The sequence below is a fragment of the Equus przewalskii genome, chromosome 29 (genome assembly GCF_037783145.1).
Source record: "Equus przewalskii isolate Varuska chromosome 29, EquPr2, whole genome shotgun sequence".
NCBI classification, from domain to species: Eukaryota; Metazoa; Chordata; class Mammalia; order Perissodactyla; family Equidae; genus Equus; species Equus przewalskii.
The window spans coordinates 15,796,073-15,940,251 of record NC_091859.1 but is presented as its reverse complement, the minus strand read 5'-3'; the positions used below and the strand labels follow the sequence as shown (position 1 = coordinate 15,940,251).

The 144,179-nt window shown below is 38.9% G+C and overlaps 2 long non-coding RNA genes across 2 annotated transcripts; both read left to right on the top strand.

The window, feature by feature from the left end:
* Positions 1–22,342: 22,342 nt before the first annotated feature.
* Positions 22,343–41,391, top strand: LOC139080261 (uncharacterized). The gene is made up of 4 exons (XR_011534603.1): positions 22,343–22,629; positions 23,610–23,725; positions 28,414–28,500; positions 40,961–41,391. It is a non-coding gene; the product is annotated as an uncharacterized lncRNA (long non-coding RNA).
* A 3,862-nt stretch (positions 41,392–45,253) lies between these two features.
* Positions 45,254–109,089, top strand: LOC139080287 (uncharacterized). Its single transcript, XR_011534672.1, has 3 exons — positions 45,254–45,402; positions 71,300–71,371; positions 106,584–109,089. It is a non-coding gene; the product is annotated as an uncharacterized lncRNA (long non-coding RNA).
* The last annotated feature ends 35,090 nt before the right edge of the window (positions 109,090–144,179 follow it).

Here is a 144,179-nt window from a genome sequence, read left to right as displayed (position 1 = left end):
CAAAACAAAACAAAATAAAACACCATTATCCTAAGGGAAAATTAGTTTAAAAATCATTTAAACTCTGAAAGATATTAGTATAATTTAATAATAAAACCAATCTTGCCACAAAAACAGAGACACTGTGACTGAAACCAACACTTATGGGGGGAGGGCAATTCTGTTTTAGCCTTGCTGAAAACTGTAAGAAAAATGGCACTGGTGAATAATAAGTCACTTTTCATCCCGTAACAAAGACAGGAACACAATCCTCGAGCATTTTCCCGGGTCAATTAACAGTTAATATGTTATCTGCTCAGTGACATTAAGATGTGGTTCCCAAAGCCCTTTATAAAAACGTGGGCTTTGATGAGTGACAGACAACAAGCCCAGGCAGGCTGGTGAAAGGAAATTCAATTATATTCCTTCTAAACTGTGCATCCTCTGGGTTGAACTCAGAGATTCAAATACCAAAGAATAACACTGTACCCTAGATTTCCTTCAGGGAACGCTGAGTGACTTCACAATTTTGTTTCTGCTAGAGAGGGACACACTTCAGGGTAATTAGGTAGCAGACCCCACAGGAGAGTGAATGCCCCGGAATAAGGGGCGTGAGGGCTGGCATTTGTTGGTTGAGAGGCATTTCCGGGGGTGTCAGGTCCCTCCAGGCCTCGATAATTCGACACATAATAGAACAAGGGCAGAGATGGCTTTTGTCTAAGAAATGATTCAAGAAACAGCTGTTCTCTTTGTTTACTCAGCAGACTGAGATCTCCAAGGTGGGAGTTCATGCATCTCAGAGGTTGGCTAAAGACATCATCTGGGGTCTGGGAAGAAAAAAGTAGAACTATTATTTATGTTGTCTAAAAATGAAAGGGATCCAGCTTATTAGTACGCATGGAATGGTTGGTGCTGGCGCTCCTGGCACCATTCATTGGTCTATACGGATAGCCGTGTACCCTGAGTGGTGTGGAAGTTTTGCTGAGTGGAGAATGGAGTTCTATATGGTAGAGATGGTAATGGGCTGTCGGTCTCACTCTTTTGTTTGCTTTCAAAATATTTCAAAGTAGGGTCTACTAAGTGGCTTTTCAGATACTATCTTGTTTTAACTGAATGAATGCTCACTAAATAGACAAGTAACTTGAAAATGCCCCTTGTAGAGAAATGCAGATTAAGAAACACTAACAATGTAAGCATAAATGAACAACAATAAAATTGTAGAGATGGTTCTTTGCCTACTCCTAATATAAGCTACATGGCAAAGCAAAAGCAATGATCAAATCAGATCTATTAAGAATTAAGGTAACTTTTTTTCATTTATCAAGAATATTATTTAAAACGTGGATTCAAATCCACTATTTTTTCAGCTTTCTTAAGGTATAATTGACAAATAAAACTGTAAGATATTTAAAGTATACAACGTGATGATTTGATATATGTATACCTTGTGAAAAGATTACCCCCACTGAGTTAATTCACACATGTCCATCACTTCACATATTTACATTGTTTTTCTTGGTGAGAACATTTAAGTTTCACTGTCTCAGCAAATTTCAGTTATACAATACAGTGTTATCAACTATAGTCACCATGTTATACGTAAGATCCTCAGACCTTATTTATCTCATAACTGAACATTTGTCCCCTTTTACCAACCTCTCTCTGCTTCTCCCACCCCCTAGCCCCTGGCAACCACTTTTCTACTCTCTGTTTCTATGAGTTCAACCTTTTTCTTTTTCCCTCCAGATTCCACATACATATGATGCCATATAGTATTTGTCTTTCTCTCGTTGGCTTATTTCACTTAGCATAATGCACTCCTGGTCTGTCCATGTTGTCACAAATGGCAAGATTTCCTTCTTTTTCATGGCTGAATGATACTCTATTGTGTGTGTGTATATATATATTTTTTCTTTATCCATTCATCCATTGATGGACACTTACATTGTTTCCATGCCTTTGGTATTGTGAATAATGCTACAATGAACATGGGAATACAGATATCTCTTCAAAATAATGATTTTGTTTCCTTTGGATATACATCCAGAAGTGGAATAGCTGGATCATATGGTAGTTCTATTTTTAATTTCTTGAGGAACCTCCCTACTGTTTTCCATAGAGATTGTACCAATTTACATTCCCACCAACAGTGTGCAAAGGCTCCCTTTTCTCCACATCCTTGCCAGCATTTGTTATCTCTCGTCTTTTGTTAATGATGGTCCTCACCCCAAGTTTATATTGTATACTGCATGTGTGGTGCCTTTGAAAGGCACCTTTCTCAGCTATCGTGAAGTATCACAGACTGGGTGGCTTAGATCACAGATATTTATTTCCTCACGGTTCTGGAGGCTAGAAGTTCAAGATCAAGGTGTCTGTTGGGTTGGTTTCTTCTGCGGCCTCTCTCTTTGGATTGTAGATGGTCGTCTTCTCTCTCTGTCCTCATGTGGTCTTTTCCTGTGTGCGTGCATATCTTCCTCTTCTTATGAGAACACCAGTCATGTTAGATTAGGGCCCAACCTAGAAGATCTCCTTTTAATTTAATCACATCTTTAAAGATCTTATCTCCAAATACGCTTACGTGCTGAGTTAGAATGTTAGGGGGTTAGAACTTTAACACGTGAATTTTGGGAGGACACAATACAGCGTGCTTTTTAGTGGCTTCAACAATAGCCATTAAAATGGAGTATTAAAATAAACTAAACTTATAAACAGACTTCCAAATCACTGATCACAGCTTTAAAGCAAGATTTTGAAAAGAAGCATACTTTTCAAAGTTTTGTACTACTAATAAATACAAATTATTTAAAAATATCCTGTATTCCAACTTGAGCTTATCCTGTAGAAACTTTTGGTTTGGGTTTGTGTTCTATGATATAATAATTTAATGCCATTAATTCATTAACGTAACAAATACTATGAAGCTCCTGTCATGTGCGGGTACTCTGTTCTAGGCACCTGAGACACACCACAGAGAAAACCAGATCCTTACCTTGTGGAGTTTACATTCTAGCGGGCGAGAGGCTGACACTAAGAGCATCGGAATTAAGACTGAGAGACGTAGCCCCAGCTACTGGGAGTGTTGCCAGCTGTCAGCCAGCTTTGGGAATTGCCCTTGGCTGAAGGGACCTACTTTGCCCAAGGTTGTGGACTCTTCTCAGTGCAGCCTGTATCCGAAGATTGGTCTCTACGAACTGAAAAGACCTAGAAGCCTAGACCCAAGGCCACCCCAGCTGGAGAGCTCCCTGCAGAGTTGTCTGAGGACTTTATTCAGCCTGAATCACAGCCCCACTTCTCCCTCTACCCAGGCCTGCTTCTTTCGCTTCCTGCACAGTCTCAGCGTCTGTTTCCTGAGGAATCTAACATGAAACAAATGTCATATTATGATGTTACATTACATTATATTATATTATATTTGTATTGTTATATTGTATTATATAGTGTTTGTCTGCCTCATTGAAATGCAGCCTCTATGAGAGCAAGTCCTTTGTCTCTTTCATTCACTGCTCTATCCTCACCTCCCAGAACAGAAGCTGGAAAATTAGTGTGCCAATAAATATTTGTTCAATTAGTGGATAAATTTGTAAAGTGGGAATAAAAATAGGACTGATTTCAAAAGATCAAATTGTGACAACCCATGTGCAGTCTTAACATAGAGCCTGGCATATAATAAATGCTCAATAAAAGTTGGTAATTATTATGATATTCATTTCAAAGGTGATTTATCACTCTCTCTCTCTTTTTTTTTTGGTGAGGAAGATTGGCCCTGAGCTAAGATTGTCCATGGGCTAACATCTGTGCCTATCTTCCTCTATTTTATACGTGGGACACTGCCACAACATGGCTTGATGAGTGGCGTGTGGGTCTGTGCTGGGGATCTGAACCCATGAACCCCAGGCTGCTGAAGTGGAGCATGTGAACTTAACCACTACACCACAGGGCTGGCCCCATCTCTCAATTTTTTTTAAGGCCAGTAATTCACCTGTATTTGCTCATGTGTTAACTAATAGAACATTTGTTGCCAAGTATTGCATTAGGAAGTGTGACTACAAAAAGGGTGAGAAACATCCTCTGTCCTTTATGAAGGTCCAGTTCCCAGACTCGGTCCCAGGTTGCATTTGATTAGTTATGTCTCATTTACCCATGTATCACCTAGCTGCTTTTGTATATTCTTTCCTTTCTCAAATACTCCAAAATGTGAGCTTCAGTACCTGTTTTCCAAGTGACTTTTTTCTTTTTAAAATATTTGGACAATAACTCTTAATTAAAATCCATTCATGTAAGTCATCGGGCAACACTTATCTAGAAATTACACAAAAAGACGACCATGTTTCCATTGATATGATTAGATTCTCTTCATCTTCTGGCTTATTATTATTATTATTTATAAATCGGGACATTTGGAAAGGATTTTATTTGCTAACATTTTGGGTGAAATGTTTTTTGGCTAAAAGATTCCAAAGCTTCCACCAGAACTTAGCCATCTACTCATCCTGAAGACTTAGTTTAGGTATTCCCTCCTCCAGGAAGCCTTCCCAGTTTAAATTAGCTACCTCTCCTCTCTGACCCCAAATACACAGTGGTAGGTTAAGACATTGTTGTACGTGGCACATTTTATTGGAATTCTGCTTTCAATCTGTCTTTTTCACTAGCTCAGAAACTCCTTTAGAATCAGAAACCTTGCTTTATTTATTGTAGTGTCTCTTATGCATGATGCCTGGCAATTAACCAGAATTGTAATAATAGGCAACCCTCACTTGCTATGTAGACAGGCACTGTTGTTAAGTGCTTTGCAAATCCTTGTACGGATCCTCTGAAGTAGGTACTGTGATCATCTCCATTTTACAGATGAGGGAACTGAGCCCCAGAGATCTTAAATAACTTGGCAAGATCATCCAGGTAGTAATGACCCAGATGTAATTTGAACACAGAAAACGTGGTTGTGGAGTGTGCACGTTTAACCACTGTGCCCTCCTGGCTTTTGCATTTTGAATTGAACTATGCATATAAACTATCTTACATAAGGGAAGAACCATGACGGGAAACTTCAACCACAATTTAAACTTAGTCCTTTCTTAAGTTCAGAAACTTCCATAAGTAGGTATCAATTCTCAGAAGTAGAGCTTTTTCATATTTTCTAGTTTAAAAGTAGAAGGTTCCATGGTTTACTGAAGTCTTACTTCTGTCTTGCTGTAGTCTTCTGAGAATGGGTAACTTATAATCCGCTTTGGATCTGCTCCGTATCCTGGAACAAATCTGTACTTAGGAATAATAATAACGTGGAGCAACATTTAGTGAGCATTCACTATGTAACTTGGCCAAAGGCCCACAGCGTGTCAGTGGTGAGACAGGAATTTGAATCTATACCCCTCACTACCCTGAGCCACTACTTCAGACAGGAGCTTGCTTTGTTTCCTCTGCCCGTGATTTGTAGCTCAGTAGCCAGAGCATTGGACCATGCTCCTTCATGTTGTGGCCATACTTCTTTCTCTGTCTGGCCTCCAATTCTTCTGAGCCAGAGGTCCCATGTCTGAGTCCCTGTGGTTGAGTGTCTAGTACATTTTCCTACTGCTCACTGTTTTCTAGGACTCTCAGTAATTGCAAGTTGTTAGGTCTCTGCCTTTCTTGGTCTTCCTATTTCTTATGCATCCCTGATGTGTGGTGATACATTCAAAGATTGTTTTAGGTCTGGGAGGGACCCCAAAAGTCACCTATTACAACTACTTGGTTGATACTTAAATACAACTTTTGCAAAATTCCTTCCCAGTGGTTATGTGGATATTCTTGAAGAAATCTATTTCATCTTTCAATTATTCTGCTAGTAAATTCTATGTTGAGATGTACTCTTGCCCCCATGACTTCCACCCCTCTTTTTGGTTCTACTGATTTCTCAAAACCTAATCCATCTTCTCTCTAACAGACTTTACAATATTTAAAAACAATACTATGTTCTCATAAGTGTTCTTAATATCCATTCCATGTCGTTTTTCTTATTAGATATTGTTTCAAGTCCCCTTGCTCTGAGCGTACAGGAAGGGGAGGAGAAAATCATTCGGAGTCAGACACACCCAGCTTTTAATCCTGCCTCCACCACTTACTGGCTTTATGTGTTGCAGTTTCTTCATTTGTAAAATGTTGACAATGACACGTAGTTTAAAGGGGAGTTGTGAAGATTAAATTAAAGAGGTGAAATACAACACTTGACACAAAGTAGACACTCCAATAAATGGTACTTGCTGTTATTTTCATTATCATCATGTTTTTGTAAGTGGGGTTTGAAGAACCAAAACTGATACTCAGATGTGATCTGATTGTCCCCAAACAGAGTGAGACTCTCATCCTCCGACGATGATGGTGAGGATGATACGAATACAAAAAACAGTGGCTTTCATTTATTGTTTTCTCCATGCCAGGCTTTGTGCTAAACACTTGATATTCATTATCTCTTGAGGTCTTCTCAACCATCCTGTGAGGTAGGTATTATTCCCATTTTACAGACAAGGACACAAGCACAGAGAGAGGTGACCTGCCCAAGGTCACACAAGTAGGACATGATAGGATTGGCAAAAACCCTTGTGTCTGACACCAGAGATCTTGCTGCTTCAAATTTTAGACCTTTGCTAATCCTTTCTTTGTGGCACATTTTTCTTTTTGGCAGTAACCTACACCATGGACTAACAAAGTGCTTACCGTTACTGGAAGCCTCTTCACCGTGGAATGTGCGACCCGTTGCATGACTGTACTATGGGCTGGGTGGCTTCAACAACAGAAATTTATTTTCTCACAGTTCTGGAGGCTGGAAGATCAAGGTGTCCGAGATCAAGGTGTCCGAGATCAAGGTGTCGGCACGTTTGGTTTCTTCTCAAAGCTCTCTCCTTGACTCACAGATGCCCTGGTCACCTTCTCGCTGTGTCCTCACACAGTCACCCCTCAGTCTGTGGGCTGTCTGTGTCCTAATCTCCTCTTCTTATAAGGACACCAATCAATTGGATTAGGGTCCATCCTAATGGCCTCATTTTAACTTAATCACCCCTTTAAAAGTCCTTTCTCCAAATACTGTCACATTCTGAGGAACTTGGGTTTAGGGCTTCAACATATGATTTTTTGGGGGGGACACAACTCTGTTCATAACAACAGGGTCTCATAGTCTCCTTCTGTTAGATTTGACTTATTGTTCATTGAGAATTTTTTGAATCCTGATTTTGTCCTCCAGCATTTGCACATTTCTAAATTTGTGCCATCTGTGAACTCAATATGCGTTCTGCCTATATATCTTCCCATTAATAAAAATGTTGAAGAAAACAGAAGTGATCACAGAGCTGAGGGATGGAGCTAGATGATTTCATCCAATTTGATGCCCTCTTGCTGCCTGACTGGGCCCTGTGGATTTCTCTGGTCTCCATTTACTGACTGTCTATGGTTTGGTCCATGTGGCCATTCTCTGCACACTGGTTTTGATTTAATAGATGAAATACAGGTACCGTGTTCAGGCCTATTCTAATGACAGCTTCACTTAATTTGGTGGTTGTGATAATAGAAAAAAACATCAGACAAAGAGTCAAAAGACTTGAATTCTAGTCCTGGTTTTATATAATTACCTATGTCATGTAATCTCTTGGATTCTCAAGTTTCTCACCTGGAAAAATGGGATAATACCTGCCCTACTTCAGATTTTACAGAGCTGGCATCAGATTCCAGTAAAATGTCTATGTGGAGCCCCTATAGAGGCAAAATGTTAGCTATCCACGGCAGATTGTTGGCAGGCATTTTGAGATTCACATCTGTTAGCCTATTCTCAGGCCAACTGGTCCCAGTACCAGCCAGATGATGCTTAAAGCATCCACCTCCTTAAAGTTGATTACTCTCATCATTTGTTTGTTTCAGACTCTTTGGAGGAGCAATATAATACACATATACTTTTGAAAAATTAAAGTGAATTGAAATAGAGTTGCCCAAAAAATTCAGAGCTGACCTAGAATTGTAAATCGTTGACCTAGGGCATGTAGATTAAGTTTAATATCTTGAACTCAACATAATTAGGAAGGTAAACCTGCTTTAGGGTCACGCTGTAGTGCTTTTCTAAGCCAAATAGAAGAAGTATTTTAGAATATACCTCTCCATTAGCTGGATAAGCAATATATGGAATGGATGCCTTCCTAAAGCTTCCTGTAAAACAAATTTCTGAGTGTTTAACTTTATTTTACTACTGATTTCTACTGTAATATGTAATATATATTCTATGGAAACTATGCTACACTATCAGATTGTAAATTAGCTGAGTCATTTATCCCTTCAGGATCGAATCTAGGCTTCCTAAATTGTGTGGTGTCACAGGTGCACTCCAGGAAGCCTTAAAGGGAGTTAGGATAGAGAAAGGAGATAAGGCAACTTGCATTTACTGAACATCTACACGTCAGATTTATGTGCTATTTAAACTCTCATTTAATCTTGACAACAATTCTGAGGTAACACAAATATAGCAGCCGGGAGGAAAGTATATATAACAGTTGGAAATGTCAATGTACTCAAAACCAGCTTCCTAAATTGTGAACCACTTCTGTTGATTCTATTTGCAGAATATAACATTGAAAAATTGTTTTAAATTAAGATTAAAGAGAAAAATAAAAATCTTGCTCAGTGTTCAGGAAGAAGATCGCTGACACACCGGGTGACATACCAAGTCACCATCTGGTGATTGATGCTACTTTCTGTAAGGTTGTTGTTATCACTCCAGTTTTTCAAGTGAGGAAACTACAGCCTAGAATAGTGAAGTGCTTGTTCCATGTCACAGAACTGGTATGTATTGGAGCTGGGATCAAAGCTTCTTTTGCCTTCTGACTGTGTGCTTTTGTGCCACGCCCTGAAAATGCTGGACTAGCAGACCGAGGTTCTTCTCTCTGCGCTCAGGGACTAATATATGATGTTGTCAGCCACTTAACTTCCCTACATTTCCTGTTTCTTCGCCACAGTATGGGAGTAATTTTATCATGTATCAGATAAATAATCTTTTCCAGTGTTTGGAAAATCATGAAGTGCTATGCAAACATAAAATAGTGTTATTCAAAAAACTCTGTGACAAGATTATATATTAAATTCCTTTCCTAATTTAGAGTGTTTAGAATCCAACAGTTCTATCCACTAGAACGTTCTGTGATGATGAAGTGTTCTACACCTATGCTGTCTGATACAGGAGTCACTTGTCCCATGTGACTATTGAGCACTTGATATGTAGCTACTGATTGAAGAACTGAATTTTAAATTTTATTGACTTTTAACTAATCTAGGTTTAAATTAAATTATGACCTATGGCTAGTGGTTGCTGTAATGCGCAGTGCATAATGTCGGATGATTTCACACACGAATACGGATTCTGAACAGCCAGTTCATTTTTACATATTCTATGCGTGATCAATACTCCTTGATGTATAGCTGGTAAACTGAAATGGGTGTTTTACCCTTCTCTTCATCCTCTATCTCCATGTCATCTGTATTAGGTTTGTCATTTTAGTTTTAATCAAACTCAGGATATTTTTAATTCTCCTGACTCCAGGTGGACTTAATCAATCAATCAATTAATATTTGTTGAATGAATGGACATGGTATATTTAGTGTATGTAAGCTCCCTTTCCCCGTTGGGCCTTTCTTATCTGTATACAGTGGAGGGAATCATACACCACGGGCTTCCACTGAGGTTTAAAGGCATCTAGTATGTGAGAGCCTCTGCCCCAGCAATGTTCATGCCCTTCTCTTACCCTTGAGAGAACCTGTTGCTTGTAAAGGACGGAGCATAGTATTCACAGAACCAGCCCATGTGTCTAAATGTTCATCACAGCTGGGTCATCTTGCCAGTGCCATTCATTTCTTTGTTTCACAATTTGTAAGTTTAGCTCATTCATTGGAATAATCTTTAATTATGCAACTTCATTTGCATTTGTTACTGTGATTTTTAAAAATGTAAAACCAGAGGAAGTATTCTCTTCTTTCCACATGCTATCTTCTCCTACCCAAAAATGACTCATTGTAAAATATATTGAATTGGGAGAATCTCAATTTCTGTGAATATAAAGAGTCCAACTGCTCTGAAGTGACCGTGTGATTTTTTTTTTTTTTTTGGTTTCATGCATTTTATAGTTAACTGGAAGCAGAGGCCACTCTTTTCTCCTCATCCCCTCAGTGTGTGTGGGAAGTTGTGAATCAGCACAAGTAGAAATCTCCAGAAAAAAACGCATATTAGGACAGTGACTACAGATGTCCTTAGCTTTGTGACTCAGTAGGACATTTTTATTCAGCACTATAGTCGTAATCACCTACTCTCTGGAAATAAAAAGAGAAAAGCAGACTAAAAGAGGCTCTAACAAACTTGAAAAAGGACTCCTTTGATCTTCTCTCCAAACAGGCTGTCCTCATCAATTTGTGGAAATTCCTGTTCCATTGACATAGAATGTAATGCTTTGATTGTATCGGCTAAGTAAAGAGCTGTACATTTGCTTTATTCTAACTGATGAGATTTTTGGGAAGAGAACAATTTTTTTTCAGAGATCCTGAAGCCCTTAGGGGCAATCTTGCCTTTGATCTTATCTCTCTGTTTTTCCTTTTTAACTCAAGTGTAATCTTAAATTCAGGTCCTCATTTTTCCTTAGAGAGACCCCATAATAATTTTCAAAGTGAGAGCATAAGCAATATTTCAAAAGGTAATCATTATGAGATCAACTTTAAAACATTTTAAAAGGAAATTAAAATATTTCTCTCATGTTCCTTTCACCGACAAAACAATTTTTATTTTAGTTCAGGCATTATTAACACAATAGGGCATAGCAATAAATTTGTTACTCTGTTTTTAACTAGTTTTTTAATGAAGAGAAAAAGAGAAGTTATAGCAATAAGCCACAATGGTACTTTTCAATCAGAAAAGAATCTTCAGGAATAGATTAGAATTAGACTAGAATATAATTAGGAATCTAAATGTTGCCATCATGCAAGATCATTTTAACACACAAACCTGTTAGAAGTATTAAAGAATTATTGTGAACCGTAGATGTAATGAAAAAAAACCACTAGAATAAGTATCAGGAGAAGTGGGTTCTTGTCTGAGTTCTGCTGGTAAATAGTTGTGTGATCTTGAGTAAATATTTTAGACTTTCTGGACCTCCTTCCTGACCTGTGAAATAATACATTAGATCTCCAAAATCTTATTACTCAAAGGATTCTATCTTGGATAGTAGTGTACAGATATATATGAGGGCTTTTGTATATAGAAATAAATGGGCCAGCCCCATGGCCGAGTGGTTAAGTTCGCGTGCTTGGATTCAGCAGCCCAGGGATTTGCTGGTTCGGATCCTGGGTGTGGACATGGCACCACTCATCAGGCCATGATGAGGTGTGTCCCACATAGCACAGCTAGAAGGACCTACAATTAGAATATACAACTATGTACTGGGGAGCTTTGGGGAGAAGAAGAAGGAAAAAAAAAAAAAGATTGGCAACAGATGTTAGCTCAGGTGCCAATCTAAAAAGAAAGAAATAAAAATGCGAGGGACCCTTTGTCAGTAGATCATGCTCTTGAGATAGAGTATCAGTAATGGGTTTGTTCCCATCCATCTACACATCCTCTTACAAGGTCCTCCTTGGAGCCAAGGGCAGATATTTCTCTTTCCTGCTTGTGTTGAGGCATCCTGTCTGTGAGCATATTAGCTTTGGTCTTCCTGGCATTAGTCTTGAACCAATTAAATGACTGATGTAGCAAGTGCAGTTGCCACAGAGTTTATACCCAATAATGGCCCCAAAGAGTTACATATGGCTGCTCCTTGACCCAGTAAAAGGCAGTTATAAAAATCCACCAAGCAACTGGAAGCCATCAAAAGTCATTTCTCAATGACTCATTTGTCACTGTTAACAAGAATGAGTTAGGGACTAGTGGAGAATGTTTGTTATTTTTAAGGCAACTAAATTTCAACAGATGAGCAAAAAGTTGTCCTTCAGCACTTGCAAATAGCAGTTGGGTTGTTTCGAAGCCAATAATCCTTGTTTCCTTTAGGAGTGCCTCTGAATGCCTGTCACTCAAACATCTTTCTAGTTGCCAGTTTCCCAAAGCATCAGTGAAACCCACCCTCTGCTATTGATGTTCAGCTGGAAACGGGGGTGTAGGAATAGAGTCAGGTAGAATCAAGCTGGGGAAGTTTGGCCTGGATTTAATTCTTCTCATAAGTCCTTTTCTTCATCTGTTAAGTGAAGCCGTTTTTAGATAACCACTCAAGATCACGTCTGCTCTAAATGTCTGTGACTTATGAGCCCAGTGACCTTAAATAAGTGGTAAAATCTCAGAATCTTTCTGTTGATCTTGAAATCAGGGGAAAAGGCATTTGTTTGCAATACACTTTAATCAACAAATTAACTCTCTCAACTATATAATTACGATATACTTGTTCTAGGCTTTGTGATGTATAAATGATAAACTCCTGATTTCTACATATTAAATTATTTTAATTAGCAATTTGAGTGCTTCCACTAGATAATTGCTCACAGTTTCACATCCTTATGTATGGAAGGGTTATTAACCTGTTTTCTGTTGGAAATGAACCTTATATGTAAGCTTTCTGTAATTGTAAGATACAGAGTCTACGGACATGTAAATATTCTAAAGAAGATACAGAAAAAAACACAAAAAAACTGCTCTTCCCGTATGAATAAGGGTATCCTTTCAAGCATGATAGTCTAGAAATCTTGTTTATTTTTCTTTAAAAGATGTTGGTTTGAAGATCCTGAGGAAGCCACCGGCTATGACAGTTATTTGTAACATAATTTCCTGGTGAATGGATCAGAGATAACTTCATTATATTTAAAAGGCAGTTTATTTGCCAGGTTTTATGTGTATGTACAATTATGAAGGGGTTTTCAGCATTTAGACAATGAGTCTGGCAGTTGAAAGGATTACAGACAGCCTTGTCATAGCTATAGTTGTACATAAGCCGAGATCGCTTGGGGTTGGTGAAACAGCCAAATGCTACCACATTGGCCGAGCAAATGCTTTGTGCTTTCTCCAAGGTGACTGGTTATTTGGGAAGACTGAGATTGCTGTATCAAATGAAAGATAAGCTGTGGAGAGGGAGTTATCAGGTTAGTAAACAAGGGATTTGGATACAGGCTCTGAGATGAAAGGTTAAGAGGCAGGGCTTAAATAGCAACTTTAGTTATCGCTTCCAGGTCTGTTAAAGAAAACCAGTCTTGAGCAATGCTTAAGATCACAGTTTATACTGAGTAAGGGCTGTGCACTGAAGGACGATACCTTTTATTGCTTAGCATTCTTTTTCCTTTGAATAAGCAGAGCATGTGTGTGGACAACTATCAACCGTAAGTCATCATTGGTAAATGAAGTTGTGATTTTCATAAGTACTCCACTAGCTCTTCCTCTCAGAACCCTAAACTCCCCTCAGTCAGTGGTTTCTTATGCTTCTCAGTTTCTATGTGGGGAAGGCTGCAAGCCTTCCTAAATATTTAGGGACTTTTTCAAACGTCTAGCTGAAATCTATATTACTTTAGCAGAAATCCCTATTTTCTCTCTTAAGAGCTTAAAGATCTCTAACATTTCTTTTTGGTGGGGGATGCCTCTTTTTTTTCTAAAGAGGGCTATAACTTTTGAAATATCTATGTCTCTCAATATTCAAGCAGATGCTTCCCATTTAGATATTTTCCTCCACCTTTAAAAACTGGGAATCAGCTGCTCTGGCTGCTGGACTGGCTGGTGATCTCTACATTCTCATCTTCATCTTCTAATAGGGAGTATCATGGAGACAACAGGTGTTACTTAAACAAAACAACATCCAACCTTTGTAATTGCAAACATGAGGACAATTCACGAATCTACTAACTGCTGTTTTCTTTTGTCATGGCACCTATCTGTGTGCATCCAGTTCAGAAGCCAGAGACCACAAGAGCCCTAGTTTCACACAATGAATTTCTAGCTAATAAAAAAACCCCTCCAAAAACCAATTTGATTTCTAAAAATCAGCTTCACTTCAGAATTTCAAGAATCTAACCTTTGCAAAAAGCTAGGTGTAATAGTTTTGGATGTTAAGCTGTCTATTCCAGAGTTGCTCAGAGTTTACTTGGCAGACAAGCATTTTTTGAGCATCTTCCTGTGTGGTCTAGAGAAGGCAGGTGGTATCCCAGAATTACAGATGACGAGTCAGATAAAAATATGGCAGGTGTGTCCAAGGCTGTTAGAGCTTACCAAATATTAATGTACTCCTTTCCTTTCCCAGCCTCCCTTGCAGTTAGCTTGGAGCCACAGGAATAGTTTTGGCCAGTGAAATGTGAGCAGAACTACCATGTGCGTCACATTTGCGCTGAGACGTCTAAGAACTGGTTTGCCTCTTCTGTTTCTTTTTTCCAGGAGGTCTATACTGCATAGCTATAAGATAGAGGGGGGTGATATGAGACAGAAATACTTTACCGAGTTGAGCCACTGAGACTTGGGGTTTGCTGTTGTACCAGCTAGTATTAATTACCCTGACTAGTAATAGGAGGTGATACTCCTAATGTTAGAAAGTTATTGGAAATGCTGGGGCCATTATGTAGATTAAAAAAATCACAAATCTGACTTTGAATCAGAATCAACTGGGAGAGCTTTAAAAATATTCACGTTTCTTGGACCCATATAAGATTTACTAAATAAAAATTAGGGGTAGGACATGTAAATCAATATTTTTTTTCAAGCTCCCCAAATGATTCTAGATCATTCCCTTTAAGTCTGAACTTTTTTTTTTTAAACTGAGATGGGTTTTTCTTTTTTTTTAAGATTTTATTTTTTTTCCCCTTTTCTCCCCAAAGCCCCCCGGTACATAGTTGCATATTCTTCGTTGTGGGTCCTTCTAGTTGTGGCATGTGGGACGCTGCCTCAGTGTGGTTTGATGAGCAGTGCCATGTCCGCGCCCAGGATTCGAACCAACGAAACACCGGGCCGCCTGCAGTGGAGCGTGCGAACTTAACCACTCGACCACACAGGCAGCCCCTAAGTCTGAACTTTTGTTCCTCAACATCAAAGTCTCTGATTATTTTCTGGGGTGGTGAGATGGAAGGTTAAAAACGATTGGAGAGAATTAGAGCTTTTAGAGTTAAAACAGGGACTGACAAACTATAGACCCCAAGGGCCAAATCTGGCCTGCAGTCTGTTTTGTAAATAAAGTTTTATTGGGCTATAGTCACACTCTATAGTTTATATATTGTCTGTGGTTGCTTTCACTACAAAGGCAGAGTTGAGTAGTTGCAACAGTGACCTCATGGTCTGCAAAGCCTAAAATATTTACTATCTGGCCCTTACAGAAAAAATTTGGGGACAATCTACATGATTCTCTCTGTACTTGAAAAAAACATGAGTTCTTGATTTGGCCCTTCCCATAATCAGAAGGCTCAAATTCTCAGCACTCTCGGTATGTATAAAGGCCAGTCATGGAAAGTTGTTTAACTTTGGATTAGCTACACATTATGGTATCTCCATGCTCCATGAAAGAGTTTAAAGTCATAAAAATTCCCTTAGTGTCTTATAATCTGTCAAATCACCAGAGAAACACAACCACAGGAAGAGAACTGTTTCAATAGAATCTAGAAAGAGCTGGCTGATATTTATAGAGAAAAAAAATGACAGTTCAAAATATATCTGGATTCTGGTAGTTCTTTTTTACCGCAAATGAAAATATGAAACAGGTTAATACTTAACGGTAATTGAGTCACACTCTGGTACATATTTTCTTTAAAGTTTATCTTTCATTCATGCTCAATTTATATCCAATGCTTGGTACAACCCCTCAATTTAAAATATGTATGTATATTTAAAAATGTGTGTTCAAATACACACATTAAATACAAATTTTAAAGTTGTCCCATCCAGGAAACTCAAATTCAAAGTGAAATTCTAGGGTGGCTATTTGAACCAGCTCCAAATGCATCATCATTGCAGCTTCTCTTTCTTTCCTCTTGCTTCTCCCCAACAAAACATTACCCATCAGATACCTAGTGAATCACAACAGAGAAATTGAATATTCTCGCTTTTCAGTGAACAGGAGGGGAATTTTGTATCTTGGCTAAATGATCTCTGTTATTACTTAGTGAAGAAAAGAGGAATAAGCCTTATGTTAAAATCACAAAGAGCCTCCCCTGGTCGTTTTTGGGGACCTCAGCTGGTATTCTGATTGGTTCCACTGTATAGTAAGTGCTGAGGTCAGATTGGCATACAGCTGAAGAACTGGAGGAGTTTCAATGCACATGGTTCTTTTACACTTAGAGGGAAAAAGTAATGTTTAAGCTCTGTTCCCTCGCTACTTTAATTTATATAACTTCTTGGAGCTAGAGAAGAAAGAAAAATCAAAGCAAAACATCCAATTTCATTATGATCCCTAATAGAAATAATTGGTAACATGTGTACCTAATTTTGGTTACTCACTCTTCTAGTCACTTGTCGCTGGTTAATTGAGAGTGGCAGTCCCAATTAAACAGCCCCTAGTAGCATGTAATGGCTAATTGTGAACAGGTTAGAAGCCTTCTTTGTCTTTGAAAAGGTCTCAGTTCTCCAGGGCATGTCTGTTTTGGATTGAAGTCATAACTTGGTATCGGGTGGTTTAAATTCAAGAAAGTCCTTTAATATTAAAGTTCAAATAAATGAATTTACACCGCATGTCATATGTTTAGCAGGTGACTGAGACCATGTGCTCTTTACCCCATTTAGAAGAGAATTATAATGTGTGAGGGATTTAAATTAGGCTGTAACCAGCCTTGCTGCTAGGGGCAAAAAGTAATGTGGTTAATGTAGTGAGCTAGAATAAGAGGTATGGTCATTTGGGTTGTTGCAATGACTTCTGATTGAATTTAGGTAATTTCTTCTAACAAGAATTTATGCTTCTCTTCCTTCTACCTATAACTCCAAAACTTCACACACAAACACTCACTGATTTATGCAGTTACTATTACTAAATTTCTGGGCTAAACTATATTTGTCTCAAAATGCTTTGGCCAATAGGATCTATGAAAATGATTATGGAAGTTTATTATGGGTGAGGGCACATGTTATTTGCTGTATAATTGTTGCGGTATCCCCAGGATGGTTTCTAAGCATTGTTCAGGCCTACAGGCTCATGAAAGGATGGAATATGGTGGCCGGGGTTTCATCAATACAACTTTCGTTAATAGAGATGGTAATTGCATGGGTGAGAACCATAGCCCTCTTGGGCCAGCATGTGTGCACTGAGGAGCACTTTTCAAGCAAGATGCCATTTCCCTTTCCTTTATCTCAGAACCGAATTAAAAATTTATGAAGGTCATCATTTCACTTTGAAATCATTTATGGATAAAGATGGATAGGATAATTGGGAAAATTAGCATAGCCCCTTTCAGGATGCATATCTGAATTTCTTTTCCATCTTTCTCCACATCTTTCCTTTTGACTCACTATGAGGACAGCATTCAGGGAGGTGAGTCATGTTGGTCTGCTTCTAAACCATTCATCCAGCCTCTGTACATAGCTTACATTTCTGATTCAACTTCCTACCCTGTCTTCTTAGCTTTTCTCAGACTCATTTGCTATACACATAGGGCGGAATATGACACATTTCCTCAAAGGGTCGGGGGAATTAGAATTAAGAATCACATGATGGTTTTCTGCCTTTATTCTTATTCCTTTATTATTTTTTTCAGGTCTTCAGATAAAAGAAAGCACATAAGATTGGTTTATTAGTTGGACTAAATATTCTGTTGTGAGCAATAGGGACTCAAAAATATCACTGGCTTAAACAAGATGTATATTTGTTTTTCTGTATAAAAGTTGAGCTATAGAGGCTGAAATGATGGCTTCTCAGTCATCTGGGACACAGATGGCTTCCAACTTTCTATCTCAGTTGATGAACTGGGTACATGACCCTCAGCCTCATGGATGGAGCTCTAGACCTTACATTCATGTTCTGTGCAATAAGATAGAGAAATAAGGAAGGACATGTTCCCTACCTTTAAGGACACATCTCAGAAGTAACACACATCGTGTCTGCTTACATCTCATTGGTCAGAACTTAATTACATAACCATACCTCTTTGTAGGAGAAGCTGAGAAATGTCTTTAGTTTGGGCAGCCGTGTACCCAGCTGAAATTTTGGACTTCTAATAATGAGGAAGTCAAGTGGTTAAGATTCGGTACTCTCTCTGCTGCAGCCTGGGTTGGTTTCTGCAAGGAACCATACCACCACTCTCTCAGTTGTCATACTGTGGCAGCTACATGTTGCTGTGATGCTGGAAGCTATGCCACTGGTATTTCAAATACCAGTAGGGTCACCCAGGTTTCAAAGGAGCTTCCAGACTAAGACAACCTAGGAAGAAGAACCTGGCCACCCACTTCTGAAAATATTGGCCATGAAAACCTTATGAACAGCAGCAGAACACTGTCTGATTAACACCGGAAGGTAAGAGGATGGCACACAAAGACCAGGCAGGGTTCCTCCCTACTGTACACAGTTTGCTAGGAGTTGGAATGCACTAAATGGTGATAACAACAAAAATAATGAGGAAGAAGTGGAGAACAAACTTAGGGACATCCAACAATCTACACTATGGTCCATCCAGGTGGGAACTTAAATAGTTATGTGGATCTTCTCATACACTCAGCCCCTCCCCCAAGGGATTTAATTGAGTCCCATCCAGTTATTGCAATTAACTCAAAGCTCAGGATCTCTGGATGATACTTGGTCCCTTCTATGCGGTCAGAATAGAGTTCCTTTTCGGTCCATAATTTTCTGGCCCCATCTTACCCAATATGCTTCAGTGGAGTAGTAACATAACTATAGCAAAAATTCCTATTTGGAAAAGGAGGGAATGCACATACTTTCCAGTCATTAGACTGTAGTGGTTGTCAAATCCTCTTGGACCAGAATGGGGAAGGAGTAAAGAGGAATAAATCTCATGCTTAGTGTATCTGGTAGCTCTTGGTTCTGACTCCTCGGAGGAGCTCTTATCTTCCATTATCCTCCCCCACCACCTCTGAAGCCAACCTTTGACAGTTTGCCCTCTTTCTCAGCCCCCTTTCTGCTGGTGGAGGATTCAGGTTCCCGGGGTTTCTTTAGGGCCTGAATGATCAGAAGTTTTGTCAGGATGGGCTTATGGTTTCTTTGGCAATATAATTCCCTCTCAAATTTAGTAAATGTCTGACCTGTTTGTTTCTGGTTAGTACTCCTTTGAGGAAGCAAAGCTGAAGGACTCATTTACACATGATTTTTAAAACTAAAGACTCTGTCTTTTACATATTGTCTGCTGTGTTCTGCTTACTACTGTCTACCTGTATTAGTTTGCTAGGGCTGCCATAACAAAATACCATAGATGGGGTAACTTAAACAATAGAAATTTATTTCCTCACAATTCTGGAAGCTGGAAGTTCAAGATCAAGGTATCTGCAGGGTTGATTTCTTCTGAGGCCTCCCTTCTTGGATTGTAGATGGCCATCTGCTCCCTGGGTCCTCACATGGTCTTCCCTCTGTGTGTGCCTGTATTCTAATCTCCTCTTCTATAAGGACAACAGTCATATTGGATTAGGGCCCACCCTACTGACTTTATTTTAACTTAATTACCTCTTTAAATACCCTGTCTCCAAACTCAGACACATTCTGAAGTCCTGGGCATTAGGGCTTCAATATACTAACTTTGGGGAACACAATTCAGCCTATAACACTACTTCTCCTGGTTTTCTAGAAAATGGGCTTGGATGGGAAGGCAACACCTTGAATATGATCTTTGCTTCTAGACTGGCTCCCACTGTCTGGCAGAAACTGTTACATAATGGAGGCTGAAAATAAGATTTATCTCCTGCTAAGTCTACAATTCAGCTTGAAAAGGGTTCAGTTTGAGACATAAGCAGTCAGCTTTTTCATTCTTAAAAGACTCCAAATTTGATAGGCTTTTCCAATAACTTAGATTGCAAACCATAGGCAGAACTGTATTCGCTGCCATTTCTGCAACTGGCTCTCTCTAATTCTTTACTAAAGGATTGAATTTTCAACCATGTGGCCTAGGGCTACAGGTTAGTTTGGCTGGGTATTATAAAAGACAGTTTTATCAAATGTTGAGCCATAACATAACATGGGACCCCAGCATGCTGGCCTCCACTGTCTATATGCTCGCTGTCTACTTGGTATCATACTTTTAAGCCAGTGCCAAACATTAAATCTATTTGGCTATGACTAACAGAAATTCAAAATAATAGTGGTTTAAATAAGATAGAAACATTCTTTCTCTCTCACTTTAAAGTCAAGATGTAGACAGTTCAGACTTGATATAGCAGGGCCATACTACAGATATCTGCAACCTAGGCTGCTTCCAACTTTTCACTTCACGTCCTAACTGGTGCTCCAGCCATTGCATCCATATTCCAAGCAGAAAGAGGGGTAAAGGGGAAGAAAGAGCAGATCTTCTTCCTTTAAAGACACATCTCAGAAGTTGTACCCACAAGCTCGGCTTATATTCCATTGACCAGAACATTGTCACACGGCCCCTTCTACCTGGGAAGGAATCTGGGGAATATGACTATATTTGGGGTTGCTAAAGTTTTGGAATTCTTATCACCGGGGAAGAAGGGAGAATAGATATTGGAGGACAACTAGAAAACTTGACTTCCTCTTTAATTCTCCTGCCTGCAACTTTTGCCTGCTTTCCTCAACTATACAGCAGTAGCTATTGATGTTCACCAGGAAGCCACTGAGGAGCAGTAAAAGCCTGAATTAGTTCTGAATTCTTTAAAAATCAGTTGTATTCAGGGCTATATTAGGGTATATTTTTTGGTATTTTAATTAGAGCAAAATGGATGCTTAACATGTAGTAATAGCTAATGTTAATAAATGTAAGCTATTAAGAGCTTGCAACATACCAGGTATTCTGTTAAGCATTTCACGTACATTTTCCCATTTAGTCTTTACAGGGACTGTGAAAATGGGTCTTACTGGCACCATTTTACACAGGAAGAAACTAAAGCTTGGAGGGATTAGGTAACTTGCTCAAGGATACCTGGCTCCTAAGTGACAGAGCTGGTATTTACTGCTTGCATGACTGTCTCTAAAACCTGATCTGTCTACCATTTGAGTATATTAAGAACAATGGTTCTCAACGAGGCAATTTTGCCCCCAAGGGGCATCTGGCAACATCTAAAGACATTTTTGGTTACAAATGAGAGGCTGCCACTGACATCAAGCAGGCAGAGGCCAGGGATGCTGCTAAACAGCCCACAAAGCACAGCATAACTCCTCCAAATAAAGAATTATCCAGCCCAAAGTATCACTGGTGTCATGATTGAGAAACCCTGAATTAAGCCTCACTACCTGCCTGACACATTTGATGGACTCCTTGGTTCTCACTAAATGATAGCAGATGATTTGTGTCCATTTAGGTTGCTGACCTCTGGAGATAGGGAACTTCCATTTCTGTGTAAAGGACTAAACTTTTCTTAGTCAATAGGATCAGTTCTTCATTTTAAAATTTAGCTAATTTATTTACATTTTTGGGGAAAAGATTGAGTTTTTTGAAGGTGTTGGAACAGGGAAATTTACAGAGAGAATACAAAACAACACTTGAAAGTTAATTATTTTATCCATTGTACTTCTGAAATTTTTAAAATAAAATGAAGCTTTCATCCAAATTCAGGAAGAAATGACATAAATTATTAATTCGTTATCTTTCTTTGAGAAAGAAAATGGCTGTGTATAATAGATACGTTTGGGACATGAGCCAACATTTGATATTACTCTTAGGATGCTTGGTTGCGTGGGTTTTAATTGCTGTAACTGCTTTACCACCAACAGGATAAACTTTACTTTAAACAAGCATTTACTAAGTAGTTAAAGTGGACAGACCTTGTCCTAGGCAATCCAGGTAGAGATGGCTGTGACCTTTTTAACCACAAGGAGATATATGGTTTATTGGGGAGAAACAGCAAGCAAACCAAAAGTTCTCCTAGGAGGGGATTAAGGATACCATGGGGAATGGGGACTCAGTGACAACAAAATGGAACATAATAGAGAGAGGCATGGGGTACTGTGGGCTCACAGAGGAGAAAACTTCTGTCACTGTGTCGGAGGTGGAGAATACAGTGAGAACCTCCCAGAAAAGGTAAGATTTTAATCAATTCGTAAAGATGATCAGGATTTGCAAGGCAAGCAATAAGGGGCTGGGGAGGGTGGAAGGAAAGGGAAAAGTCCTGGCCACCTGATACAACTGTGTAGTTCTTGCCCTGAAATCCAGCACATACTCTGAGGCACGTTTGCTTCCCTGCAGAGAACTTAGCATCTGCTTTTTGCACAAAATTTCCTTCCACTTTCTGAATCTTGCCTCTGGGACTGCCTCTTCCTGGAGGGGAGGTCTATTAAGAATTAACACTAATGTTTCCTTATAGCCACGAAGAGGTCCTGGGATTGACATTCTAAGTATTGGATGCAGTACTTGCAAAGCCATGGAAGAGTGGAATATCATGACATAGCTTGTATAGCATGCAGTGGAGCTCGTGGAGTTGCCAAAATGCCATCACCTGTGCTTTAGGAAGAGCCCTGGTGGCTACATGAAAGATGGATGGATTGATGCCGGAGGAGATGAGACTGGAGTCGAATTCACTCTAATGTCATTCTGGGGCAAATTTAAGTTACTGTAAGTATAATCAAGACCAATGCCATAGTTAGCTTTAATCCTTTGAAACTAACATTAACGGGGAGATCACCTGCTATAAACATTTTACTGGCAGCAGAATATGAATCATAAATACTCTGAGGAAACAGCTACCTTATTCAAATACCCTTTTGGCACAAAGAATTAATAAAGTGATACATGCCTCTCTAAAGACTAGAGGGCTTTTTAGAAGACAGCTTAGTTCTTCCTTTACAAATTTTAACTTTGCAAGATGTCTTCAGAATCTGGATTTCCCCCTAATTGTTGGGGGGAATTTATCATTCAGTAAATTTGTGTGTGAAGTAGAGAAAAATAATACGATTCTGTGACATTTGTGATGTTGGAATTTTTAGAAAATTCAGTGACTAGGAGTTTCATAAACTCATAGACTATTAAAATTAGGAAAGACCTTAGAAATATCTTTCAACTTCCTGCTTTTACAAATGAGAATTTGAAGTCCCAAAACATTATGGGATTTGCCCAAGTCCATAGTTAGCTACTGGTTGATCTGAGACCCAAATTGAATTTTCTGGCTTCTTAGTCCAGGATTTTCTCCCTTAGAAAATTAAAATTTTTTTTTACCTAAGAATTTTCAAAACTGGTAGTGATTGTTTATTTTAATTTCATAGAAAATTTCCCCAGTTCCTTTGTCAAGCAGTTCCGGGGCTACACTTCCTCTTAGTTGTATGGATTTTAAGCAAGTGATTGGGACTGATCTTTGGTTTGCTTATGTTTTGGTGGTTTTCTTTTTATTCTTGAAAGATCTAAAAATTCCTCTGAATTCTCTTCTTGTTGGAAAAAATGGGGAAAACTCTCTTTACTTTGCAAAGTGTGGATGTTCTTCCCAAATAAATAGTCAGAGAAAAGAACAATTGTTAATGGAAACATTCATGAGATTAGGACAAACTCTTTTAAGGTAATGAACAAGCACTTAATGATAAAATATTCTGGATTTCCTGCAGAACTGAAATAAACGGGAAGATCAGACAATGAAGTAAAGCAGCATATTAAGTAGGTTGGAAAAGATTTCCATAAGACTTCGCAAAACGGCATCTGGTAAATCCATTCTTGAATACAAGTAAGAATTACTATTCTTTGGCCTAAGAGGTATTTTATCACAGTCAAATGGGGAATGTTGTCACTTCACCTAACCTGGGGTTTCATAAACCATAAACTCTGCGTCAGAGTGGGGCTTTATCTTCTTTTGGAGTTCTCCAGCCTAGCCCAGGCTTGTTCAGGGGGCCCTCCGCATAACTTTCAAATTTTTAAAAGATTGAGGCTAAGAGCTGTCCTTGTTCCAACACAGCTCTTTTCTCCAACTTTTTTCTGGGTCAGCATATTCACATTTTCCCAGATGTAGCTTGGCCTCAGTAAGACTTGATGAGTCAAGTTTCTATTATATAAACAAGAAAGTTTATACTTATTGCCTCAATTTATGTTGCTAAGGTCTTTATTCATTGCATTTTATACATAACTACCATGTCAAGTTTCAGGTTAAAAGATACATTGTCTATATTTTCCAAGATTTAGATGGTCTTTTAATAAAGAGTTAAACCGTCCAGACAACTTTCCCTCCTTAACTTTGTGAAGCACATACTGCTTGGGGTCCTGCCCCCATATTCATTATCCCTTTCTTCCTGAGCTTTTCCTGGGCACATGGCTTCCCAGCATGAAACCACACCTCCCAGTCTCCCTTGTAGCTGGTTTGGCCATGTGAATAAATTTTGGCCAATGGGTTGTGATCTGAGATATGTGTGACTTACTGGTTGTGCACATAGAAAGGTATGTGGTGTCTGCCTGATCTGCCCTTCTCATTGCGTGGGAGTTGCCTAGAACCCAGCAATGAAAGCCTTGTCTTAAGGATGGCAAAGCTGGACTATCAGCCCTGTACATTTTCCTTTGAACCATTATGTGAGAAAGAAATAATTTCTGTCTTCTTTTGTTACTTCAGCTAAACCTTCTCCTAATTAATTAATATACCTTGCTAGGGTGTTTAAAACCATTTCAGCCCATTCATACCTGGATGAAGAGGAGGCAGTGGCCACATTGGTAGCAACTATAAAGAAGTCCTGTGAGCAAGAATGAGGTTCCCTTCAAGAGTCTGTCTAGACAGCAGAATCCTTCTCAGCACAACTGCTGAATGGGAAACATTATAACAACCCCACACATTGCAGAAGTTTGTTCACCTCTGTCCAGTTCTGTCTTTGAGGAATTTATTACCTAAAAGTAAACCAGGAGATGATGTGGCTTTATTATGTATTGAGGGGTGAGTCTCCTCCAGTTGTAAGGGTCTCAGCTGACAATGCTGAGATGACTTCAGCTTCTGAAAACTGGAGTATGTTCAGAAGCACAATTTGGGGGAGGAGAAAATCAACATCTAAAGTCTCCACAATGTGCTGGATACTGAGCTTAGACATCTCACAAACATCTCATCAAATCCCCACTAAAGTTGATGTTTTTATGCACTGTTTGCGGATGACGAATTGTACTATCAGAGAGTTTAAGAATCTTGTTCAAAATTATATAGTAAAAAGGAAGGCTGAGACTTGAACTCAGGTCTTTGGAGTTCCAAGGTTGATGCTTTTTTTAGCTGTAGTGGCAGTCTATGGAAGGAAAGAAATCTCCTGATGCGAGACACTAAAAAATAAATTGCTTGATACCCAAGGTACTCAGCAAAAACGCTATCTGTTTGGTCTCCAACCCTTCCCTGGCTTATATGCTCTACCACTGGTGTTACATTCTTAAGCCTTATTTTCATAGGGTAGCTCATCTGCATGTGCAGAAACATAAGGCTAAGTGGGACCTTGAAATACCGATCCTTCAGTAACAGTGCTTTTAGATAGAACTATACCAAAACTATCCTTGGTTTTTAAAGTCCTTCACAGCCTCTAGCAGAAGGTGATTCAAATTTTTCACAACCTTCACTGAATAGAAATTCTTCCTTCTACATGACATAAGTCTTTTATGCTGTAATTTGGATGCATACTATCACCATCTTACTGAGCAAGGTAGAAGAGCAGGAAACAAAAGCTTATGATTCTTTATTTAAGAGTCCTTTCTGTTTTAGAAACTAATTTGTCACATGACTCATTTTCCCCACCTTTGGAATAATAATCCAAGTTCCTTTAACCTGTCTTCATCTTAGATTTTTGTGGGTTTTTTCAGGCATAACTCTTCAAGTTAGCATTTTTTATTTGTGGAACTCCAGACTGAGGCAGTACCAATTGATAATGCCCTTACTTTCGAGGTGCACAGCCATGTGCTAAGTGTCACTGGAGTGCGTCATCTTATTTAATCCTCATCACCATTCTGTGAGCGAAGTACTATTATTAGCTCTGTTCTACAATGGAGGAAACAGATGCTCAGAGAGATTAAGTACTGTATGTGCTAAAATATGAGAAGAGATAGTACCCCTCAGAAAGGAGGGGATCACTTTTAGTTCAATCTTTATAAAGTCTCTCCAATTATATGGCACTTCTTCAACTTCTAAAGCCATGTAAGACTGAGATGACCTCAGAAAATTCTGGTCTCAAAAGCTTATAGAAGTCACCTGCAGAATCCCTAAAAAATCAGGCAAAGAAATTGGACAGAGATTTATTCATTATCCTTGTGAAAGGTGAGGGTGGAGTGGTGACTTCACAATGACAAGGGTTGGATGTCATCATCAACCTTTAGAAAGACGCTTTTCAAAAGCAAGATATCAATTATTATATTACATTGAGTGAACACAACAGCACAAATATCCACCTACAGGATGAATGAACAAAGCAATTGTCTTAATGTTATGTGAATGGGTAATTATGGTTTGGAACCAAATTTCTGGTGACAACATCAAACAACCCATCCAGAAATGATGTTGTACTGTGAAGATGATGTCAGGTGACATGGATGCCAATGCTACAAATTAAGAATCTGAAGAAAACTGTTGGGTGAAATGTGAGAGTGAAAAAAATATTTCCAAACTGATGTTTACATGATTGTAAGTATTTATATGACTAAATAAGTGAAATAATATAAGTAGACATTTGGTTATTTCATCTATATTCCTAAAAGTTTATATAATTCCAGTAGGTGGGAAAAGTTTTCAACCTTCTCCTTGGGAAAATGAAGGAATTCCTCATATTCAGGACCATACAGTAATTTATCCAAGTTCATATAACTAAAAGTGGGATATCTGGGATTTGTGCCTAGATTTGTCTGATTCATGGGCTCATAGTGATTACATGGTATCATGGATCTTTAGAATCCTGGTTCTGAGGACTATTGTCTGTATTTGTGCTGTTGTATTCTCTTTTTAAGTGTATTTTAGTAAAGTTGGTAGACTAAATGTATGCAAGGCTCCAAAAAATTAAATACTCCATAAGTATATCAGTATTTATTGGGTACAGTAGAATGAGTGTTCCAGCGTGCACTCGATAATGAATATTAAGATTATTATTCTCTCTTTTGTCCTTACGTTCAATTGCTCATTTTTATGTTTAAAGGGGAAATATGTTTTCCAGAATAATTTTTTTTCGTAGCCTCAATCTACGGAGGGGATAATGGATTTGCACCAGAGAATTCCACTTCCAGGAATATATCTGACCTATCTATTATGTAGGCATTACATAAAGAGTCTTAGATAGGTCATATAACCTCTCTTCCCTGTCTCTTCATTTGGAAAACAGGGACCTTGATGCTCACTTTTCTTCCTCTCTGCCCCACACCCTCCAAAAAAACAAACTGGGAAGATATTTGGAATGATGCTTATGCAATATCCCTCTTGCCTTAGGATGAATAATTATACATGATGGAAAACACATGAAAATATCTTGTAAGGCTATTAGCTTCCTCTGCTGCTATCCACATACCCCTCCTATCCCCTCTCACATCTTTTGTTAAAACCTAAAAGCAACTTATATAAATTACATGATGCAACTTCTTGGTCCAATTCTCCAAATATTTTATTCCATTTATTGCCACAGGCTGAGGCTGCCTTTATCTCTTTCTATAGACAACTTTTTCTCTCCCCGCTAGTTGAACTCTACATGAAGGAAGTGAATTTATTAGGCCAGTGGCAGTTACTTGGATGTTCAGACATATGGTCCACACACTGCTTCATTCTGTTTTAAATCAGTTCCTCCTGATGGTCTCCATTCTCTCTGCCATTTATGCCACAGGTGAAGTAATGAAGATGCTTATTGTGGCTTCCTGTTAATATTCCAAGGCCTGAGGGTCTGAACAGCAGGATGTCTGTTCTCCAGCTCTTTTTCCAACAGGAAGAAGGGATAAAATAAACAAAGCATACACAGTAGTCCATTGAAACCACAGGTAATCCACAGCTGCAGTAAAAACAATTCAGGGTTGCCAAACTGGTGCACCATCACAGATTCCCATCAGCAAAAGCAGCTTTAAATACTTTCAGGGTAGTTGATATTTTCTTTCAAGTCCTTCATGTCCAGAGGGCAGCTAACCTGTAAATCCAGATTTGGACCAATGAGTCCTAACTCTCTTGCCTTCTTAATGGTTTTTGAGTGGAATTCTATGGGATGGAAAGGGGGTAGTCATGGTATAAACATGCACAAATTACTACCATATACCAACTTGATTTTAAGTCTGAATTTAAAATCTATCCAAATTGACAAGCCCTTCAAAATAGGAATCTATGTAGCACTCTTTCTAATAGCTTACTGCTCAGTATTAGCAAACATTATTACCCCAAGCACCTAAATGTAATCCAGCCAACTGAATATGCAGAATTCTTATTATATGACTTGCCTTCTTTAGTGATATGCAAAATATGGAAGCTTCATGTGAAATGTCTATTGAAGAAGGACCCAGAGACTGATTCCTGAGCCAATTCTCTACAAATATGTAAGTTTGGAGTCCAAAGCTAATTTCTTTCTTTGATATAATATTGATGACTTAAAACCTAAGGCAGTAGATGCCACATAAGTCCAAAATGCATTGTTAATTCATGGCCAATCACCTGGCTATTATTCTCCAAATCCATGACAATGTGTCTCCAAGGGAAAATCAACTTACCTCTTAGTCATCAATAAGATCTAAATCCTGAACTTTTGAAATCCTGCCAATGAATTCCCAAAGACTCTTTTTTCTTTTGAACAAGGTGTGCATTTATTCATCTCAATGAAAGCAATACTCAGTACAGGGCCAAGTATGATTCAGAATGAAATTGAAATTGGATTAAACAAACCATGCAAAGTCACAGGCTTGAATGGCCATTGATGCCATCAGTGAACACTAGTGGTATTGAAATGGATTTACCAAGCCAGTCATGCTTACCTGCCTAATGGTGACCATGGAAACACTCATGCTCTATTTTATCACAATTATTTATTATGTTTAGAACTTATTTCCAACCTTATGGTATTATTTTTCTTATTTTATTTTCTACAGTCATGATTAACTAGGAAAAAATCAAAGTCTGTAAGAAGCATGGTCTGAGAAGTTTTTTTTTAAAGTTTGGCACCTGAGCCAACAACTGCTGCCAATCTTCTTTCTTTCTTTTTAAATTCTTCTCCCCAAAGTCCCCCAGTACATAGTTGTATATTCTAGTTGTGGGTGCCTCTGGTTTGTGCCATGCTGTGTGGGATGCCCCCTCAGCATGGCCTAATGAGCAGTGCCATGTCCACACCCAGGATCCGAACCAGTGAAACACTGGGCCTCCGAAGCATAGTGCATGAACTTAACCACTTGGCCATGGGAGCCGGCACTGGTCTGAGAAGTTTGATGAATGCCATAGTTTGACTCAAAGACAAATGGATGCTTAGAAACTGCATTTGCGTATTGTAGGCTTCAATTCTGTCACTATTTTGAGACTCTTTTTTTCTAGCCAATACCAAGAGTTACTAGAGTCATCTCAATTTATTAAGAAAACCAACAACATGCTCCTTAGGTTAAGAAACTGATGAGTGAGTAAGGATGAAAGATACGATTCCTGCCCTCAGAGAGCATAAAGACTTGGTTAAGAACACTGGTAGGAAAATTAAGGATTGCACCACAACAGGATGTGAGTGACAGAGCTGTCTAGCATGCATTTCCTCTTCTATTGTATTCTAATTTCTTTTTGGGGGAATTACCTTCTCTCCATTGTGTGAGTGTTAGTGCGAGGATAATTTCTCATGACCAATTCCCACTACAGAAGCTGGAAGGGAATGATTCTCTCTCTCATACCCTAGTGCAGCCACAGGCTGGTCAGGCTGGTCATGGGACCTAGAATTGGCCAATCAGACACTCTTATAGGACTTTGATGCTAGGATGGAGGGAATATTTCTCTAATTCCTTTTGATATGAGGCAATTGTGCCCTCTGCTTCTTGCCTTTAATGTTGGCTCTTGGGCATTTCCCAGTCTTTCCCTCCAGCTACTGTTGAGCCCAGTCCCCAATATACTTCCCATAAGTTCTCTTTTGTTAGAGTTACTTTGAATCAGTTTCTATTGCTTGCAGTCAGGAATCATAAACAATGTCATATCCTGGAGTCGAGGTGAAAGGAAGTAGCTGTGACAAGACGGCAGCTTGAAGAGGTAACTCCTGAGCTGTGTCCTTAAGGACAAGAAGAGGTTCCCTAAGTAAGGAAGTGGGAAAGGTATTACAGGTAGGGGAAATGGTATATGCAAAGGCTTGGAGGTCAGAGTAACTGGGGCGTGCCACTTAGAGGAAATGCAAGTTGCTTTGGTGGCTTCTGTGTTGTGTGGATGTGTGCATATGTGGGTATGAGACAGCCTGAATGCTGAGAGTTGAGGTCTGACGGTCCTGGAAGGGATATATGAAAATCAGCTCTTTCCTCTGTTAGAATAAACTATGCCTTAGCTATTGTGGTGGTATCTAACAGAGGTTGGCCTAGAGAAGGGGCTTAGTGACTGTTTTGTGAAAAATGTGACAGTTGAGTTTAGTTTCTCTGAGATACTTTCTCCAAAATTTAAAAGCATCTGTCAGGCCATGTGAGCCCTGGGTGCCAAAAATCTATGTGCTGTCTGGTACTTATATAATTCCATTTCTGCATTTAGGTAATATTGTCTGTAGAACATTCCAGACAGTTGGGAACTTTCCTATGTTTCTATACCTCTGGAGAAGGAAAGACTAAGATGTCATTTCTGTTGGCTCCTTCAATGTTTAGCAATGTTTTCTGCCAGGAACGTTCCTCTCTACCTAACCTAAGTTGTTTATGCTGCAGCTCACTTCATTTCCTGTTTCTCTCTCCTCAGAGGATACAGACATCATGGGCTCATAACCCTCCTTGGTAATGACAGCTTTTCACATGCTTGACGTCGATTACTAAATTGCCTTTAGCTTTCCCTTCCAGTTCTCGGAGTCTGTCCTCCAGCCTTTAATCATCTCTGTGGGTCTCTTCTCAACCCTGTCCAAGAGCACAAAGTGACTCTTAAGGCACTTTTCAGTTTCAAAACAAATACCAAAGTTTCCAGGCTTGTTCAAACTGGCAAAATGAGGTGACTTTCTAAGAAAAAATATTTCAGGGGTTCCTGGAATATGAAATGATACTCCAACCAATTAATGTAGGAAGAAATCTTTCAATATTGGTCTTTTTAAGCTGATGCTGTTGTAGGACAGATTCAAGTCAAAAGATTCCCTACACTGACCTTGCGAAAGGTCAATGTGACAAACGGTTATAGGGCACTTACTATATGCCCAGCATTTTGCATGGCACTAGGGAGCCAAAGTTAAATGAAATGTGGTTCCTACTAGCAGAGAGCTCATAGGCTAGTGGTTGAGGCAGATACAAGTAAAAACCCTTTCACTGTGATCGATAGCGCAAATAAGAGAACAAGGGCACAGAAAAGGAGGAAAGTGGCATCTCTAGCTGGTGAGATCAAGCTTGAGCAGATTCTTGAAAGAGAGTTCAGAGACCTAGGTTTGGAAAGTAGGTGAGGAAGGATGTTCTTTTTTCCAGGCAGGGAGAACTACCTGGTAAGAGGTACGAAGACATGAAACAGCATGGTGTGTTCAATAGTTAGCATAGGACACAGTGGGCTTGTGGCAAGAGGTGAGGATGGTGAGGACGAGATCACAGAGAGCTTCATGCACTGCTCAAGGGAGTTTGGATTGTGTGTGGCAATGGGAGCCATTAAGCGCTTGTGAGTAACGTAGCAATTTAGGAAGAGCTGCTGTCCAGAATAATCACTCTGTTAAAAAGGGCATATTGGAGGAGAATGACATTGAAGTGGGACTGGCCTGGAGGCAGATAGAAGAGTTAAGAGGGTTGCAATAGATAGATGAGAAATGATGGGAGCCTTGGTGGGTTGTGGCTAGGAGAAAAGACAGCTGAATGACACTAAGCAATTTTGAGGAATTTTCATGAAAGTTGAGAATGAGTAAATGAGGTGGTTGTTATAGAACATGGTAGATAAGATAATTCTCAAAGAACTTCTCCATTTCAGTTTTAGACTCTAGAGGCCAGCTCTACCAGACTTCAGGTCATCGAGTTGAAAAGCGAAGATGTTGCCTTCCAGAGCCAATGGGGAGAATGTTCCAGAATTAGTATCAGTGTTGGTATCGTAGAATCAGATAAGAAGCTTGGAAGAAAATAAGACAATTCAGCAAATGACTACATGTTCTAGGATGGCCCACAAGGACAGAAATATAACATTTAGCAACCTGTGTGATGTATATACTTAGGATCTGTATAAGATATAGGATACAAGATAAACTTTAGAAAGAATGTATTTCAGATGCAATCAGACCAGGGACTTTACTTATCTAATGAGTGAGAACAATGGGTGATAGTTGAGTAAGTGTGTAGTTGCTGTGACTGCCAAGTTTGTTGGCATTTTGTCAGATTGTGGCTGCTGTGAACAAAAAAAGTCCCTTCTTCTGCCCTTCCTGTCTCCGGGGCTGCTGGTCATGGGAATGAAGGTAAGAGTGGGTCTGGGTAAGTGCTGAGGATGGGTCAGAATGACTGAGGCAATCTTGACTGTGTGTGTGTTTGTGCAGAAGGGTGATGAATGGATGTGGAGGAGAGGAGGCAAACTGCTGAGAAAAGGAGGAATCCATGGAGGCAACAGTGACTTAGAGGCGAAAGCACCTCCAGGACACTGTTAAGAGTCTTGAGGTTCAGGGGATGAGGGAAAATGAGGGCAAACCTGTAAACGTTCTGCTTAGGGTACATTCCAAAAATTCATTTGAAAGTTTTTATTGTCGGTTGGGTTTTAGAATGCTTAGTATTGATACTTGATTATTTTTCTTAGAAATCTGTCATTATTTTTGAAAGGGATAAAATGAGCCATATTCTAGAGAATTCATAAAGATGAATTCTTAGGATTCTGTTAGGGATGCTGGCTTAATCTCTGGTTAATTTTTCTTTGATTTTCTAATCTGACAATAGTAATGACACCAACAGCAATAGCTAGGAGTCTGATGCTTTACATACACTACCATTCGTTCTTATAACAATGCTGTAAGGGTGGTATTATTTTAGCAATAAGGCATCTGAAGCTCAGGAGGCTGATAATATGCCCACAGCTGCGCTGCTCGTCAGTGGTGGAGCCAGCACTCAGAACCGAGTCTGTCTCCCTCGAGAAGTTTTGCTCTCCCCTCTCTCTCTTTCCCACTGGCCTACTACAGCAGAGAGTGAAGGGGCCTTGTCAGAGTTAGCAAAATGGTGTCTGTGGCCTGCCTGGGGATGCTGGCCAGGAACTCAGCAGTGTTTTTCTGACTGTGGTTGGCCTGACAAGTGATTCCTCACAGGATTCTGTCTGAAGCAGAGGGAGGCGACACTCAGTGCCTGAATCATACTGCTGGCTGGCCTTGACTTCAGAGGCCAGCGTTCCTGTGATTGTTCTCTCAGGTTTTAATTTATGCCCCTGCCAAACGGCAGGCCCGATGTCTAAGTCAGATAGAAAGGCACAGATGGGGCAGTTGGAGTATATCACGCAAAACGTGAGAAGACAGTTTGGTCAAGGGCACTGAGGGCATGTGGGCTGGCCTCTCTTTCACTGTGGGCTCTCCCTAGGTTGCCACCTGGTTCTCACTTCCTGTCATCATACACGATATGATGTCCCTGATAGGAGGTGATGACACGATGCAGAGGTTAAGTGTGACTAATTGGCATAACTTTTAAAAATTGGATTATATGGGATTTTTTTCTTCAAAGGATAATCTTGGATTACAAAGACATTCAATAGATAGTTTTTGGGCGTTCATAGCACTGTTCTAGGTACTGAGGATATATCATTGATTAAAATAGACAAAAGTGATTGCCCTCAGTAAATTTGTATTCTAACAGATAAATGCTACTCTTCTAGTGACATGTCCTTGAAATCAATTTGGCTTATTTCCTGAGTATCGAATAAGTGAGAAGCCCCAAAGCTTTAGAGATAAACAAGAAGTTAGACAGTTTGCAGTCCTATCCTTAGAATAAGACAAGGATGCTTATGAGCGTAGTATGAAGCAGAATATGATAAATTCCATAGTATACATATTAAGAAAGTGAAGTGGGGGTTCAAAAGCAGAACATATATTTGGATATCAGAATTAGACCTCACGGAGGAGGTGGCATTTGCCTTGTTTTTTAAAGGATAGGTAGAATTTTGACTGGTGGAGATTAGTGGGAAAGTCATACCAGGTGGAAAGATAAGCGTGGTAAAAACGTGGGTGTGTCTGAAGAAGATTGAGTGGGCCAGTTTGGGAGACAAAAGCTAGGAAAGTAGCTTGGGCGATACTCTGGAGGGCAAATAAGTAGCTGGGTCTTTTTTTTGTAGAAAAAGAGAAGTCATTCGAGGTTTATGAGTATGGAAAAGACATGATCAGAACGCTTTTCTAGGAGGAAGAGTAGTTGATGCTTTGAGCAATTATATGCTAGGCACTTTAATTTACATTATTTCATATACTCCTGAAATGAACTATCATTTTATGGAGCAAATTGAGGATTAGAGGGTTTAGGAAAATTGCCCAAGATCACACCACTAGAAAGAGGTGAAACCAGGATTTGTATACAAAACTATCCGATTGTGAATTTTTTTTCCCCATTAATAGTGTTTGCAGTAGTCCAGGTGAGAAGAAACAAGAGCTTGAACCAGGGTGGAGGCTGTTAGAATAAAAGAAGGAGTTGAATGCTAAGGAGGATGGATGGGAATGATATGTTGGAAATGGGTCTTAGAGAACCTCTCAATGGAATTTGAGTGGATGGGAGGGAAAAACAAAAGAGAGGAAAGAGTTGGTGATGATTGAGGTTTCTACCTGGGAGAACAGTGGCACCATTAATAGAACCTGGGAAGTTGGGTAGAAGAACTGGTTTTGCAGAGGCAGAGGATGAGTTTGGTTTTGAACATGTTTGCTTTGTGATATTGGAAGAACATCCAGATATCTGGCTGGAAGATTACAATGCAGGTCTGAGCTCTTGACCAAAGATTTGGGCGCAATCCATGTAGAAGCGATTGTTCAATTGAATAATATCAATGGAGGAAGGGACGACTGGACAAAAGTCAAGGGCCTAACCAAGATTAGAAACCGTGTTTCAGAGCAAAAAGAGCCAATAAAGGATTCAATTCTTGTTTTTGAAAATGCGATCACAGTAATGGAAATAAGGAAAAAGAAAACAAGTGTTTGTTTAACACCTGACATCCAAGAGCCTTTAGAATGTGGATTCTTAAATGCTCCAGTGATTGCCATGTTCCCTGACATGTTTGTTTGGATAACTTTTGTGTCTCTTGCATAAGTGACCTAGAATGGCTTTCTGGCATCACAGAAGCGTTGTTGTGTGTTGATGCCTCCATTCCTCGTATCTATGAGGCTCACAGTGTTCCTGGATGTGCACTAGTGACTCAAACATAGACATTCCTGTTTGGGAAAGTTTGAGCAACAGCTCTTAAAGTTCTGCTTTTAGTGGTTGTTGGCCTGCAAGGGAATGTCCATATGGGTGTTTCCCCGTCTCTGTTCTCGTCTTTTCTATTTAATCCCTGTAGGATAACATAAAGATGACCAGGGGTCCTGAGTGGAAAGGTACTTTGGAATAAGCCACTGCCAAGGCTTTAACCTCACTGTACCCTGGGAGGTTGGATATATGTCTTTTTTTTTTTTTTTGTGAAGAGCTGGAAAACCAGTGCAATCTACATTTGAGAGCTTATGGAGAGAGGCACATTCTAGCAAGCAATCACAGATTACAAATATCATGAAAAACAGGAAGCAAGACTATAATCAATCCTTATAAATGGCAAGTAAAAAATTGTGTGAAAAAAATTGGCCTCTCACGTGAAAAACATTGGCATGAAGAGGCTTGGGGTCCCACCTAAAGCATCAACACTCTTGAGTTTATGAAGTGTTGGTTCACGACCCTTCATTTGCCTGAAGTCTGCTTTTATTTTTTCCTCCACATTTTCATGTCCTTTTCTCAATTCACTTGTTCATGGGCTTTGTTTTATTCACTGCTCAATTACCAGAGCCCAGAGCGGAGCCTGGCACACGGTAGGCATTCGATATCTTTGTTGAGTTCATCAGTCCATAAGTCTACTTCTCCATCAATTCATTCATTCATTCTCTCATCAGATATCTGTTGGGTATTCGTTATGTACCACGTTCTGTGCTAGTTCCTGGGGATAAAAAGATGAATCAGAAGTTGTTCCCTCCCTAATGAAGCTCATAACCTCGTGGAATAACAGTGACAGAAACAGAGTTACAATCCCACTGGATAAGCTCAATAATAGACTATGAACTCTTGACAGGCAGTAATGGGGAGGATGGAGAGGAGGAGGGGCGGGGAGAGGTCAGAGGAGGCTTCCGGAAGAAGGAAACCTCCCTTCCTGTACTTCAGAGATCTCCAGGCATTGATTATTTTTTTGCTCTCTTATCTTAAACCTCTTCCTCTCTACTGTGTCTTTCCCACCAACCTTTAAATTTGTTCAAGCCTCCACCATTTAAAAAAAAACACTTTTCTTGGCCCAGCATCCCTCTACTTACTTCCCTTGACCACTATTTTCTTATCCCTTCTCTTGTGCCTTTCACTTCCAAGTCTACTGAAATCTGGCCCTCATCCTCACCTGTCTCCCAGATTGCTCTCAGTAAGGGCCAAAAATGGCATCTGGGTTGCTGAATCGAATGGAGACTTTCTATAACTTTTCTTATCTGTCTTCTTGGTTGCATTTGTCACTGCTGACACCTCTTTTAGGGTTCCCCTCCTCCCTTGGTTTCTCTTACCCCTCCACACCCCTGGTTTTCCTTCTGCTTCCCTGACTGCCCCTTCTCACTCTGTTCTAGCGTCTTCTCCTACAGATCATCACTTAAAGACTGGTAAATGTTGGAATTCCTCAGGAACCCTTTTTGAACTTTGTATTCTCTTCCTGAGTAAATGTATCTAATCTTATGATTCTAATACTGTTTTCATCCTGATGATTCCCACGTAATTTTCTCCAACCAAAATCAATCTTCTGAGCAACAGACCTTCATTCCTGCATTCATTCATCTACTCCACAAATATTTACTAGTGCCTACTATAGGCCAAACACTGTTTTAGGGAGAAAGAAATTAAGCAGCGAACAGACAGACAAAGTCCTTGCCTTTGTGGTACTTATATTCTACTAGAAAGGACAATCTCTCTCTCTCACTCACACACACACACACACATACTCTGTCAAAAAGTGCCAAGGAGAAAAATAAAGTAGACTAGGGAGTGCTGGAACATGGGTGGAAGATTTTACTCTTTATTGAGGATGGTCAAGAAGTTTCATTCAATCAAATGATATTTAAATAGAGACCTGAATGAAGAGAGGGCAGGAATGAGCCATGCAGATATCCGGGGAAGAGCTCAATTGTCAGAGGAAAGAGCTAAATCCATCATTCTCCGTCATCCTTGCCTAGGTTGAGTAAGAAATCTGGATGATGAGAATCTTCTACCCTGGGACCATAGGTGGATAATAGGGGGAACAAATGACTGGTGCCATTTTTATATTTTCTCTTCTCACTCTTATACACACCAAATGGGTTTCTTTTCTTGCTTAATGTAGCTGAATCATACAGGTGGGCTAGGAAGCATTGAAATAGTCTCGGTAAATTACTGGCTATCCCAGAAGCCATTTGGCAACAATTATCTTCCCCCACAAAATGTCTCCTCCGCCCATGTTCTCACTGACAGTGACAGGCACTGGCATCCACCCTGATGCCCAAGCCAGAAACATGGACATCACCCTCCCTCATCTCCAATAGCTGATTCATCATCACCAAGTTCCTGTGGGTGGCATCTTCTTTGAAATCTGTCCGTCTCCTTCAATCTCTGTTGCCTCAACATAAAGCCAGTCACTGTCTTCTCTGATCTGGATTACTGCCTTGGACTCCCTGCTGGTTTCCTCTCCTCTTCTTAGTCCCTCCTCCAATCTATTATCTGCAGGCCAGCTGGGGTGATGTCTCTAAATAGATGTCTAATCTTAAACTCCAATGGCTCCTCATTACCCCAGGGAAAGATCCTATACTGCCCCCCAGGACTCCATACTCCAGCCAGAGTGAACTATTTTCAGTCCCTCAAAGGAACCATGTTCTTTCTAACACATGTGTGTTTGTATGTTATCATGCTACTCCTTTTGTCTGGAACCTCCTCCCCTCTCATATTCCCATTTGCCTGGCTAACTTCTACTTATGAGTCTTGACTTGGATGTCACTTTCTCCAGAAGACTTCCAACTTTGGTTAAGTGCCTCTTGTAGGTGCATCAGCCCTCCTCTGGTCAGTGTACTTATCACTGGGTAATCATTTGTTGATTTGTCCATTCCCCACCAACAGTCTACACTCTATGGAAGCAGGGATTGTGTGAGTCTATTTTATCACTATAGCCTAGTCTCTGTCATAGAGTGGATGTTCTATAGTTATTTATTGGATGAATGAATGAGTAAGTGAAGTGACATGAGCAAAATTAAAAAAAGGATAGGAGCTACCTAGACAAAAGGCTGGTGAAATTTTAGAGGGTGTTTCAGGCTGAAAGCAAAGCTTGAATAAAGACACAGAGGTGAAAAACATCACAGTGAATGAAGGAAACTATAAGCAGTTTGGTGTTTCTGGGTCATAAAGCACGAATATGGAATTAGCAAGAGGCTTGAGACGTAGTTTTGAGAGACCAGCCTAATCATGGAGAGTTTGTGGGTCAGGTTAAGAGGTTTAAACTAGATCTTATAGGCAATGGGAAGCTTACTGGGTTTGCTTTTAGGTGTTTAATGCAGGCAGCTCTATGAAGATTGAATCTCAGGGCAGCAAGAATGGAGACCAGAAAGGGTGGTTAGGAGGCTGCTACATTCCTTCCTGGCTCTGCTTTAAAATATGATATACGAGTTTTCATCCCAACTCCTAACATCAAAATTTTATGGTAGTCAGAATTCTAAAATGGCGTCCGTGATCTCTGCTCCCTGGTGTTACTTTGTGAGTATGTTATGTTACATGGCAAACGGGATTTTTGCAGATGCAATAAAGATTATTTATCAGTTTACCTTAAAAGTAGGGAGATTATCTGGGTTGGACTAACCTGATCACATACCTCTGTAAAAGCAGAGTTTTTTCTGGCTGGTTGCGGAAATCAGAGAGAATCGAATCATTAGAGGGGTTCAATGTGAAGGACATTCTCTGTTGTTGACTTTGAAGAGGGTGAGATGTTCAAGGGAACTGAGAGAGATCTCTAAGACCAAAGAGAGGCCGCTTGCTGAGAGTCAGCAGAGCAGTGGGGTCTCTGGGCTACAACCACATGGAAATGAATTCAGCCAACGACCGTGTGAGCACAGAAGTGGATTATTCCCCAGAGTCTTTAGACAAGAATTCAACCCGGCCCACACCTTCATTTCAGACTTGTGATATCTGAAGAGCAGAACCCAATCAAGCCTTGCTGGACTTCTGACTGCACAACTGTGAGCTAATAAACGGGTGTCATTTTAAGCAGTTAAGTTTGTGGCAATTTGTTGCATAGCAATAGAAAACTAAAAAAAATTTCATCAAGGTACTCTCGGACTATCCATTGTTCACGGAAGAGTATTAACCATATCTTCTTTTGCTTTAGGAACAATTCTTTTTAGACTGAATTGTAATTAAAGGATAACTAACATTAGGGCCTCACAGAGTGCCAAACCCCATACTGAACAACTGATAATTGACATCTCATTTAATGCCCACAACCACCTCATGTGAGAGGCGCTATTGAGGATCTCCATCTACAGATGAGGGAACTGGAGCTCAGAGAAGCTAAGTAACCTGTCCAAAGTCACTCAGCTAGCACTTGACAGGGCTGGAACTTGACCTCAGGCTGCCTTATTGCACAAGATAGATTGACTTGTCAAAAGGTTTAGCAATACCATTGTTATCTAATACTTAGATGCCATTTCTCTGAGAAGGGTTTGACGGACTAGGTTATAGACTATAGGACTGGACCATGGGAAAATTTTTCAGGTTCAATTTGTGGACTGTTTCTGTTGGAGATAGCTTAGGAAACCATCTTGGGCATGATATCAATTTACTCTCTGTTATGTTTTGTTGTGATTAGATAAGGAAAAGGAAGAAGAACATGAAAAGTGGTTGGAGGGAAATGATTAGAACTATTTCGAAAAACTCAGCTTGGTGTGGATGTAGAGGTTTGGTCACAGATGTGTCCAATTTAGCAATCCCCTGTTTCATGTCCATTCAAGCACAGGCAGGTGGCGTTTTTTCAAGTGCTATAGAAAGCTTGAGGCTGTCTGCTTTGTGCCAAGAAAAAAAAAGCAATTAAATATTTTAATATTTCCTGCCTATAAACTGCTCCCTGTTTTATTACTTCAAATGCACTGGATTTAAAAGGAGGTGTGAAAGACTCCTAAGCCGTTAATAAAAGGCTGCAGCTGCTTGTGGAGAGTGATGCTCGGCATTTTTCAAAGCGTGATTTCGGTCTGAGCACTTCGCTCCACAGACTGTTGATTTATGACTGTCCCGAAACTGATACAGAAGCGTGAGGCAAACACTTACAGTGTTTCCGGAATATATTTGGGCAGAATACAGACAATGAGTTCTTTACCTTCGGGAAAATATAAAGGAATAAAGGCAAGAAATACGGAAGCAGCAGTTCAGAAGTTATGATGCAAAGCAGAATCAGCACAAGAAAAGCAAATCTTTTGCTGGAGTCAGTGGCAAATTTCATGTGGTTTGTTTGTGAGATTTCTGTCATTGAATGAACAGAAGAAAGAGCAGGGATTTAGAGATTTATTTGAGTCTTTGGGTCCTTCAAATAGAGATCTGCCCTAAAGTTACAGGGTAAAAACCAAGACGTGGTTCTATCTTTTCTTAAAATCAACTAAAAGGAACCAAAGCACTATTTCCCAAAGGTCATAAACTTTATTTAAAAAAAATCTTCATTTTTCCTTTTCAGGGATGGTGTGTAACAGAAATCAAAGGATGAGGGATGTGGAGATTCAGTTCAACCCAGCAACACTTTGTTGAGTGCTACTGCGTGCAAGTTCCTGCTCGGTCCCAGGGAGGACGCAAAGGAAGCCACTGCCCTTGCCCTCTGTCCTGTGTAGGCGATTTGACCTTGTGTGTGGACATGTTGAAATCCTTCTGATCAGGCCGGGAAGGTTTTTCCTAAACTTCAGTCATTCCCATGCCACTTTTCCAGTTTTGGCTGTGGACCACCATATTATTTATTTATCTATCTATTTAATAATTCAGGCCACAGTGTACTTAAATAAATTCAGCCTCATCTCAAGCAATAATGTTTGTGAAATCACAAATCTGGTGTGCTGGTTAAACCTTTCAAATGTACCTTCAAATAAATAAAGCTTAACAATATCCTATCTGAAACCACTGGGTCCAGAAGCATCTAGAAATTTAGAACGTTTTTGAATTTTACAAAGGTGACAAGGTGCATGTACTCTACCTTATGTAACACCACTGTGAGGGATGTATGTAACATCCTGTAATCAAACCACATTTCCACAGCAAGGCCTGTGAATATTTGCACTAGGTAGTATGTGGAGTAAATAAAGGTGTTAAAAAGCTTCATATCAGTTCAGATCAGCTGGAAAACTTTAGTTTTCATAGATTTTTGGATTTCATAACTGCAGATGAGGAATTGTAGAGTGTCAGTACCATTAAAAAAAGTCTGTGTACCACAGAAAGAGTTGTCAGTAACATTCAAGGCATGAATTATCCAACCTTTCCTTCAGATATATAGCTGAGCTAAATTTTTTTAAGAAAAATTTTTATTGAAGTATGAATGCAACATACATTGAGTAAGAACTTAAAGAATATTGATCTTAAGCACACGACCCAATGACTTTTCATATATATAAGTAGATATGTATATTTCATATGTATGTATATATCATATGTATATATACATATATACACACACACACACACACACACTCATGTACCAGCACCCAGATGGACTACAGAACACTCCTGGCACCAAGAAGCTTCCTTCTGTCGCTTCCCAGTCAATACTCTTCCCAGCCCCCACACCATGATAACGATTGTTTTGAGTTCTATGCGTGAGTTCATTTAATGGAATCCTATAGAATATATTCTTTTGTCTCTGACTTCTTTCACTTAGCAAGATGTCTGTGAGATTCTTCCATGTTATTGTTTTATCAATAGCTTGTTCCTTTTTATTGTTGTATGCTATTCCTGTGTTAACTTTTATAACCTGTTAGAATGTTACATGCAAATATTTTAAGTTAACAGTTTCTTGGGATTGAAATGTTATCTTTGTCTTTCTCTTCAAAAGATAGACAATCACATACAGAAAGTTTTTATTAGAAAATCTGAAAGCAGCTGGCGTTTTTAGTGCTCACCAGGATTGTACCCCTGTCAACTAACTTAGAAAACACAACTGCTATTGTGATGCTCTGTACAAATAGAGGTTAGTTTCATTTCCCATCTTCTTTTCACCACTCGGGTGAGTGGATTCAAGCTGCTAGCTTCATCAAATAAAGACATCATTTTTTCTTAAAGGACACTTTTTTCTTAAAAAAAGAAACCAGAAGATTCTGAAGAAACTTTTTGATTTAATATTTGGATAGTGTAAAACTTCATAAAAGGAAATTAAAAGCCCATATTGTTGTACATTGAGATTATGATAAGACATGAAAGACTCTTCAAAATGACTTTTGTACTAACTTTGGACAGTGCTGTGTGTTCAGGCCAGCTGTTGGTGGGATGGGGTGAACAGGGATGAGTTGGGAGCAATCACCGGCGGCTTTTTTACTTCCTCTTGAGTTCCTTCACAGCCTGGCTACATTGAAAACATCTGAGTTGGTGTAAATTACTGGAACATGAGAAGCCCTCATTCTCAAAATACAAAAACACATTCCAGAAATGAATAGAAAGAATTGTCAGACTTTGGCCATGTTAGATTGATATAAAGAATTGAAAGCTGAATGATCCAAGACAAGTTGGAAACTAGTTTACTTGGGTTCTCCTAGAGGGTTGCACTGTGTTTTTGACTAAAACATGAGAACTGGCTACAGAAATGCTCACTAATTAAAAAAAAAAAATGTATATATATCAGAGGGGCTGAAGCCATTTGGAAATCTTGTAGATGCATTTTATCCACATTATCTTATGAGAGGCAAAATAGAAAAATAACTTGTGCACTTTGTTTTTTTCAGGAAGATTAGCCCTGAGCTAACATCTGCTGCCAATCCCACTCTTTTTGTTGAGGAAGACTGGCCCTGAGCTAAAATCCATGCCCATCTTCCTCCATTTTATATGTGGGATGCCTGCCACAGCATGGTTTGCCAAGCGATGCGTAGGTCCGCACCTGGGACCAAAAACCGGCAAACCCAGGCCACCAAAGCAGAACATGCGAACTTAACCATTGTGCCACCGGGCCGACCCCATGACCTGTGGGTTTTGAGATCAGAGACACTTGAGTTTAAAATTCTGTCTCTGTCATTGACAAGTGCAGTATAAGTTAAGCACAGTAATGTCTCTGAGTCTCAATTTTGATTTTGCTTGTTTTTTCTTTATAAGCAGCATTATCATAAGTGAACAATCTCAGAGAGAACAATGCTAGTGAATTTTAAAGTAAGAGTTAAAGATGATTAAAGAGCCTCTCATTTCATAACACAGGAAAGCTCAACACTCAGTAAACTGCCTGATACAGCATATTTCTACATCTTTATTTAGGGGCTTAAGGTATGTTGTGAACCATGAACTTTTTCTAAATCTTTCTTTGGCTGGCAGCTGTCAGGGCATTTTCACTAAAAAGATCTATCCATACTTAGTGGGAATGGTTTTCCCAAGAACTCAGAAAAATACTAACAGAGCTAGCCGTGTGATTGTGTTTCCTGGTCATTATTCTTGTGCTGGAGTACTGGGATGGTTCATAGAGAGTTAATTGTCTGAGAGGTTGAGTATGTTTTTCCCCAAAGACAGAAAGAGGTGGGGGCAGAGAAACCCAAGTGAGTATTCATTACATGTAATTGAAAGCTAATCATCTTTTCATGGATAACTACTCTCCAGAAAAAACCAGCCAAACCACTTAAAACAATCCACAAAGCTTATTGGCCTGTTAGGACAATAATGCTGAAAAATATTGCTATGCTTAATTTATTTGATTATCCTTTGTTTTATAGGCTGCCTGATGATTAGTGCAGGTTCAAATTCAGGGCCAGGATTTATTTTTTCCCCAACAAATTCTTTTCCTCTGCTCCCTTGCACACATCTAAGAAAATTTATCACAAGAGGTATGTACCAAGGCTTCAAAAGAATACTATTGGGTCGGAAGCAAAATGAGCTTGACCTTGGTCTTTGTCAAGAATTGCTTGATTCTATCAGCTGAAGTCTGGGAGAGGCAGGTAGGTAATAAAATACCAATTTGATTTTAAGGACACTGTTGGGAGACGAGGGAGACAGGCCCCCCTAAAACATTTTCAATTTGTTCCGATACCTAAGAGAAAATGTTGTTTTTTTTTTCTGCAAAAGTGATTAATAATACATGTTTTCATGAAAAATTCTGAGACATTTTGAGCCAGCAAATTGTTTTTGGTTTGGACAATAATGACTTGCTTACTCCCAAAATATTTGGTGACTAATCTTCATTTCTGATTCTTATTTCTCCACTGGCAAGCCACTTTATGATAAATTCTATAAATATTTATTGAAATGTTGAAATATTCAGGCATCGTGCTTTTTGCTTCATGTATAAAGATGGATGTGATCAAGTCGCATTTGAGTTCTCTATTGATGAATTTTACTTTTCTGAATTTTACTTCCTTAAATCATTTTCCATCTTAGCCAAAAAATTATGGTCAAAAACAGAGATCAAGGTGAAGGGATCATCTCACTGCCCAGGATGGTGTTTCTTTTGAGATGTTGAAATGGTAGAGTTATTTTGTTTTGCTAAAGGCATATTTTCTTTTCCTTTTAAAGAAATATAACTCTATAGTTTTTGCTGGTGAAAGAATGAGTTGGGCTCTGGGCTTTTCATGACCAAGCTAAGCAACTCAGAGCTTTGGTGCGAACAATGAAAGTGAGATTCCCTTTCACGGAAGGGCTGGCCCATTTGGAGTTGATGATTCTAGTCTGGCTAATCCAACAGGTTTTTATTTCTTAAAGCTTTGAGCACTGTGAGTCAGAGGGAGAGGAAGAGAGAGTTAGGACATGAGCTCACTAAAAGAGAGGCTGGTATTAGAAGAGAAGGGAGGGATTGTTTTTTGGACCCAAACCAGAGAAAGGAGTGGCTGTTATTGCAGCATGAAAATATGAGCACTGTGGGGGAGTGGCTGAGCTGTTTGTGGAGTTGGCTTCAGGGCCTCAAGGCTAATCTTCCACAGGAAGCGAAGTCATTGGTTGCCAGCCTGAAGGGTGAGCCGGTTTTGGAATCTTTTCGCTCTTTGCCTTTCTCTGCCTAGAAACCTGACTTGAGAGATGGGAGTCTCTCCTCTGCCCTTGACTCACCTACACGACACTTCCGTTCATCTACATGCTCTTCAAAGTGAGATCACACTGGTGAGCTCATCTGGACTCAAGAGTCAGAAGAGCTAAGAAGGGCTCTAGCATGTGAGGATGTGCCTGTGGGTGCCCACAATGCTGGACACCGGATGCCATGCTGCCTTTGGGATGGCACCAAGACTTCCTGGGCTGTCTAATGTGATAGAATGGTATGGACGGTCTCCTCGTCCACCTTCCCAATTTCAGGTGGCCGAAGGTTCAGATTCTCTTAGAACTAAACTTTTTGCAAGATTTGTTAATCAAATGAAAAATGGACTGGGCTGAGATTTCATCTCTTTATTTCATGCTTAATGGAGGGATAGTGAGAGGGTCTGTATTAATTAGGATCCTTTTCATACAAGTAACAGAAATGCAGCCTGAACTCACTTAGGCAAAAGGGAACGGTAAAGGATATAACTGGGTCTCCGGGATCACTGGAAACAGGGACTCAGATATCTTCAAGTCTCTCTTCTAGCTTTCATTTGTACTCCTTTCAACATGTTCTACAAGCCTCCTCCACAAGGTCACCATGCCCTCAGACTCAGATCCTAAGCCTTGACACCAGAGCAGGATTGTCCCTTTTCCTCAAGTCTCAATTTATAGAAGCTTAGGGAGAGTCCAGTTCAGGTCACATGCAGCCCCTCTGATCAGTGGATGGTTATTATGATTGGCAGTTCTCACCTGGACCATGTGCTGTAACTGGGGGAGGAATGTCTCCTCAAAGATGAGGGAAGTTGGGGTGAAGGTGGGGCTTGCCAAAAAGGGAAAGGTACTGGGAAGATACAAGAATATATCCTGTTATAGGGCATAGAATAGAGACTACATGATAGAAAAAGAGAAATTTTAGTTGAGCCTGGGTCTGAAAAATCCATAAACTTACATAATTAAACATTGATTATCCTAGAGTTGACGGCATAAATTAATGACTAGATCTCTCTGGTTAAACTTTTAGCCTTTACTGTGGGAAGGAAGATAGCACTGACTGCTCATTTCATGATGAGATGAAAAAGAAAAGGAAAAGACTTGTCTCCCTCACTTTCACGCCCCCCACCAGAGTCCCAAAGTAAAAATAATTTGGCCAATTTCTTTTAAAAGAAAGTGCAGATCTTGGATGGCTCAGTGCAAGCTTTGGGTTAAATCCAAAAGTATTTAATGACGAGAAAAGCTTCCTGGTTCTGGATTCTCTGAAGACAGATTTACTCCTGGAGGTGTCAGTCACCCAGGACTTTTATAAAACTTTAACAAGTTTAATAACTTTGTGGGCTCCTAAATGATACCTACAAATGGGCAGCATAATATTTCATTTCATTATTTTCTTCAAATGTTTACTATAGCCATCTATACAATCTTTATATGTTTTAATGGGTATGTTTTGCCTAAAAATATTCCCTAGTTAGCTCCACTAAGGAAAAATGGTGTTGTCAAGTCCAGGTTTTTAAGTGAGAATAGAAGCCTGGGTCAAAGGACAGAGGAAGATTATTTGAAGCATTAAATTGGTTGTTGAAAATGCCAGGTTTAGGAGTGAGAGTAATATTGAAGCCATTTGGGAAAGATTTCTGGGCTTGGATAAAAAAGGGGAATGCAGAGCATGCCAATGTGTGAGATCCACCAATCAAGCTGCAGCCCCAGGGAGCCCTGCAGAATCCAGGTGACGTGTGCTCACACTCCTCATAGGAGGTAGTCTGCAGGTCCCTGGACCTCGCATCAGGCCTCTGTGGTCCTGATGATGGCTCCACGTGCGCTGTGCTACTGAGAAGCATGGAAGGGCAAGTTAATCCTAATTCCATTTTATAACATAAGGGAACATGGATCTGGTGCCCTGAGTCTTCTTGAGTTTAGAACAAAGCAAATAGTTGGCAAGCTGGGAGGTACCCTTAGAGTTATAGAACCTGTGGATTTAAAGCGGAAAATAGCCATAAAATTCATGCCTATCTTTGGTGTGAATTGTCTCTTCACTAGGAGCTTATTTAATTGATCGACCATACAGTTTACTTTGAATGCAGGCAGCAGTTGAATTTTTTCTGGTTCAAGCATCTTTAATAATCCAAAAGAATTTTTAATGCAAAACTATTGAGAAAAGAAGAGAATTATTTGAGAAGAACTAAAAGAATGAATATTAACAGTTTTTTAAATCAGTTAACTTAAGCAGAGGCATGTAGAGTAAATACAAAGAATTGTAGGTAGTACCGAAGCCCAATCTGGGGTCACTTGCCATTGCTTTTCCATGGAATAGGAGTTAAATCATTAGCCAGGTTTGCCTAGAATAATGTCTCATTTCCTGTCCTGGGTATAGTTTTCTTTTGATGATGCTAGATCCTGACTGCTTGGTTTTACAGCACATATGCAATATTTTGCTGTAACTCGTTAGTCTGTCTGCAATTACTTGGGCTTTGAAGCACAGAATTGTTCAATTTCACTATTATTCTATCCTAATTCCTACCAAAAACCAACAACTACATTTCCAGTGCCGTGGCTTTGTGTATTCTGTTCTTAGTTGCTATTACATAAATTTATGCAAAATAAGTTGAATTCCTTAGCACCTTACACAAGAGCCTTCAGAAGCTGACCCGGCTCACTCCCCCAGCTTCATCTGCAGTCACTACACTCCATCCGCAGAAGGTTCTAGTCATCCTGGCTGACCTACCATTACACTTTGAAGTTTCATGTTTACGTTCCTGTTCTTCTTCTTAGCTTTGTCTTCTTTGTCAACCTGGTGAGCTCATATACGTCCCTCTAAGCCCAACTTAATTGTCACTTTCTCTGTGAAATCTCCCTGACAGCTCCCAGCATTCCCCAAGACTAAGTCCTATATAAACCTTAGAATATCGCACTATATGTTGTTGGTAATACTGCAGTGGAATTGAATTTTGTTTAAAAACTTATTGTGTAAAAAGCACATTTATTCCTCTCTCTTCCTCTCTCCTTCCCTCCCTCCCCTCTCTCTCTCTTTTATCCCTCCCTCCCTTCCTTCCTCCCTTCTTAAAGTCAACTTAAACCACACACTCCTGGCTTTTATAGCCAATGCCTACCCAACACATCCACTTGGATGTTTAATAGAAAACTGAAACTCAATATGTTAAAAAAAAAAAAAAAAAAGAGGTCTGCATCTTCTCAATTCTTTCTTCCAATCTGTTCTGCCCTCAGTCTTTCCTAGATCAGTTGATGGAAATTCCATCCTTCCAGTTGCACCAGTGGAAAAATCTGGAGTCATTCTTGGATACTCTGTTTGCTTCACACCCCACATCCAGTCTGTCAGGAAATAAAGTTGGCTTTACCTTCGGAATAGATCCAAAATCTGACCACTTCTTATCACCTCTACTGCTACCACCATATCGACTAGATTACAATAGCCTCTAATACTTCTGCTTTATTCCACACCATTTGGCAACTTCTAACATACTATATATTTACTTTCTTGTTGTATTAATTGTTTATTGCTGTCTCCTCGATCTAGAATGTAAGCTCCTGAGGGCTAGCAATTCACCTGTTTATCCTTGCTGCATCTCTAGCACCTGGTACATAAAAAATATTTGTAAGTAAATGAATTAATTTGACTCTTAATGGAATGAACGTGTCTGTTGTAGATCTTGCTTCCTCTCTACGGCCCAGGGGTAGGATTGCCATAAGCCTTCATGCAATGATGGTGCACTGGAGGGAAGTCCTCTTTTGTCGTCAATCAACCCTAGAATTTCTGAGTGTTCCAGTTGGTTTGGTTTCTTCAAGACTCTGCTGCTCATGTCTTACTTTTCATGCACAGGAGTCCTGTGGTTAGAGACCCTTGCTGAGGGCCCAGCCTCCCTATGTATTCCCTTCAACGCTGAAATCTGGCTGTCTCCCTGGGGAACCACACTGAGGGGTCCGCTGGTCCCCACTGCCTCTGATCTGTTGACCTCTGCCTCTTTCCAGTGTAAAGCAATCAATGTCCTACTTCTACCTCTGCCTCAAGGACACTTCTCCTCTCTGTCTGAGAGGTCCATCATCTTCGCTTTAGTGAACTTAGGCTTTTCCAAAAAACAAGAAGCAGCTTCTGTCTTCTCCTCTGGAGAAAACTTTGGACATGAGAGAGTCAGGGCAGGAAGGGACCTTATTGTCCCACTCTTCACACACAGTACTAGAGTTTCAATTTCACTGCTCTCTGCCCATCACTGGGTATTAGCACGATAACAATCCCTGTGGGCATGGAGTAATTCATGCTTTTTCATGGTAGATATACTTTTAATACATATTTGAATTTCATTTAGGAATTTTGTATTTGTGCTTATTACTGATGTTTATCAGTAGATGTGTCGGTAGCAGTAGTTTGTGTGTGTGCGTGTGCATGTGGTTTGTGTAGTTTTAGAGTCAGGATTATGCAAGCGTTGTAAAGTAAATGAGGAGAATTTGTGTCTTTTTATATATCCTGGAATTCTTTATATAGTGTGGCAAGTATCCATTTCTTAAAAGAATGCAACCTTATAATAGGTTAACTCTGAGACTGTTTTTTAGGACTAGGTTTTGTTTTTTGGTGAAGAACATTGGCCCTGAGCGAACATCTGTTGCCAATCTTCCTCTTTTTGGTTGAGGAAGATTGTTGCTGAGCTAACGTCTGTGCCAATCTTTCTCTACTTTGTATGTGGGATGCCACCACAGCATGGCTTGATGAAGAGTACGTAGGTCTGTGCTCAGGATCTGAACCCATGAACCCAGGGCCTCTGAAGTGGAGCATGCGAACTTAACCACTATGCCAGCCCCTTCTAGGACTAGTTTTTTGATAAATATTTCAATTTTTTCAAGTTTATTAAGTCTGTTTAGGCTGTTTGTAAGATTTGCGTTACCATTTGATTGAAATTGTGTATTTTACTGATATTTTAAAATTTAAAACATTAAGCTGCACGTAGAATTATTTCTAGAAAATGATCTCCTTGGAAGTCTTCCTGATGCTGTTACTTTTTCCCGTTTCTGCTCTGATTTATAAACTTAAAATGGTTTTTTCTTTATTTATCCTGGAATAGAGAGAAGTGTCTTTTTTAACTCAGTGTTTGTGATCGGACATTGTTTGTGGCTTGCCTTGATTTTTCTCACTGACACTTCTGATGCTAGATGAATTCTCTCCTCAGATCAAAATTGGAGAATAATTAGATTATACTAGGTAATTGATGGGCAGGTCTCCTTGCTCACCTCTCATGATCAGCCAGACATTCATCTAGGGCAGCTTCATTTACCAGAAAAGAGAGCTTGTCTTACCTCTACTTTCTGCTTCTCCTGTTCCCTGAACAAGCTTTCCTCAATGTGTTTTCTGCGAAATACTTGTTATGTAGGATATTAAGAGTTATGTGAGAAAAATTTTATCTAGGCCAAAGGATTTGGGCCACGATGGATAAAAATTTTAGTATGATTATTTCCAGCAGAATATTCCAAAATTATTATGTACACTGTGACTCTCCAAGAAGAGACTATGCATCCTTTCCTCAAATTCTTTGCTCACAAAACCTACTGGAAAGCCACTTCATGGTGCTATTCTTCTGTGAGTCTTATTTCAGGGACTCCTTTGTAATAGAAGAGAGTACTTGGAAATTTACAATAACAAGAACAAACGGCTGGAATGTTTCCTGTACTCATTCATTTCCAGAGTGTTCACCTATTTTTCTCTTGGAATTAGTCTCCAAATGGTTGTAGGATGATGCTGGGTGAAGAGTGCTGGATTTTAGCTGCCCCCAGATGCCATGCAGTGGTATGACTATGGTCTATGGATCTCTGAGTCAGAGTGGAGAGATTGAAGGAAGAACAAAGAGGACTGATAGGGACTGCTACTCCTTTTTTCTTGATATTTTCATGAGGGCTGAGATCTTCCTCTTCAGCAGATGATGCATGGGTAGGCTTTGAATTTCTTGAAATCCAGCTCCATTATCAGACTTGGAAATCCCCAATAGATGCTTGTGATGGGCTACCAGTTTTAGTTTTTGGAGATATAAGAGCTTTTGTGTTTGGTGATATTCTGTGTCATCCTAGGTGTTTTGGTGGGGAGTTAGGGTAGGTTGAAAACCCCATTTTAAATCTGTTTGCTCCATAAATATTCCTTCAAGTCCTGTGAATTAGTAATTATTATCCATAGCATTTGAATCCAGGAACCTGAAGGCTCAGAGAGGGAGGATAAACAATGGAAAGGGAGGTAAACTTCCTGCCGCCTCTGACATGATCCCTTCAGCTTTCACACGTTCTGTTAAGGATGCTTTCTCAGTTTGACTTGTATTTTTTGGTTTGGTCCTCCTTAATAACTCCCTAGGTAACGTCCTTAAAGGAGGGCCGCAGCTGCTACAAACAGGCGGATCTGCTTCCCTGCCCATTCGGGGGTTCTAAGCAGTCCATTGCTGAAGTCAGTCCCTTGTTGAACTATCTTTTGCTCCCAGTATACACTAGACTAAATACCATAAGCTGACCATTGCCAGCAAACTATCAACAAATCGTCACTCATCACCTTCACCCACCTTACTTGGTCTTTGTAGTGAACCTACAAGACACAGAGAAAAACTCCAAGGGTTTCAGACCAGTGCTACTCAAATTGTGGCCTTCAGGTTGGCATTGAACTATTGGTTATCTGTCAGCAATAAAACAAGTACAGAGATTGAGAGCAAGCATCCAGAAACTTTTATAGCAATTTGACGTCACCCTGACTTCCAAGAGTGTGATCAGTGGTCTTGTCCACTGAGCATAGATCAGTTTGGTTGGATTTTGTTAGACTCAGGTGGTGTGTGGCATGTGGCATGAATTGTGCCCTATTCACGTCCTGATCCTAAAAAGATCCTTAAAGAGCCCATCACTTTTCCCCACCTTCCAGTCTTTGCCAAAGGCTTTGTAACCCTTGGACTTTTACCTGCTCTCATTCAATTACACAGAGACATTTTCCAACTCTCCTCTGCCCCTTTCACAGTAATGGCCTGTGATCTGAATCCAAAATACTTGGAGTCTGCAAAGGACCCATTAAAATGGAGAAGCAGGGATTTCTTCTCCCAGTTGTTCCTCTGAGACTTCTTTCTAATGACAGTGACAGAATATTACGCGTCTTCTCTAGCTCACTGGCAGTTCAGGTTGTGTAATAGCAACTTGAGCATGAAAGCCTCTCACTCAATGTCATTGAAATGCTGAATATATCTGTGGGTAGCATTTAAATCAGGAGGCCAGGCTGTTCAGCTGCAGCCCAACATCATGTGGCATAAGCCAGGTCCCAGAGATGTGCTAAGTTATTTAGCACCATCTGCTAAAATTTCACACTGTGGAACTATTAAAATGGGGTTTCTTTCCTGAAGTTAAAGGATTTATTTATTTTTTTAATTCCCCAGTAGAACATCTCTTAGGTGATATCTTATGTGTGTCGTGCCCCAAATAGTGAGCTGATGCATCCAATGAATCCACCTAAGGAGAAGACTTGTACTCAGCATCTGTGTGTTTGTGTGTGTGTGTATGCACGCTTGCCATGTGTGTTAGATCAATCAGTATCAAATAATAATGCCTGTGGTCCCAGACTTTGGTTAAATCACAGTGCTGAGTTGATGAAGGGCAGGCTCTAACATTCCTAAGAGACTCAAGTATTAAAGAGAATCTGTTCCCAAGCTCTTAAGACAATGTAAGATGAATAGTCCTTTCTTCCTGTTCACATGTCAAAATCTTTTGATTTTGATTAAAGTCCCTATTTTCAGTGTACAAGATTGTTTCCTTTCTTAGCTTATTTGCCACTGCTTCTTAGTATTTCATTTATTTATTCATTTAAGAAACAATTATAAGCCACTTTTTGTGTGACAAGTATTGTGCTAAATCTAGGCCCCTATCTTTATAGGGGAGAGCAGCAATCAATCAGTAATGATAGCAGATTATACGCTGTGATGAATTCTTTGATAGAAGCATGAACAGGATATTTGAGAGCACAGAGGGTAAGACATTTAAACTAGAAGCAAAGGAATTAGGAACAAAATTTGCAGTGGAAGTGACATTTGGATTGAAGTTTGAAGAGCAAGAAATAGCTCCATAAAGAATGTACATGTGCCCTCATGCGTGTGTACATGTGGCTTGTGTGTGTGGGAACGTCCTCCGTGGAGGACCAACATCATATTACAAGGCACACAGACATGAAAGAGGATGACACACTGAAGCAATTGTATACAAAAGGTCCCATACCTCCTTAGATCATAAGTGCCACAAAGAAGGACTCTTTTATTCAGCAATGTACATCCAGAGCTTGGCATATAATAGGAGCACAATAAGTGTTTGTGGAACAAAAGAATGACCTCAAGTACTAAGTTAATAAATTTGAACTTTTTTCCCAAAAATATGATGGCAAGATGTTAGCAATTGTAGTTGGCCTTTATTACACTTTTATGACATTTTTGTGGTGTCCCTTAAGGGAAACACTCTACCATACAACAGCTGTTCCCTTCCATTTTCTGTCATTCCCATTAGAGTCACCTGTTTTTTCTTTGCCAGTCATTATTGATTGATTTGACAACTTTCTGGTCATGCTGTGACATATAACACTTGTGTCAAACACAGTTACGACTCTAAAACTCTCATATGTCTTTCAGATAATCTATTGTGACATACTGTTAATATCATTTTTTTTGAGGCAAAAGCAAACACTTAGTTTAAAGCAAATAACATTTGCATTATAAATATATATATTTTTATGTCAAGGTGTTAAAACACTTACGAATGTTAAAAGTGATGACTAACATCAAGCTAAATTGTAAGCCATAGCATTAAAACTGGTTAAATGCTTATTCTAAGAAAAGTTCTCTTTCATCATTAAGCCATGAGCTAGGAAATCTAAGTTCCATAAGCAGAACTTGAACATGTAAAGATTTGATTCGTTGAAAATTGATAGTTAGCAGCTGACCAGAAACTAAAGACACACTTGATTTTGGACTTAAAAACAGCAAAAGTCATAAAAAATTACTTTTATTGAATTGAAAAATATGTGAGTTTCAAAGCAATCTGATAATTAAAAAATATTCATTAGGAGATACTATATTCAAAATGAAATTAATTTTTAAAAACTATTATTTTCTTGAAAGATCAGGCTGTCTTGTTAGCTTGCTTTTGAACTCACTTTCAGTCATTTGCTTTCAATGTCTCTTTGCAGATATTCTTCTAGATAAGTGCCTTTCTCACTGCAAGCACCATACTGCCCTTCTTTCCTAACTTGATTTAGTTTATATCTTTCGAGAAGGTTCTCTGGTTAACTTCACTCAACTCTGATTGCTTGTTCTACTCTGTTTCTCCCAGTCCTCAACCATGTTGCTTTTAGATTGTTCTTTGGTATTTCCATACAGATTTGTATTAATCTAATTAATCCCCTGCCTCTTTCATTTATTTATTTTTGGGGGAGTATTTATTATATTCAAGGCTTTTTGGTTGCAAAAGACAGAAAGTCATTTAGACTATTTCTGGTAAAAAGAGAGTTTTTTGAAAGGATACTGGGGCATCTCAGAAACATTTGGTGGCAGGAAAAAAAGTACAACCAGGCCACAGGAGGTCCTGGGATTGCAAAATCAGTGCCTTCCGCCACTAAATGACTGGCCTCTTGATTTTCCTTTTCTCTGCCCACCTGTTCAATTCTGCTTTTCATATTTGCCATCTTCCCTATGGCTGCTCTGCTCTCCCTTAACTTCTGCTTGGATGTAGCTTTTGCTTAAATGGGTCTGGTGCTGACTTTGGTTCTATACCTGTTAGTATGTCTCTCCATCCCCACCCCAACCAACTGTCATCTCGCTGTCTCCATTACTAAGCCTAATGCTACATTCTCATGTCAGAGAATCTGATTTGCTCAGCTGAATTATGGATGGTTTCCCCTCAGAGCAGCTGTTTACACATCAAGTTAGGTGGTAGGTGTCATTTGGTGTAAACAGGATGGATTCTGTGAAACTAGGTTGTGGGCAGCAGGCAATGATTGGTGTCTGAAGTACAGCATTCTCTCGTAACATCTTAGTCAGTGTTCCCAATGGTTTCAAAAAGGCTACCTGACAGATTGTGACCATTGTTAGTGACTCATGACTCCTGAGCTTCAGTGATCTTCACCGTTTTTCCACTATTAAGAATACTGCTTCTTGCTTTCTAAACACCTTATTTTTCCAGTTGGCTTTGATACTGGGCTGGGAATCAAGTGCGATGAACTGAATGGTTGTTCCCCCCAAATTCATATGTTGAAGCTCTAACTCCCAGTGTGATGGTATCAGGAGGTGGGGCCTTTGGAAGGTAATTAGGTTTAAATGAAGTCATGAGGGTAGAGTCCCTATGATAAGATTAGTGCCCTTCCAAGGAGGGATGCTACAGAGTTCACCTCCTTTCTCTCTCTGTGCACACACACTGAGGAAAGGTCGTGTGAACACACAGTGAGAAGGTCACCTTACAAGCCAGGAAAAGGTCCTCACTATGAACCAACTCTGCTGGCACCTTGATCTTGGACTTCCCAGCCTCCAGAACTGTGAGAAAATAAATGTCTGCTGTTTAGGCCATCCAGTCTGTGACAAGCATAGCCCGAACTGACTAAGCCACTGACTAAGCAATGATAGTTTCGCTTCCATTTTATAGACAGAGCCCTCAGTAGTTAGAGAGTGCTCAGCTCACGCACTGGAGCCCAGATTTCAAAGCCCAGCCTCTCTGGCCACCAAACCATTGTCCTTGCACCATAGTTCTCCGCCTAATGCTGTCTCACTTTGTAAGAAAACAAAACAAAACAAAACGGAAACTTCAACTCTAAGTCTTAAAAGTACGTTTCAAATATTTTCAACATGTCTCATCATAGTATTTAATTCATTTGAGAGAGAACCTTAGAAAATTTATTTCAAGTTTATAAATTAAGGAATTTTTCTTTTTCTTTATTTTTTTTTCATTGGCTGAGCTTCTAATATATGCAGTAGTTTAGCCTTTGAGATGACTATTATAAAATTCAAAAAAAAAGTTTGTTTTAATTATGTTTGTCCTCAAAATGTACCTTGGATTCTTGCCATTGTCACTGGGAACATACATAAAACAGCTTGAAATTCTGCTTTCTTCAAGACTAGCCTATCTTTTTTCAAGCTTTTGGGCAACCAGGGGCCTTTTAGAATTTCCCCAATTAACATATAACTAGATATGATAATCTGGAATTATGGTTTACTAACTTTAGAGATGCAATGGAGCAAAGAGCGCCTAAGTGGGAGTCTGGAGACCAAAATTTCAGTTTGGGCTCTGTTTCTTAATAACTATGTGATCTTGAGGAAATCCTGTCTGCTCACTCAGCCTCAATTTCCTAACCCATGAAAGAGAATAATCATGCCTCAATACCTCACTAGAATGTTGTGAAGATAAAATGAAATAATGTATGGGAAAGCACTTTGCAAACTGAAAGGTAATACAGAACTGTAAGTGGATATTATTATTTATTTTATGAGCCAGTAGATATCAAAGCCCCGGTTTCATTGCCAGGAGGATTTTCCTCACAGATCTAATTCTTAAAGCTTGGCTTTGCTGAGTTAATGAGTACTTTCCAAATAAAGATCCCTTTACTGCTTTGATTTTTGTGAACTTCCCTTTGCTCTGATTCAAAGTCACATGGGAAGGTGCTCTTGTAAAGCCATTGTTTAATTTAGACTTTTCATACTGCGTGTATGTCCGGCTATTCTCTGGTTTCGGTCTCCAAGGAGCCTTTGAGGGCAGACTGTGCTTGTTTCTCTTACATATAGTTTGGCAGCAAATGAGATGTTTTTTCAATAGGGATGAAAAAAACTCACAGTATGTAACCTGTCACCTCAAGGAAGCAGCACATCCTGTCCTAAAGAAGTTGCCTCAGAGCCGGCCCGAAGAACATACCCGTGTTTTTACTTATGATTCATGCAGTAGCCTGGGATGAAGCTTTCAGGAGAGAGGTGTTACACAACATTGTTGTAATAACAACGCGACAAGCCACCATACAATGCTCTTTATATTAGTAATTTAGACTTCTAGTCAGGACTCTCAGTTCTATTCAATACGCCTGAAATTTTTCTTGATACTACACAGGGAAAATGATGTTTAAAAGATCATTAGGTGTAAACAGATATGCTTTTAAGTTTAATCCTATATGTGAAAGGATTAAGGCAACAGGTAGTTGACTTGCTTTCCTTAAAGTCACTTGCTTGGCTCTGATGGAGACACTTGTTCCGAGTTTTTGTGTTAAACTTCACCTGTTAATTACGCTCCAATCCTGTTCTTCCTAAGTTTTTGGCGTCTAGGCACTGGAATGAGCGAATGGAGAAAGATGGAACTTTATAGAAATGAGACGGCTTTTAGAACTATAATTCCATTGTCATTCTCTGAAGCACTGTAAAAGATGGAAGAGCCAAAAACAATCTCCTGTCTCCTGTCTTTTGTTATATTTTTACCAAACTCTGGGATCACAGTTTTGATAGTTAAGGGTTTGTTTATCTTCATCCAGGGACCTCAGCAGAGTCCCACAGTGCCAGGTCAATAGGCAGAGCTTCCAGTGTCCCATCTATTGTGATTTTCTCTTCTCTTCTCCTTCCTCGTCCATTGCCTGGGATTAAATTTAAAGTGTCAGGCCACAGAATAGACAAATTGTCCACAGTGGTAATATGATTTGGTTGTCAGTCACTTCCTGAAACCCTCATCTGGGTGGTAGTAAATGCGGGACTGAGATTCTAATATTATAACTCATGGTTCTATTTTCTATCCCGCAAACAGAGACTTTCTTTATGACTTATAGAGGAAAGTGAAAATTAACTGCAATTTAAAAAATATTAAATATGGGGTCTCAAGCTAGGTCTTAGCATTCTAATATCAACAGAAGCACGATTTTGTTTTCTTACTCTAAGTCCCAGTTTTCATCAACACGTTTCTTTGTAATGACAGGCTTGGCTGATGGGACATGTTCTATAAGGTAAATGCTATTTCCCTATAGCCAAACTTCTAATGTGGCCAACTTTTCGCAAGATCTATTGCAACAATCTCTGGGATTCCCCAGGTGGTGTCTCACATGAGCACATGAACAGGTATAGCCAGCAATGAACACCTTGTCTATTACTTGGAAATATTTAGAGACTAAATGACCTAACACCAGGCTTGCTATAGACAGGGTTCTTGTTTCGAGTGTCAGGTTGGCTAAGTTTTCTTTAAGTTCTAAAATTGTAAGATCGTTGAGAAAATTCAAGAAATATTTATGAGATCATAAGTCAATTGGTTTGGCTGGTGTAGAGAGTTCTCGGCCTAGAGAAGTGAAGGACAGAGCTGGAGGAATGGGTTGGTTTCTCATTATTAATGCCAGATCACCCCTAAAGTGAGTACTATCACAATCTCTGGATATACTGATGCTAATTATTATGAAACAATTGAAAAGTATGCATGACAACTTAGGGTGACACTGCAGTGGGGAAGTTAACAGACGTGTGTTTGAATCCTACATCTGCCATCTGCTAGCTGAGTCACTTTGGGCAAGTTAAACATTGTTAGTCTCAGTTTCCTGATCCAGAAAATGGCAATATAATATTTACCTGAGAAGTCTGTGTGGATTAGGCAATAGAATATGTCAATAATAAATGTATAAAGCAGTTGTCACACTGCCTGGCACATGTGAACAACAAATTTAAGCATCATGATCTCTTGTCTAGATGGTCGAAATAGCCTCCTTACTGGTCTCCCTCTTCCGCTCCAGTTATGCCTCATTCTATTCTCAACACAGTGGCCACAATGATCCTGTTACAATGTAAGGTGGATGATGTCACTTCTGTGCTCAAAACTCTCCAATGGCTCCCCGTTTCACTCAGAGTAGAAGCCTCATAAGGACTGATATGTTTCCAATCTCACCTCCTTCTCTTCTCCTCTTGACTCTATCTGCTGCAGCTACACTGGCCTCCCCTTGCTGTGCTTTAAACATTCTAGAAAGTTCTTCCCTGAACTGATGGCCTTTATCTGACTTCCCTGTTTAGTTTTCTATTAAACACTTACCACTAACTAACCTCTCTCTCTATTTTACCTGTTTATAGCATTGATTGATTGCCTTCCTCTGCTAGAAGGTCAGTTGCAATGGGACAAGGATTTTTTTTTGTTGGCTTAGTTGGTTGCTGTAGCCCTAGTGCCTGAGCCTGGCACGTAGAAGCCCTCAGAAATGTCTGTTCAGTTAGTTCTGAATGACTGAACAAATGGGTGCCATTAGAAGTGAATTAATGGGATCTCTTAGTATTAGTTCATGCACATGATTATTTATCCATCCAATAAATATTGGTTAAGCACACAATATGAGCCAGCGTTACACTAACTGTTAGGCATAGAGCTAGAAAGAAGACAGACATGGCCCTGCCCTCTTGGAGCTTATGGTCTTAGCGTTATAAGAATTGCACTGAGTAGAGATTCCTAATTGTGGAAAGGTGAAATATTTTTCTTTTCATAATACTTAAGTATGAACTTTATTTGAAGTTTTCAGCAACTCTACTCATGTTCTAAAAACTTTAAAAAATTATTTTATTTTCCGTTAGTATTTTCCAAAAATATTTGAGGTAGAATTAGAAAATTATATTCTAACTTCCTTTAAATCCGTGAAAGAAAAGAGTTCTAAACACTCCCCTCAGTGATTGGACTTCATGTCTTAAATATTTCTTCTTACCCTAATGATCAAAGGAAATCACATTTAAAATCGCATATGATAACTTTCAGATATACTTCAATGCATAATGACTTACCAAAATGTTACTTAAGCTTCTACCTAGTTTTAATTCCGTATTTAATTTCATGATATTTGATGTAGGTCTCTTCACAAAACAACATTATCTTAGAGTTTGCAATCTTGTTAACCTCCTGTGATTAGAAAAGATATTGCAAACTTCCCACTTCATTACTGTGAGCTCTCGCTCAGATTTTAAAAGTTATTACCAGATTTAATTTGAATGTTTTTCCTTCTCTGATTATAAGAGAGTACGCTATTAAGGTTTATTCAATCAGGTAAGTCAGTATCATGTAGGTTTTTAAACGATTCTTAATTAATTCACCTTTCGATTTGAATTTGTTCAAAATAGTTTCACAGTTGCTTAGTAGTTTTGATTTAAAAAAATGACCATTCTTCTGCCAGTCTGCTGCAGAGTATGATTTCAGTAAGACTCCTGCATGGTATTTTGTCTGTGAAGGCATTGCATCAGGTTGCATTGGTCACACTGAATTTGCCATGTTAAGTGCAAGTAAGACAAGCTTATCCCATGCAAAGGAAACCATCACAGCTCAGAGTAATCAAGTGGGAGTTTTGAAATTACTCTTTTTCTAATCACAAGAGGTTAATGAAATTGTAAACTCTAAGATAATGTTACTTTGTGAAGAGACCTGGGTCAAATTATCATGGGTAATTCTCAAATAGAATTAAAATTAGGTAGAAGGAAGTTCCAGTTGATTGCAATCTGGCCAATCTCAAAGCTATAATGATCAGATGTTTCACATTTACTAGGGTTATATGTTGTCCTTGCGTGGGTATCATTGAAATTAAGGCCTATGTTTGGGAAACGTATGACAGTTCAACAACATCTTCTGTCTATTTGCTTAATGAGTGAGAAGCCAGATGCACCAAAGAAGTGAATGGAAAAAGAATGAAAGGTCTAATTTGTTAAAAACAGGTATTAATGATGAAAATTGGTAACACAAAATTTTGCATGGTAAAAGTTTTTTTTCTGTAAGTAAATTGGAGAAGTAAAAGATTGAATCAGAAACATTTTATTTAGTTCCAAGATCCAGTCTGAGTTTAAATTTGATTTTATTCTATTCCTATAGAAGTACAAGACAGATAATTCTTCCTCAAGAAATATCATAGAAATTGCCATTTCAAAATAAAACTTTCACAAAGAGCAATAACTTTTACTCAGAAGATTGTCAGGTAGAACATAAATTTGAAAAGCCCAAGAAAAGGAAATCTTTCTTTCGTAATATCTTCTTGAAAAGATTCCAGATAGCCTTAAAAAAAGTTTCCTACACTGGGGCTGGCCCCGTGGCCGAGTGGTTAAGTTCGCGCGCTCCGCTGCAGGCGGCCCAGTGTTTCGTTGGTTCGAATCCTGGGCGCGGACATGGCACTGCTCGTCAGACCACGCTGAGGCAGCGTCCCACATGCCACAACTAGAAGAACCCACAACGAAGAATACACAACTATGTACCCGGGGGCTTTGGGGAGAAAAAGGAAAAAATAAAATCTTTAAAAAAAAAAAAAAAGTTTCCTACACTGACTTTAGCTGTAATGAGAAGAAAATCAGAAAACTCTTCGAAATCCTTTAGTGACTAGTACTTTCATTTTTAATAGCTCTCATCATAATTCCATTGTATTCAACAAGCATCTACCAAATGCTTGGTATGTGATAGGTGCTGAGAACACAAAGATGAATTTACCCTGATCCTGGATTCAAGGAATTCACAATTTAATGAGAGTCATAAGCATATACAAGGAGGAAGCAAAAATTTATTGACTACAGAACTATCTGCTAGACCTTTTGCTGGGGCATTTACATACTTTATTACTTTTAATCCCTATGGAAAAGTTATGAGGTAGATATTATACTGAATAGCCATTTGATCCCTTAAGAACTTGAGGGTAAGCCAGTGAGTGGGGGAGCTAGAATTCAGTGCTCAGTCTATCTGCCTCCAAGTCTCTGATTCTTTCCACCCTAGGATGCTGAAAAGAGATGTATAAATACACATACACAAACAAATACATATATTTATATACACATACATAAGTGTATACATATATTTATATACACACATATAAACACACATATGTATGAGTCATACATACGTATACATGGGCAACTTCGTTATCCAAATCACATACTTTTTTATATTTAAAAAGTTTTAAAATTAAAAGTTAGTTTTCTAGAGTAGTTTTAGATTCAGAGCAAAATTGAGGAAAAGGTACAGAAATTTCCCATATATGCCCTGCCCCCACACATGGATAATCTTCCCCATTATCAACATCCCCACCAGAGTGGTACGTTTGTTGCAATTGATGAACCTACATTGATATGTCATAATCTCCTAAAGGCCATAGTTTACATTAGGGTTCACTCTTAGGGTTGTACATTGTATGGGTTTGGATAAATGTATAATGACATGTGTCCACCATTATGGAATCGTACAGAGTATTTTCACTGCTTTAAAAGTCCTCTGTACTTTGCTTCTTCATCCCTCCCTCCCCAATCCCTGGCAAGCACTGATCTTTTTACTGTCTCCATAGTCTTGCCTTTTCCAGAATGTCATATAGTCCAAATTCTATAGTATGTAACCTTTTCAGATCAGCTTCTTTTACTTAGTAATATGCATTTAAGTTTCTCCATGTATTTTCAGAGCTTTCTAGTCCATTTCCTTTTAGCAGTGAATAATATTCCATTATCTGGATCTTTCACAGTTTATCCATACATTCACGTACTAGAGGACATCTTGGCTGCCTCCAGATTTTGGCAATTATAAATAAAGCTGCTATAAACATCCATGTGCAGGTTTCTGTGTGGACATAAATTTTCAGCTCCTTTGGGTAAATATCAAGGAGCATGATTGTTGGATCATATGGAAATCAAATGCATTTTTGATGTGTTGTCCAAGTGGTGGGTAACTAGAGCCTATAATTCTTTGTTTTAAATTGGAAAAATAGTGCATCCCATTTCTCCAAATAATGCTGTAACAGTTAAAATACTTATATAACAAGCTCTAAGGGATTTTTTGAATGATATAAAGGATTTATAAAATCAATGCTCTAATTTATTACTTTAAAAAATCTTTTTAAAAAGAAGATATAAAGACGTTTTTATCCAAAGGAAAGCTGTTGATTACAGTGTACTTGGAATACTAAAGTTTTTTCTGCAAAATTAACTTTATTGAGAATAATAAATTAAAAGCTTATTTATAAAAGGCCACCTGAAATATTCATGTCCAGTGAAATTAGTCCATCTAATTATATGTTCTTAGCTCTAAGACAATGAAAATATTGCCACAGGAGATTTTCTAAAACTTTATGTGATGTGAAATATAATTAAATTAGCTCATTTAATCTTACCATTCTCTGTGAACTTCAATCCTAATAGGCTATGTTAGGTATTTGCCAGAATTAATGTGTTCTCTGCTGTTTTGACATTGTTCTTCATCTTAGAGCCATTTTGATGCAAAAGGAGTACTAATCAGTAGTTTAAAATGCTTCTGCTGATTTTCTTCTCAGATATAATCTAGAAACTAACACATCATGGTATTACCAAATAAATTTTTTGGAGTTTGTTTTTGCAATAAAATTTTCATAATATCACCAAAAACCTGGAATTTTAATATTTAAGGAATAGCAAATGCACTCAGATAATAGCATCTTTGTATATTTTTTGTCTGCATTCTGGTAGCTACTGTCTTGTTGGCCCATGTTTATGTATCTAACTTTGTTTCACCAACCAGATTGGAAGTATTTTGAAGATAAGGTGAGTGTAGTATTCTTTCCCACAGCCATTAGCGAGCTGATATGGCCTCGTGGAGACTGAAATGGAGCCCTCAGAAATCCACTTATTTAGTTTACCAGCATGTTACAATTGTGATATGCTTTGAAACTTCAGTCCTCTCACTGTGTCTGAGACATATGTTGAGTGTTCATAAGCCAATGCAGTGTACAGATTTGGCGATCTGTCTTTATGTCATAAAGGGAAGACTGATTGGCCTTACCTCTCCCATGTGATTGACCCTTTCAGGGGCAATCAGCTTCTCTCTATTCCTGGTATCTTCAACTCCTCTTCCCTCACTGTCCTCAACCAATGGGCCACTAAGTTGTGTCTTTTGTATCTCTTAAATATCTCATGGAGTATGACACTTCTCCCATGATGTCTGCCCTTAGTTCATTATGAGACCTATTGTGGGTATAGGGCCTTGGTCAGATGGTTCTCTTGCCACCTTGGGTGGGAACATTCCCATCTGTCCACTTCCATGATAGGTCCTGGCGCATTACAGGTATTGAACAAACACCTGAATAATGCTGTATTTTTATGAAAAGTAAGATGCTAGTCTCAAAGTAAATCAGTGAATATTTATTGAACACCCATGCTGTGTGGAGCTATGAGGAGGTCTAAGATACTAGATTCTTAAAATGAAAATGATGACCCAAGTAACAATAAAATAGAGTTACCTGATAACCAGGTATACAAAAATACAAGCAACACCACAAGGTGGTCTATCACGAATTACTAGATTTGTTATATAGCACATGATTGCTAACAGTTCAGAGGAGAAATTGGCCATTGAGGCCAGCGTGATTAGCAAAGACTATGCAGAAGAAGAGAGATGTAAGCCTGGTATTAGAGAGAAGGTTGACTTTGTGTGAGTGGAGAAGTCATCCAAGATGGAAGGGAAGAAACAAAGAAGGAGCAGGATGAGGAGAAAGTAGTCTGATCTCCTAGAGTAGAGTGTTCCTGTAGAATACTGTTCTTCACTTTTTTAAGGTTATGGATACTCGTAAGAATTTGATAAATATTTTGAATTCCCCTCCAAAAAATGACCACATGAAAATAAATGCAAAATTTCCTATACATTTTTAGGGGTTTATGTACATGTAGCCAACACATGGACCCCAGAAGGGGTCTCAGTGGGGTTCATAAATCCCTCCACTTAAGAACCACATTTCAAGAGAGATTAGTGGGAAGAGATCTTTGGAGTGTGTAGGTTTTGAAGGGCCTTAGATAAAAGACTAAATAGAAGCAAAGGGAAAAAGTGGAAAGATAATTCAATTTTGATTCAGAAATTGCTTTTTCCTCTTTGACCTTTTTATCTACAGAATAAAGACAATGATCATACTTCCTAGATTGTTGAGATGCTTAATGGTGATAGTGATGTAGAAAGTGCACTAAACAGCCTGCGTGTATTTATTCTACAGGGAAGAATAAAAGCCTGAAGATTTTTGATTAATGAATAACATGATTAAAATGGGGTTTTAGAAGAGAAACTTGTTGGCAGTCTGCACTATGGAGTGAAAGGAAAACAAACTGTTACTGCTGAGTGTGAAAGAGGGGGAAATACTGATGTTGAGAACGAGACGAGAAGGCCATAAACAACACTCTCAGTATGGGTAAGAGCAAGACTTTTTTATAGGGAAGAAATGTCACATGAAGAGGAGTTATCACTTAAGAATATTTCTTCCTTTAAGAGGTCACTTTTCACAGGAACTTACTCCCACTTAGTAATTTAGAAATGCATGATTGCAATCATTATAAAGGTTCACTTAAAATATTCAGGAAATAACTGTGACTGCATTTGGTAGACTACATGATGGACTTGTTGAGGGAATAGAAGCCTCTTTTGGAGAGTTTCACACTAGATTACATAGAAAGGAGAGTTAGAATGATGTTCCCAAGTAAGCATCAGCTTGATTCCTATGTGGAACAACTGGCTTCTTTTTGCTCCTCTCATCCTTAACATCTCCCTTAAAGCTCTTAAGGGAGATCGGTCCCAATTGGTCTACAGATCCTAAACAACTAGTGGGTCTGTTTTCTCTATGTTTCTACTACACTTAATTCAGACTTTTTATCTTTCTACTTGGCTATTCCATCAGCTTTTTATTCCATCTCTGCCTCCAGGCCTTTCTCCATTTAATACATTCCCTGCAGTATAGCCAGAATGCTCTTTCTAAAATGCAAATATGATCTTATCTCTCTCCTGCTTTAAACTCTTCACTGACTCCTTAAGTCCTGCAGGATCAAGTTCAGAGTCTTTAGCATGGTTTACAATCACCCTCAACGTACTTCCCCAGACTTATCTCCAATCATTCCCATCCACACGCTCAACCTCTACGTGCCAGGCTGTTCTGGAGGCTGCCATCTCTGCTGAGAGGCCATTGCTCTTTTTCTTTGCACATGATTTTCACTCATTCTGCTTTAAATTTAATTGTAATTTGAGATACATGAGCAAAGATTAATCACACAAGCCATATTACAAGTTTGTCCCTGCTTTGCCCCTCATGGAAAACTGTGATACTTTCCAGGGGCAGCAACTCGACAATCCGTATTTCTGATGCTTCTCTTTCTTTTATTCTTTCTTTATCTATGTATCTATCTATGTATCTATCTATCTATGTATCTATGTATCTATCTATCTATCTATCTATCACTTTTCTGATTTTTAAAATTTAGACATTATATCAAAATACTACTGTAGAAAGTTAGAATTTAGCTCCCTTGACCTCTCTTTCTGCCATGTTGGTTTATCCTCTAAATTGGGAACAACTCTTATATGTCTCCTCAGTTTTTCCTGGTGCTGTCCACCTCCCAGACTGTGCTACTGCTCCCAGGAGATAACCAGTCATTTGCTCTGGGAATGTTGGTTTCTTCCTCTTGGCTGCCAGCAGCACAGCTGGGCCAAATAATCTAATGCCCCAAATTTCTGGCTCTTCCTACCACTTGTGGACTCAGATGAAGCTCCAATCCTCAGAATGTGAGATTCAGCATCCTTAATGGCTGCAGGAGGGGCCAAATGACCCAACTCAGAAATGAAGGAGAATTATACCTGTGGGTGAATTTTGACTAACGAGAGAAAAGCATGTAACAAATGGCCTTTACTGTTTCTCATCCTTTTTGCTTTGCTTTGTTTATTCCTGTCTCTCATTTACCTGGATTAGCACCTCCCCAATAAAGTCTCAATATTTTAATCGTTTTATCAGACTCTGTTTTACTACAGTGCTAAAGGCTAGGACAACTTTCCCTTTCATATGTGTGTGTGTGTATCACAATTTTTAGTTAGCTTAATAGTCAGAATTTAAACTGTTATGTCTCTATAAATTCTACATATCCCAGCAAAACCAACAGGCATGATTGTACTTTTTTCCCCCTAATGCTTTTTGTTTTTCCTGGAGTTTAAAATTGCATGGGTTTTTTTGTTGTTGTTGTTGTTCTCTTAATTTCCTATGCCACTACAGAAATCTTCTCAAAGTGTAAAAGTTCTCTTAATATAATCAAAAGTGTTAGGTAATCTAACAGTTCTCCTTTTGTCTTTGAGATTTCTACTGCAGTCCTGTATTTGCTTGTTCCAATTTGAACTGGTTGTCCCTTGATGCTTGACACTATTCTCCGAAGCCTCTTTGTGTGTTTCTTGTTTATACTCTCTATTTTCTGGATCCAATGCTTTCCCTTTTCTTGGTTTACAACCTCATGTTGGTAAAGCACATCCTCCAGTAGTTTCTTGAGAAAGGTACATGGGAGGTAATTTATTTTTAAACCTTAAATGCCTGAGAAGATCTTTATTTAACCTTCATATTCAAATGGTAATTTATTTGGATATGGAATTTTTGATTGGAAATAAAATTTTATCTGAATTTTAAAAGCCTCCCCACTTTTTTGGTATATTGCATCACTACCAAGAAGTTTAACACCAGCCTAATTCCCAGTTCTTCATATACAACCAGTTATTTTCTCATAGGAAGTTTAGTATCTTCTTCTAAATCCCTAAGATTTTGGATTTTATAATGTTGTGTCTTGCAGTGGGTCTTATTTTATTTATTAGCAAGGTACCATACGTGAATTTGTAAATTGGGGTTCTTAAGTTCTAAGAAATTTTCTTGAATTATTTCTTTGATAGTTTTATACTCCCTATTTTCTTGATTATTTCGCTCGTCAATAAACATCTTTGTTATATTTGTAAGTTCTTTTAAGTTCTTGGGATATAGCAGCAAACACAAAGACTAAAAATCCTGTTCTTGTGGAGTGTACATTCTAATGGTTGAGACAGAAGGGTTAAATAAGTAAAATAGAAAGTTTGTTAGGTAGTGATAAATGCTAAGGAAAAAAAAGTAAAGCCAGGAAGGGAGTTAAGATTTGGTGGGGGGTGGGTTGTGTGTTTTACAATTTTAGATGCAGTGACCAGAAAAGTCTTCACCGAGAGAGTGAGGTTTGAGTAAAGACTACAAGAAGTAAGAAAGTTAGCCAGGTAGAACTCTGCGGGAAAAACCTTCCAGGTAGAAGAAATATCAAGTTCAAAGTACAGATGCATTTAAGGAATAGTAAGGAAGCCAGGGTGACTATAGTGAAGGAAGCAAGTGAGCCAGTGGGAGGGGATGAGGTTAAAGGCAATTGAGGCCTGAATTATGCCAAGGCCTTGTGGATAGGAAGGGAGCCACTGGGGAGTTTTGAGCAGAGGGCTAACACTATCTGACATATGTCTTAATGGGATCACTTTGGCCGGTGTGCCGATAGTGTGAAGAAGGGCAAAGGTAGAAGCAAGGGTACCATTCAGGAGGCTGTTGCAACCTAGCAGAAGAGACGTAAGAGTCCTGTTCCAGGGTGGTGGCAGGGGGACTGTGAGATGTAGTTGAATTCTTCACATGTTTTGAAGGTAAAGGTGTCATGATTTGCTGACAGAACATATCTGAGGTGTGAGATAAAAGGGAAGGAAGATGACTCACGGTTTTGGTATGAGCCTAAAAAAAGATGTTGCCAAAAACTGAAAAAGGGAAAAGTACAAAAGGAGAAGGTTGTGTTTATCTTTATTTTGTTTTAGAGGGGAAGGAAAATGTAAGCTGAAAGTTTGGAATTGGGCATTGGAAGTGTGGGATGCTGCTTACACATTCAAATCGAGATGTAAATTGGCTGATTGACATTTAGATCTGCATGTTGAGGAAAGGTGTGTGGGCTGGAGATACAGGTGTGGAAGCCATGAGCATATGGGTGGTCTAGGGGCTGTAGATTATAAAGAGAAGACATCCAAAGGCTGAGTCTGGAGGCACCGCCCGTATTTAGAGATCAGGGCATTGAGTAAGAAACACCAGGAGACACTGAGAGGAAGTAGCCAGAAAGTAGGAGAAGTGTAGGCGTGTGTGGAGTTCCACAAGCCCAGCAGAGTTTTCCAAGGAGGAGGGAGTGATCTGCTCTGTCAGGTGCTGCTGATAAGCCAAAGTAAGAGCAAGACTGACATATGATCTTCTTTTTGGTGATCTTGTTAAAAGTAGTTTTAGTGGAATGTCAGGGGTGAAAATCAGATTGGAGTGGGTTAAGAGAGAAGGAGGGAAGGAACTGGAAATAGTGAGTGTAGACAACTCTTTTAAGGAATTTTGCCAAAAAGGGAAGATAAGAAATAAGATGGTAGCTGGAGCTCTATTCTATATTTTGGGAACTCGTATTACCCTGATGTTGAATATTCTGGGTTAATTCTCTTATTTTTCTTTCTTTTCTCTTCCATTTTCCAATTTTTTGTCTTCTTGTTCTACTTACTGGGAGAGTATTTGATTTTATCTTGAAACTCTTCTGTTGACTTTTTTACTGCTAGCATTTTAATCTCAAGAGCTCTTCTTTATTTTCTGATTGTTCATTTTTCATATGAATTGTGAGCTCTGTCTTTGCTTTTCTTTTACCATAAGTTCTGTTGAAGTATGTGAAAACTAATATATATTTTTTGCTAGAAATAAAGTATTTCAATTTTGGTCTAGTTAGCTTTTATTTTGTTTTTTCAAAAAATTATTAAAGGATATTTAAGACATGCAAAATGGTATAAAGGATAATACAACAAAATCCTTGTGCTTAAAATATAACATGTTTTTTAGTTTCCCAGTTTTGTTTTATAAAGTCTCATCCCATCTTCCTGAAGTCATGTATTTATTTATTTGTTTCAGAGCTGTGAGGTCTTTTTTGTTGTTGTTGAGGCAACATTGGTTTATAACATTATGTAAATTTCAGGCACATATCATTATATTTCAGTTTCTGTGTAGACCACATTATGTTCACCACCCAAAGACTAATTACCTTCTGTCACTGTACACACGTGCCCTGTCACCTCTTCCACCCTCATCCCTCCCCGCTTCCCCTCTGGTAACCACCAATCTAATCTCTAGGTCGATGTTTGTTTGTTATTATTGTTTTTCTAAATTATTTATTAAAGTTTTTTTCCCCTAAAGCTTTTTCCTGCTCACTCCATTGACCTCTATTTCTTCCAAGTCCAATCAACTCTCCTGATTTTTTCTCTTTGCGTTGGTCTGTCTTTCATGTTAGAGTGCTTCCTCAAATATTTGGAGATCTTTGCCTGTCCATGCATAGTTAAGAGTGCGGCCCTAAAAAGCCCACGAGGAGCTCTGTGTGCCAGGGTGGCACTGGCTGGCTTCCAGATTGCTATAGAGCTGGAACCTAGCTCTTTGCTTGTCTCCTCCTTGGACCATTCTGTTTTCCCAGAGAAGAATCTTGCAGTTTCCTGCCTGGAGGGGATAACTCCAGACTTGGGAAAGGGGCTCAAAGAGCCTCATAGATTTTCACTTCGTCTCCCATTTTCTGTATGACACCTTGCCTCTGACCTTAGCTGTGCTTGGGGTTTGAGTCAAGAGTCTCTCAAGTTCAGCTTTTTCTGGGAGTAAGCCTCTTGTCTTCTGCCTGAAGTTGAGAAGGGATAGATCACTAACCGTACAGATGGGTAGAAGAGGTGGGAGATGTCTAAAAGCTCCATGTAGATTTTTAACCAGTCCTGTTCTCAGCTCCAGTCTGTACATTGGCTCCCAGAGGTGCCTGTTGGTTCCAAAGTCTGAGACTTTTCTGTGTTGTATGGAGTCAATCCACTCAATGCACACTGGCATGCCCCCACTACAGGCAATCGATTTCAATCTTCTTCCCTCTGCTCAGCCACTCATCACCTCTGCAGCTTCTTTTCATTTCTCATTTCCTCACCAGTTCTCTTTGTTCTGTTGATTTTAAATTTGGGGGTTAAATATTTACTTTATATAATATTAAAGGGGTTACTAAGAGGTAAGCTTGTATGTTCAATGCTTCCTATTTACCTCTGATGTCACTTACTAATAATTACATTACTTGTCATTCAGATGTGGCCATCCCTGAGAAGACATCCCCAGACTGAGAGCCCATCACTCCTTGGAGCTTTGACACCACTCATAGTGAGTCTCCTATGTTATCCATAGCTTTGTCTTTTTATTGGACTGTAAGCTCTAGGAGGGCAAGGACAATGATTTACTCATCCTTGAATCTCCAAAACCCAGCATAGAGTTGAATGAATGGATATCTGCAGAATTTACCCAACTGGTCTTTTTGCAAATATCTGCTGTGGGTTATAAGAGCAACATGCACAAGGGTACAAGAGTGGATAAGCAAAATTTTACCACAGAAAAATGGCTTTACTGTTTAATAGCTCTGTGAGGCTGAGCAAATTACTTACCTTCTTTAGGTCTTATCTCCTTAGAATCATGATAGTAATGCCTACTAGGTAGCGTTTGTGGGGGGAGAATTGAGTGCTTTAATATGTGTAAACCACTTAGCAAAGTGGCTGGTTCATTATAAGCACTCAATTCACTATTATTACTTTACTTTAAAAAATAATTTTTGGCGTACATTTTTAGAGAAGGTACAAGTTTTTTCCTGCTCCCCCCCCCCCCCAAGGAATTGTTATAACCTATGAATGTTTTTGATAAAATGTTAAGAGTTAGGCCAGGAGAGGGAAGAGTCTCTATTTGAAGCCCTGGGAAAAGGAGACCCACCTGGGAGTTGATCTGGCCTCCAGAGTGAGCTCTTCTTGCTCCATTCTCCCCTCTATCTCTAGGGAGATGAGTTCTCCTTTCCCTCTCCTCCCATCGGAGCATTCTGGGAGGTTTCACTTTTCTTTCTTCTGGAGATTAGTCTTACAAGGGCAGATATTTCCTGGTTTGTGATTCAGCTTTGCTTGTTTGGAAAAAATTTAGAAGTAAAAAGAAAGAATAATAATTTTAAAAAAGGCATTGGGTATGCTAAAGTGTAGAATAAAGTGCTTTTCAAACCACATTAAGCATGGGAATTTCATTTTTTTTTAAACTCTTCATTTTTGAGAGGGAAGGAGGGGCAGAGCTTGTGGCATTGACTAAGAAGAAAATACATGTAATCCCTGAAAACTTGTAGAAATTTTTAAGGATGATATTTACTTTGATGCTTATAGTAAACTGTGGAATAGTATTAGTGGAAAAGAGTGGAACCTAACTCAAGTGTTGAAATTGGGTAATTTATTCATTTAACTTTTTTGGTGGGGGACTGGAAACTGGGAATATGGTGGCGAATAAAATACACATGGTTCCTGCTGTCGCTGAACCTAGAGACTAATGGCGAAACAGTCTTTAAGTAAAACTCTGAATATATAATTGTAAAGTATGGGGCATTTGAGAGAGATTATCAGGAATTGGGAGAAAGGGAACTGGTAATTTAGATTGAGATAGGAGAAGACTTTTCTTATGAAAGGATATTTAAGCTGAAGTATAAAGGTTGAATAGAAGTCATCCATGTGAACATTGAGGGGAAGAACATTCCAGAACACTTTGAGCAGGAAATACTTGGTGAGTTTGGCAGGTGTAGAGTACTGTTGGGGTGGTGTTTATTGTCAGGAGAGGATGGTAGAGTATGAGTCTGCAGAAGCCCATGAGGACCAGAAACATACACAGCCTTGAGAATCATATTAAGGACATTCTATGTTATTCTAAAGTCTTTGAGGAGCCATTGAATGATCTTAGCCAAGAAATAATTCTATTTAGTTTAAATGAAAGATTATATTGGGGACTCGTGCAATGGCACAGCGGTTAAGTTTGCATGTTCTGCTTTGGCGGCCTGGGGTTTGCCAGTTTGGATCCCTGGTGCAGACCTACGCAATGCTTGTCAATCCATGCTGTAACAGGCATCCCACATACAAAGTAGGGGAAGATGGGCATGGGTGTTAGCTCAGGGCCAGTCTTCCTCAGCAAAAAGAGTAGGATTGGCAGCAGATGTTAGCTCAGGGCTAATCTTCCTCAAAAAAAAAAGTGAAAACCTACAAAAAAACAAAATAAACAAAACATTTTTTTTAAAAAAGATTATATTGGCTACTATAAGAAGATGTGTTTGGAGAGACGCAAGAGCAGCTCTTGAGAAGAGGTAGGGGACTAATGCTGTGGTCTTGCAGGCCAAGGTGTAATCAGTGGAAATGGAGAAAAGTGGTTGCATTTGAGATTCATTTGTGAAGGAGATCAACCAGACTCCTTGACTGATTAGATATGGGGAAGTGAGGGATGGGAGGTGTCATAAATAACTTCTAGATTTCAGGGGGCAACTGAGAGGAAGAAGAGATTTGAGAAAAGTATCGAGAGTCAGGGAAGAAACAGCATAGTATAATTTTTAGAGCAGTTAATAAGTAATTATTTTCTTTCTGTTAACCAATTCTTCAAGTTCTAAATCGTGTCTTGTCTTCATGAAAACATCTCTGACCATCTGAGACAGAAATCAGTTGGCTCTCTTCGGCCATCTTCTGACGCACTTGTCACTCAACTCAGTTTGCACAGGCTGTCCCTTATCCTGCTTATCTTCTTGTGTGATGCTGCTTCTCTCTAGGCCTAGATTTTATACTCAGTGGCAGGGGATGCTTTCTTATACTTGAGTTCCCCAAGTCATAGAGTTTATATACAGCGAGTTCTCAATAAAGATTTTTTGACTACTTAATAATTGGAAATAATATCATTTTGAGAGAAATTTTGAAAAGGACATGTTATTGTTAGTGATTTCTTCTCTCATATTCTGTTCATAGAGAAAAAAATAGATCATATGTGTAATCTAATTTCTGAAATGTCTTTGTGAGGAGTGTCTATAAAGAACTACAGAATAATTTTTGGTGGCTACAGTTGTTTGTACTATATAAGTTTAATAGAGAGGTTGAGGGAATTCAGTGCATTTGACACTGTTCTTCTCATGAATTAGAGATGCTGGTTGCATTTGGAAGAACGTGGTGGTGGTGGTGATGAGAGGACAGGCTGAGAGGGACTCAGTAAAATACATACCAGATGTGGTCCTGTGTAATATATGAAAAGTGTTGCAACCTTAGAGGCCCCAAAAAGCTCTCTAAAATGTTGCCCACAGTGGTGCTATCCACACCCCCCTACCTTCGATGCCACATGGTTAATGATGAAAGTAGGACAGTGCATACTGGCCCTGTGGATCTTTGATGGACTCCTTCTCCAATTGCTCCTTCATCTCGGACTGCAGCTTCTCACAGCTTCCTTTGTCCACGATCCTTTTTAGACATTTTAATGAGGGTGGGGACAGGATATCACTGCTACCACTTATCCATCAGCTCCTCGTGCTATTATTAATAGCTCAAAGCTCCTTGCTAATGTGAGCATTTATGTAGGAATAAAAGACATATTTACCAAACACCTAATGTATGGCAGGATTTGAGCTAGGCTGCATTGAAGACATAGATATGAAAACAAACCAAAAAATCTATGATCTCAAGGAGCGTGCAGTGGCAAAGCCAAGTGTGTACACAGGCATACAACTTATCATTGTGGAAATAGAGATTTCTTTTCCTATGGGAGACTTAGCTATCAGTGTTTAATGTGTTAGAATCAGGGAGACCTGGCTTAGCAACTTGACTTCTCCATATTGTACTATGTGATCTTGGGCAAGATACTTAAGTTCTCCAAGCCTTATTTGCATCAGTCCTAAAATGAAGATAGCAATACCTTCATTCTAGGGTTGTTGTAAGAATTAAATGAGAAATGAGATAATGTATTCAAAGATCATAGCATATGTATTCTACATGGTGAGTGCTTAATAAATCACATACATATACAAACATGAAGATCTATTCCACTTGTCTAACAAGTGCTTGCATATTCAATTGTGGCTCCAACCTTTCCTTTGCAAAGACAAGGTTGATGTTAATGATCTATTTCCGGGGGCTGACTCAGACCAGTTGGCCCAAGGACCCAGTATTTCTTCATAGCCCGTGCAGCTCCCTTCCACATTTAGCCTCTCGCCCACTCCACCCTTCCCTCTCCCTCCTAATTGCCTCCCACCCGCCCTCACAGGACTTTCCCTTTCTTCTACTCCAAATGATTATGCAAGAGTCAGGTTGCTCTTGAGAATATGTACTTTTAAGAGCAAACTTGAGAATAAATACTTGGTTATTTCAAAGCATGAAATGAGGCAACTTGTCTCTCGCTTCATCTATGAGTCAAGAAATTTATGGGCATGAGTTTCCATATCATCTTCTTTACTGATTTGAAATAAACTTGACAAATTGTTCACTGTTTCCTGGCTACAGCTTTCTTGTTTGTAAAACAGATGATTGTGAAATGAGAATGTTGGATTGCCTCTGATCACTGGAGCTGTGTTGTGGTGTGTGGCACTGGGAAAGTGGTAGAAAGGTCACTGTTAGAGAAATCAAGAGATCTGGGCTCTTGACTTCCCTAACAGAGTGATTTTAGATTGGAAATTAAAATGTGGGATGAAGAGGAAAGAACTGATTCTTCCAAAATATGTTGGCCCCAATCCACCTTATACTGGCAATATTTTCTCTCTTTCTTGTTTAGCCTGAAGGTGGGGAGGAATAAAAGAATGATCTGAGAAAGAGATGGGAAGAATGAAAATCAGAATATCAGGGTGTTCATGTTGGGGTTGGGGTGATCAGAGCAATTGTCAGTTTCTCTCCGGAAGTTTTCTCACATGGGCACCAAAAGCCATTGCCTTACTGATGTGTCTCCAAGAAGGACAATTTTCCAAAGTTGAAGAATAAATATTATATTAATGATTCACTAGATCTATTATGCAAGAGTTTATTAACATCTTCTAGAATGGATTTATGTTTTCAGCCAATATATTTTTGAGTGATGATTTTCATAAAGTGGTAATTTTATAATTTTCTAGAAGGGATAGATAAGAATAATGGTCTCTGAGAGGAGGCTGGAATATCGCTTTCAAGACTCTCCTCTTCTCTACCCATCTTTCCCATAGAAATGTAATATAAATTACTCAATGTAAGTATCTTAGATTTGAAAATAAGAAGGAAGACTCTTCCTCTTACCTTCCTAGTCTTTGTCTCTACAAGATAGTACTGTCCGGACTTGCTCAGGAGGAAGAGAGTCTGTTATATGTAATCATGGATTTCCTTAAACTGATCCCTGTTCCGATAAACAGCAAACCACAGTGCCGTAATGCCACTTACACAGTCATTCCATTCATTTAAAAATAAGTGCTGACTTTTTGTCACCATCACTGTGATAGGTTTAACATATTTTTTATCTGTAGAAACTAGAGAAAGCACTTCTGATCATTAAAAACAAAGCCATCCAGGGGCCAGCCCAGCGGCACAGTGGTTAAGTTTGCACGTTCCGCTTTGGTGGCCTGGGGTTCGCCAGTTCAGATCCTGGGTGTGGACCTTTGCACCACTTGTCAAGCCATGCTGTGGCAGGTGTCCCACATATAAAGTAGAGGAAGATGGTCACAGATGTTAGCTCAGAGCCAGTCTTCCTCAGCAAAAAAGAGAAGGATTGGTGGCAGATGTTAGCTCAGGACTAATCTTCCTCAAAAAATAAAAAAAACACACAAAAAATAAAGCCATCCATCCTGACTTTAGCTTTTCTATAAAATGCACTCATTAGGCAATCCTCATTTGCAGGGAGGAAAATGGAAAGGCGATGTGATGGAAAGTGACCCTCTGGAGAAGAGAGGCAGGAGAAACTCTATATTCACCATTCAGAGGAAGCCTGGCTATGTGGGGAAGTAATATTTGAGCTGAGAGCAGAAAGCTAACAATGACAACTCAGACAATAATGATCTGTAATCATTGAGCACTTAGTTATATTCTAGTCATTTACATACATCAATTCATTGTGTCCTGGGATTCATACTCCCAACTTCCCGCTTTGAAAAGTCCTTGCTGTTGCGGTTAAGTCCTATGAAGAACTGGAGGAAACCATTGCAGAAAAAGGAATGGTAGGTAGAAAGTCCCTAAGCAGGTGCGAAACCAGGTATGTTGAGGAATGGGAAGAAGTCCAGAGTGGCTTGCGTAGGGTGAGCTAGGGAGAGAAGGTCATACATATGGGGAAGTTTGTTGGAGGCCACAGTAAAGAGTTTTGATTTTATTCTTTAGTCTTAAGATTTGTTTGTCTCATTCACTATAATTATATTTTAGATATTTGAAGGTGAACTTGTTTGCAATTTGTATTCTGTCTACTGAACCTGAGAACAGATGTAGGATAGTTTCTCCAAAAAATGCATAATATTTTATCCTTAATACTATACGGATAACTATTGAGTATGACAGAATTTAGCTATCAAATATTTCTACTTCTTAAAACACCCAAGTCTAAATAATTCACCAGACTGAATAATATTGTCCACCACAGTCTGAGCCAGGCCTATTGACCACTCCAGCAGATTGTTCCTATTAGGTGCATTTCCCTCCTAAGACTTCCGAGAAAGTATAAATATTTAACATCTTTGAGCAATTTGAGCAATCATAGTTTGTTCTGATATTAAAAATGCAATAGCGAGGGGAAAAAAGTCTTTCTAACAGAATACAGACCCAGGTCTATGTAAATATAACTCTCTTGTCCAAAAACTTCTTTCCCAGGAAACTGTGCCTGTCTTCAACAGCATTGTTTCGGTTTGGGTTTGTTGTGTTAACACATTGAGTCATTGTTTGGCAATCAGAACTGTCTCCCGTAGCATTTCATGTGACTAGGAAATTGGCTTCTGGGTTTGATCACAATTAATAAGTAATGTCCACCATGTCAACAGGACAAAGCTCTTTGTTGGTACAGAGGAAGTCAACATTCTAAAATATCACAGGGGGTAGAAACAGAAATGACTTTTCTACTCCTGTGCAGAATTAGAGAGCTGAGTTCTTTCAGGATGATGGAGTGGATATTTTGGCAATCCCAAATCTTATGAGAATCCTCTTTGACAGAAAAAGCAAAAGCAAAAATTAAAAAGAGGGAGTAGCTTAGTACTTAGGATATTAAGAACATGTGAAAAAAATTGACCCATGAGGTTGGTAAGGATTGTTTTAGGCGGGTTACTATGGAAAAGGATAGAAAAAGCTTAATTCAGATGTAGTTACTAAGTGTTTATTATTTGAGTCCAGAAATGGATGGGAGTGAGTAAAAGGGGATGTTCCCTCAGTAGGTTGATGTTTTTGGCAACAGTACAACTGATGTTGCAAGAAGGGAAACAGTCTCAAGATGAAAATCTCTTACAGGTTGGCATTTGCCCAAAACTGTAATGTTGACAGGGAAGTGGGGGCACACCCAAGAACATCCTGATTAAATTGCAGGTGTTGTGCAAAACCAAGTGGGAAGAGCAAATATTTTATAAGGAGTAAGCAGATTCTGGCAGTTGCTTTAGCTATGATGTGTATAGTGTGTGATATTGTAAAGTCTTAAGATACAAGGTAATTGTTTTATATTTCTGTTGTGAAACAGAATTTTACTCAAAGAATTACACACTATTTGATGTGGAAAGGACTTCTAGATCGTCTCTTCTAGTGAATTTTTTTTAGCAGAAATCACTCCTTGCAAATAACGTCTTAAATGGAACTCTACTATATGAAAACACGCGGTATTTTATTAGAAAAAAATAAATTCAAACCAAACATATTTACTCCTTATGAAGTGAATAAATGAAACTAATGGAGTTGTTTTGATTAAGACAAAAACTTGGGATCAGAGCTGCCATGTAACACGTGATTTCATGCAATTCTTAGCATCTCATTTATTTTAGTGTTTTTGTGTGTTTGCCCGCTATCGAAAAAATCTTGATTTACACAGAAAACTAGTTGTAAATTGGAGGTTTTTCGCAGATCATCGTGTAATCTCAGGATACCCTTATAGGAGAACCCTTCATTCTGAGGCCTCTTCAAAAATTGAGTCAAACCGGAAACACAAATTAATGCATTGGTGGTTTCCAATGTGCTAACATCCGGCACACAACTCCTTTGAGTGTTTTAAGTATTATGAAATTTAAAATGTTTCCAAAGCCCTTAAAATGCAAGTTGAGTTGAATATCTGTTGAACCCTTTGTGCAGAAGCTCTTCCACAGAAACCTCGGGCTCAAGAGAACACCACTAGTTGTTAGTGGTGGTTTGATAGATATTTCAGGCTTCTCAAGAACTGAAGCGTGTGCAATTCAGCAAAATAAACAAGGTTAACCCTGTTAAATACAATAATTGACATTCTAGCTAGGAAACCTCACAATCAGGACTGGACTCTTGGCCTCTTGACTTCTTTCCTGTTTGATTTTCATGGAGAATGAATTCAACCCAATATGGGAATGATTCACTCATTCTCAATTTTATTCCTTAAGCACTTGATTAGGGTACAACTTGTGGGCTCCCACTCTATCTTTTTATTATGTGTTTCCCCAGCTAGATTTAAAGCTCCTTGCCTAAAGGAACCCAGCCGTATGTTTTTCTATAGCCACCAGCACAGTGCACATAGTAGGCTATTAATAACATATTGATTATGCATTTAAGAAATGTATGAACTTTTTCTCATATAAACGTCTATTATTGATAATTTACTTGGTGTGATGCATTCTGTTGATACTTCCAACCGCACCGTTTTCAGTGCATAGATGAATCTATCCACATTTTTGTTAAAACTTTCATGAAACAATTTTATGTACTGTAAATTAGTTGAGGGGATATGTATCGAATATCCACTATGTCACTAACCCTGGGGGGAACCTTGTATTCGATGAATATAACGGTAAGTCTTTTGTGTGACTGTTTCACGTGTTATAAATTTAAGCAGTTATTCAATAGAAACCATCATGTCAAAATGGGTAGCCATCATTGCTGAGTTTGTCGTTAAACTGAACTTTTAATTGGGATGGTTGGTATTTTCTTCTTCTCCCACTTGGAACGGTAGCATTCTAAAACTGCTATATTGTTAGGTCTGTTTTTATGTTGTGGGAGATTAAAAGTCCTTCTTCAGAAATATCTGGCTTTGCTTAATATTTCATGTCCCATTCCTATATGGCAGGGTTATTACCCATCCAAATAAAAGACTTGTTTAGCTGTTTAATTTTCATAACAAGATTTCAATCTTATTTTTTTCTAAAGTGCTAGATCTACCCATATAAAATCGATATTTTCTAGATCAAAAAAATTGAAAATTAACAGTTTCATATAGTTCTTCTTAGTGTATAAATCCAACTCAAATCAGCAAAGTGTATACTATCTAACTCTGATCAAAGCTCAATGGATAAAGGTGATAATAATGGAGGTTTGCTTTAAAGCAGAGGTCAACAGCTTTTCCTGAAAGGGCCAGATAGTAAATATTTCAGACTTTGTGAGCCATACAGTCTGTAGCAACTACTCAACTCTATTGTAGCATGAAAACAGCCATATACACTAAGTAAACGAATGGCTGTGCCTGCGTTCCCATAAAACTTTGCACAGTCATGAACCACACAACGACATTTTGGTCAACGACAGACCGCATATACGACAGCAGTCCCATAAGATTAGTACCATGTAGCCCAGGTGTGTGGTAGGCTATAACATCGAGATTGGTGGAAGTACACTCTGTCGTGTTTGCACAACGACGAAATTGCCTAACGATGCATTTCTCAGAACATATCCCATTGTTAAGTGACTCATGACTGTATACAAGAATAAGCAATGGGCTAGATTGGCCTGGGGTCTGAGTTTGCTCACTTCTGGCTTAAAGGTTATAGAAATATGTCTTTAGACCACATTGTCTTGGTATGAATTGTGAATGAATTGCCTTGGTAAAATAACCTTGTACTGTTAAGCTCTGAGCTCTCATGGGGGAAGAAATTGAGAAAGAACTTTATGAAATTCTTTATTACATTTGTTCTGGGGATGCTACACAGGAACATTATTCATATGATTAATCAGTATTCCACCTAAAGTATTTCTTCCAGAGCTAAGATCTACGTAATGATTTATTTCTTCCCCTGTCTAACTGATTTTTATGACAAAAAAGAGTATAACTGACTGTCTCCCTCTTTTTTGTTTTTGCTACCAAGAATATCAACACCAAATCTGAGCTTCAACTATAGCAACTATGTTGCCATTTACGTTCTGTAGAAGTGAGATTTCCTTCTTTCTTATACTTGTCCCTGCTTTGACTTTGCGTTCAAATTAAATTTTCCCTGGTTTTAAAGATTCTGAATTGTAATCCATTATTGTACTTTGTGCTTCCTTGTTGTAAATTGACTCATTCTTGTAGATCATGTTTGAGAGCAGATACACAATGTAATTAAATGATATATTTTTACATATAAAAATCCAATTTCCTGCAAACTTTCACTATCTAAGGTTCCTTAATCTTAGGCATAGACTATGAAATTCTTTTAATTTAACAGATAACTTATGAATATCTATTCTCCTGCCCTCAAGGAGTTTGTGGTCTGATGGGGGAGACAGACATATAAACAAGTAATGATAAAGCTGCAAGGTAATTGTCACAGTGGAGGTACATACACTGTGCAGCCTGGAGCTTGAGTTTTTTTTTTTTTTTTTTTTTTAAGATTTTATTTTTTCCTTTTTCTCCCCAAAGCCCCCTGGTACATAGTTGTGTATTCTTCCTTGTGGGTTCTTCTAGTTGTGGCATGTGGGACGCTGCCTCAGCGTGGTCTGATGAGCAGTGCCATGTCCGCGACCAGGATTCGAACTAACAAAACACCAGGCTGCCTGCAGCGGAGCGCGTGAACTTAACCACTCGGCCACGGGGCCAGCCCCTGGAGCTTGAGTTTTTAAGGAATGATGCTGTTGCATCATCTTCCTCATTGGCATGGTGAGGCCAACTATTCAGAAACAAATTGTTTGCAAATAGTCATAACTGCCTATGGAAAAGCTTGGAGGCATGAAGCAAGATGATGCTTATGTTTCCTCTATTTACAAGCTCAAAAGCTCTTCCATGATTAATTCAGACTCTAAGATCTACATTTTAGAAAAACATGTTAATTTCAACCAAGATTTATAATGTAATTGCTAAGGCCGTCAGTTTAAGCCTTATATCTAAATTCGTCTCTGAGCATTTCTCAGGTTTGAGTTTATATTACAGTCTAAGAGCTTTTGTCACCAGAAAAGCCAACATGTCCCTTCGTGTTATTGAATACATATGAACAAGGTTAGACTGGTTGATTAAAATTCATAAATATTATTCTTTTTTCTTTTTTTCTTCTTGAGGAAGATTGGCCCTGAGCTAAAATCTGTTGCCAATCTTCCTCTTTTTGCTTGGGGAAGATTGTCACTGAGCCAACATCTGTGCCAATCTTCCTCTATTTTATGTGGGATAGCTTCACAGTGTGGCTTGAGGGGCTGTGCTAGGTCCGTGCCTGGGATCCAAATCTGCAAACCCTGGAGAGCCTAAGTGGAGCATGTGAACTTAACCACTACGCCACTGGGCCGGCCTCCATAAACACTATTTTAATGACATTGAAGTAACTAATAATACAAGCAAGAAAAAATGTTATTCATAATTACTCTGCCTCAGTAAATGAAGCTCTTGTAACTGTTTCTTTCCTTCACATGCAAAATATTTTAACACAAAATCACAGTTTATGTTGTGTTTAAACAATTATAACAAGATTTTTTCCATCAACCTATACATTTTTATATTTATAATTTTAATATCTGGAATTTTCAGCATATATTTATTGAGAGCCTACTATATGTCATGTTTTGTCCATATGCAGAAATACTGCAGAGAACAAGACATATAAGGTCTTGACCTCATGGAGGCTGCATCCCGATGGGAGAAGACAGAGGAGAAGCATAGAGACAAATTCTTAAAAAGATATATTTAAACGGTGATTAGAGCTATGATGAAAATAAAACAGAAATGGGATAATGAGAAACTGTTGGAGGAGAGTGATGGGTGGTAATCTCTGAAGGTCTTTCTAAAAAATGGTGAGAAAGAGCCAGCCATGTCGAAACCTAGTAGGGAAGAACAATTACTTAGAATTTATTTAAAATTCCCTCATGGTTGGGGAATTATTTAATATCAACAATATTGCAGAAAACATATCCAATTATATGTATTCCTCACCCTCTTTGTTCTTACCTGTAATTGGAAAGACTTCTTTTAATAAGTCATCATCATTATGCCATGTGGAATGATTATATTGGCATGGAATCAGTTTGGTTTTCTTGTAGATATTTCTCTCGGAAGTCCTAAGCACGTTCCTTTGGAAGACTCCACAAGGTTCCACTTTTTTTCTCCCAGGGTGGAGCTTGGGGCAGAGGACTTCATGACCTTGGTCTCCTGGAATGCCAGCAGAATGGAGTAGGGACTGTGGGATGTATGCGGAGGCTTTGGAGGGTGGTTTAGCGATAAAATTAAAAAGAGAGAGGCAGATCGTGGGAAATGGGGCTCCCACTCACTCATTCGAAGCCGACTATTGACTGAAAGATGATATAATATTATAAGCTAACATTAAACGTTCCTCCGTCCTCTCACTACAGGTGTGTTTATGATCAGCAAACAGAGAATGAGAATATTATTTTTCTGGTGATGGACTATACTTGCATGGCCATCCAGGTACTGCAGCATATAGTTGAGACTTTGAACACGCATTTGGTTAAAAAAAATTAAAATGCCCTTAAATTTTCTTTCTTAGAATAAATTCTCAGAATTGGGATTTCTAGGTCGATGGCTATGATTATATTGGTGGTTCTTGATATATCACCACATTGTTTTCAAATAGGCTGTCTGTACCAATTTACCTAGCTCTCCATGAGCATCAGCTAAGGCAGATCTTGCCAGACTGTTTGATATTTAAAACACAATTTAAATTCTTGCCTGTAAGTATTGAGTTGGAGACTATTTAACTGGCCATCTGCTTAGTCTGGATAAAAGCATATGCTGAATACCCTCATGGATGATAGTGCATGTGGCTTCCTTCCTTGGGGCAGCCCTCCCTGCATGTGTGGCTTTTCGGCCAGCCTATAGATCCTGTATCTATCATGTAGGCACGTCCCTGGGTTCTAGATACCCCTGGAAGCCCCCCTCTGATCAGCTCCTCTCTGCCATCACTCCCAGTCATTAGCTGAGTCCTTGATTATTTCCTTGGTGACTACAGAAGGAAATCTTGACTTTAGATAGTATCAATTATTTATTGCTGTGAACTACCCCAAAACTCAGTGGCTTGAAGCAATAAGCATTTATTTAACTCATGAGTTCATGCGGCAGTGATTGATATGGATGGTTATTTTGGTCTCTGTTAAACTTGCTTGCACGGGGCAGCTGGTTGGCTGTTAGCTAGGGTGACTGGGCAACTGGGCCACATTCATTCTCTCGCAGGCTATCCTTGGTCTGCTTTCATTGTATAGAAAATAAGTGGAACTTCACAAGAATTTTGGTGGCTGGGATAGTTGTAAATTGACATTGAGACCTTTCTGTGGTTGATAAACAATCGTCATCTATTTTTCAAGGGGACCCTTTAGTGTAGTTGTTAAAAGCCAAGACTCTGGAGCCAGAGTCCTCAGATTCAAATCAAAGCTTTACTACTTGCTGTGTGTCCTGGGCCATGTTATATAACTCCTCTGTGCTTTAGTTTCGTACTCTGTAGTGTGGGTATAATAATAGACCCTACCTATTGGGTTGTTTTGAAGATTAAGTTAATAAATATATGTAAGATGTTCAGAACAACTCTTGGCACATAAAAATGTAAGGAAAACCTTATCTATGAAATATTTTTCTTGTGGTTCACTTTTATTGGTTTCTTCAGAGATCTTACTACTGGGAAATTCAACTCCATTTCTGTTGACTTAGGCAAGGCCCTTCAACGGCTGCCTTTGACTTCTGCTTGAGGCCTCAGCCTCTTGCAGGTCACTACCCCGCTGGGTGGCTCCACTCACTCAGACATCCTCGTGTGTGGTGTCCATTTCAGGACGCACAGGGCCAGTTTTCCCCCACAGGGTCCACATTTGTGCCCTTCCACAGAACTCTGGGAAACTCATATTTTGACTCTCCTGCCATTGAAAATAAAGCTTTCTCTCCTTGTGCTATCACCAAGCAGGCCATTCTAGCTAATTCTTTTTTCTTTTACTTTTCCAGGAGAGAGTCCTAGCCACCTTAGACTGTGACTTTTTCTCTTAAATCTTTGTGCTGAGGTTGATCCTAGAGCAGATCAAAGATGGCAGGTAAAGAATAGTGGAGTAGGCTGAGAGAGGGAGAGAGAAGAATCTGCCCAGGCCCCAGGTCTCCCTACAGGTTTCACAGCCTAATTCAGGCCGAGCTGGGAAGAGGAAACAAACTTTATTTTGGATAAAAGTTTAGTTCTTTGATATAACACAGGACTGGACTTAAAAAATTCATTTCAGTTCCTACTTCAAATAGGTTTCATATAGAAGAATACACTTATTTAACAAAATAAGCATCACAATCTAATAGGGAAAAGATACTCTTGCTCTGCAGGCCTAATGCCATAGCACAAGAGCAACGTTTTTCCCCCCGAATTCTCCATCTCTGATCTCCTCAACTGATTCCTTAGTCACCTCTTACGTAGTCTTGATGGGGAACTGGTTTGGGGCCACAGTCTTTGGAAATCTTTTACACGTGTAGCTGTGGTTGTCTTTGGAATTGTTCTGTATAGATTGTACTGCTTAGTTGAAACTGGAATAACATGAAAAGGTGCATTTTAAAATTCTGTTTCAAGGGCCAGCCCCGTGGCCGAGTGGTTAATTTCTCGCGCTCCTCTACAGCGGCCCAAGGTTTTGCTGGTTTGGATCCTGGGCGCAGACATGGCACCACTCATCAGGCCACGTTGAGGTGGCATCCCACGTGTCACAACTAAAAGTATACAATTATGTACTGGGGGGATTTTGGGAGAAAAAGCAGAAAGAAAAAAAAGAAGAAGAAAAAAGAAGATTGGCAACAGTTGTTAGCTCACGTGCCAATCTTTAAGAAAAAAAAAGGTTGCCAACAGTTGTTAGCTCAAGGTGCCAATCTTTAAAAAAAAAAAAACCTTATTGTTAAAAAAAAATTCTGTTTCACTGATTTGTATGTTGACTCGTGTCAATATTGTACAACTGCATTATTTTAACTGTTGCAACCATATTTTCTCCTAAAATTTCTAACTGTTCTGTGTTTTCTTCCATGTGTACTTTAATACATGGATGTGTTTCATCCATAATCAAAGTACTATATGCACATGTGAAAAACTTAAATAAAAACATATATTTAAAGAATTAAATAAACATATTAATCATCTGATTATCTAAATTTTATGGCACTTTCACCTCCAATTCCAAATGGTTAGTGGGAGAAAAGTTGGTTTCTATTAAAAGCCATGCCACATCCCACCAAACATACACAGTCTCAATCCTAGAGGGAATTATTGTGAACTCTTAAACTATTCTGTTTTTAGTTTTTTAGCGGTTAGAAAGAATATCAATGATTAAAGTGTTTATGTGACTAACTTTTGGTTTACCAATTTTAGATATCTATGCACAACCTGCTACGACACTTCAATCACTCTCTCACTTTCCTTGTACCCATGCAAATACAGTTCTATTATGATTTTTAGTTCTTCATTTGTGACTTTTATGACTACAAATAATGTATCTTCACATTTCTACCTTATTCTATCAATTCTTGATTTTCAAATTTGAAAGATGAAGAAATTAGCATTTCTATTCTTGCCTTCGTTTCACCTCACCCTTCAACTCCTGGCGTCAGTCATGGGTAATTTTTATATTGTCAAGGTAATGGTCAAGGTAATTGACAACCTCGTCAAGAAATATTGATAATATTTTTCCATTATTTCCTAACCATAATTGAGCCTTCAGTGCTCTGTATATAAGAGGTGTTGAAACCTCAAAAGCTATGGAGACCAGGCAGGCATGAGTTATAAGAATTGACATATCCCTCCAGTAAACTGGTGAATGCATACTGAATGTTTCCCATGTGAATGTGGACACAGTGATGCAAAATATTCTAGTGTTTTAAGAGAAGCCTGATAATTCTGATTTAAAAATGCTGGAAGCTCATTCAATTGATGTGTGCGCGTGCATGTACACACACACACACAGCGGGTCAAATAAAACACTTCTATTAGTTGAATGTCGCCCATTGTGCCACCAATTTGTGACTTCTGTGTATAGGCTGTGTCTAAAGTTTGTAAATAAATACATGCTATTTATGTTTTTATAGTTTTAAAAAACATCATAGCATATTAAATGGCATGCTAACTTCCATTCTTAAATAGCTTTTCCCTTTTTTTGCTTTTCTTGGTTTCTAATTTTCGTTGTCTTCCTTTATTAAATCCTTACGATCTTTCAACTTACTAAAGAAAGTGCCAACTTTAAGAAGTCTTTATTTTTCCTGGGTGTCTCTCTTATTCATCTGAGCTGATTGCTCTTTTGAACTTTTTATAATTTTCATCCAGGGACTGATAATTCTTTTTTTTTTTTTTTTTGGCATGGGTCCCCCATTTCTTGGCTTGAAGTTCTCTTTTCTTAGTTTCCTCCCTTGTTTTCCTGGAAAACATCCTTAAGTAAGTTCCTAAGAGAGGATGTGTGGGAAGTAAACATTTTGAGTCTTTGTACATCTGATACGCTTTTATTCTACATTATATTAGACTGCTAATGTGGCTAGATATAGAACTATAAGTTTATTTTCCCTTACATTAGAGCCATTCTTTCCATTGTGATTGCTGTTTTTCAAGGTATCTTATTAACTGTTAGCTTTTTAATATAATTACATGTATAACTTTGCAATATTTTCATTATTCGAAGAGAAAGATAAAAAAATAACCATATCAATGTTAGGAGGAAAATCAAAGTAAACTTAGGGAATGAAGAAAATAAAGTCAGGGCTGCTTATGTGAAATCTGATACCAGGCTTAGTCTCATTGGTGTTTTCATCTAGAAACTTTTAGGATTCTTTCTTATCCTTTGTGTTCTAAAATTTTATAATGATGTGCCTAAGTTGGAGTATTTTTCCTTCATTGTCCGAGGCACTTAGTAGAACATTTTTATCAGAATATTCATATTTATTAGCCCTGGAAAATTCCTTTTATGAGTCTTGTTTTTTTTTTAAATCACTTTAGCTTCTCTCTCTCTTGTTTTTTTCTGGTTTCATTTTATAGTATTAATGGAAGCTGCAGTTTGAACGTCATCTGGTATATTCAACTTTCATAAAACCAGATCTAGGAAAGCAGTCAGATTTACTCTTTCATTCTACTTTGCCTATTTTGTAATTGTTGTCTTCTTTTGACTTTATTTTCTTCAATCTATATAAGTTATATGTGTAAACAGGTTTAAGAACAAAAAGTTAAGGAGACTTACTGTTAAAAGCAACAGTCACCTCCCCAACTTCTTTCTACCCTCAATTTTCATTTCTATTTTAAATTCTTCTACTTGTTTCTTCTGGTATTTGCTTCCATATTTCTAAATAACACACTTACATTGACATTTTTTTCCGCTTTAGATACCATCTATTAATTTCTTACTCTGGAGTCAAGGATTTAAGTTGCTAATGCATCCTTTGCCCTCCTCTCCGCAGGAACACTTTTCCTTCCTCGCTTTCCAGAAGTAATCTTATTACTCTTTTAATTAAATTGATATTCAGAGTTTATATGTTCGTAACTATACAGATTTTATTCACAGATGTAGTGCAGTCTAATTTCATTTTCCTTTCGATATAAATTTTCTTTTTCCTGGAGTCATCATTGTGTAGCTTTTTTTCTTTTGCTTAGTTTTCTGAGTACCTATCACAGGCCCACTCCAAACTTTTTGCCAGAATAATGAATCTTCTCTCAGTGCACTCAAACGTTCAAATAAACCTCTTAAATTTATTTAAAAGCATTGGAGTTATTCCTCCTGGATGAGCAGATTTGATACTCTCTAGTCCAGTTGAGCTGGCATTTCTTTGGGATCTCCCTTCATCATCATCATGGAAATTCCCGTCAACTCTCTCCTCCATTGGAGACTCTGTTTCCTGGTTCCTATCTCCTGGTTCCTCTTTCTTGGTTTACCCTTTCCTCAAGTTCCAAAGAAAAGAAACATGGAAAGTACATTTTTTTGAGACCTTTCATGGGTGAAATATTTTTAGTCTATTCCTGCTCTTGATAGATAATTTTTCTGGTATAGACTTCAATATTGGATGTCATTTTCTCTTAGAATTTTCCAAGCATTATTTTGGAACCAAGATTGCCATTGGAAAATCAAGTATGATGTCATTTTGATTTTTGGCTTCTGATCTGCTTTTCTTTCTGATCTGGAAAGATCTAAGATCTTTTCAGTCTTGGTATTTTGAAAGTTCATTATTTTACACCTTCATGTGGATTTTTCTTTATTCATTGTGTTGAGAATCTGATGGGCACTTTCAAGCTCAGTTCTTGGAAACTTTTCTTGGATTATTTCTTTGACAAAATCTTGTCCTTTGTTTTCTCTCTTCTTTTTATACAGAACTTCTGTTGGTTAAATGTTAGCCGTTTTGGCCTGATTTTATTGTCTTCTAACTCTGTCTTTTGTTTTAGTCTCTAGGTTGCTGTCCCCACTTTACCCTCCAATCCTGCTATTGAATTTTAGATTTCTGATATCAGATTTTTAATTTCTAAAGCTCTTTTTTGGATTCTTAATATCCTGGTAAAAATAGCATCTTGTTTGTTGTTCCATAGCTGCAATAACTTCTTTTATTTCTCTGGGGATATTAATTTATTTGAAGAAGAGTTTTTCTGTCTCTACCCTATCTCATCCTTGCCAGTTTTTTTTTTTTTCCTGTTTGTTTTGGTTGCTGTCCCTCTTGCTGGAGGTTTTCCTCAAATGTCTTGTGTCCTCTGGGCGCCCACTCATACTTAAGTTTGATGCACTAAAAGGCTATCTGGGATCTCTGATGGACTTTGTTCCAGTATGATTGGATTGGGATGTTTCACTGGGGGATCCACAACCATCAGTATCTGTAGATATTTTCTCACAGTCTGGTCATCCTAAGATTTCCTGCCCAGGGATCTGTCTTGGCTACTGGTGCATTCTGGGAGCTGAGTGAGGAAAAGGGGAGGGATCCCACTATTCAATATAGCAATAGTCACGTAAACGCTTTATTTTCAATGTCGCCTCTGAGTTCAGCTGTTCACAATATAAGATCCCTCTGCTTCAATCCCTCCAGTGAGTAGTTTTTGTTGGATGGGAAAGGAAAGTTCTCTGGCTGAGCAGGTTGGGAGAAATGAATCTGGGCAGGGAGTGGGTCTAATTGCTTTTGGCTTCTAATTCACAAGTTACCTTCCAATATGTATCTGTTTCAGCCACATCTTTACATCTCTTTGAGAGGCAAAAAATGTCTCTGATTTTGAAACATTACAGGGTTTTTTGATGTAAATAAGTTTATTCCTGATCTTACTCCATTGTTGGTGTATGTTTAACTTTTCTCGTTTTTAATGTTAGTCCTCTCCACTTGTTGGCTTTATAGATTCCAAAATTTTGATGCTGTCATTTCCTTCTCTGCCCTCATTTTCCTTGTAGATTTATGTCTATTTTTCATATCTCCAGTGAGATTTTAGTGAAGTCTGGGAGAGGAATGAAGATCAAAACATATGTTCAAATTTCCATGTTTAAACAGAAATCTGTGTTCTGTTTTTAATTCAACATTTACTTAATAGGATATTAAAATTTGGCAGGATTTTAAAGTAAAATCACACAAAGTCTCACTACTTTGCTCCAACTATTTTGAAAATTATTATTCAAATGTTTGTATATTTTTTCATAGTTTTACTCATATTATACATACTTGTATTTTCTTTGTGATTTCATTCAACATTTCATCATAAATGTTTTATGTTTTCCTATGGAATATTTGTAGTTATGGCTTTACAATGTTTCATTGTGTTGATGTCACATTATTTGCAAACCAGTCTCTAATATTGGGTTATAATTTTTCCTATCATTCATATCAAAGTGAACATCTCTTTACTTTTTGCCTTTCTTGAAATTTTTTGTAAAAATATATTGCTTGCAATGCAATGACTGGATCCAAGAGAAAGAACATCTTTGTTTGTCCTGCTATACATTTCCGTATTGATTTTCTAAAAATCTTACACCAAATTTTAATACTCCCTCAATGACTGAGAATATAATACTAATTTAACAAAAGCATTTTTGTTAACGATTTGGCCCTTCGGAGCTCTCTCCTATAACACAGATCTTGTCCAAGAGAAGTGTTCTTTTAAACCATCTTTGCTGTACACACGTTTCTGAGAATCTGATTAAGGCTGGGAATCTTTTCCCCATAAAAGGGAATTCCCTCAGCCATGCTGGGTCACACACACACACACACACACACGCACACACACTCCTCTACACACAATTTTAGGCACTTGATGAGCCACTCTGAAGACCATTCTATAGACTCTAGTGTAAGACCCTAATCTCTAGAGAAAGCACTTTTCAGAGATATGAACACCAAATTCCTCTGTTGTCGAGAAATTCAAACTGAGATAAAATGGAATCACTGAATCACTAAGGACTCTGTAGTCTGGGATTCATGCTGCTCTTTCCCTTCCCAGCGTGGTGATGGGGCAAATCTAGGGTCATGGAGAGTGATGAGGAACTGATCTCCTAATCTTTGCCCAATTCTTGCCTCTTAACTTTACTCTATTGCTTTGAATTTATTGGCTACAAACATGATCACTATATAGACTGGTTACACAAACTTTAGTGAAAAAATGAGCAAAACAGGAAGGTTAAATGGGGATTGGGTGTGAGAAACTTGGAGAAAAATAATAGAAAGAGCATGTGGAACTAAGAGTTGCCTATTCTGAAGCGTTGTACAATCTTACGTGATAAAATGCATATTGAGGAACTGAAATTAGAACTCTTAGTAACCATGGCAACAGCTCTGTTATGGCTCAATTGTTAGAAAAACAGTCCTGGGATTTCTGCGAAATGGAAATGATTGTTTAGATAATGATACATCTCCAGTGTGAGGACTGATAGTGAAGTTCCAGCATAATTGGAAGAGGTAGGCCAAAATGTGAGGAACTTCTCAAACCCAGCTTTCCAAAATATTTCTCTGGAAATAAATACAATTAAGCTTTATAGGAAACTCCAGCATTTGGCATTTTGCAGTGTGACTTTGAAATTTTATAGCCATAATTTTCCTATATGTCCGTAATTTTCCATATCCCTCCTCTTTGCATATTCTATATTTAGCAATTTTTCAGTAGCTTGCTCCTGGAAAAATGTCATGTGAGGTTTCTATTATTCTAGTCTCCAGATCCCAGAGTTAATTTTAGAAAGAGAATTTAGAAGTTAGATGCAGAGTAATCTTAAAAGAGGAAATTTATCTACATATAAGGAAGTACTTAGGTCTGTGGTATGTTTATTATGGAGAAACTTTATAATAACAAAATAATTAACATTCATTTCAAACATAACGTTGTAAAAGAAGCTATGCTTCTTGCTTACAAAAAAAGGAATGTTGCCGACTTGTTTGTGTCACTGTCGATGTTTACAGAATGTTAAACTGAGACTCAGAAAGGTTGAGTAATTTCTTTAAGGTAATAAAATTGTAACCACATGGTGACTGGACTCACTCCGTAGTCCCCATGTCTTTTTATATCCAAACCTTGTGCTCTTTCCACTACTCTGTGTGGTCATTAAGCTCTGTATCTGCTTGTGGAGAAAAGGGAACCCTCATACACTTCTGATGGGAATGCAAACTGATACAGCAGCTATGGAAAACAGTATGGAAATTTCTCAAAAAATTAAAAATAAAAATACCATACGAACCAGCTATCCCACTACTGGGTATTTATCCAAAGAACATTAAATGGACAATTCAAAGATATTTATGCACCCCTATGTTCACCGCAGCATTATTCACAATAGCCAAGATGTGGAAGCAACCCAAGTGTCCATCAGCTGATGACTGAAAAAAGAAGATGAGGTGTGTATACAAACACACACACACACACACACACACACACACACACACACACAATGAAATACTATGCAGCCATAAAAAAGACAAAACCATCCCATTTGCAACAACATGGATGGACCTTGAGGGTATTATGTTAAGCAAAATAAGCCAGACAGAGAAAGACAAACACTGTATGATTTCACACATATGTGAAAGATAAACAAATACCTGGATAAAGAGAACATATTAGTGGTTACCAGAGGGGAAGGCAATGGAGGCATGGGCAAAAGGGATAAAGGGACACATGTGTATGGTGACAGATAAAAACTAGACTATTGGTGGTGAACACAATGCAGTCTATACAGAAACAGATATATAATAATGTACACCTGAAATTATACAGTGTTATAAACCAATATGACCTCAATAAAATAACTGGAAAATAAATGATCTGTATCTGCTATATTTTGCTAAGGATAGGGACATGTGTGTTGGTTCTGATTCTCTGCAAAATTAGGAATTTATATTGTTGTTCCTGATGACTGGTAAACCCTTCTGCTCAATCCTTACAGCCTCCCGACCATTCATGGCTCAATTCAAATGCCACATCCTTGCACTGAACTTTCCTTTTTCTACCCAGTCAGACCATGTCTCCTTTGACATTTCCGCAACATTTAATTTTATATTTCTTATATTTCTTTATAACCTTTTTCTTTTGTTGTGTCCATGTTTGCTTTAGCTACTTGGAGGTGTCCACACAACCCTGCCTCATTCATCATAGGTGACTGGTGTTTGTCAAATGACCTGATTGTGTGTTCTCTGACAGTCTTCAGGTGACCGGAAAAAAAAGAAGATGGAACGTTGCAGAAACGTGGGCAATAGTTAAAATTATGTTTCAGTCTTTTTCCTTCTTCTGAGGGAAGTTTCTACAGAATGAATAGTTTCTGCAGAATGGATAAAAGCTTGCCTGGAAAGAAAGCTTTGGAAAAAGACTGAAGAGAATTCCTCCTGGTGCTCAAAAAGACATGAAACCTAGGCCTTCATGCAACTGCACTTAAGCTGAATTTTTTTTTATTGTTATTGAGGAAGATTGTCTCTGAGCTAACATCCATTGCCAATCCTCCTCTTTTTTTTTGCTTGTATAAGATTTGCCCTGAACTGACGCCTGTGCCAATCTTCCTTTATTTTGTATGTAGGATGCCACCACAGCATGGCTTGATGAGCAGTGCATAGGTCCGAGCCTAGGAATCAGACCTGTGAACCCCAGGCCACCAAAGCAGAGTGTATGAACTTAACCACTATGCCACCAGGCTGGCCCCCAAATATTTTATAATAATAATAAAAAAAGAGCTTATTTTCAGTGGCCGTAAGACCTCAGAAAAGTACAATGCTATCAACATACACGACATCAATGATAACCACAATCAATGTAAACCCCAAACACTTAATTTCTCCAAAGGAATTTCTAGATGTATTCACTGCCAGATTTGTTGTTTCGTTCTCTATCTCTGGAACATCATTTTGTGGAACTGGTCTAACTTATGACAAACCCTATATTTAAAAACTTATTTGAGATAAGGCAGTCATATACAACATGAATGTGTTTTCTTTGAATGAATAATTGAGTATTGAACATCTTTTCTAAAAATTCTAGTAATAAGAGTTGGCTAGAAAGACTAACAATAATAATCCTCATAATATTGCTTCAACTTCAACAACAGTCAAAACTAAAAAAAAAATTCCCCCAAAACAAAAAACAGACACTCCAGCAAAACAAAACTAACACAAAACTCTCACACAATATGCACACATTAATGTTTATAATAACGGAATTATTAGTTCATTTACAGTGCACATAATTTATGGCAAGTGCTGTTCTTAATACTAAGAGTTACTCTGGTAGGAGGAGTAACTCTTAGTATGTGCATGGTTGGTGCCATTCAGTACTTAATTTGGCTGCCTAATTTAATGACGGATCATATGGGTTTGTTAGGTTTTGACTGAAGCAAATCAGGGCTTTGGGGAGGTTTTAAGACTCTTTCACAGAAGAGTCTTGTCTGTCTCTTACAGGTTACACAGGGTTCATACTTTCTGTTTAGAATTCTAAGCGGAAATGGGCTTTTGGTTAGGTGAACATTTGCAAGAACACTTGAGTGTTTTCTAAGTGAGGTTGCTGCCTCCAATAGTTTATGCATGTTTTTTCTGAATTTTTAATTTGTTAGTTGAGAAGTTTAAGGAATTAGCTACTCATGTAGAATGTGCTGTATTTGGAAGGTTTATAACTTATAACATGCGCAGATTGTAAATTATGCTTAAGTATTGGGTATTATTATCATCAGGGTCTCAAATTTACTGATAGCACAAATTGAAATGGAATGTCTCTCCTTTATTTCTCATAACTGTGGTAGACAGAATATTGCCCCTCTGCTCCAAAGATGTCCAGATGGAACTTGTACATATGTTACTTTGCATGGTAAGTGGTCCAGTTTAACCACAAGAATCCTCAAAAGTGGATAACTTTTCAGGCTGGCTGAGAGAAAGAGATATGATGACAGCTATATGGTCAGGGAGATGCTACATTGCTGGCTTTGAAGATAGGAGAAGGGAGCCAAGAGCCAAGGAATGCAAGCCGTTTCTCGAAGCTGTAAAATGAAAAGAAAGGAATTCTTCTTTAGTGCCTCCAGAAAGGAAATAGCCTTTGACACTTGATTTTAGCCCAGTGAGACCCAGGCTGGATTTCTGACACACAGAACTGTGAGATAACAAATTTGTGGTGTTTTAAGCTACTGTGTTTTTGGTAATTTTTTATGGCAGCAATAGACAACTAATACAATAGCTGAGATAAATTTTCTCATGAGCCCCCATCCCTCTGGCCAGCAGGGAAAACAATGTAAACTTATCAAGTCAAACTATTTCAACACCTTCTGACTTAAACAGTTGTGTGTTGAGGTCACTCAGTGTCTTTTGTGTAAATATTTGCTCTCCCAGATTTCCTCTCCTTTTCTATGTTCTTCCCAAGGTGGCCCTCAGGCCAATGGGGTGGAGGGGGCTCATGTATTTTCCTGGCAATGGGCGAGAGGTAGATTGTCCATGAGAAGCCTCTGGTTATGGACCTACTTCCATTAATCTTGCTTGTTGGCCTCTGCTTAACGTGCTGGTGTTGTAGCTTGTCCCCCCGACCACTGGGCCTGCCCTGTGTGACTGGTGCTTTGGAGAAAAGAAAAATAAGATGTAGAGAGAATCCTTTCTAAAGAGGAAAAAAGAGGTAAAAATCTAGTATCTTCCTTTACTGCCTAACCTAGACCTTGCCGTTGTCCCTGGTCATTGAGGTCCAATCCTCAACCAGCCCTGGGTTCTGCGGACCAGGTCGTCCTCTTAGTACTTCTGCACTTCTGAGGGGCCAGTTGAGAAGTTTTTTATCTTCTTCCTGCTGTGCCCAATCTATGGGAGGCTATAAACCTTATTTCAGTCTCCTTAAGCCAATGTTATGCTTTGAATCTTGTGCCATTTTGGTCCAAATGGCTCACAGTTTCTCCCAGAGGCTTTGAGTCTTCCATTCTCCCCAGGAAACTGGGTGACCAGTTCTGAAGTTCTTAGAATTCTTGTGCCTGTCTAGATGGACCTAAAGCATTTTCCCCATCTCTGTACACAGAGTTTGGCTAGAGTTTGTAGAACTTGGACCTCTGATCACCTCACACTGCCTCTCTTTGTTCTCTTTCTAAACTCTCCTGGGATAAAAAGGTCTGGATTTTTATTTCTTCTCCAACTCTGGAAGGAACTTTCCCTAGATCTTACTTTCCTTTCCGCAGAGCACCAATCTCACTTTTTAATAGTAATTAAAAAGTAATAACGGGGAAGAGTATCCCCTTCACACTATAGAAGAAACTCTGTGATCCGAATTGGCCATGTTTGTCTCTTGATAGGGTGGCTGCAGGACAATGGGGTATTAGAAATTATAAAGACTGAAAATACATTGGTTTGGTGCAGGGGTTGACATGTTATAGCCTGCAAGCTGGCTGATTGTTTTTGTAAACTCTTTTATAGGAATACAGCCATGAGCATTCATTTACCTGTTGTCTCTGACTGCTTTCGGGCTACAACAGCAGAACCGAGGAGTGCGATAGATACTGTATGACTGGCAAATCCAAAAATAATTACTATCTCGTCCTTTAAGAAAGCATTTGCTAACCCCTGGTTTAATGTAGTATTTATCCATTGCTATGTAACAAATAACCCCCAAATCCAGCAGCTTAAAACAACAAACATTTCTTATCTCACAGTTTCTGTGGATCAGAGATCTGGGCTACCTTAGCTGGGTGGCATGTGTCTCTCATGAGGCTGTAGTCAAGCTGCCAACCAGGACTGCCATCATCTCGAGGCTTTACTGGTGCTGGAGAATACACTTCCAAGCACACACAGGTGGTTGTTGGCAAACCTCAGTTCCTCACTGGCTGTTGGCTTGGGGGCCTCAGTTCTTTGCCCCATGGGCTTCTCCATGAGACTGCTCCACATGACAGCTGGCTTCTCCCAAAGCAGATGATCTGAGAGTAAAGAGAGAGAGAGAAAGACAGAGAGAGAGTGAGAGTGAGAGAAATTACAAGATAGAATCAGCAGTCTTTTATAACCAAATCTTGGAAGTGATAGACTATCACTTCTAGAGTATTCAATTTGTTAGAAGCAAACGCTAAGTCCAGCCTCCCACTCATGGAGAGGGGATCATATGAGGGCATGGAGATGAGGAATCAGGGGTCGTTGGGAGACATCTTGGAGTCTAGCTATCACATTTGGTAATGTAGGGGAGGAAGACATTTCCTGTACCCTCTTTGGGTTTTTGGCTGGAGAACGAATTAAATTCACATGAGACAGAATAGCAGGAGAAAATTAAACAAAGCTTTATAACATGCATACATGGGAGAGGCTCAGGCAAGCTGAGCAACTCACCAAAATGGCTGAAGCCACCACCTTAAATACCATATCCAGCTAATGACAAAGGAGGATGTTGGGGGTGGAGGGGGAGTCGATCATGGGAAATTACCACACAGGTACAGTAACAAATGCAGATTTAAGTCCTTGCCTTTGGCACTGATTAAGAGTCTCTAGAGATAAAGTCATCCCCCTCTTCCTGGTACAGAAAGGGAGATAACTTTACAGATGGAGATTTCCTTTACAATGTAAATGTCTCCTAACAAAGGGCAAGCAAGTTCCACTCCTCAGAGCCTCCTTCCCTGTCCCAGTTTATGAAAAGCAACCAGCCCCAGATAATCCTCATGCCAAAGAGACATATCTTGGTGTGGCCAATGCCAGTTCCCCACAGTAACCTCCCTACATTTTTGCTCTTTTGTATCATTATGCTATATATGGACTTCCATCAATATAGCTCTGGAATTTAGGACTGTGAGAACCAAGATAAGCCAGGTAGTGAAGTACTGAAACCATTTTAATGAATAATCTAATCCAAGATAACCATAAAAACGTTGCTAGTCTGGTTGGTGTGTGTGAGCCAAATCCAAGCTAAAACTCAAAAGGTTGGAAATACTTGGGAGCCTAAAAGGAAACAAATGACAAGGATTCAGAGAACAGAGATAGATGGCTACCGCAAGGCTGATTTGTGGTAAGGTGGGCAGTTACGAGAACACTGTACCAACAACGAGAACTTTTTACTTGTTAATTCATTCAATATTCAATAAATATTTACTAAACTCCTACTAAGCTCCAGGTGCTATTGAAGTCTTCATGGATACAGCAGCAAACTTGGAAGCAAAGGTGGCCTCAGGCAGGAAACATCTTATAGCAGGTGCTTCCTTGTATGTTGACAGAGACAACAAGTGACTTCCCAGGATTTGACCCTTTCAGGATTTGTGGACAGAGAAGATATTTACATAAAAAGATAATAGTAGAGTGGAGCTTGCATCCTGGGCTGTGGAGACAAGTTGTAGAAACTTTTTAATGCATTTACAGTCTCTCCTAGTTAAACTGAATGCTTTAAAAATGCTGTGGCCCCAAAGTTTGTGAGTCCAGTCACAGGCACAAGTGGCAGAGTCTGTAAAAGCTATAGACTGTTTAGAGTATCAACACACTCACATGTTTTTTCTTACCTGCTTTAATTAGCATTTTTAGCACAGTCATATCTTTTACTAGGCTCAAACTGTATAGTATATTTATTTAACAATCAGATCTAAAATTTTGCTCTAGAAATCTTACCAATATCCAAAACATTTTCTGCCTCTTGAGATGGATACAGAGAGCAGAGATTGGGGGAAGAGGGAGAGTTTTCTTGGCTGATCCAAGGAAAGTCAGGCTGATTTGTGGTTAAGCTATAAAGGCCCCATATCTATGCTGGCTGGGTGGAGGAAGTAACCATGGCGGCCCAGTGTTGAGGACATTGTAAAAGCTTTTGACCTACAAATGAAGTTAATTTCCTCTATCTGTGTGATTGCAAGTTAGTTTTAGAATCCCATTAGATCCAAATATTCCATTTCCTGTACTTGCATCAATGGCTTATTGGTGTGGAATTTTTTTATGGGTCTCTGGAGAGAATGAAACTAGGAGCTCTGTGGAGTTCATAAGAATGTTTATTTCAGTCATCCACATTTCAAAAGGGAGGGACCAGGAGGAAAGGACAGCCACAAAAATTTATTGTTTTGAATCTGAATCTGTGAGAAAAATAGAAGTGTAATTTTAAAATGAAATAATGGCAAAGCAAAATTTAAGGCATGATAAGCAGCCACAGCCCTCTCTGTGATGGTGAGTCCTTTTTCTTGGAGATTATAGTATCTAAGGCCAGATACACAAATGTTTTGCACTTACTCAGCGATTAAAGGTAAGAGGTTGTGAAACTCTAAATGAACCAGAAAAAAAGAGGCAAAGGGCTGAGTTTGAGTGAGTAAAGGAAGATAAATCAGATGAGATTGCATGTTGATGACACTCACCAGGGTTGCTCAATAGCATATCTGACAAACAGCAAGAGAAAAAGGAAACATTTTGGCAGAGTCAGCCACCCCCAGCATCTCTCTTCAAAACCCTACTAAGAAATCCCCACCACTGGATGAGTTACTTCCTCTTTCTGCTGTATGAGTACAATGGGAAAAAAATAGACCCTAGAGCTGAAATATTGAAGTTAGGAAAGAGTGGGATGAGTAATAACACAGTAATGAATTAGACCAAAAGGCCTGGAGGTACAGATCTTCTATCTAGAGGGCCTGGATTTAGTGAAGTCCGTTTTGGCACAGTGGATATTTCGACTGTCTTTTTTTTTTTTTTTTTAAAGATTTTATTTTTTCCTTTTTCTCCCCAAAGCCCCCCGGTACATAGTTGTGTATTCTTCGTTGTGGGTCCTTCTAGTTGTGGCATGTGGGACGCTGCCTCAGCGTGGTCTGATGAGCAGTGCCATGTCCGCGCCCAGGATTCGAACCAACGAAACACTGGGCCGCCTGCAGCGGAGCGCGCGAACTTAACCACTCGGCCACGGGGCCAGCCCCTCGACTGTCTTTTTAGGCTGATATGTATGGTCTCCTGTTTATGACTGGTCGCTCTTGGTTTGGTTCATTCATTCTTCCCGCCTGGACTCCAGTGGAACTGCCCCTCCTCCCACTCCCTCCTTGGTCCTGCCATGTCTGCTTTGGAAACTCTTATGCTTTTTTCAAAGCCCAACTTAAATCTATCTTTCCTCCAAGAAAATTCAGCTCTCCCAGTCCACAATTAACCTCTCTTTTCTCCTCTTAATATCTTCAGCCATTTATTAAAATGGTCACAGTAGCTTTTCTACACAAGGTATGTATACATTTTCTGTCGTCTCTGTTGAGTTGAAGTCTCCAGAGGGCAAAGGGCTTGTTATGAACATCCTCATATTTCCTATAACATTTACTCAGTGATATGAGGGATATAAAAAGCCAATATAATAAGTCAGTGTTGACCGACTTAAAGTGTAAACTAACTCAATAGTTTTAACAGAGATTAGCAGCATCCTAGGCAAAAGTCTCTTAACGTTCTTGCAGATAAAACTAATTAACCTTGATCTCCTTTTGCCTTATGTAGAATTCTGATGAAATAAATAAGGCTATTTATTCTTTCAGAAAAATCCTGGGGAAGCTATTTTATTTTTATTTTAGAATTTTTTTATTCAAAAGGAAAAAAGGAATTGATTCCATCCACCGTTGAGTTCCTTGGAGGCACGAGGCCATGTGGTTGCCTTTTGGCTTCAGATTAGAGCCATGGAAGGTTCTAGAATAGTTTAATTCTTTCCTCCCTTGTAGAGAAAGCTTTTAAACAGAGCTCCATGTTGTAAAAAAGCAACAGAATGGCCATCACTAGATACTATGGTTTTCTCTTTTCTTTTTCCCTCCCAAGCCTCTCAAAAGCATAGTTTATGGCTGTTGGTTACACTTCCTAGATATGCCTTCCTTTCTTAACTGTTTGCAATTGACTGGCTTTGATCTTCATCACACTCCAGAAGCACTTCTCTAAAAGGTCAGTTGTGACTTCCTTTTTGTCAAAATCTCTCAGCTGCATTTGCTGCCGATAACCTCCTTATTTTGACTCCTTGCTGCCTTGGCTTTGACATTGCTCTCCCTAGATTTTCTCCTAGGGGGAGGGGAAAATTAATTTGTTAAACACACATGTTCCCACTAGGTGCTTTCTGTGTATCATTCTTTGAGCTTCATGACAACTCTCTGAGGCAGGAGCATTCTTGCACACTATCACTTGAGTATAGACATTTTTGTTTTGTCCCACTTGTCAGTCATTTCATACAGGAGTAGTTCTTGTGTGTCTTAGCTGGTTACAATTTCCTTGAAAATGGAATCTGCACCCTCTACCTTTTCTCTGTCACTCACAGTGCCTGACACAGCAAATATTTTCAGAGTTTAATAAATATTAGTTGACTGATTGTAAGTGAAAATGCTCAGACCTTGAAGATGAAGACTAACATGCACATTGACCAGTTTTTGTTGAACATCTCTGTTTTTCCAAGTGCTGGCAGAAACTTCCTTTCATATACCGTCTTAAAAAGAACCAAACCTCATTCATGAAAAGATCATGTTTGACACTAAGATTAGAAAACCATTAGCAACCGTCACATGTAGGTCAGAGTGGGCTTCCTTCTAACGATAGGAGAACCTCTCAGCTGGGAGTGCCGGGACCAAGAGGCCTCTGAATTAGATCAGATAGATTATATTTATTATCTGCTTTGGGCAGCTTTGCCCAGTTTCTGAGTCAGATGCACTGAATTTGCACTTTCTGTCTGACACATGCATCTTTTATCCCTCACTTCCATGTGAGATTAGGACCAGTCCAGGGTGAAATGGGGGAGTGGGGGTGGTGCTGATGAAGTTAGTCTGTGTCACCCTCTCCATTTCCTCTTACACTCCCTTTAATCGCCTTTCAGTTCCTCCTTTCCCACCAGGTGCCAGAGAGGCTATGCTTCCCCATAATCTTTCTTGTCATGGAGGAAGTGGTGGGAACTAACTTTTTTTTGAAAGCATACTTACTGTGAAGCTTGCACATTATTAGGCATTTAGAGTCATTGTTTCATTTCTTATCTCTTGGCAACTCCATGAGGTAGATTTTATTATTTTTTATATCATAGAGTTGAAACTGATGCTTTGAAAGAATAGAAAATTTGGCCAAATTACATAGCTTGTAAACACAAAGGTGGAATTTAAAGCTCAGTCTGTCTGACCTGAAAACATCAGGCTCCTTATGTTGTATAAGGTTACCTCCTCAGAAGGAAAAGGATGATGTAAAATTGTTCCCCATTGAGGGAGGGCTTTGTAGCTTCTGGGAGAGAGAACCCTGCTTTTCCAATAGAGCTCCAGAAAATTTGCCGTGGTCAGAGGGCCAGGGCATTTGGGGTGGAGGAGGCTATGTTTTCTCTGCCCAAAGGCTGATTTGGGACAGGATCCTCTTGTCCTTCATGTGCTTCATAGCGTTCCATCTGACCTCTCCAATTAAGCATCTTTAGCTACCTGAGGTATACAACCTAGGATTCAACACTTAGAGAGTTTTTTCTTTGGTGGATGTTCTTTCGTTAGCCCTGGGAAAATGAATTTAGTGTGTTAGGTCCTTCCTTTTAATCAAAGGAAATGCCTAGGTCATAATAAGGAGCAAAACCTTCCCATGAACAGTAACTCAACTGACCATGGGCATGTGTGTGCAACGTTCAGATGAATCCCTCGTACTGGGTGATGTCATGGTGCTCACCTGTGACTTGATGGGTGATGCAGCCTGGCAGAATTTTAGAAGCTTCTTCAGGGCAAGGAGCATGGCTATAACAGTGAATGGGTCCTCATTATCCAAAGAAAATTAGTAAATATATATATATATATATATATATATATATGAATATGTATATTTTCAGAAGCTTTAACTATATACGTATGTGCATGTGTGTGTGTGTGTATATATATATATATATATATATATATATATATATATATATAACTTTTTTAAAGCTCCTGAAAATGAATCCACTTAAAATATTTTTAAAAGTAATTAAAAGAACCAAGATTTGGTCTGTATCTTCAAAGGGAAAGTAAATCTCATGGTGACAATTTGTTTATTCTTACTTACATTTAAATAAATTTAAGTTAAATTATATCTAGTACTTTAAGAAAACAAACAAAGATGAATCAAACACTGATCATTCTTTTCCAGACTAATTTCTTTAATAAAATCATATGAGAGCTATATCAAAGTCTTCACTTAATGTATGTATGCCATTTGCAATGTTATCACAATGGAGGTAATTTTGGCTTTGAGTGAGGGCTTCACCAATTTTCCTAGATGTCTCTCTTAATCCTTTTTTTTTTTAATCAAATAGTTGTTTTTTGCCATGCCTATCACATCAGTATCCTTGTTGATTTCCTATTCATTAAGTTTTAATAGGTCCACCTCTGCCAACTCTTCTGGGTTATTTTTGTGTTCCAAGAAGTTTTTCAACATCACTTTCATCAATCTTATGAAATCCTACAACTTTTGCAATGTTTGTCATTTTGCTTGGCAATCCATTGCATTGCATCTGCGTTGTTTGATTAAATGTCTACAACATCCGCAGTGTGAATTGGAGCTGATATTGATATGATGGGTGGAGAAACAAGCTAGGGTTGAGTGGAATGGGATAAGTGGTGACTAGTATTACAAGAGATCTGTCAGTCCATTTGTGAATATTTTTGTGTCATGATGCCTCTTTGCTTCCGTAAGCAACCAAGTAATTATTGGATGGGGCATAATACATGTTCAAATAATGACCCCATAGGCTCAAATAGTTGTTGAATGGAGTGGAACTGACCTTTCCTGGATCTGCTCTCAACTTATAAATATAGCAGATGTTAGGAGCCTACAGGCCTGGGTTGCACATAGATTAACTGAATCCTGTTCTAACTATTTTGGTGTGCATGAATAAAGCTGAAAGCATTCCAGAACTACTGAAATGTTAAATCTCCAATCCAGAGATCTGCTTGAAGGCCCATAATTATCTCTAATGTGATGCCTTTCAACAGATCTAAGAATTTGCATAGTTTTGATTCAAGGTGGGCTAAGGGGATGGTAAAACCAGATGAGACTTGGGTTCCAGGCCTGTTCTATTATTGCTATATTATGCCTTTTGAGGTATGTGTGTGTGTGTGTGTGGCGGGGGTCGGGGAGGGGGCTGACTAGCTTCAATAGAGTTCAATATTATGATCTTTGTTTCTTTTAACCTCTTTTATCATTATATTCTGTATGGATATAACTTAATAAATAAGAATCCATTTAATAGGTCAGTGGGAGAGGCTGGCATGTTTGCTAACTACTTGCCTCTAACTACATATGTATGACCTTGTATTTGAATTTTATTATTCAAACATTATTATTTGCAAAACATACAAGCATTTCAAAGTAACACTTTTTTTTCATAGGTGGAGAGAATAACGAAGGCTTACATTTTCCTCTTTGCTTCTTCAGCATGCTGTTTATAAGACCTGTTGTTGTTGTTCCTGTTGTAGTTGGATGTGGGGTTTTTGGTTAAATCTGTATATTTCTTCTGATTGGATTGCAAGCTCCTTGAGGGAAAAACCCTTGTCTTATTTGTTTCACGTCTGAAGGATCTGACATAGGACTCCATAAATGTCTGTTACGTTGTTCTGTAATTGAGGTAGAAATGAAGAGCCTGGCTTAGAAGGAAGAAAATGGTAAATTACTGTGGTGGAAGTGAAGTGGGTTGTACTGACTTTGCAAGGACAGGAAATAAAGCAAGGTTAATTGGTGGAAGGTAAGGCGGAGGGCAGGTTCTCTGTGGTGTATTATGAAACGGGCAGAGGCCAAAGTACAATGATTATTCCACTGAAAAACAAATAAACAAGCTGGCACATGCTTGCCAGAGCACATAGAAACTTGGAGTCTGTGAGTAGCTAGATGCTCTGTGCTAGTGACAAGCCACGAGGCTATTTGCATAGTCCCTTAAGCCTTTAATTCACACTTTTTCAAAAGTGCTTCAATAGAAAATGACTCTTTCTAATGACATGTCAATGAAATTTAGCCAGTAACCAATACAAGGTGATGGAATCTTCTTAACATAGAGAATTTAATTTTTAAAAATTAAAAGGAGACTTTAATTTTCACAAATCTCCATTTTAAGGAGATTCTATCACATCAGAAACTTCGAATGCCCAACAGAAAGAGGGCAAGAAGGTTTTCTGGAAGCCACGTGTCTGCTGAATGTATCCACAGACCTATGAAGAAAGAAGAGCTTAATTAGACAGATGAGCAATTTCCTGAAAAGACACATGCAGGCATTGGATTTCTTCTCATTTCCTCTAAAAGAAGCACGGAAACCATCATGATTAGCAACTCACTGTTTTGGAGCTTAGCCATTCTCCAGTGTATTTTCACTTGGTGGGAGTGAAGGAAGGTGATGCTGTTGCTATTGGGTTGGGTTGTCTTAGTCATGAATGTGGAGCTCTGCTATGCAGAATGTGTGTCAGGGGCTTGCCCTGTGGTGTAGTGGTTAAGTTTGCATGCTCTGCTTCAGAGGCCTGGGGCTTGTGGGTTCAAATCTCGTGTGTGGACCTACCCACCATTTCTCAAACCATGCTATGTTGGTGTCCGACATACAAAATAGAGGAAAGTTGCCATAGATGTGAGCTCAGTGACAATCTTCCTCATGAAAAAAAAAAAAAAAAGCACAAGAAAAGAAAATAAAAAAGAGTGTGTGTTAAATTGAGTTCCATATTATCTGAATGTAGGATTCTACTTTGTGGCTTGTCCTTAGTTAAGCTGCAATTGCTTTAGCCAGAATAATGTTCTAAGTCACCTCCCCTTGCTTTCAGTGGCTCAGGAAACAGAAACTAATTTTGATTTCAACTAAGCCAAACTTGATTAGGAAAGGGTATGTAATGTTACTGAATGAAAGCAAGAAGTTCCTGCCCAAGCCAAATGTGTACTTTTAAAAATATTCTACTGATACTTTCCCGTTTGATTTATCCATATCATCTCCATCTTTTCATTTCAGGTCATATGACTGAGAGCTTGCAATACTGGAAAATAAGAAATGGTGTTATCAACATTGAAAAACTAACACTGACATGGAAGATCAGAATTGAAAGCCCTCTCTGGATAGCATGGACCTTGACTTTCATTTCTCAGTGCTTCTGCTTCTTGGAAACAAGGAAGTTTGCTGGTCTTTCTTCGTTTCCTTGTGCTCACTTGTCTTTTTTTTTCTTGGTGTTTTACAAAACTGAGTCATTGAAACTCTTCCCATTTCACCACCATACAGCCGTAGGGTAATCATCTAGAAAAGAAAGCTTTTTATTATTTGTAAGCTGTCAGAAATCCCTGTTATTAAGCCTCATTACAGGTCACTGACTTGAGATACTTTGAATTTGTTTTAAAAAAAGTTGGCCAGTGATTAGGAATGACTATTCTTGCTAGAGTTGTTCTTTCAGTAGTCAAGTTTAGGTATGTATTGGCCCAACTGAAGTTTAAAAAGGATAAGTTGAGTATGAGGCTTCAATTAAATTTATTTCTGTAAAGAATTGCTAACGTGCTCTTTTAAACCAGAAATTAATTAAGGATTTTAAAAAGTAGAATGCTGGGAGTGAAACATTGAGAAAGATGAGATTTTGACAGCTACTACAAGAGGCAACGCAAGCTGGGAGAGAGAAAATCAGCAGACTCCCTGGGTTGGCCAAACAGAGTCAGTCTGCAGCGTTTTTACTTTAGTTCAGAAAAGGACCCCTATTAGTCAGCGTCCTCCAGAGAAACAGAACCGACAAGAGATTGTATGTGTATATACAGATTTATCATCAGAAACTGGCTCATGTAATTATGGAGGCTGAGAAGACCCATGATCTGCCCTCTGTAAGCTAGAGACCCCAGAAAACTGGTGATATAATTCAGTGCCAGTCCAAAAGCCTGAGAACCAGGGGAGTCAATGGTGTAAATCAGACTCCAAGCGCAGAAGAGATGAGATATCGCAGCTCAACAGTGAAGTAGGAAAAAAGGGACCTCTTTCTTCCTCCTTTTGTTCTATTCAGGCCTTGAACAGACTGAATGATGCCCACCCATACTGAGAAGAGCCATCTACTTTACTGAGTCCACCAATTCAGATGCTAATCTCATCAAAATGCCAAAATCTGTATTAGTCAGGGTTCTCCAGGGAAATAGAACCAATAGGACAGATTTACTTATTTATTCATTCATTTATTTCTTTATTCATTCATTCGTTTATTTATTTATTACAGGATTTGGCTCACTGGGCTGCCCACCCACATTGACGAGAGCGAGCTTCTTGACTCAGTCTACTGATTCAAGTAATAATACTAGTCTCTTCCAGTGACACCCTCACAGATACATCCAGAAATAATGTTTAACCAGCTATCCGAGCACCTCTTAGCTCAGCCAAGCCAAGTTGACACATAAAATTAACCATCCCAGAACTCCTTCTACGAAGTAAGAGATTAAGCTTGACACCAGAATTGGAGTATATGGGAGCGATTTGTAATGTTCTTCTGGTGGTTTTGAGACGTTTCAAATCACCAAAACCATCTTAGATATCATCTAATAAATTAATAGAATTCACCATAGTAGATTTCACAAAGAGGGGAAGTTCTGTAATAGTTCCAAATGATCTCAATTAGTTTATCATTAGAAGTTAATGAAAAGAAGCAGGGAAGCGTGTGAACTCAAATTTTAGTAGAGCTAAATTTTTAACATTCTTCTCTTTTCTTGTTCTACACTCTATATAACACTGTGGCATTGATTTGCTGCCTGCAAGAACCTCCCACCCCACACACATACACATAAAATTACTTTAGAGTAGATGTTTAGTGGAGGTCCAAGCAGGAGTATTCAGGCCAAGCCTAACCATCAGGTGTGTTTCGTCTGCCTCTGCAGAATGCTTAAATTTTTAAAAAATTTATGTTCAACACTGAAGCATAAATCTAAATTTCTGGTCTTTCTTGAAAAATAGAGAGATTTGGTATTGCTGGACCTATAATATCCATGTAGCCCGAGAAGCTGGAGCTGAGTAGTGGCCCTCCCATCCCATTTCCAAGGGCCATGAACAGTACTGTTTGACACAGTCCTCACCACTCCCTAATTTCTTCTCAACATTGGGAGCCATTTATGATCAAGGTTGGGCTTTTGTTTTTCTTACAGTTAAGTTAGCATAAAATTGCACTATTTTTAAAACCTGTATCTTTTTCAAAAGAAGACAAATGACAGATAGATTGAGAAGAGTATATGTTTCAAGAAAAAGAGGAGTGAGCATATTACTTATAGATACAAAGACTATCCTTAAATATTTGTTTTAATTAAAGCATACCTGTTTCACCTAGCTATGTAATGTTACCTGGCTGGTCTACCTCTAGTTAATGTACTTGCATGACCCTTTTAGGAATTTGAGAATAATGTAAAGTAATACTTTTGCTAACAAAAAAGATTCATTTCAGAGACTTGCTTTGTGGTATTAAACTTTGTCATCAGCAGGTAACAATGATGTAGAAGACACTAGGCTATGTCCTTTGACTTTTTCTCTTCTTGACGAGCCTTCTCCTTGGGGCTCCCTGGATCATTGTGTGCATGTTCCTATCTTATCTGGATAATTCTCTACTCACTGACGCAAAGGACTCCTGCTTCTGGGACCTGGGCTCTGATCTATTAATTTTTGGTTGTGTGTGTGCATGCCTGTGCGCATGTCTATGTATGTGTATGTTGGGGGAATGTTGGGTGGGGAGCAGGTAGGGTGGGTGGTGGTGATGGTAGCTGTGGGAATTGGCCCATTTCTCAGTGGGATTCCAGTTCAGACCCATCTGTTGAAGATCTGAAACAGCACTATGGTTACTTTCTCAGATGCCATTGGCATTGAGAAGACTGAATTACAGTAGTCCCTCTTTATCCTTGGGGGATACGTTCCAAGACCCCCAGTGGATGCCTGAAACCACAGAAAGTACTGAACCTCATATATACTATGTTTTTTCCTACACGCAAATACCTATGATAAAGTTTAATTTATAAAGTAGGCAGAGAAAGAGATTAACAACAGTAACTTCTTTTGGGCATATCTGAATTGCCAACATCACTACTCTTGCACTTTGGGGCCATTATTAGGTAAAATAAGTGTTACTTGAACACAAACACTGTGATATCGCCACAGTCAATCTGATAACCAAGATGGCTACTTAGTGACTAATGGGTGGGTAGCAATGTACAGTGTGGACATGCTGGACAAATGGATGATTCATGTCCTGGGCAGGCCAGAGAGGGATGTTGTGAGCTTTCATCATGCTACTCAGAATAGTACACAATTTAAAACTTACGAATTGCTTATTTCTGGAATTTTCTATGTCATATTTTCAGACTAACATCCACTGTTGGTAACTGACACTGCAGAAAGTGAACCATGGATAAGGGGAGACTACTGTATCCATTTCCTTCATGCCCGTGTTTCTGTTATTAGAGAATACATTGTTCACTGAAGGTTTCTTAAGCAGTGTATAATTGTGTGTTCATACTTAAGATTTTTTTCTTGGTATGAGGATCGAATTCTAGATGTAGAGTCTTATTATCTTTTACTTAAATCAAAGCTTTGAAATTGTGTTAAAGAGTCTTATAGAAACAGTCCAGGCTCTTTAGGACCAAAGTCCAAGTTTTTTGGTGAGGAAAACTTGCCATGAGCTAACACCTGTGCCAACCTTCCTCTACTTTGTATGTGGGATGCTGCCACAGCATGGCTGATGAGTGGAGTAGGTCCATGCTGGGATCCAAACCCGTGAACCCCAGGCTGCCAAAGCGGATCTTGCGTAACTTTAATGACTCTGCCCCAGGGCCGGCCCCCAAAGTCTAAGATTTTTAACAAGACTTGGTGAGTGCTGTCTCATTCTTTTGAAACAGTGATTATGCAGATATCGATATACAGTTCACTTTTTTTTAAATGTCCGCAATGTCCATGAATTGAAATTTTACCAGGTTAATTCCGTTGCCTGGTCCTAAGCACTGCGAGAGAATAGAGGACCCAGAATCAGATTCTGAGCAGACTGAAAATTTAGATGGGAAGGCAAGACATGCAAGCATAAAATGGTTTGATAAAGTAAACTTTTCATCAAATGATTATGTCCACCCGAGGAGCAGTGGCAGGAAATGACAGATTCTGTTGTAATTGCAGAGAAAACTATTGAAAAATTCCTCCCACATCATGACAACCTGAATTAGTTAACATCTTCCCTAGGAGAGACTTGAACCTGAATTTCAGCAAATTTAGCCTTCATGAAAAGGATAAAAGGGCATAGATTGTACTGATTGTTCATGTAGCACCAAAGCAATCGTTGAAAAGAGGGAAAAATAATTTTTTAATTTTTACAGCATTCAAATAATTTCTTTCTGCCTAAGTCTTATTTTTCTCTGAATGGAAATTATGAGCAGACACAAACAGAGGGTAGATTTCTCTCTCTCTGTTTTTGTGTATGTATACAATAATGCGTGTGTATTATAACAATTCAAGCACTATAATCTGGAACATGCCCACCCTTCCTCTGACCCCCAATGCTCATAATCAATTGATCCTTACAATAAATTACTATTAATAGGTTTGTTAATCGCTTCCAAGCTCTCTAGACATATGGCAAAGATATAAACACACATATATAATTCTTTATTTGCACAAATTAGAATAAAATATACATTTTGTCCTATAATTTACTTTTTATTCATAATATAACTTTCTGTTTCCATATCATACAGATGTATCCATATCATTTTAAGAAATGCTCATATCATATTGTACTCCATTTTATAGATTAATCATAATTTTAAAACTATTTCCCTAAAGACATTTAGAATGTTTTCAACTTTTCAAATATAAAAAATGTTACAAGAAACAGCCATTTATAATCTATATGTTTGCATACGTGTATCCACAGGATAAATTCTCAGAAGTGGAACTGCTTGGTCAAAGAGTATGCATATTTTAAGTTTCTGTAGGCATTGCCAACTTGCATTCCACAAATTTTACATAAATTTGCATGCTTATATACACTCTAAGAGAATTTATATTTACAGACCCTTAGCAGAAGTGAGTATGATTAATCTGATAGGGATAAATGTTATCAATGTTTTAAATTGTATTTCCTTAGTTAATGAGATTTTAATATTTTTGATCATATATAGTTCTGCTGTGAATTGCCCATTTGAGTCTTTTATCTTTGTTTTCTTTTGGGCTGTTTCTCTTTTACTTCTTGAATTCTTTATATATTATAAATGTTAACATTTCTACATTTGGCAAATATTTTCTCCAATTTGTCATTGTGCCATTTGGCAATAGACTTCACGATTCCTTAAACTTCTGTATTTTTTCTTTAATTATGGCAAGCTGCAAAGATGAACTTGTTTTCACTAACGTTTGTGTTAAATTAGTAGTAAACAAAGACAGTAGCGCTGAATGAGTCAGATCGACGAAAAGAAGAGTTAAGTTATAAAACCTTGACTTTTATTTTGATTCCATTGATTTTTAGATTAACTAAATTCTTTTGTGCTGTCAGTCAAATAGGCAATATGAGGTTGATATGAGGTGTTACAGCTTCTTTGTCTTTCCCTCCCATTTCTATTCAGTCTTTCCTCAACTTGTTTTCTTTTTCTTTTATCTTGTACATCCAGAGGACTCTGTGGCATGTTTGTTTCACTCTCAAGGTGACATTTAGCGGTAAAGGACTTATTGTGGGTACTTTAGCGCACAAAATGTAGAAGGAGAAATCTGAACACATAGGTAATAGATCTGGTATTATAAATTCAGGTCCTCTACTCAAAAAATGTGGATGATGATACTTGTTTCCCAATTTAGAGGGATCTCAAAAGAATGAATTACATCATGAACATGTAAATATCTTGACCTTTCTCATGACTGACTGGGGGTGGCTGGTTGTTTGTAGGAGAAAGGGGAGCAGATGAGAGGAGCTAACCTGTTGTAGGGTCTGCTGTGGGTGAGTTACTATATGTGCACTGCCACATTTCATCCTTCCAGAACCTATTGAGAAATAGGCTAAAAAGTTCCTAAGTTTTATAGATGAGAAAGTTGAAGCTTTGGGACCTTAAATAATTTGTACAAAGTCAGGTAAGTGGTAAAAATGAGATTTGAACACAAGACTGAATAGAACACCCTCAAACAAATGTAAGATTGACAAGGGCTGGGTTTTTTCCCCCTATTTTGTTCACTTTGACACAGTGCCTGACATAGGTTCTCAACGGGTATTTGTTGAATGAATATGAGTGGAGCTAATGCCCATGTTCTTTCCATTATATGATGCTGGATCTGAAGAAGGGGGCTAAATTTTCCTTTCTCTAATGTTATTATAAAGACTTTTTGTTTTGCCCTCAAATAAATTAGAGAGACAAGTTTTTAGCCTTTGCTTTCATACTTTCAAATTTACTGATTGGATTGTTGATGCTTATTCTGACTGTTGGAGAGAAGGGTATGAGGGATTCTCTTGCTCAGCTTTTAGACTCATTTTGGCTGCAAAGTTATAACCTGACTAAACTGGAAACTTTGTATGCCTTTATTTAAAAACAAAGAGTGTACCCTACTCTTCAAATTAAACCTTCAAAATGAAGTAAAATGTAGACTACACAAAAGTTTCATTTATTTATTCAACAAACATTTGGATGTTTACTAAGTACTTACCACTGTGCTAGGAACTAGGATATTATATTGAATATGATGTTTCAATATATATGTATATGTATGCATATGTATATATGTAAAATGAATATCAAGAGAAAGAAAATATTTTAATATACTGTACTATAAAACCGAACAAAGCTTTCCTTGTCATAAATGTTTGCTAGAATTCTAGGAGCAGTTACTCATTTAGGAAAATGGCCCTGTGCAGTCACCTGTGATGAAGAGTAAATGTGTCAACACAGTTGAGGCAATTCCACTTTCCTAGTGTGCTTTTTAAGGACATTAAGGCAATGGCCAGATGAAGTGACTGTTCTGACTGAATCTATTATCAGTTTGGCTAAACAATTGGTTTTATTTTCATCTGCATGACAACTGGTTAGCTGTTTTTACCTCACATTTCACACAAGTTATTTTTCCTTCATATACTGAATTTAGTGCTCTCTGGTCAGTCTGGTATTCACTCTGAAAAGGACAGAAAAAAGCAAAATAAAAAATTCCCTAGGAAGACATCTACGCCTTTGATCAGTTTCTTTGCTGTTTGTGCAATTATGAATTTTTGAATGATTTTACATACATATGTATCCTGTGTAGTTATGTACTTTTTGTTTGTTTGTTTTGTTTTTTGGTATTTTTTTTTTGAGGAAGATTAGCCCTGAGCCAACATCTGCTGCCAATCCTCATCCTTTTGCTGAGGAAGACTGGCCCTGAGCTAACATCTGTGCCCTTCTTCCTCCACTTAATATGTGGGATGCCTGCCACAGCATGGCTTACCAAGTGGTGCCACATCCACACCTGGGATCCAAACTGGCGAACCCTGGGCTGCTGAAGCAGAACGTTGGAACTTAACTGCTGCACCACCGGGCTGGCCCCTGTAGTTTTGTACTTTTAAAGTATACTTATTTTGTGGGTAGGTCTTGGAAATATTTTTCTCATAAGGGAGAAAAAAACTAAAAGATGGATGTGTATCCATGGAATTTGAGAAAGAAATGAAAACGAAGTTTCATTTAACTTTATATCTACCAAAATTAGCAGTCTAAAATTTCCTCTATAAAAATATTTTCTATCACTTGCTGAAAAGATTTGCTTTTTGATTTATAAGAGAAAGACAATGAAAACAGATAGATTAGGACAATAAACCAAATGCTCTAAGAGGATTAAAAGATCAAGGCCAAGCGCAGGGCAGCTCTCTGCTCTGCATACCCAAGGTTATGCAGAGTAGGCCACATTTCTGCAAAATAGAGACTCCTTCAGAAAATGTTCTTTGTCAGTGAGAGTGTAGCGTGACCATTTGGGGCACGTGAGGTAAATAGTTAATGAATGCCTCTATAAGAAACATAATAGCATATTACATCTTTCTTACTCTGAAATTCTAGGGCTCTTTCAGTTAGAAGATGAGAGAATCTTAGTGTTACCCTAAATATCAAAATCTGTCATTTCACTCAGAAAATAGAAACCAATTCAATAAATTACTATCATAATGTCCTGCATTGATGGATTTAAGTCCTCAATTTCTGTACTAAACAGGCTTCTTTTTGTGGCAGAAAGAGTTCAAATCTCATCTCTTATCCTTGTATAACTACACCATGATTAGCTTAAGGACTAGATATAGGCTGGGACTTAAAAACATTTCTTTATAACATCAAGCAGTCGATGTAGCAAAAAAGCATTCCATCCTTTGCAGGCTGTTTCAATGACTGGTGAGATGTGAAGCCCAGTTGATATGATAATTTTATTATCACAATGATGAAGTCGTTCCAGATAGACTGGAAAATGGCCAGGCTACTTACTTTTGTATATGAGTGTTACATACAAAAAAAATTTCAGCTAGCAGACTCTGATTATTAATTTAAGACATGATGGAGGTCAGTAGACATAGAAATATGTGCTCAACCTCATTAGCAATTAGAAAAATGAGAATTGAAATGACACACTGACCAGATTGGCTAAAATTAGGATGTAAAATCACCTTGAAAGAAAACTTGGCATTGTTGAGGAAAGCTGAAGATATATATACCGTATGACCCAGCTATTCCAGAAATATACCCTAGAGAAGCTTGCATATGGGCTCCAGGATAATGGAAAAATAAATTGGAATACTAAACAGTAATATAAATGAACAAGTGACAGTTACAGGCAACACCATGAAAATCGTCACAATTGTAAGGTTAAACAAAGTCATCACAACATAAAAAAATGCTTACATTATGATTCTGTTCCTATAAAATTAAAAAACAAGACAAAACCAAGGTATTTTTTTTTGCAATGCATACGTTAGTAACACTTTTAAAGAAAAGCAAGACAATGACTAACACAAGTAAAGATGGTGGTTATCTCTGGGGAGAGGTACACAATAGGGGGCTTCTCGGGTGCTGATGATATTCTATTTCTTGACCTAGATTGGGCTATTTGTTTAAATAATTGCCAAAGAGTATGTGTATGTTTTATGTACTTTTCTATGTGCACACTATATGCTGCAATTAAAAGTAAAACGCACACACACACACAAATTCTGAGACAACTGTCCACAGCATGTGACTACACAATGCCTAATATGCTAAAGTGGGTCTGGCTGTTTTGAGGGCAGTGCAGAGCTGGCAGCTATGAGCAAAGTGTGCACTGGAATCAAGGTATCACTTCTTCATGTAACATCATTGACTGTAGTCCAGAATTGGGTTGTTATCACACAAAAAGACCCTTCCATAAAATCCTGTTTGATTCAACTAACTTCCTTCATTCTCATGACTACCCAGTTAGTCTTATTCAACTTGGTTTAGGGATAAAAACCACTAGACATTACTACAACTTAAATGAGAATTGGTTGGGAATCTCTGAGAACTGGTCTGAGCTCTTTTATTTTCCTTCCAGCCCTATCTCTTTCTAAATGACCTGCAAATTCACTTTTTTGTCAGCCTCCTTTTACCTCAAGTGACACAGCCTGTGTTCCATAGATAGCAAAGGAGAAAATACATTTTATTCAATGATTCTTTTTAATCATCTCCAAACACATGAGCAAAGGAATATTTGAAAGGTGTTTTCATCTGACTAATTAGGTTAGAAATCTCAGGAGAACAGTCCTATTTGCTATATTTTTGATGGAAATGTTTCTGTTTCTGGTTGAGAATCGTGCAAGAACAGATTTTCCCTTTGACACTTCCAGTTAGAACTTCAAGTGGGAAAAAAAGAAAGCAACATTTTCTTCCTCATAAGTTGGGAAACATGAACTTGGATTGTAGTGACTTATGTACAAGGGCCATGACTTAATTTTTTGTAGCATGTATAGAATGGAGTTGTGCAGAGTGCTGGCAAATAAATGCTTTTTGGTGACTGTTGACAAGTAACCCTTTCCCAAATTTTGCTATATCAGTGCAGCATTCATAAAGTCCTCAGTTTTTAGGATAGCAAGTCAGATGATGGAACTTAAAACACTTCTCTCTTTATTTGAAGCACTTTTTCTTTAATGGTTTGTGAATGTGAATACTTTGAATCAATCATGCTTCTATTCTCTCATTACCTTACATTTGTCAGTCTTGTCTTCTCAACTGGTAGAAAGTTCTGTGAAGGAAGAAGCTTTCTTTCCTTTGTGTTCCTCATGGCATTTAAACATAGTGCAGAGAAGCAACAGGTGCTTAATAAACTCTTGCCACTTTTGATTTCTTCCTTTTTAAAAAGAGATGCTTTTAAAACACATTCCAAATCTTGTCTTGAAACTCTTACTCAGCATGGTCAGGGCCAAGTAATAGAAGTTGTGGGAAATGACTGAGTTGTTGGTCTTCGCAGAAGCCTTTTGCTACAGATTGTAATTTTTAGTGATAATTGATCGAAATGGCAATTATTAAAAACACGGGATCTAAGCAATTTTTAAACCATGTATGCCTGTCCAGGTATGGGGGTAAAATACGATATCAAAGATATACTGAGAATAAAATAATATTATATGAGATGACAAGTAGAAATTAAAAACAGAGGGAAGCCAAAGGCAACCAAAGCATAAGGTAATTATGATTTCAATCTACTGGTTCTTTCCCCCATTGTCCAGTGCCATTTGCTTTCCATTAGAAGCCGCTGTAGGTTCTGGTCAAGAAATTAAAGACCAGGGGCCACCCCTGGGCCGAGTGGTTGAGTTCACACGCTCTGCTTCAGGGGTCCAGGGTTTAGCAGGTTCCAATCCTGGGTGTGGACCTAGCGCCACTCATCAGGCCATGCTGAGGTGGTGTTCCACATAGCACCACCAGCAGGACCTGCAATGAGAATATACAACTATGTACTGGGGGGCTTCAAGGAGAAGAAAAGGAAAAAAAAAAAGATTGGCAACAGATGTTAGCTCAGGATCAATCTTCCAATCTTTAAAAAAAAAAAAGAAAAGAAATTAAAGACTAGTTCTTGTGATAGTAAAGGAAAGGGATGGCCTCTATTAGAGCCTCTCTAAGATTCTAGTATTTAGTTTTCCATGTTAAATTTCACTAAAATACTCTCAATAATAGAATGCAATGGGCACATGCTATACAGACTATAGACCTAGGATTCCTAATATGGAGTCCATGGAAGGGACTCAAAGGCCCCTGGGCCCTTGCTGGTTATGTAAAATTGAGTTCTTGCAAATGTTCATTTTTCTGAGTGTTCTGGCGTTTCATCTGGGATTCCCGACCGGTCCTATCCCTAGGGGCCAGCCTGGTAGCACAGTGGTTAAGTTTGCCATTCCACTTCAGCAACCTGGGGTTGGCCATTTAGGATCCGCTATTTGGGTGCATAGGGTGAGGACCTACACACCGCTCATCACATCATGCTGTGGCAGGTGTCCCACCTATAAAAAGTAGAAGAAGGTGGGCATGGATGTTAGCTCAGGGCCAATCTTCCTCAGTTAAAAGAGGAGGGTTGGCGGGAGATGTTAGCTCACGGCTAATCTTCCTCAAAAAAAAAAAAAAAAAAAAAAACCACAAGTATCACTGCTTATAGGTAACTCTCTACATTTGTTCTATGTTCTAGAACCAGCCATATGAGCTTGACTAGACAAATAGATTGGAGAAAGATCCTTCCCACAAAGACTCAATAGGCATTTTGCAAAGAGAGTAGTTCTCACCATGCTTCAATTTAGGAATGTTCGGGGGATCCCTTTCCAGAATTCAAGCATCGTGCTGAAAATACCAGAGGCTATTAATACTGCATGTATATTTACTTTCATGACTTGGCAAGGGTGTGAGCTGCCACATGCAATGTTCGCAGGGAGGATACTGTGACGGTTGGCTGGCAGCCAGGCAGATGTCCGGGGTTTGGCAGTAATGCTCTCCTCCGCCTCCTTCTTGGAGCTGCAGAATGGTCCACATAGTGCATTTGTATTTCCATTCTTTGTAGTCCTAGTCTCTTCTATTTTTTAAAAAAAATCTTTATTGAAATATAATTTATATACCACAAAATTCACCTTTTCAAAGTGTACAATTTAGTGGTTTTTACACCTAGTTGTACAACCATCACCACTATCTAATTTTAAAACTTTCTATTTTTAAGACTCTTTTCTAAGTGTGTTCTTCTAATACTTCTGGAACAACACTATGTTTTATTTATTTTTTTAAAAAGAAGGTATATGCTTTGAAATTATCCCTGTAGAAAATTGGCAGTCACAGGTTTTAAGGGGGGGTGTTGATAAGATATGCTGGCTTCTTCCCTTGGAGTGCCAGGATTAACACTTTGTGACTCAGTGTTTACAAAGAAAGTGCTAGTCAGTTTTTTAAATGTAGATGATGTCTCCTAGACAAAAAACATTAGGTTGGACCATTTGAATTTGCCGTTTTTGTAGGCCCAAAGCGGTGAGTCTCTGTAACTTTGCAAGGTTCAATATATTAAAACTTTCATGAAATTTTCATGCCCATTCCACTGCCATTGCAAACATTTTAAAGAAGATACTATATTTTAGTCTCATTAAAAGTAAAGCAACTCACTCCTGCTTGAAACACACAGCAAAGATACTGTGTTTCCTTGGAATTATATACAAAGAGTTAAAATATTCTCATTCTTGATCTTTATTCACTCATTCAGTCTCAAATATTCACTAAGTACCTACTATCTACCAAGACAGGTGGTAGGAAAAAGGATACAGTCTCACCCTCAAGGGACACGTATTTTTGCTATACCTTCCTCTAGCTTTCTTTATTAATTTATTGTTTTGTAGCTTTGCAAAGTGTTTGCATTTCCATCTTGAGCAAATGCATTAACTGATCGGTTCTTGGTCCCTGCTGCTTCAAGGGTAAGCCAAGTCCTCCTTTCCTCCATGCACACAAACTTCAATTACACAGATGACTTTTTTTCTCTGTAGTTCCCAAGTTCACTGAGCGGGCACAGTCTCCTGTCAGTGTTGCAATGTTTCCACATTGTTAAGGGAGGTAATTTTGTGGTTTTCCCAAGTGTAATTACTACCTGCCTCTGTCTTGGCTGAATGCCAGTGAGTCTGAATTCTTAAATTTTGGAAGTAGATTAAAGCATTTAATTAACACACACACACACAGTATCTTGAAGTGTGAAAATCTAGTCCTTAACATTCAAGTCTCATATGTGATCAGTATCATCAATAGTATAAAAGACACATGTAAGTAATTTGTATGTATTTCTAGGACATTGGTAATTCCCACTATATTTTAAATGTTGCATTGGCCTTTCAGATTTCCAGTGGATTTTACCAGTCCTGAATTAAGCTGGAGTATACTGCTGGACTATTGACTTGGGGTGGAGAACTACGTGTATCTTTTAGTAATTTTCCTCCAGGTACAGCTCCTAAGTAGAGAAATAGAATGCTGGGAAATTTCTGTCATCAGGTTTATGCAAGCAAGGGCATGATACTTAGGAAGCGATATGATGCTAATCAAGGATAATAGTGCCAAATTGTCCAGAACCGATAGCAAACAGAATTTGTGAGTTTTGGAGAATAACTTATCTCATTACATCATTTTGCAGATGAGGAAATGGAATTCCAGAGAAGTTAAGTGATTAGTTCAAAGTCACTTAATTATTAGTTAAAAGTCCAAAATCTAAAACTAGTGGTTTAGGTTTCCAGCACAACGGTCTTTCTACTAACACTTTTTCCATTTTATATGGGGAAAGATTTAAATTTATACTCTGTTTCTAACATGAGCTTCCTTTCAAATCAAAGATCTCTCTTCAATTGTCTTTCTCTTTCCTATCCTAAAACTATTTTTCTTAAACTTCGTTTAACCTCAGTGAGGGTCTGACAACCTATCCCAGTGGTTCTCAAATCTGAGCATGTATCAGAATCACCTGGAGTATTTGCCAAAACGGATTCCTGCGTTCAACCTTGACTTTCCGATTTAGTAGGTCTAGGGTGTGTGCATGCCTGGGAGAATTTGTATTTCTGAGAAGTTTCCAGGAGATGCTCGTGGTGCTGCTTGGAGACCACACTTTGAGAACTACAAACCTACATGAGGCAGGCTTAACAACTCCTCTATCAACAGGGTTTCTAATGCTGTAGCTCCTGTTGCATACTCCTTTAGCCTTTACAAGTATAATAAATTATCAAAATACCCCATCCAAAACTCATTTGCCCTCTGTGGTCTCCCAGCATTGGCTTCCACATCGAGACCAGTGTGAAAATGACTATCTGTCTTCACAGATGGCTAGTGAGTCAGTCTGGAATGAGAAGGTAGTTATCTAATGCTTCTTATTAGCACTCACAGCTCCCAAAGACCCATCCTCCTCACTGGTGCTTACTTCTTTTTCCCTTAACAAAATAATTAATGTTAAATTGCCAATGATAAGAAGATAGCCATAAAAAAAATGTTTATGAACCTCCTTATGTCTTCAATCCTTAAAGAAGCAGAGAAATAAAATATCACTGTAGCGGTCAGGATTCTTATTTGCAGAAATAGAATTGACGTTAGCCAGTGTAAACAGAAAGAGATTTAATATAAGGTATCAGGTAGCTTACGGAATGTGAGTGGGCTTAGAAGAAGCTGGGTCTCATGCAGAACCCTCTGGGGAAAGTGAGTTTTAGCTTTCTAGCCTTTATTCTACAGGAAGTCATGCTCGAAGGAGATTGGAATAGTTGTTGAGTGAACCAGTCTGCAGTATCTGCCACAATTACTATGACCAAATTGTGTCTTATTTATTCTCAAGCTAGATGCTGGTAAAACATCAAGTTTTGGTTTTGGATACTCACATAATGGTTTATGAATCACCCCAGTGTTGAAGGAGAGATGTGGCAGTAAACTGACTAGTAAAGTGAAAATTTTGTAAATAATTTTGCCAATATACTGACAGAGACGTTTAGGATTTCTGATCCTTGGGTTCCTGGGATTTCAGGATTCACACAAATCTTTTATTTGAAGAAACACTGTTCTAGAGAAATCTGGTTGCTATTACAATCCAATACTGATTACTTTGTTACTGGTGGCCCTAGTGTTTATATATTTATATTTATTGTATTTTATTTTTTGCCGAGGAAGATTCACCCTGAGCTAATATCTGTTGCCAATCTTCCTCTACTTTGTATGTGGGCTGCTGCCACAGCATGGCCACTGACAAGTGATGTAGATCCATGCCTGGGACCCAAACCTGGGCCGCTGAAGTGGAACGTGCCAAACTTGACCACTAGGCCACCAGGGCTGGCCCTCTATTGTTCATGTTTTATACTATGTTTATAGTTTATACTACATTTCTGTAGTGTGAGACTATTTATTAAGATTTCAATTTTTGAAAACTATATTTGGCTACAATATGTTAAGGATAAGGATTCATTCTACCATTATTTTACATGGTATGTTGGATTAAAAAAACATTGTTGTTCTTAGTAATTAGCAAGTCTTCCTCTTATGAACTATGAAATCTGAGATGTCCTAGTTTATAATTAAAGCCATTTCTCTGTAAGTGGAATCTTAATGCTGTGGGCCAGGTCACTACTGCATAGACTCCGAGCCTAAAGCATCCCGCTCAGATTCCTCATTTTTAGTCTACGGCAGCGTTCATTGATGGCTGTACCATTGGGTGAACCATGGAAGCTGTTAAAACAAAGAGACTGGATGCAGTGACAGTTTATTTTTCTCTTATGTGCCTGTCTAGAAGTAGACAATGCAGAGCTGGTATATTAACTCTGTTATATTTAACACACAGCTTCCATTTCTGTGTCCATGTTGGCTATAGCAACTCTCCCCCAGACAGTGAGAAGGGGAAAGGAGGAAGTGGAAGGCACATCCCTTCTAGTTAAGGGTAAAACGTAAAAGTTATTCACACTTCTGGATCACATGTCATTAGTCAGAACTCAGACACAGAACCACACTTAGTTGCAAGGGAGGCCAGGAATCGTCATCTATAGTTGGAAGGTCTTGAACCCAGTGAAAATCTGGGTGGGAGATTTCAAAACCAGAAAGAAGAAGCAAATGGATATTGGTGGATGGCTCACAGTCTTTGCTAACAGCTTACCTGAAATTGTGGGTTGGTTTTCTCCATATTAGAGCTGCTTTGTGGGTGGACTCCACTGTGGCCATCTGTGCTGGAAGTGAAACTCCTTGAAAGGCTTAGTAAGGGGAATGTATTAAACTAATTTCCTAGTAAACAGATCAGGGAATATTAGAATCTCAGGGTTGAAAGGAATATCAATCTACACCTAGCCCAACCACTGACCTGAAAATTTCAGCTGAAGCAACTATCTTTTAGATTTACATGTGAAAACTAAGGACTTATCCAGAGTTACAGAATTATTGGTGACAATCGAGACTAGAATCCAGAGAACCTGGTAAATTTCACTTTTCTTCTACTGCTCCTGGATGAACCCTTCTGAGCTTGGCCTCTATTATACCATGGTCAGAGAAGAGATTTGTGTTTATTATAAGCTGTAACAATCTATGTATTTTTAGAGCACTGTTAAATGCTGTAGAATAATTGAGCTAGTATATTGAATTGTAAGGCCCCCTTTCAGTTATCGAAACAGTGGAGTCTTGTTAGAACACAGTTCATGATTACACATATTTGGATGACCGTATAAGTTGGTGAAAAGGGTATTGAAGTAGAATTCAATGACATACCCTTGTCTTGGCTGTTTACTATCTATATGACTCGGGACATCATTTAACTTCTTTGAGACGTGACATTTTAAAAATAAGACTAGAATTGATCTAGATGGTAAGCTACTTAACCATTGGCATAGTACAGTTTCTAACCAATCAGAATGGATGCCAGTCGTGAAAAACTCATTTGGGTAAACTGGTGCGTCCTGGAAGAATGTCACCCAGCTTTTAGCTCCATGAAATTTCTCTTGAAACTGAACTGCGCACAGTAAAAAGCTGCCACATAGCCTGAGTCATTAGTATTCATCCTCACCCTTGGTACTTAAATGATAAAAGAGTACATTGAAGCTTCTATTTAATGACTAGATGCTATTTTTAGATCTCAAGTTTCAAATAAATATCAGAAGTAGCAAATCTCTGTAAGACTGTTCTGGAACAATGAGCAAGTATTGTCTGTTTAGAAAAGCCAGGGTTTCCTAGGTCTTTCTGTAAAATAAAGTATAAAACAAGGTAGAGACTGGCTTCTAAAATGGCAAGGAATCCATTTGGCCACAAAAGGGACAGTTTCTAGAGCCTAATTCAAAAGCCTGTCACATTTCATTATGTTTCTAAAGGCCTCAGCTCTAAAGAGAAGACTATTATGGGCCTGTAGGTGAGCTTGAAAATAATCTTTGGTAAGGTCTAGAGATAAGCACTTGCAATGAGAACTGAATCCATTTAGGATGAATTGGACAGAATAATTCTAAGTTATGGTCTTGAAATTCCCACTTCACTTGTAGGAATGAGATAAGGCAAAACACTCCGGTTAATGGAACTTGAGCTACTAATTTCCTGAAAAAGACAAAAGGAAGGGAATGTATTGCTCTTACATGGCATGAACAATTTTCTTCAGTCTCAGCGCTGACAATGAGAGACTGTGTCAAGGGAGAAAGTGATAGGAGAGGCAGCTTTAGATCAAAACAAAGAATAAATGAAAGCTTAACAATGATTCTTATCAGATCCAAAGGTGAGTTCACCTTCCTGGCTTTCAGCTGTCTTGTTCATTGCTATGGCTCCATGACTTTAGCATTGAGTCTGTTCACAGCTTCTCTGAATGTATGTGTGTGCCCACATTTTAATTATTTATAAATAGTGTTTCCTCTATGGTATTTTTTCCTGGCTCCTAAAAAAAGCAGTGTTTGTCTTCCACATGCATAAACATGGCACTATCATCACAATCTTACCTTATTTACACGAGAATGTGGAAAATGGACATATAAAGAACACTGGCTATTTTGGAACTATAAACAACTATTCTTCTATGATATAAAAGCATTAAAAGTCAAGATCTGCAGAGCTGGGGAAGGTGCTCAATTCCCCACATCTCAGTGGTAGGGTAGTGCTCCTGGGAAATGGGGCCCTTGTCACTGAAGTTCATCTTCTGGCCTTCCTAGCAATCTTCACAATGCCCCCTGCTCCCTTCCTAAGGCTCTTACCAGGCCTGTGCTTCTGTGGCCTGTGGAAGAAGTGGAAATTTTTGTATTGGATAAAGGAGAAGGAGGTGATGTTCCACCATGATCTCTCCTATCGCTTTACTTGTCTTTCTTCTAGAACATCTAGAAAATGGCCTTTCAGTTCTTCCTCTAAGATGCCTGAGTTTTTGAGGCTTTTTCACTCTGGACTGGAAAAAGTGGACAAGAGAAAAGAAGAAGGGGATTTTGCTACTGTGTTATCAGGATATCTGGTCTTGTTCACATCTTAGCTTCCTGAACCCATTGCTTCTTTTCCCACACATCCTTTGGATATACTTTATAGATATGTGAGGTCTGGTGTTTCCCTTGCAATTCTTCTGTGATGAAATGAATCATCTCTCTCATTCTCTTCCTCCCTCCTTCTCTTTTTTTCTTCCTCCCTCCCTCTCCTTTCCTTCCATCGTTCTCTTCCTTCCTTTCTCCCTCTCTTTCTGTGCATTGATCTCTCAGATTTTCTGTTGTCTTTCTCTTGCATATGCCACCAGAAAAAAGTCTTGATTGTCTTCTTGAGTTCCTTCCACATTTCAGAACAATCTTGGGAAGTTATGTTTTTATGGGGCAACTCAGGCACTGAAGCTGTCTGCAAGACCCTGCCTCCTCCAAGGTGGACCTTATAGTCCATAATCAAGATAGCTTTGGGTCCTTTTCCAAGATCACTCTGAAATTGCGTGGTTTCATACTAGACTTGGTCCATTTTGTTACCTGTGGACTGCTATTGTTAGCCTGACCTTCAGGAGGTAGGATCACAACTCTGTAGGGTGATGAGGAAAGGCTTTCAGAGCATTCATGATGCAGTAATGGGGTAGAAAGAAAGAGAACTTTGGGATTATTCCACCCTAGGTTCAGATCTCAAGTTTGTCACTGGCTGTGCGACATCGGGAAGGTTACTGTAACTTCTCTGAACATCAACTTCATTATCTGAAAAATCGAGGCAATAATAGCTAACAGCATAAGATTGCTGAAGGCCAAAGCCCTGCCTTGAGAAGACACCTAATAAACAAGAACACCTCTATTCTCTTGCTGACAAGAGGGCCTCCTAATTCTCTTCTTTCCTATTAACTGCACCTACCATTCATTGAGGGCTTACTTTTTGCCAGCTACTGTTCTGAGCATTTTGTCTAATTTAATTCTCATTATAATTCCATGACCTAGCTATACTTTCAATTGACCAGTGAAAATTTGTGACTTTCGGGGGGTTAAATGACTAGCTTGAGGGCACCCAGCTGGTAAGCTCAACAGGAGAACTGGGTTTGGCTTCCTCTTGGCAGGCTGAGTCCAGAACCCTCACGCTGAACCACCACACACACTGCATCCCTGCAGCATATATTTCGGGCAAGTATTTCCTTTGGTGCCTAAAAGCAGAATATCAAACGGGATGGCCATACCTTTCACGTAGACATGCTGTGATCAATGGGAAGAGGTTAGCGTTTTGTCGAGAGCTGCTGTTGAATTGAACAAGGGCTCTCGAAGCAGTCGTTCTCAGCTTAGACTCCCTTTATGCTGGTTCTGGATCAGTCATCACAGGTGCAAGGCATAAGTGTTAGTACCACCGTATTAAAGCTGAACAGTGCCCACAGCCAGGCACCTGGAGTAATTTTTCCATGAATCAAGGCCTTGAGGCCGGTCTGTGAAAGTCAGGGGAAAATAGGGACATCTTGGAAATAACTTTATTTATTATACATTGAACAATGATTTGAAAACTAATGGCTGCTTTCTTTTTTAAAACTGCAAAGTCTGGTGTTTACGAGAAAAATAAAAACGTCTTTCAGAGAGGTAAATCCCTTTTCTAAACTTTCTCTGTTGGTGCATTTATTAGGTCAGCACACGAACTGATGAAGTAAGAAATGTGAGCCTAGTAGCTGCTGGCATGTTTTGGTGACATAGAGAATGGTAAAAGATACAATTTCTGAACTACAACTTACATGGGTAGAAGCAACAGTGATGACCTGTAGGTAGCAGTTTAACATGGCTCTTAAATCAGATTGCTGAAACCCAAGCTGAACTCAGCTGCCATACTCTGCCCAAAAGTCTTAATTCTCTTCTCTAAATTGCCTCTCCTAGGTTCCCTAAGAACCTCTGCTGGAAGATGAGGATGAATTTGTGTGTGGTGTGTGTATGCATTGTTGTGCATAATGTGCTATGTAAATATGTGGTGTGTGTATTTGTAAGGAGTGTGTTTATGTGTGTTGTGGGTGTGAATGTGTTGTGTTATGTGGTGTGCATATTTGCATGCATTGTATGGTTATGCATGTGGTATGTATATATATGTGGTGTGTGTGTGTTAGTGGTATGTGTGTCTGTGTGGTGTGTGTTTGTATGGTGTATTTATATGTGGTATGTGTGTACGTTGGTGTATTTTTATGTGGAAAATATGGGTATGTGGCATGTGTGTATGATATGTATTTGTATACAGTGTGTGTGCCTCTGATTTTTCTGTATGCATATTTGCATGTGGGATTGGCATGTATTAGTGTTGTGTGGTTGTGTGTGGTGTGTGTGTGCATGTATGTTTGCATGTAGTGTGTCTACGTATGAGGTGAATTTGCATGTGCTGTGTGCATATATGTGTGTGTGGTGAATTTGTATGTGGTGTATGTATGCTTGTGATGTGTGGTGTGGGGGTGTGGTGTGTACTTGTAAGTGGTGTGAGGGTATATGTATGTGTGTTGTGGATGTGTATGTGTGTTGCATGTGTATATTTGTGATGTGTATGTGTGTGTATTTGCATTGGAGTGTATATTTGCATATGAGATGGTATATATGTGTATGTGGCTAATTTATATGTAGTACATGTGTGTGTGTGGTGTCTAGTGGGTGTTTGCAAGTGTTGTATGTTCATGTGGATTGTGTGTGCCCAGGTGTGTGGAATGTATGGTGTGTGTATAATATGTATGTATATGCATTTGTATATGGTCTGTGCGAGTGGTGTGTATTTATATGGAGCCTTGTGTGCATGTGTGTGGCGTGTAGGGGAGGAAGACATTTCCTCTACCCTCTCTGGGTTCGTCTGGCTGGAGAACAAATTAAATTCACATGAGACAGAATAGCAGGAGAAAATTAAACAAAGCTTTATAAGGTGTATACATGGGAGAGGTCAGGCAAGCTGAGCAACTCGCCAAAATGGCTGAAATCCCCACCTTAAATATCATATCCAGAAAGGAGGATGTTGGGGGTGGGGGAGTCAGTTACCAGAAACAGGAATAAGATTGTTATGCAGATTTAAGTCCTTGTCTTTGGCATTGATTAAGAGTTTCTAGAGAGAAGGTCATCCCCTTTCTTCTTCCTGGTACAGAGAGGGAGGCACCTTTACAGATAGAGATTTACCTTACAAATGTAAGTGTCTCCTAACAAAGGGCAAGCAAGTTCCACCCCTCAGAGCCTCCTTCCCCGTCCCAGTTTATCAAAAGCAACCAGCCCAATAATCCTCATGCCAAAGAGACATATCTTGGCGCGGCCAAGACCAGTCCCCCACAGGCATATGTGTATATGATGTGTGTGGTGTTCACATGTGATATGTATATGTGTGTGGTGTCTCTTGTTGGCATATGTGTGGTATGTATGGTATGTTTATATGTAGGGTGTGTGTGTTGTGTGTATGATGTATGTGTGTGTGGTGCCATGCACACATTATAACTGTGTATGTTTGTGTGTGTGTATACATGAAAGAGGTGGGTATGTGGTACAGCTACAGGTAGCCATTTATCCTGATTCACTCATAGTAGTCCCAGATTCATTCAAGGGCTATTCAAAATCATTATTACAATTAGTTCTGTCTTGCAACAAGCTAAATACAATGGTATCCTAGACATAGCTGCTCCTTTTTCTATGTTCTTCCAAAGTCATGATAGATTGAAGACAGGAATGTCTAGCCAGTTTGTTCCAATATGCCTCCTTGGCCTCCTGATCCTCTGGGGAGCTGGCTTATGTTGCAAGGGAGTGGGAGAGAAGGGCGCTGTGAAAGTGTTAAAAAACACAGAGCTACTCACTGATTTGTATGTGTGTCTCATCCCAAGGCAGAGAGCTCATTAGATTTGCCTTGGCAGTACCCCTTCTTCTGAGGTGACTAATACTTCAGGTTGATTTTGTTTGCTTCGAATTGGGTCTTCAAAATTCGATGGGGTCTTATTTCTCAATTTGAAAATAAACTTTCCCATCCACCAATGAAATGACAAAGAACCCCCACAGTCTCCTTTGAAGTTCCCTCATCTTAATGTCTAAAAATAAAAATCATATCGTCTGGAGTTCAAAACTTTACTTTCAATTTTTTAATATCAGTTTTTTTATTAGACTTCTGAAAAATAAACCTGTCATGGACCTGAGGCACAGAGACAGAATGTGAATACAAATACCACTTGCTAAACATTTGTGCCATTTGTCCCTACATGCACTCTATTCAAAGAGTTGGTCTAAAATGCAATTTTGAGCTGAAACAACAAACCTTTTCTCAGAATCCTCTGGCAGAGAAGCCAAGGTTGCACCAGCAAGAAGTGCGCCAATTACTAATTACTCTCCCGGGAGCCAATCATTAGGCGAAAACCTGCATGATGTTCTATCTCCTGCATGATGCAGATGCTGACAGATTTCCCGTTTTGTTGTTTCCTGCCATTTAGAGATGTTGCTGTTTGTCACATACTAAACAAACGAGGAGAGAACAGCAAAGTGCATTTCAGTTACTTGGGCAATTTTTATAAATAACTAATATATGTGGCTGTTTTGAAAGGCTTTCTCCTTTTGTGTTAGTGCATTGTGAGGCTGCCTGACAGTCTCACGGCTTGGAGCCTTATTAGTAGTGATTGCTCAAAGGGCAACCACCTGGCTTCAGGGCCAACGCCAGGTATTTGGGAGCTGAATGGTCAGGGCTTGATCTCTACTGTTAGAGGTCAAATGGTAGAGCCCCATTATTGTAAGTAGAATAGCCTCACTCAAAAAAATATATTTTTATGCTAGGATTGGTATAACATGTAATTCAAGAAAAAAAGGAGTAGTAAACCAACTGCACTATAACCTTAAAAGATACAGGAGCTGTGAAATGAATGACATCTTAGGGATCGCCTCATACACATGAATGGCAGGTGGCCAACTCGTAAAATGTTCTGAACAGTTACCAAGCTACCCTGAACCAGCATCAACATAGGAGAAATCTCAAATCTTCAAAATCTCTTTACTGCTTCAGTTCTTCCCTAGCAGAAACATGATTAACTGACTATGAAGCTGGAAAGACACACAAGAGGTGGACAATGAGAGGTCTTATAAGCCAGGTTAAAAGGATAGGCTTTATTTTCAAAGTCATGTGGTTCCACAGATGCTGTTCCAGCACGTTTGAGTTGTATAGAGATCATTGTGATTGTGGCTGCTGGGTGGAAACTCAACTGAAGAGTGGTGAGACTGGAGATAGATCAAATATGATGCTATTGCCTTTTTCTTTTCTCTCCATTTGTAATAATAATAATAATAAATGTGTCTCTGTGATGGATGATAAGGGTAAGTGAGAACAGTGCCAACAGAACACTTGTGAAATAAAGTCATTCATTTAGGTATTCAATTTATTTATTCATTCAATTTATTGAACAAGTATTTGAAGCTTATTATATGCATGGCATTGTTTTAGGGACTGGGGACAAGAGCCATTGACCTCATGGAGCTTCTAGTTTACAATGGAGGAGATAGACAGTAAACAAATAAGTTAAATGGATAGTATGTTAGATGATAACTAAAAAGAAAAGTAAAGGAGAGACGGGACATGCAAAGAGTGGCAGGGGAGGTTGGAATGTTTTGAAAAGTTACGCTGGTCATTGAGAGCCCAAGGAGATGAAATTTCAGCAAAGACCCCATAGAGGTGAGGTGAGGAGATTAATTGTGTGGTTATAGAGAAAAGAGCATTTCAGACAGTGGGAGCAGAAGGATCAAGACTCCAAGAGATCATGAGAACTGGAATGCTCAAGGAAGAGCGAAGGGCCAATGAGGCTGGAGCTGCATGAGCAAGGCAGACAGGAGAAGGAGATCAGCCCTGAGAGGCTGGGGATGGGGCAGCCAGCAATGTAAGCATTTGGGCTGTACTGTGAGTGAGATGGGAGTTGTTGCAGAATTTTGAGTGGAAGAGAGACATGATCTAACATGATTTCACAGGGTCTTTCTAGTGGGTATGTTGAGAATAGAACTTTGGGGGCAGAGTAGGGCAGGGAGAACAGTTAAAAAGAAGTTGTAATAATATAGCTAGGAGGTGATGGTGTCTTAGATCAGAGAGAATGAGAAAAGTGGAAGCAGGATTCTGGATGTATGTTAAAGGTAGAGCTGACAGAATATGCTAAAGGATTGAATTTGGGGTCTGAGAGGAAAGAGGAGTCAGAAATGGAAGCATAGAATTGCCGTTAACTGAGATGGGGAAGATGGAGGGTGGGTCAGGTTTGGTAGGGGGCGGGGAGAGCAAAAATCCAATTTGGGACATGTTAAGTTTGAGAAGGCTATCAGACAAAAGGCATTGGGTATCCTTGAGTTTAGCAGAGAGGTCTGAGCTGCAGTTTAAATTTTGGAAATCTCAATATATAGGTGATATTTAAAGCCACAAACTGGATATGATCACTAAGCAAGAGGACATAGCCAGAAAAGATAGAAGTGAAAGTGGACCTAAATAACAATCTGGTGCAGTCAACATCTAAATTCTTTGCGATCTCCCAGAAGTCCTTTATCAGGAGCTCCATAAAATTATTTTCTTAATTTTTTCATCTTCCTGTAACCAGTTCTAGTTCCAATGCAACAGTTTTATTTTCCACTGATTCAAAATATAAATTAACATTATTTTGCTACATATTAGGTTTAAGTAGATTTCACAGGTAACCTAGGAACCTATTTCACACTTTTCCACAATGTTTCTATGGGAACGTATATTCTGAACTCTAAATAAGTGTCTTTCAAATTACCTTTGGAACATTATCCAGTTTCAATTTGGAAACTGCCTGTAATTCCAATGCAGAAAAGAACAAACATTTTAATCCTTCTTCTTTATATCTTTCCATTTGATCAAATGCCCTTCACATTCCTCATTCATATTTATAATATTAAAATTCAAGGAAACAAATATTTTGGTTGTATTAATATTTTCATTGTCAGGTATTTTTCTTTTTCAATTTACTGTCTTCCTTTCCCTTGGCCTTTGTCTGACCTTACACCTACCCCATTGATGTACATTAAGTATTTTCTAATTTTACTGATAAAATAATTCCTACATTAAGTGATAACTACTAATTTTTATATATTATGGAAATATACCCTCTTCCTCCCATTGCATGCCTTATTTACCTCAAATTAATACCAGACCAGACTTGATTGGTGCAGTCTTTAGGGGAATGGCTCTGTTTCTCCTGTCCTGGGTTCCAGATTGTTCATGACTGTGAGGAATAGGAAGGAGAGTAGCCATTGAGGTGATGGAAATTGAATAAGCAGCAGCATAATCTCTTTCTCATTTTTTGTTCAATTTTCTGGAACTCCTCAAAGACATCCCATCATTTCCTCTGGCTGAGTCTTTTTACTCTAGGACTAACTCCCTAGTCTCTGTAGGTAAACCGGTTTCTTTTAAAAACCTTTCATTGTGCTTTTCATGGATGCATTTTCTGATCGCCATTGTGACATTTTGCATGGAATGACCAATCTAATCAAGAGGATCTCTCAGATTGGCTTTTTTTCTGTTGACCAGAAGCAAATTTTACCCTCATGCTATTAGAATTATTAATCTCTTTGAAAAACATTGAGTGTCAGTATTTGCAAAGCATATCTTCAAGTCACATCCTTTCGATTACACCATTCACTGAGTTAATCTTTGGATAGGGTGAAATGTCATCAATCTCACCAGAGGATTTCGCAATCTCTTTCATTTGTTTCAGCCCAACAGTTTTCCTCCTGACTCGGGTAAATGATCACTAGGTCCCGCAGTAAAATTCTTTGGCTCCACTGAACTGGAAAGCTTAGATTTCTGTTTGCACTTCTGGTTCACATTTTCTTTGCCATTATTCTTTTACATTTTGTGAAGAAACTGGAAAATATTTCACGGAGGTATTATTCTTTTGCAATAGAAAGAACATATGACAAGGCATCTGGAGATCTGGAATGTAGCCCCATAAGGCAATGGACAAATACCGTCTTCCTGTTTCAGTTTAAGTGGGGTTTACATCCCCTTCTCTACTCCTATTATGGTGTAAGTTACATGAATCAATTTAGTCTCAGATTTGGAAGACCCTTAAGGGGTACTTTATCCCAATCTCTACAGTAAGAATCCCTTTTAAGACGTCGTTCGTTAGTGGTTGTCTGCTTTTGCTTGAATATCTTCAGACTTGAAAATTTCCATTCAGTTAGTGGAAAGCAATAATTGTTAATTACTCATTAATTTTGAGGGGGAAAAACTCAATCCAAGATTGCTTCTCATAATGCACTTGGAAATTGGTTGAGAAGCCAACCATCAATGTTTTCATTGGTTGAAGGTCAGCACAGGCGGTGGGTGATTTGGGGAAGATTTCGGTGCCTCTTTTCCCAGAGAAATGGAATCTGGACTTGTCAGCTTTCTTTTTTCTATTATTTGGCACATTTATAGTCTTTTGAATCTGCAATATCACATGGAGATAGGGGTTCCTCTTCTGAAGGCAGAAATTGACAGGTGAGTAAGGAAAATTGCTGGAGAAATCTGAAAAAAAGAGGAAAAAGAAAGGAGGGAGAAAAGGATAACAAAGGAAGAGATAAAGAGGAAAAAGGAGGGAAAGAAAATAAGAAATAGGACAATGAAAAAAAATGTCGCTTATACGCTACGTTGGTCCTTTTCATCTGTGTTGCACTGAGAAGCAAATTGAGATGCAGTTCTCTGTTTGACCCTCTGGTTTGAGTAGCCATGCCTGTCTGTCCAGATCTGAAAAACATTTTCTTTCCTAGTTACCAACACTTGGTCTTCACCAATGTTCATCTCTTTCTCCTTTTGGATAACAGGAAGGGAACTGAGGGACTCTACCCATACTTCTCAGTCTACTACCTTAAAGATGTTAACCTTGCATAAGCATGTAGCATGACAGGTGGCTACAATGAAAACTGGTCATGTTTCATGTGACAAATATGATAAGACATTTATTTGAAAATTAATACATAAGCTCTGGGAAATTCTGTGCACTTTTAGTAGTTCCATTGTTAGCCAGAATTAACAAATTCTACAGTCACTCTGTCAAGAAAGGAACTGGTTGTTTTTTTGACAGAGGGTTGATGAGTATGTGACTGGTACTGGTCATTTCTAAGTTATTGACTACTTCTCTTTCTTCTCTTTCCTGGGAATCTTTGTGGGTGGAAGGGCTGCTACACATTTCCTGTGGCTCACTTTCCTGGGTAAGTCTCAGGTAGAGAAGTTGCGTTTTCTTGAGCAGAATCATTTAGTTAATGGCATAAGTCATCTGGCGCTATATCCATCCATCCATCCCTCATCTACATTAATTTCTCTCAAAGGACTTTTCACAAAGGACTATGATTTCTTTGATGGCCTAAGCTTGTTGAGATCTGGCACTTCTATGTTTTATCTAATGATCCAACAAGGACAATTTGCTGCTTCTCTTTTCTATTATAAATGATCACTATATTGTTCAAATTTCTTTGAGAAAGCATGGTTCTTTCTGATTAATAATATAAAAAGCAATCTTACGTAGATTGTTTATCCTTACATAGAGGATCAATCTGAAAATAGATATAATGGGAAAATATGTTTTAATCTATCATATTGGGTCCATAAGACATGATACATCTTAATGCTCACCTAGCCAGCTCTGATGGTGGGCTGTGTGTTCTAAGACTTCAAGAAGGAATGAAGAAACTAGAGTTTATGTAACTTGTAAGAGGTGCTAGATACCCATAAAAATAATTACAACTGGTACTTGTCATATTCTTCTGAGGTATATTTATTCTTTGACTTTTAGGAATTTGGTGAGGGTGATACTCCAAATCGATGCAGAATTAGGAATTGATTTCATGTCCTCTTGATTCCGAAGCCTGTGATCTCTGTTCTCTACTATCCTATCTCCTGGGATTTACCCCTATGTCCTTTTCCTTTGCAGATATCATGCCTTTATTCTCATCTTTACCTCTAAGGAGAAGATCAGATCATTCCTTTTTGAATACATTAGAAATGAGATCAGAATGGATTAGAAAACAATGTAGTTTTAGTATTGGAGGTCTTTAGTATATCTTAATAATAAATGAGAAGGAAAAACAGGTCAAAGATATTAGGATATGCTGGAAAGAACAATGAGCAAGCCAGCGTTAGAAGCCCAGTTCACCATGTGACAGAGGAAGAAGTTAACTTTTCTGAAGTCTATTTTCTTCATTGAAAACTTAACACCTCCTGAGGAAGATGTTTGACATGAAGGCTAAACGTGATATCTATGTAGAAGTGGCTGGGTCATAAATTGTTTCTTTCCTTCTCCTCTGAGCTTTGTCTTCCTTGTCTGAAAATTGACAGGACTGAATTAAGTATTCTCTAAATCCCTTGCCAGTTCTAATATTCTCTGAAATGGCACCATAAACATCACTTATGTCAGTATTTAGGTGTAGGTCAGTGAAAGTCTTGAGTAAGTGTAAAGGTTGTGTAAGCTTAAAAAAATACGAATTCTAGTTCATTCATTCATACATTTAATATATACATCAACTGATTGCATCTTGTGTGCCAGAAACAGGTGAGATACAAGTAAGGATAAGGTAATGTGTTGTGTACTTAAGGAACTTACAGGTTTTGTTGTGTATGGGTGTGGCAACTGTTAGTTATGAAGTAATATGGTAAGAACTATATAAAAAAAAAGTGAGTACAAGATACTATGGAACACAGAAAAGCAATTAACTTGGCCTTAGAGTGAAGATTTTACAACAGAGGTGACACTGAAGCTGGGATTTGAAAGGTAAAGGATTTTCACTAATGGATCCAAAGGTTACAGGGCTTTCCTAGAAGAAACACCATATCCAAAGGTACTGAGGCAAGAGAGAACACGATGTGTTTGGAAAAAGGGAAGAAGGATGGAGAGAGTAGAGTGTTGGGTTGAACATGTAGATGAAAAATGAAACTTGACTTTTTATGCCCTGCTGAAAACTAGAATCCTCATCCTGCAAGTACTGAGGAACTGTTAGAGTAATGAGGAAACATTGTTTTACCCAAGACAATGTCCTTATTGGATCTGTGTTTTATTTTAGAAAGATAATAACTGACAGTGTGGAAGATAAAATAATAAGAGGAGAGGCAAAATAGCCAGTTCATTAGTTACTTTGAATGAAAGATTTTATAGATTGAATTAAGGCAGAAGCAATGGGGATGGAGGCGGAGAGAGAGATTCAAGAGATATTTAGAAGGTGGACTTTTTACCTAATTGAATATAGGTTGTGGAAGAGAGAGGGGATGTCACTTGATTACCAGATTTCTAACTTGAGCAATGAGAGTGGGTAGTGGATGGGGAAATGAAAATAGGGAATACAAGTGGGTAGAACTGAAGAAAGTTAGAGCTGAGCTCAGCCTTGGATGGATATGCTGAGTTCAAGATATTGTTTGGATATCCAGGTGGAGATACCCAGGAGTCAGTAGTTTTATACATTGCTTGATTACCAACCTAAGCTATTTATTTATCTTCTCCATTAGACCATCTGTACACCATTGCAAATAACAGCAAATGGTTTCTTGAAACTTTATCACTTTTTGTCCTCTGTGGGCACAAATAGGAGGACCCTGCCTCTGTACCCACTCCCAGAGCTTCATCTATGTTCAAGCCTCTTCTCCAGCAAAGAGGGTTAGCAGGGGCTATCACCCTTATGAAGGGGGCCATGCTAGAGGACTTGGCAGCCTCAGGGTCAGAGGCTTATGCAAGTGTGCTCTAGGTATCTAAAGAGCTATAAGCAAAACATTTATGTAGTGATTTTAAAGCACGTACACAAATTATTTGAAACTTTTTCTACATAACTGTGAAGTCTAATCCTCCTCCCCTTGAATATAGCCTGGCTAACTTCTAGCAAACAGAAAGTAGCAGAAGTGATGCTGCATGCCTTATGAGGCTAGGTTATAAATGGTGATTCAGCTTCTTCCAGGTTCCTTCTATCTTTCAGGACATTCACCGTGAGAGTCCCAAGCTAATATGTAAGAAGTCCAGTAAAACTGAAACTGCCGTGCTGGACAGACTATGTAGAGAGTCCACCTAGACGTATTGAAGCTAAGATTCTGATCACCAATTCTGATGTGTGGTTTTTTTTTCCCCACACCACCAAGGAATTCTGCGACACCAGCTACAATACAATCCAATTCTGACATTGTCTACCCAGAGGTAGCATCAGATTCCACAGGATACAGGTTCAGTCCTACAAGACTGCTCTCCTGCTTCAGACCCAATCACAACCCCAGGTTGTCACCTGTGCTTCTGACCAACCAGCTACAGATTGGAGGTTCCAACAACCCCTTCCTTGGGTTAGATTAATTTGCTGGAGCAACTTACAGAACTCAAAGAAAGATTTTACTTACTAGACCACTGGTTTATTATAAAAGGATATAACTCAGTAACAGCCAGATGGAAGAGATGCATAGGGCAAGGTATGTGGGTAGGAGCACAGAGCTTCCTTGCTCTCTGAGCACACTGCTCTTCCTGAATCTCCATGTGTTCACCAACCTGGAAGCTCTCCAAACCCTGTCCTCTTGGGTTTTTGTGGAGGCTTCATTGCACAATCATGATTGATAAAGTCATTGGCCATTGATATTTGAACTCAACCTCCAGTCCCTCTTTCCTCCTCTTCTCTCCTCAGATGTTAATGTGGGTCTGAAAGGTCCAACCCTCTAATCAAGATTGGTTCCTCTAGCAACCAAATCCCATCACAGGAAATTCTAAGGACTTTAGAAGCTCTGTGCCAGGAATGAAACTGAATACGTATTTCTTATAAATCACGATATCACTGAAGCCCAATGGTACCAACCCTCTGTTTGAGTCATCCAGTATCAACCATCAGACATGTGAGAAAGACTGCAGATGATTCCAGCCCTAAGCCTTCAAATTTTCCCAGCTGATACTCTATGGAAACAAAGCAGTTCTTGCTGAGCCCTGCTCAAATTGAAGTTTCACTAGCAAAATAAATTTCGTTATTGTTTTGAACTTCTAATTTTGGGGTGATTATGTTGCTTTTGATAATTAAACACTCTACAAAGCCATGATACATCATAATCTAACCTAAGAAGGATTTTACTTATTGATATAGGGTCAACCTTTATTCATTTTGCTCTCAAACTTTCAAAAAGATCCAAGATCTTAATCTATGTCAACTCATTAAAATCATGTGTTCTCTTCTATTCTACAGCACCAGCAAACTCCTGGCTGTCGTTCATTCTTATACTCCAACCAAAATTGCTTATCCATTCTAGCCTCTTCTCATCCTTCAGCTGTTTTAGGGTCTTTTTGGATATCAAGCTTGTTTACTTATAAAGAATCTAGCCCACATAGTATCAAACATAATAAATTATACTCACGGTCCAAGTTAAACATCATTTACAGTCTGTTTTCAACAGAGCAGAGAGAGTGGCCCCTTTAAAATCTAAGTTAGATTGCATCATTCCTCTGCTCAGAGCCCTCCAGTAGTTCCTGCTCTAACTTGGACTAAAAAAGCAAAGACTTCACAAAAGGCCCTATAATATGTGGCCCCTTGTAACTCCCTAACCTCATATATTGGGCCTCTTGCTCCCCCCGCCCCAGCTTTATTGAGATTTAATTGACATATGCCATCGTGTAAATTTAAGGGTCTACAACATGATGATTTGATACATGTATATTGTAAAATGAGTACCACAATAAGGTTAGTTAGCACATCCATCACCTCATGTAATTACCTTTGTGTGTGTGTAGTGAGGACATTTAAAATCTATTCTATTAGCAACTTTCAAGTATGTAAGATGGCATTGTCAACTACAGTCACCATGCTGTATATTAGCTCCCCAGAGCTTACTCATATTATAACTGGAAGTTATACCCTTTGACCAATATCTCCCCATTTCCCCCACCTGCCAGCCCCTGGTAGCCACCATTCTACTCTCTGTTTCTATGAGTTCAGCTGTTTTAGATTCCACATATAAATGATATCATACAGCATTTGTCTTTCTCTGTCTGACTTTTTTCACTTAGCATAATGTCCTCAAGATCCAACCATGCTGTTCCAAATGGCAGGATATACTTCTTTTTATGGCTGAATAACATTCCATTGTATATATTTACATATACATATATATCTCTCTCACATTTTCTTCATTCATCTTTTGATGGACACTTAGGTTGTTTCTATGTCTTGGCTATTATGAATAACACTGCAATGAACATAGGGGTGCAGATATCTCTTTCAGCTAGTGATTTCCTTTCCTTCGGCCTCCTGCCTTTATGCATTCTGCTGCAGCCACATTGGCCCCCTAGATGCTTCTCAGGCACTTCTGGCTTGCTCTGGCTTCAGGGATTTTGCTGCTACTTTGGCCTCTCCCTGGAAGTCTTTCCCTACACATCTTTGAATGGTGAATTCCCTCACTTCCTTGAAGACTTCACTCATCCAGGCCTTCCCTAATCACCTATTTAAAATGTGAGTCCCTTTTGCCTGGGCCCTCTCTATTTACCTTCTCTATTTTTCTCCATGGCACTCACTCTCTTCTAATATATTATATAATTTGCATATTTTATTTTCTGTTTCCCTTCATGCACCAGTATGTAAGCTCCTTAATGCTAGAGAATTTTGTCTTTTGTCTTCATTTCTAGATCCTCAGCATATGGAATCCTTGGCACTTGGGAAGCTCTCTGGATGAATGAATGAATCTTATTACAGCTGAGTTGCAGTTGACTAGTTGACATAATATTTTATAGGCTTTTAAACATTAATTGATCAAAATTAGGCTATCTTTTCATATTTGGAAAACTTTAACTTTTCAGCTTTCAGGCATTTTCATTGGCCTTTGAAAAGTTCACAGGGCCAAGGCACAGTGCTTCTAGTGTCTGGTGAGTAAACAGCCCTGCACTCTGTTTCTTCCCTCCTTTGTGCTGTTCACAGTCCCAGAACATCACTTTTCTCTCCTACAGGTAGCTCCTGGGGAAAACAGTTCCTTTTTCCCACTCTCTTTACTGAAGGAAACCAGTCATGTGTTCTCCATCTTCCTGCTTCCTGTCTTCATTTCCACAAGGCGGTGTTATGGGCTGAATTGTGTCCCCCCTCCACCCCCCCCCCCAATTTATATCTTGAAGTCCTAACCCCTAGTACCTCAGAAAGTGACTGTATTTGGAGATAGGTTTTTAAAGTGGTAACTGAGGTTAAATGAGGTCATTAGGGTGGGCTCTAATCCAATATGACTGGTGACCTTATAAGAAGAGGAAATTTGGACACAAACACACACAGGAAGACCATGTGAAGACACAAGCCAGGAGAGAGGACCTCAGAAGAACCCAACCATGCTGACACCTTGATCTTGGACTTCTAGCCTCCAGAACTGTAAGGAAATAAATTACTGTTTTTTAAGCCACTGTTTCTGTGGTACTTTTTTATGGCAGCCCCTAGCAAACTAATACAGAGAGAGGACTAAGGAAGTGCTGAGGGTTCTTATATGTTAATGAATTGACACAAGCAGGGAGAATCAAGAGTTTGCTGGGGAGAGCTGGCAGAGAAGGTGCTGTCTGGAACCTCTCTGTCAAGATCCTCTTTGCTGTGTTTGGGCTAGCAGTTCTGTGGGAGCCCGTATGGGGGAGTGAAGAGTGAAGTGAATTGAAGGAAAGAGGCCATTGAGTCCTCTTAGGAGAAATTAAGACTATGTGTGTGTGTGTGTGTGTGTGTGTGTGTGTGTTTGTGAGTGTGTAAAGTATTATGCTGACCTTGTGTGACTTTAAGTTAAGCACCTTTTCACCCTTTTTAACATTTTATTTGACTAAGTCAGAAAGGCCAGGTTGAGAAGAAAAATTTTAAATACTCTCAGGCTTTCATAGTTAATAGAAAAAGTAGTTTTGTCTTATCTAGAGTAGAATATAATTTTAATACTTAGATGACAGAGGAAACTGACCAGGTGAAGATATCTTTGGTTCACAGTAGATGACGTCTAGCCAGCCCCGGTGGTCTAGTGGTTAAGATTTGGCACGCTCACTGCCATGGCCCGGGTTTGATCCCGGGTCAGAGAAGCACACCACCCACCTGTCAGTTGTCGTACTGTGGCAGCTGCATGTTCCTGAGGTACTGAAAGCTATGCCACCAGCATTTCAAATACCAGCAGGGTTACCCATAGTGGACAGGTTTCAGCGGGGCTTCCAGACTAAGGCAGAGTAGGAACAAGGACTTGGCCACCCACTTCCGAAAAAATTGGCTGTGAAAAACCCTACAAACAGCAGTGGAGCATTGGGTGACATAGCACCAGAAGAAGGCCCCAAAATATATATATATACATTCAAAACAGAATTTTACCAATAGAGGGTGTGCAAGAATAATTAAGAAAGAACAGAATGCATACTATATTGCCTTTACCCAGTTCCAATTAATCTCAGGATTGTCAGGCTCTTTATAAGTTGCGGTGTTCATACCACACCCCAATTTGGTTGCAAAGTGGCCCTACCCTCAGCTATCAGGTGGTGGATCTGAAAGATTGAGGCAGCCTAAAGTAGTAGGCAAGATAGAGATCATCATTAGGAAGACAACACGTGACTACAAACTCCCTAAGTGTACTGTGACGTCTCCTTTGAGCTGAAAGGCTATTTCCATCTGGCCTTGTGTTGCTGTGTGTTCTGGGGATGAACTGAAAAGGACAGATTCATTTTCCCAGACAAGTCAGAGGGAACCGATAAAGAGGCAGGGCACTAATATTCCACATAAAATGTGATCTCTTGAGCATCTGGATTATTTCCATTATGGACAGGTGCTTTGATAATAATACATCCATTTGGAGTGAGGGGCAGATGGTAAGAATGGGCATTATTATTTTAAAATCTGAATAGCTAAAGGTCTCATGTTAGTCCATTTGGGCTGCTATAACAAAATACTATAGATTAGATGGTTTAAACCACACATGTTTATTTCTCACAGTTTTAGAGACTGGAAGTCCAAGAACAAGGTGCCAGTGTGGTCAGGTTCTTGTGAAGACCCTCTTCCTGGTTTATAGGCAGCCATCTTGTATTCTCATAGGCAGAGAGAGAGGAAGAGCTCTGGTCTCTTCTCTAGGGACATCAATGTCATTTAGGAGGGCTCCATCCTTGTGACCTAGTTACCTCCCAAAGGCCTCATCTCTAAATACCATCACATTGGGGATTACAGCTTCAACATATGAATTTTGAGGGGACACAAACACTCAGTCCATAGCAAGTCTTTACTAACTGAGGCACCTGATAAAGTGTATATCCTGTCAACCATCTACTACACGGAAATGGATAGATCTCATACTCTTTTCAGTCTCTCCAGTCATTCATAAGGATTGACTATTGACTGTCGCTCCCTCCCCCATGTAGGGAAAGCACTAGTTAAAGATGTATGTGACAGAATTCTGATCCTTTAAGCACTTTAACTTTAGTTTGAGGAGAGGGCATACGTATCCAAGAAAAGCGTTCTGTTCCCTTTCCCATTCATCTCTTTTCTTCTTCCTCCTCTCAGATTTCTTCTCCACCTTTTTCCTTTGAAGCAATCCAAGCTTGTAAAGTGCATTTAGCTTAATCATCCGGATTTCACATTACTCATCTAGTTAACATAGAGTGGGTAGAAGGTGTACTCTTTTCCTTTCTAGGTCATTTCCAGTAAAACAGCCTATTGCACCACATTTACTGACAAACCTAGCATGGCCAGAGAAACCTGGGTCTCGCTCTTGATTTGCACTGACATCAGCCAAGAGTCTTAACTTTCTGTTTATGGCTTGCTTCAGAATTGTTTTTGAGCCCTGTGCTCATTTCCATCTCTTTCTGGAAGTTAGTTATTTTACAAGAATGTAACTGCAGGTAAATAGCTGGAAGAAAATAGCATTTTGGAAGGGTTAGGCATATACACATATATACCTGAAAGAAGCAGGAGATGAGAGTAAATCTAGTTCCTATTTTGGCCCAGAGGTATGTGTAGGCAAGCATCTGTATTATTCTGATTGTTTTAATTATTGGAGAGGGACATCTACTTATTTTCTTAGAAGGAATGTGAGCTGGTGGCACATTTTTCATCTAATAACACAATTCATTCTGGTCAGTATGGAAGTGAGCTGCCTGTGCCTGATCTTTATTGGGCGCTCAAAGGTATAACTGATAATTACTTTAGAGCTTGTTTCTGACAATAGAGGCCCTGATTGGTATGTTTTAGACCGTTAGAATCAAGGAAAAGAAACTAATGTTTATTGAAACTTTCATATCCAGGCTCTGTGCAAGATTTTTTCACATTAGTTATTCTATTCTCATAAAAATATCTAATAATACACATTTTTAGATTAAATCATATTTTGCATTTTATGTAGGTCAAAAATGGTTAACTCTTGGCAATTTCACATGCTTCAACCTAATATTATCCTCATTTTGAATGATGAAAACACATCAACACACACTTTCTCTGTTCCCTGTCTGCTCTCCCAGACCCCATCCAAGCTTCCTACTTCATAGCATAAAGCCATCGTTCTCAAAATTCAAAGGGCAGGGCTTGTTAGAAAACAGATTTCTGGTCCCCAACCTCAGAGTCTCTGATTCAGTAGGTCTGATTGAGTAGGTCTAACAAATACCCAGGTGACACTGCTGCTGCTGGTCCAGGATCATACCTTGGGAACCACTGGCATATAGGGACCACATCCTCAAGGATGTATCTTTAAGACTTACTTTTATTTTTTCCTTTGGGCTCTAAGACATTAAAAATCTAGATTTCCTTTAAAAATATTTTCCAAACCTCATACTGTCATTTTCACTTACCTTCAGTTTATATTTCCTCGTATATAATGTGTAAAATAGAAACTGTATCACCTTAATTTTTAAAGAACACAAAAGTTTTCTATTCATATGAACATAATTCCAGAAAAACTATTTCATAGATTAAGTAACACCAGAAGTCTAAAATTTAAAGTGTTGTAAGTTGAAGGAGTGGTGGAAGAGTAAATAAAGGTTGGTGGGTGGGTGGCATAATGCAGTGGAGATGCACGCATCCAGTCTGAGGTTATTTTAGAAGCTCTCCCTTCAAGCCCTTCCCACTGTTGAGATTCTATGAGCCGAAAAATACTGGAAAAAGACAGCCAGGAATGAATATCTCCACTTTATAGATAAGGAAATAGGTTCAGAAGAGTAAAATGGTTTTCCCATGGCTGGTCTGTGGGGTTGTTAAAAGATAAACTGAGACACATTAAAAATTTTGAGTTCCTTTGAGCAAAAAATCGATTTCAATTTGGCAGAGCTAGACTGGGAGTGGTTAGGAGCCCTGTGCCAACAGGATCCAGG